The sequence below is a fragment of the Thermobia domestica genome, chromosome 9 (genome assembly GCF_964235325.1).
Source record: "Thermobia domestica chromosome 9, izTheDome1.hap1.1, whole genome shotgun sequence".
Lineage (NCBI taxonomy): Eukaryota > Metazoa > Arthropoda > Insecta > Zygentoma > Lepismatidae > Thermobia > Thermobia domestica.
The window spans coordinates 4,669,496-4,813,674 of record NC_137462.1 but is presented as its reverse complement, the minus strand read 5'-3'; the positions used below and the strand labels follow the sequence as shown (position 1 = coordinate 4,813,674).

Sequence of the window (144,179 nt, the reverse complement as noted above, 5' to 3'; positions counted from 1 at the left end):
AAACTAAAGTAAAGTAAATTTAGTTTTTGCCTTTCTTGTTTTACTAAGTTCAAGAAATGCGAGTCTCGAAATGTATAATAAGTATACAGTATGATATCTGTAATTGTAATAATACCTGTAGGCAAGTTTTTTTTTTTTTTTTTTTTTTTTTTTTTTTAAAGAAGCGATATATGGCAGATATTGTTCATACGGTTTTCTCTCTAAGAAACACACAATAATTTCTATATTTTTATCATAAGAAAGGTAAAACATATTTAGGAGTCTTGGTCCATCTCTTATAAAATTCTTAATCATTTTTAAAGACTGCACTTTAAAATTGTACTAACTTACAAAATTTGTACGGTTTCACAATATATGAAATACACATGAACATTTAAAAGAAAAAATGTTAATAATGAATCTAACCTAAACAAAGTGCTAAAGGATACCGTAATTCAATTTCCTATTATTTCTGAATGTATAAAGGCTAGGTGAACACACAGCTTGAGCCAGAGCACGAGTCCAAATTTAACTCAATCGCGATTCAGATTGACACAGAGATGTAGCGATGTACATTGAATATAACAACACTTTATCAACAAAGTCGTCTTAGATTTTTCTCCAAACAAGCGGGCGTTATTATTATTATTATTATTATTATTATTATTATTATTATTATATTATTATTATTATTATTATTATTATTATTATTATTATTATTATTATTATTATTTGTGATTAAGAAATGATAAAGCGGGAGACGAATATAGAACCTGAAATTTTGGTGGTACCCGCTAAAATCGGGTAATATGACAACCCTAGGCACAGGTGAGAACATTCGCCACATGGGGATCCTTGTTAGTGGAAATCGAAACGTCAAAACAAAATATCTTGTAGTAGTCTATACACTGAGAAAAAATTGTAGGTGGCGTACTTAAAAGGTAGGTTACATGCGTAATTCCTGTAGTTTTTGGAGTTAACGTGCAGCAGACGTATAAATGAAAACGCTGTTTTATAATACTTTCCGTATAAGTGTTTCATCTATACGTACTTTCCTTATGAAGCAATGTAGGCGCAGGGGCGTCATTTCAGACTTCGCTTGAGGGGGGTAAGAGCACCATCAACATTAGACTTTCACGTTTTGTACTAGTATATTAGTAGACATTGATTAAAGTATATGTATTCTTCAAACCCTTGGGGTGGGGGGGCAATTGTCTCCTCCTGCCCTCCCTAAATGACACCCCTGTGTAGGCGGTCAGGATCTCACATACAAATGGGCGTATATATCATATAGCTGAGGAATATAACATAAGATATGCATGTGATATACGGAATACTGTTAGCTGTCAGACATTCTGCAACGGCATGATGTAACATCTAAGGGCAGTGCCTATGTAGCATACGGATAACGTATGCTCCGTACTGATTTCTGTAGTAAGCAAGAGGATACCGTATATTTGTACAATATACCGCTGTTCGGAGAATCAGTGTAGCAAGAACCTTATGAAGAATACTGTATGCGGTTTTATAGTTAAAGAAAATTAAATTCATAATCCGAGCAGAGCAATACTGTTTTCGAACCAACATCCAGTAACATTTGTTCATTCTAATATTTAAAAAAAAAAAAAATCTTTGGAAACAGCAGCAGTTGTATGATTTTTCAAGGGAAAGGATTTGAAAATGCGGGCCGGAAGTCCTGTTCCATTGCCTCCAACCATCGTGCTCATCAAAGTAGAACGGATTCTTCTGCGAGCTGCTTCTTTCACTTCGCTTTTTTTCTTTCTTTCTTTTCAGGTATTGCATTGATCACTGGTACCGGTTTTAGCACACTTCTATTGTATAATCGTCCTTCCTGATAATGTATTAAATAAGGAAGAAGAAGAAGAAAAAACAATGCATGAACTCTACACTGTGCATTTCGTTTAGATAAATGTGTACACGTTTCCGTGAATTCTTTAGTCTTTTACAGTTTAATATTGAACTAGATTATTTGTTAAATTATCTGTGGCTTGTCTAAATATTTTTCTAATTTTATGAAACTGTGTAAAATACATTTAACATTTCATCTTCAACAAACAAAAATACAGTATGTATTCTACCTGTTCAGTAGATGCGAGCGAAACATATCGTTGGGGGTAAACATCAGGGGCGTACGCAGGGGATGGGTCCTGGGGGTCCGGACCCTCCCCCCGCAACCCCGTTTTTTTGTAAATGTAGTCTACTTTTAGGGACAATTTTAGAAATTTTGATATAATTTAGCATCAAATTGTATTTGGACCCCTCCAAAACGCTTTAGACCCTTCTCGAAATTAATTCCTGCGTACGTCCTTGGTAAACATAATTCACTTCCTTGTTGATTTACACTTTCAGACACACAGTTGTTGGTTGACGCAGAAATTCTTGTTCGGAGTTCAAGCTTTGGGGCAAGTTCAATACTATCAAGCCACGCGTATTATTTTGCACTCGAAAAGACAATAAATAATTGTGAAATATTTCCACATATATTTTCAATATATATAATACAACTAGATTGCTTTTATTAGAGAAAGAGTACAGATGAAGTGTAAGATCAAATGTTCATGCTATATCAATCATTTCTCTGTTAAACTAGTATAGTTTTATTGAGAAAGTATACAAATGTATGTGGAGTTAAAAAGTTTTAGGGGGACCGAACCCTTCTAGGTGCACCCCTGGGTGAGACCAGCCAGTAGCTTGTCAAATGAAAGATTCTAAAAAAAAAAAAAAAAAAAAAATGCCCCGATGAGCTCATCAGTTATTTCATTCATGTTGGAGATGGTACGTATCTAAGTGAAATACAGTACTCTAAATATAAATACTTCCATTTGAAAGCATGTGATATTGCTATTTTCTGGTACACTACATTTCTGAATGGATTATAAAATGAAACTTTATCATTGTGGTAAAGAAAACATGCTACGTATCATGAAAATCGGAGATGTTTTTAGAAAATGTATCGTGGAATATATATATTTCCTAAGTTCACAGTCTTCTTCTTCAAGGAAATCGATCCAAAGCAATTGGGATAATTGGAAAATCTTAAAGAAAATATACACCATATTACATCAGAAGCAAATAATATTTAGAAAAGTTATCGTGTAAAATACTGTTATTACATTTTGTATTTTCAACTTTTCGAGTTTCAAGTACGTTTCTTTTGAGGCTTAAAAATTAAGGTAAAATTTGTTCAGATGAAATTCTTCAGTTTAATAATATTAATAAGAATATTTTGGTCACTAATACAGTGCAGGACGTCACTAGTACCACATGTTTTAGAATTTTAAACATCTCGTGGGTATCCTATGCATAGAGGAACGTGAGTGAATGTTTCCACAATTCCTAATCCTCCTCCCCCCCCCAATTTAATATAGGGCTTGTGACAGATATATTTATACGAGTACTTTCATTTTTATGTATCTCAACGAGGAAAGAAAGAAGGATGGAGTAATTGTTTGTGGTAATGGTTTTCAAAATATGGATGAATGTTTTTACAATGAGAAGTATACACAAGCAGGGATGGAATGGGGCGTATACGGGAGTATACGGCGTATACCCACCTAAAATTTTTGTAGTCCAGCGTATACTAACCTTAAATTTACGAAAGAATGAGCGTATATTGGGGTGCGTATACGCTATACTTTTGAAACCGATTGAGCGTATACTTACCAAAAATTCTAGTATTACATCACTGAACAAGGGAATGAGATTGTTTATTTCAGGAAAAGCCATTTTTGCCCCGTTACTATCTTGACTGTAGGTGCTGTTGCCAGTAGTTTAGTGTCACTCTTCTTGCCTATTTAGAGATAATTCGTCTCAATTAATGTCCTTACGTAATCTCTAACAGATTGTCAGGTAGGTTGAACTTATTTAAATTCTGTCCTGATGTTCCGGCGGACTGAAGCTTGTCAGACTCCAGAATAAAGTGTTTCCTCCGTCAGAGTAGCTGCCATTTTGAAGGAAAAAAAATGGTCGTGTTGCGTCACTAACAGGTACTGCAATTTGCAGAAGTTTCCTGAAATAAAAGAAACAGAGCTACTTTTTCCATACATACATAACATGGCATATCTCATTAACAACACAAGATAGGATCATTTCAGACTTAATTTATTTTTGAACAATACTCTGGTAGTTTCAATCTCCTTTACAATTACATAATAATAATAAATTAAATTTACTGCAATTTTTAGTGTTAAAACTGCTAGAAGCCCATTATGGCACTGTATGATGTAGAAAATAAACGAAAAGGAGTATACAAGTAACAAACCTATTATACGTCGTGTGCATGGAAGTAAAATACAGTATTGTCTCCGAAATCTGAAACTCCAATACATATTGCATACCGAGCGAAACATTCGAGCAAATTTTGCCTTGGAAATCTGCACGTTATTCGAACGTGTTTATGTGTAGGTTTCCAGCGTTTTGTTGTTCATACGGTGATGCCAATCCGCTGGAAAAATCCCATTTTGTGCGATTTTTTTACATTAATTTTTTGACGAGGGATAAAGGGAATTTTCGTTGCAATTGGCAGCAAATGTGGGATATTTCATCGACATTAACAACATTGTCTATTGATGAAAAGCAGACCAACGAGTCGTTAATAATCTTGAGATCAGTATTAATGATCAAATTTTGTTACCGGAAAATGCATTATAGTGCAGAAGTGACTTGTGATTCTCAAAAAGCAAATAGTGTAAATTGTGGTCTGTTATTTTTTAAATACAAATAGTGTAATTAACAGAAAAAAATAAAATGCAAAATGAGAAACAACTAACTTCGAAATCATTCTATACAGAACGACAGAATAATATAATTCTCCTAGTGTTCTTACGTTCATTTCAATATAATGACACAAAATAATTATCTAAATGCTGAATCCAGAGAACAAAATGTAATTGTTTTCACTAACATTTGGCGGGTAGCTTACTGATATATTGAACAAATTATGTGACATACAATATTCTCATTTTTCATGTTTTATTTTTTACTTTAATTTTGTTTCGAATAACGTAAGAAATGTAAGACCAATATGGGAATTTCTCCCTTTCGAGATGGAATTTTATGATGTTCAATGTTGACATCACTGTGTTCATGTCGTCGGAAGCTTTAGTAAGGCCAGTTTTAGACGAAAGCATTTATCGTAGCATTTCTCGTAGCAGATGTGCTGCCAAAAATCTCGTATAATATTCTATGGCATGAAAAGTATATTGTGCTTTTACATGGTAGCATTTTGATAAGCATTTTGTCGTGACGTAGCAAACAAATCACTGGAGAAGAGCGCAATTATGGCTCCAAAACTAAAAACAGATATTTCAGTCACTATTTCTTCTAAAGCCCGTTTTCGCATATGGTTATTATGATACAAAGGACTTTTAACGGTGCAGTTATACTATACAGATCCATAGATTTTAAAATTTATAGAAGAAATTTCTAATGTTTTAATAGAGTAGTGTATAAGTAATGAAAATATGGTGTGCACTTACATCTGAGATGTGTATTTATGTGGAAATATAGAAGTTAAAGTCGAACCTGAAATGCACGTAATTTTCAATAAGCTGCCATAAAATTTTGGCAGGTCTGTAACTTCCCCATTTTGTATCGAAAACAGAACCCAACCATCCCCATCGGGGCTTCTAACCCATTCCCACTACTTACTTCTCCTACTACTACTAGTACTACTACTACTATTATTCTTACTACTACTACTACTACTGCTGCTGCTTACTACTACTACTTACTCCTCCTCCTCCTCCTCTTACTACTACTACTACTACTTATACTATGGATCCGTATAGTAAAACTACACGTTACCACCTGTTAAAGTGAACCTGCACCGGAGAATGCAAGAGCACACCAATAAATGAAACGAGAAAGTTTTTTTAAATGAATTTCTGTATGTATCGGTATAGTGAAACTGCACGCTTTAACTTTGTACAAACAAGGATGTTCCTCATATTTTTTAAATCAACATAACAATAGTATCCCTACTCTAACTTTTTTCTTTACTACAATTCAATTTCCCACACATCGCTTCCTTTTAACACATCACGGCGCTGCAATCGGAGCAGAAATGCTGGGGAAAATGCTACGAAATAGAGCAGGTTCTATCGACAAGAAATGCCATAGGATATGCCATGGAATGGGAAATGCTATAGCATTTGCTACTTTACACGGTAGGATATCGATCATACGATTTTTGCTACGATAAATGCTTCCGTCTAAAACTAGCCTAAAACCATCTCGTGTGACTTTCATTAAGTTTATGCTATTGCATCAGTTTCTTTCTTTCTTTTTTTTTTTTATAACAACTTAGTGCATTCATAGTGAGTGCTAAAAACTCATTTTTATTAAAGTATCATTATTATTTGCTAATACTTTATCTTAAAATTTAGTTATTTACTGTTAAAATTGTCAGACCAAAAAACGAATTAATCCAATTTCTATTTCTGTTAAAGAGGAAAAAAATGTCCCAGAAGTCTAACAGGGTTCTAAAGAATTGATTAATAGTTTCGTTCCAGAGCTTATATACCCATGCAAGTTCCAAATGAAACGAATTTTTAACGTCCCACAATTACGCGTTTAGGCTAAGGAAGACGGGTGATTAAAGTAAGTGAATGATGATGGAAGAATTGGTGGAATGACAGTGTTGGAGGTAATAAAGGAGCGCAAGAGTCTTGATCTTGCAGTTTGTGCAAGAGTTTTGCATGCAAGACTAAGACCAAGACCAAGACTCTTGCGCAAGGGTCTTGCACAAATACCGGCTCAGTGGTAGAGCGTCCACCTCTGATGCATGGGGTCCCTGGTTCGATCCCAGCTTGCTTCATGTAAGCTTTATTGGTGGACAATCATCGTGTGAGTGGGCTTTCCCGTTTCTTCTTACTTTCTTCATTCTACCATTTCATTCATTTCCCATCATCACCGTCTTCCTTAGCCTCGCTACATAAACGTGGGACGTTAAAATAGATACTTCATTTCATTTCAAAGCATATTAGTGGTATTCTTCTTCCAAAACTAAAGAGAAATGTAGTATTGAACATCTGTAATTCCATACACCACAGGTGCCGACTACATGGGTATGGCCTTGGGTCCGAGACTCAAGTATCTGTTAGAAATTTTTAATGTGTGCTCATAAAATTAATATGCAAATAACATATTCATGACATTGACAAAAACTTAGTGCATGTCACCGCAAGTTTGATTTCATGGGTGGATGCTTATAAGTTCAATAGTTGTTTATCAATATAATTTTTACCCTCCTCAGGTATACGGATATCGAGGATTGAGGGATATAACATTATACAACAATAAATAAGCCATATTCACAAATGAAAGTGATTTTGTACAGTTATTTCAAATAACTTGAAGTTTGATGCCATTATTTTGCATTTCTAATATAAGTCAAAAGTATTTAGGCTATAAATTGAGATTACACAAAAGACATAGACAATTGAGTCATTTTCAGTTTTCACTCAAATTATTCTAAAATATTCTAGAGGTTTGTTTATAATCATTATTTTTTTTGCTCTTTTTTTAGCTAACATTGCTAAATATATCATCATCATCATCATCATCATCATCATCATAGTTTTTCTACCATTATTGGCAGATCACTTGCTGCAACTAAGAACTTTCGATGTACCTAGCTAGTCTCTTCATCTTGACGTAGCAACTTTCTGTTTTAATACCTTCCTTCAACAACAATTTCCTTCGCTCCCTCACTCTTTTTCCATTCACCATACCCTCTAGCACGTCCCTCATAGTATAGTTCTTCCTCAGCCAATGTCCCAACTAGTTTCTTTTCTTCCTCTTAATTACATCTAAAATTCTTATTTTCTTCCCTATTGCTACTATTTCTAACCCCTTCTCATTCGTTTTCCGTTCAACCCAGCTCCTTCTTTCTCCATGCCCACGTTTCGAAAGCATCAAATATTTTTCATCGCTTTTGCGTAATGTCCATGTTTCTGCCCCAAAGAGTACATATTGGAATCAGTAAAACAAAATCTCAATATTTAATTGCAAGTCTGTTCAATACAAAGATTAGCTAATCGTGGTTAAAAAGAAGAAAATCTGACGCCTTTAGAGGGTAAAAATAATTTTGCAATTGAAGGTATTTCAGTAATTTGGGCCGTCTTTATTTTCTTTCATGCGTCTCAGGGATAGTCTCCTCAGTTAGGGAACCAGAGGAGTATTGAATATGTTAAAAAATATAAAAAAAGATTACGAAACGTTGTGATTATCTCATAATTAGTGAAGTGTAGGCACCCATTGAAAAAAAAAAAAAAAAAAAGCCATCGCCTATGTTGTACAGTATCATCGTATTTACACAAAGGTAAACTATGTTACATTTAAAGACATACATTGTATTTCCGTTATAATTAGCGCATTGTAGAATTTATTCTCTTTTATATTGAGAGTAAAATTTACTTATGAAAAGCATAAGATTTCTTAAAAACAAGACTTGCAGCACTCTTGCAAACAAGACCAAGACCAAGAGCAAGACTACCTGGATCTTGGTCTTGGTCTTGCATTTGCTCATCACTAGTCGGAGGATACGGAAGTATCCTGAGAAAACTCGCAGACACGATGTTGTCGTTTAAACCTTGTTCTATGAAGATTAGTGAACTTTATTGAGCTACATTTTAAAATTTTATTTCGAAAATGAGAATGAAGTGAAGTCTTTAAGTTTTACGTCCCACGTTTATGCTGGTTAGGCTAAAGGAGACGGTGATGATGAGAAATGGATGAAACGGTGAAATGAAAAAAGTGGGAGAAAACGGAAGAATTCCGAGAAAACCAACACACACGGAGTTTGATCACCACAAAGTCCACTTGCCGCGAGCTGAAATCGAACCAGGATCTCCACGCACCAGAAGTGAACGCCTACCGCTGAACCACCGAAACACCAATTTTAATTGTATATAGGCACAAATGTTGCGTAGACCCGTGAAGAAATTTGTCCTGTTTATAAGCAAGATACATGATCAAAAGCAACAGCCAAAATATGGTTCAGCTCCTTTCGTTTTTAAAATTTCAACGTACAAGATGCTTCTTGCAGTGGACGACCAATCACAAGAAAAGTGGATGATGTTGTGCCAAAAGTCGCCTAAGAGTAGCATGTAATCAATCATGAAATTGTAATGACCTAAATATCCATCACCAAACAGTTAAACCATTAGGAGAAAATTGACTATGAAAAGAAGCTCGAAGTTTCGGTGACACATGATCTGACTCAGAAACGTTTACTCGATCGAATCTCAACTAAAACGTAACGAACTCTGAGCCATTTCTCAAACGCTTGATCACCAGTGATGAAAGTGCGAAAAAGATCGTGATCGAAACAAGAGAAAAATGAAATGAAATCTTTGAGTTTTACGTCCCACGGTTATGTCGGTTAGGCTAAAGAAGACGGTGATGACGAATAATGAATGAAATGGTGGAATGAAGAAAGTGGGAGGAAACGGGAGAACTCCGAGGAAACCCACGCACACGGTGTTTGTCCACCACAAAGTTCACTTGGCGGGGGCTGGGATCGAACCCGGGAACTTAAGCACCAGAGGTGAACGCTCCGAAACAAGAGAAGCTTCATAGTCAGTGGCAAAGCGTAAACTGACCCACAGGAAGGTTATGCTGTGCGTTTGGTAGGAGCAGAAAGGCATCGTGTATCGTAAGCTTCTATTACCGGAAAAAACGTTAAACTCGGATCTCTACTGTCGACAACTAGCACGAGCGCACCTAAATATTTAAAAAGAAATACAGAAATTGATCAACAGGAAGGGTATCATGTACCACGCTAAGAAGTCAGACCGCATAAATCTTTAATGACGCTTCAGAGGATTTTAGATAAGCTTCAGACGCTGAAAACTTACTAGGAGGTTTTTATGGATCCACTCTATAGGCCGGACATAGCACCGTCAGAATATAATTTGTTTCGGTCTCCTTGAATTGTGTTAAATTAGTTTCAATATTTTGACCAAAAACCACTGGAAAATGACAGTAGGTCATCAAACAAAACGGTGCGCAGAGGGGTACCTACGGGGACTCCACCGGGTCCGGACACCCCCTAAAGAAAACTTCCTAACTAAACATACATTTGTACACTTTCTCAATAGAACTACATTTGTTTAACAGGGAAGTGATTGATGTAACATGAACATTTGAGCTTACACTTAATCTGTATTCTTCCTCTTATAAAAACAATCTAGTTCTGTCATTTTTAAATGAAAATATAGATAGAACCTAGAAGTATTTTATAATTACTTACCGTATTTTCGGGTGCGGAATAATGCCCGTTCAATACTACAGTAGTGGGTTGTAATATTGGACCCCCTAAGAAAAATGTTTGGGTGCGCGCCTGACGGTGTGTATGTAGTTTCATAAATATTATTTCAAATCACATTAACTGCATTCTTAGTTTTGATCTTCAAAGTCCCAAGAGCTCTGTTTTTTATGGACAACCTGAATCTTAAGCAGTTTATTCTTAACATTGGAAAGGAGACACAATTATAATCTTAGCACAAGTAACGCATGAAAAATCATTACCTTACGTTTAATTTTTCTGACTTGGGATTAATGAAGAAGAGAAACTCAAGGAAGAAGAAAAATTAGAAATGACAAATGCAATGGTGATTAAAAAAGGAACTTCTGTAAACGCGGAAGTAAGGAGGGAAATAAATAGAACAGGTGACTGAGTATTTTTAGGTATCCAGATCGTGTGTTTAGTAAAAACCGAAATGTGCAATTGAAATACGGATTCGATTTTCTTTGGGAGAGCCTTAAAATTTTCAGGATTACGTGATTTTAATTCCATCTTAAGAGCCTGCAGAACTAAAAATATTTCAAAATTTGCCATTTTTTCTTTGGCTTGTTTTTCATAAGTGAAAGGAGATAATGAAATGCAATTTACCACAATATGAACCTAAAGAATTTTCAGTGTTACCATCCATAGAAATTACAACGTTGCCAGAAAAACATTTCCCCAAAAATCTAAGTTAAGGGAGCGGTTAGAGGAACGAACTCAACTGCATTTGATTACTTATTATGTTGTCTTGGAATCCTGTGAACTACTTCTTAAGTAATAGTTGTATTTAGTTTGTAATAAGCAAAATAGTTTTAACATACAGTTATTAAAATTAAATAATAATGTTATTTAAAAAGTAGTTCACAGGATACCAAAACAACATGATGCGTAACAGATGCAGTTGAGTTCGTTCCTCTAGTCACTGCCTTAACTTAGATTTTGGAGAAAATGTTTATCTGGCAACATTGTAGTCTCTATGCGTGGAAACACTGATTTTTTAGGTTCATATTTTCTGTTGTAGAATAACATTGTCTATGATTGTGGTAAGCTGCATTTCATTATCTTCTTTCGCTTATGAATAAACAAGCAAAATAAAAATGGTAAATTTTGTGTTATTTTTAGTATTCCAGGCTCTTAAACTGTAGTTGCACGTCCCATCTACTGGTAGCCCGGTGCTGAAAAGAGCTGCTCAACTCCAGCCAACTCAGTCAAAGTGAGGTAAAAGCAATTTCTTACAGAGCGTTTTATTGAGTTTGATTGAAGTGTTTGTTTTACTTCCAGTAAAACAACTACCCTGAGGAAGGAGTGTGCTAAGGTCACGTGTACGAAGTCCCGAAGTTTAGAAAACAGATTGAAGTGATCAATCAGTCAGGAGACAAAGTATTGTGAAACAGGATCGAGTTATAAAGTGCACCAAAAAGAAGATATAATTGCAGTAATTTTCCTTTGTGCTTTCAACTGAGACATTCTATTCAACTAGTCACATTAGTCTATTCAACTAGTGAACATTGTATTAGAGCAGGAGTGGTGAATGAACGGGCCCTGCGCCGATGTTTTGTGAAGTTTCGTATCGGCAAAAACAAAGAAAAGCTAGGCTTATGGCCACCGACCAACAACGTATTTTGATGAATTCCTCAGGAAAATTGCAGAAGGGATAATTTGGAGAAGTATTCACGCAACTTTAGATGAGATGTTCTACACCATACCACTGTCCGTAAAGTGGAAAAGTTGGAATTATGAGTACCACATGACTTTACGCCAGCCAACAAAGATCACCGTTTGGATATATAATTTTCCCTGAATGCATAGAATAACCGAGAAAGTTTACTGCATCAGACTGTCACTTTGAAAAATGGATTTGCTATTACAATCGTGAACGATCAGTGGGGCAATTCGTTATGCCTTTCTTCGTTGTCATCACTAACTGCTACACTCCATACAATGTATCAAATTTCGAAGAATGGTCCTTATGCTGCTCAAAAGACAATGGAGACTCTCTGAAACCCTCCCTCACTCAATATATTCTCCTGATGTCTCTCCCTACGACTGCCACCTATTTCGTCATGTCGGTCACTTCTTGGTAGAAAAAAAAAATCCCTGATAACTGAGAGCGCAACATGCGATTGAGAACTTCCTGCAGCATGAAAGTCACTATAACCATTGATAGAGCGTGGCTGCGGTCGGAGAATACTTGGACTAATGACGTATTGTAGTTTTCATATTTTCGGCATTTCAAAGTGACACTTATCATTTGAACATTTCAAACGCACCAACCCCATACAATACGGGACAGAAACGTGAACATATTACAGAACAGAGACAGGCACGTAGCCAAGGGGGGTCCGGGGGGTCCTCTTCGAGACGAGAAATGAAAAAATAAGGAAGGATGAAAAAATGAAATGAGAAAAAGAAGGATCACGTTAAAGATTTAAAAAATCAGGAAGCTTTTGGTTACTCTTTCTTAATACACAATAACACACTGAGCAAGGCTATGTGATAATATGAAAAAAAAAAAAAAACACTATCACGTAACAGTTTCAACACAAGAACTGTCTTCATCAGACTTCCACTCCTACTGGTTGCTTGGGAGTTGGTCATCTCTTATGTACTCTCCGGATAATTAAAAATTGATCTCCGGAAAGTATATAAGTGATGACCAACTCCCAAGCAGCCAGACGGAGTGGAAGTATGATGAAGACACAGTTATTGTGTTGAAACTGTTACGTGATAGTGTTTTTTACATATTATCACACAGCCTTGCTCAGTGTGTTATTGTGTATTAGTACAAAATGGAAACAAGGCCTGATAGAATAGTTACTCTTTCTTATGAGGAGATTTGTATTACTTGCAACACATGGTGGCGAGGTGATCGAGATATCCTGGAAGAGTCAGGTAATTTGAAATTTCTAGAAAAGTTACGGAATTCTCAATTTCTGCTACTAGTCAGGAGGATTTCAAGGGTGATTTCAAGGTTCTGAAAGTAAAGTAACGTGGACATTTTTTGTCATAGATATTTGTCATCCCAACTTTGCAGTATCAAACATGTTATTTTAAAAACAATTTTCTACTGCTTCTTTAACCTGTCATTGGAACAGACAGTAGTTGGCGGAATAATAAAATCAAAAATTTATATGGAAAGAAAGTTCTGTTAACATTTGATTCAACAGAGAAAGAAACGCAGATGATGTAAAATATTTTACAAGACATTATTGAGTATGTACTTTTTATAATAGTGAATATGTACTTTTTATAATAGTTGAGGTCATAATGAAAGGAAAATTGTTATATTTGAATAAACAGAAGAAGGATGTAAATATTGTAAAATCTTTTTCAGCACGTTTATTATTATTATTATTATTATTATTATTATTATTATTATTATTATTATTATTATTATTATTTTACTCGAGATTTCTCATAGTTTATTAAAATACTTACTAAGATATTCTCATTTTATTGTCCTAACAAACCAATATATGTTGATTTAGATTGCTCGAGCTCCTGGGCATTCAGAATTTCATGTCCCCCCCCCCTTCGTTACGAAATCCTGGCTGAACGAACCAATATATGTTCCAGTAAAATAGTTTAGAATGATCGAGCCCCTCTTGTGATGACCACAGTATCTCATATCACGGACCCCCTCCCCCTTCACAAAATCCTGGCTACGTGCCTGACAGAGATTAAGAACAACTGAAAACGTTCGAAAATGATAATCTCGAGAATAATTTAGATAATTAGTGAGTAGAACGAAAATCAAATGACAAAGTAGTAATGAAAGTTGGGGAAATAAGAGTACTACTGGAAATTATTAGAAAGAGCAGTTCATTTGAGGAGAAATTATGTTATTGAGAATGTGATAGCAGGTAGGAGTAAATGTTGGTGGAGAGAATAACAAAGTGAAGATAGTTGAAAAGATAAAAAAGTGACTGCTTAGGAAATTGAGAAGAAACTGTGTTATTAGAGATGTGATAGAAGGTATAGTAGAAGGTAAACGGAGGTAAGAAGAAAGCTGGATTGTGTCAAAAAGGACAATTTTTATGCCAAAACGAATACATTAGAGTAGGGCAGGTATGTGTAAGTTAGAATAGGGAGTGGGCCATGTAAGACAATGTATAACATTTTCATAAGAATCAAATAGATATACTTAATGAAGAAACTCATTCATCGTATACTAGCATCACAGGAACATAAAAACTGTTATAACGGTAACTAAAATATTTAATTACTAAAGAAAATGAGAAAAACCTATTTATTTATCATTTTAGTGGGAAATTTGATTGTTCTAGTCTCTTAATGTTTCGTGGTATGCTGGAGTTTCCAACGCGGATCACATTTTCCAAATTGGATATCAGATATCCAGGAAATATTTTCAATTCAGTTTAAAATTATGTAAGAAATAAATTTTCAATTAGGGGTCAGATGGGCTGGATGAAAGGGCTCAGTGGACTGAGACTGGCCTGGGGGCCGGCTGTTGCACATGGCTGGCATTGTGTATGGAGATCCTAAAGTGGAGCGACAATTAATCTACTACTGACAACAAAATAGTGATGACAATGATTTTGTAGTTATAAATATAACTCTATGGCATGAGTCCACAATGCTAAGTTATACTTCATAGCTAGTATGGTATTTCCGAACCACGCTGGCTGGTTGCTTGATTTGGAGTTTAGCATCCGGTTCAATATCGAGGCTATATAAGGCGTGGACTTACAGCTTAACTTAGGATCCGAACCACATCAGCTTCCATCGGTATCTTAAATGAAATCTTTGAATTTTACGTCCCACGATTACGCCGGCGGTGATGATGAGAAATGAATGAAATGGTGGAATGAAGAAAGTGGGAAGAAACGGAAGAACCCCGAGGAAACCCATGTACACGGTGTTTGTTCACCATAAAATTCACTTGGAGGGAGAGCTCCTTCGTGGCTAAGCGGTTAGCGTACGCGCCTTTGGCGTGGGAGACCCGGGTTCAATTCCCGGCGGGAGCTCATGTGGTTCGGATTCCACGTTAATCAGTAGGTCCATGTCTCATATAGCCTCGCTGCTGAAAGGGACGCTAAACTAAAACCAATCAATCAATCAATCAATCAATCAATCACTTGGAGGGAGCTGGGATCGAATCAGGGAACCCATGCACCAGAGGTGAACGCTCTACTACTGAGCCACCGCGGCCCCTTCATCGGTAACGAACGTGGGTCCCCGCCCTTCACGTAAACTAACTGTATAGCCACGATTGAGCTATCCGAATTACATGTATATAATACACCAAATGGAAGCTTTCTAAGCCTTAATCTAATGCAGTCTGGCGATTTGCTTTTGTTTAAATTGAAAGGAGAAAGAACCACATTCCGCATGCCAGTTGCAAAGTGATCGGCCAGGACGCAGATTTATCTGTGCAGCCAAACTGACGCCTCGATAGCATGCAGAAGATCCGGGATCGAGTCTCGAAAGTATGACCGACTTTCACCAGACCCAGTTTCTTACCACATTAGTAACAGCTATGACTAAAGCTGTTGGAAGCGAAATTCCATCGTTGGAACAGTGAACAAGCATCTTGAGTTGTAGGAGAAAAGCTTGCGGAAGCAATTGTGTTCATACCCTTTCCTTCTTCAATCTTTTAGTCTCTTTCTAATGGCTTATAATGGAAATGCATATGCATCATTCTAGTTCAAGTAACTGTATGAAGTGACAAGTAACTTGTCGTGGGTTCGAATCGTAGAGTAGGCTATCCTGAAATAAATTGTGTGGATTTCTTTCATTCTCACCAAACAAGTATGTGATATGACTATATTATTACTATTATTATTCTATTTGAATATGAATGAGAAAACTTTGAACATCTTGTAAATAATTATGAAGTAGAATATAACGAAATACAGAAACCATGGAAGCAGAAGAGTTCTTGGAATAGATGTTGATAGTACTCTAGATGTCAAATATATATATATATTATCCTTAGAAATTTTCAGTAAAGATTCCATGGTTTGGCGTACACTTTTCATCTCAATTTAAGAAAAATTAACGTTTTTAGAAAGATATCATAATATATCATAATTCACGTCACTTACGTTAGAGTATGCGCATCTTCACTAAAGCGAATTATTTTGTGCTTGTGCAAGTGGTTTGTTTTGCAGAACTAGACGAGATAATGCATTATGGCCTGAAACAAATATTTCTTAACGGCTTTTATTGAAGGAAATTTGCTATAATATACGAAAATAACATATGTAACTGGCAAGTAACATATGTGACATGTATGTACAATTACTGTACTAAAATTCAGGTTTTAGTAGAAGAAAGAAAAGAAAATTAAGTTCCAAAACAGTTATCAGACTCCACATTGAAATTTTCCATTTTCGTTCGTCTCAGTACCTACCTATTTGCAGATAAAGTATACCGAGTGCGCGGAAAAAGTTATATTCTCTTCATTACGTTTTTAAATTAATTAATTTATGTTTCGTTTGCATTTTTCAAATGTTTTTGAAAATTTTCTCTTATATTTTAATATAATAATAATAATAATAATAATAATAATAATAATAATAATAATAATAATAATAATAATAATAATAATAATAATAATAATAATAATAATAATAATAAACTTTATTTTTAGTGCTAAGAACAGCTGAAATACAGCAAAAACACAGAATTTATATTTCATTTAACACATTAGTTTAAAATCTTCCATTGAATTTGTAAATAATCTTACGACAAGACAATAAATTACGGATGGCAACATGTGTAATAGAGTATTCATTGTCTTAACAAAAAATAATGTATTTCGATAATAATAATAATAATAATAATAATAATAATAATAATAATAATAATAATAATAATAATAATAATAATAATAATAATAATAATAATAGTAATATAAGCAATTTATTTTTAATTTGAATTTGAATAATTATAGGTGCAAATGATTCATTGTATTGGTGTTAGGAAGGTAATTTAACTTTTTTTTTTATGGCATATGTAATTTAATACGATAGTTCAGTGTTAGAAATTTTGATTGGTCCTGGAGACAACGTTTATATATGTATATATAATGTATAAAATTCTACATTTGAAAGGCAGCCAATGGTTGTTCCGAATACTATAATAATAATAATAATAATAATAATAATAATAATAATAATAATAATAATAATAATAATATTATTATTATTATTATTATTATTATTATTATTATTATTATTATTATTATTATTATTATTATTATTATTATTAACTAGATTGCTCATAACACGAAATGTGCTCCCTCGCTCGATTCTGTTAGTCGATGTGACTGTTTTCTCGGAATCGCGGATCACCGTAGATGTAGAGCGAGTTCTATGGAATCGGCTTCACCTGCGTGAACGACTGACGGCCGCGACGTCTGGAATTCTTTTAGGTTTTGTAGAAGATTTCTAGGTGGTTATGGCCATCAGAAATCGACGATCCGTTAAAATGGTACAGAGAGAACGAGAGCGTGACACTACAATACATTCAGACTTCGATAGAGGACGGAGACTTATAATCCTTCAGATGTAATGAGTCACTCTTTAAACTTGGCATTTTACAGCGAAACAACGGTTAAATTACGATGATATGGGAAGCTGTGGGTACTGTACGAATGTTCTTCCTTTACATTCTGCGCTTCTCAAGCATGTTGTATGGGAGAACCTCTTTGATAGAGACCGTACCTTGTAATTCAAAAAAAAAAAAAAAAAAAAAAGGTTTAAATCAGAATATCAATTTCCCTGTTCGTCTTGGTGGCCTAATTTGTGTGTATGTGAAATTGTTTACATAAAAAATCGTTGGAATGTTTTACAGTGCTGTGTGTTTGCTCCACATAACTGGCCACAGAAAGTGAGTCATTAGAATATGCTGTGAATAGGTTTGGCCTTCGCAAAGCGAAAATCTCTTTGCAGTGTTGTAGTAACTGTGCGCAAGCAAGGAATCAACAATTTTACAATTTGAACTAGTTGTAGCTAAAATGCTTATATGATGACATTTATGGAAATTTTGGCAGATCAGAACTAACTTTATAAATTCCAATGATATTCTAAAATTTATTGTTATTCTATTATTATTATTATTATTATTATTATTATTATTATTATTATTATTATTATTATTATTATTATTATTATTATTATTATTATTATTATTATTCAAATAATATATATTTTACTTATTTAATTCCTTAAAAGAATTTCAACCTATCCTTCTTAAAGTATGACATAGTTTGCCTATAGCGTAATAAGAAAAATTGCAACAGTTTGTAATCCAAGTACTTGCTTATAAAGACAATTGTTACAGTTTGCAATCGCAGTGTTACCATTTTATTGTTACTCAATTAAGTAAATTCATTTTTCTTTTATATACAGAACTCGAACCCAATTAGCAATATTAATCATTATATTATTTTATATATATATATATATATACTGGCCTGACATTATCGTGATTCTCTCAGGAAGGTACAATCAGCGCTGTAACTTGGAAGTTTTTCTTTTAATATTTGGTTCCGCCTCTAGAAAAATACCAAGTGGGGCCGCTCTTAAAATATGAAATATGGGTTCTCTAGCATTTAAAATTAAAAAAGAAATATTACTTCTAGAGGCTTCAGTTAGCGTTTCACTGAAGTAGGCCTCATACTACATTATGCTTCTTTTTTAGGAAAATATATAGTATTATTTCTGGAGTCCGTAATAGTAGACAATTTATTGAAAATGGTTCAGATCATATGTGTGCTTTTTTTTTTTTTTTTTTTTTGTAAGTTGTTTTTGGGATGAGTTTAAGGCAAGGATGCAAATAAGCAACACAATTTTACTCGCCCAAGAATAAAGCTACTAGCGCACATCCCACAATAGAAATCATTTACTTACCTTCGGTATGATATCAAATACTCGTCCGCGCCGATGAAACACTCGCCTCGGGCGAGTGGGCGAGTAGTTATTTGCATCCCTGGTTTAAGGTATTCGATGCGTTACTTATACATTCATGTTCGTATCGTATCATATAGAATACAAAAGTTTTTACTTGAAGTCATTTCTTCACGAACGCCAGGGAGGTTAAATTCGAGGGTAAACTAACTATATAACGTAAACTAACTATATACGTAAAATTTAAGGCCTAGTCCCAAAAATAAAATTGCAGCCAGTATTTTGTCACTTATTAAATGATATATAAATACTCCTAACTATCAATAGCTTCTTATAATATTTTCATTTTTAAGTCCTAACGGCTTTCCTTTTTCTTTAGCCAATGTGGATATGTAAGGGACATTTCTTAAAAACTTCCCGATGTCTCCTGACTCTTCCAGTGACTCAGTTGCACTTAAATTCTGCATCCATTGAAATGCTTTTTTTTCCTCTTCACCCCTTCTGTCTGTACCCTCTGAGCTACACGCCGCTGTCTGTGCAATGCAGTTTTGAAAGTCTCAAATTGACGAGTCTTGGTCACAAGTTCAAAATCAAATCCTGTCTGTTGCAAGTCTTTGAATTCATCGTTCAAGATCTGGGAAAAAAAGCTATGCTAGTTTGGGAGTCGTTCAAATATTATGTAATGATAATCTGAATTTAGCCACATAAAAAGACCGTAAGTCAAAAACTAATAAAGCCTCTGTTTAAGTTTCACGAACTGCCGGTTGATTGACGTGTGAGTCATCACCTGTGTATCGCTGGGACGAAACTCTACTCATCTGCCTGTTCAGTAATCAATAAAAACAGCCGCGGATTTATATTTGAAGAAAATGCTAATGGGACGAAACACTACTTCACCGGGACAAAATGCTATGGATTTTGCCTTGGGACGAAACACTACGGAACCGTAGTTTTTGATAAAATAGAGAAAAAGAATTGTTATAGCTTTAAATTATTTCCATTGTTGCCAATCAGATGCAATTAATAGTTTCTATTCTGCTAGAATTAATATTGCCCAGATTTTGTCTCGTCTCGATTCTCAAGTTTTTTCGTCTAGTTTATCTAGTGTTCAACACTAAGTTGTTTCCGTAAAACCAATTTTCTAGCTCAGTGGATATATTATTATTTCTTTGCAATCTGTTAACACGCTTCCCTTAATTTTCCTATCGTCTGCATATAACACTAACTTGTGTTTTATGTTGTTTGGCAGACTAGTAATATAAAGAAGAAATAATAATGGATATAGAACCCAGCCTTGTGGAACACCAATATTTTAAAAGAAATATGATTTAGATTATATATTTTTGTATACATAATTTGTTCATCAATGTATGTTACTTCAACTTACTGTTCTCTGTTTTGAAGATATGATTGGAAGTTCCTCTTATACCATACGAGTACAATTTAGATTGTACTAATCGGTTCTACACGCTATCAAAGGCCTTACTTAAATTTAAAAAAAAAAAAAATGAAAATGATTTGATTCATTGTTCGTATTAGGTTGCCATATTTCAAAAATGAAAATCCGGGACGTTACTAAATTACGAGAATCTTTGAAATGCTTAAAATGAAAAGAAGTGATACTAACTAACTAACTAACTAACTCTATGGCCTATGGAACCCGGAGGTTCAATGCCGCGTTCACAAAAGCTCTCCATTGACTTCTATCCTTAGCTAACTGCATCCAGTTTCTACTCTGTATTCCAATCTCTGCGAGATCCATCTTAATATTGTCCTCCCATCTGCGCCTAGGTCTTCGTAATGGTCGTTTTTCGATTGGTCTTCCAGTCAAGACTTTGAAAGCGTTTCTACTTTCTTCCATTCTAGCTACACGACCTGCCCACCTAAGCCTCCTAGACTTTACGACCCTAACAATATTGGGTAAACCATATAAATTATGTAGTTCCTCGTTATGAAGTTTCCGCCATTCTCCATTCCCGTTCCTCTTGGGTCCGAATATTCGTCTCAGGATCTTGTTCTCAAATATTTTCAGTCTATGTTCTTCCCTCAGAGTAAGTGACCATGTTTCGCAGCCATACAAAACAACAGGCATGATTATCGTTTTATATATTTTAAGCTTCAAATTCCTCGACAGAATTCGCGACGACAAGAGATTTTGAACCGAATAGTAACACGAAAGAAGTGATACTGCATATACTAATTTATTTTCTCCCATTAAAGTTATTCAAGTATTACGTAATCACATTTTTTGTACTTCCTCCAATGTCAAAGTAGTTAAATCGTGAAATTAATTAAGTCCATGTTTTTTATATACCCAAGTTTTTTTTCCAACTTTTGAATTGCCATACTTGGAAGTTGAAGAGAATATGTATATATCTAATCCTGTTAAAAAAGCAAACTAGGCCTATAATATTTCCTGCCCTTTTTCTTCGCTGAAATCCGGGACATTTAAGTGTCCCGAGAAATATTTTCGGGACGCTGGGACGCAGATCTCGATTCCGTGACGGTTTCGAATTTTCCGGGACGAATGTCAACCCTATCGTAGATAATCATATATATCTGGCAAAAATCTAGTTCTGCAGAGATTATTGATTTATTCTTGAGAAATTCGTAATGTGACGTAGAAGTCGTGCAGTAGTCATGCAGAAGTTGATGATCTTTTCACTTTCTCGAATACTGCGCATGAAAATTTTCTTATCCATAGACGAAATTTTCTTCGGATATCCTTTTTCGTAAAGATTTTTGTGTAGCATTCTAGGTCCATTGGTGGCTAACAGCGTGTGTTTTATAGAGTAAGAACAGCAAGAAGAACTACATACTACTACTACTACTACTACTACTACTACTACTACTACTACTACTACTACTACTACTACTACTACTACTACTATTACTGTCGCTTCTTCTTCTTCTTCTTCTTCTTCTTCTTCTTCTTCTTCTTCTTATTATTATTATTATTATTATTATTATTATTATTATTATTATTATTATTATTATTATTATTATTATTATTATTATTATTATTATTATTATTATAAGTTTAAGCTTAAAAACCAACAAATTCTCTGTTGAATTCCTTCCTTTGTTGACTAATTACTACAAATAGCTGCAGCTAAGGAAAAATTGTAGTCACAAACTGATTCTTTTGTTTTGCGTTCATTTATTATCGAAAGAACGCAACTTGCTAACCGTCTGTGACACAAATCTGTGAGCATTAGTTTGCAGGGATCTTACATCTTTTGCGCGATTTCTTCTTCTTCTTCTATTTTCTTCCTATTATGCTAAATAACCGCCGAGTCACGCGGCAATCTTTTCTCTCGTTTCACCATTTAGATTTTCCGTTGTCTTCTCTTGGCGCTGGATGGCTCTGGCTTCTCGAACACTTTCGGGTCAGCGTTCTGCCCTACAAACGTCAGCCGGAACTTCCTTGCGCCTCGGCGACGTCTGTGCTGTGGATTCAACGACCTTGCACTCCCAGATATTGTTGCTAGCTGATTTTCCTCCCCTCCTCTCAAATCAACACAACCATTAAAAAAAAAAGTTACATCATCAGATTAGAGTATCACATTTTTCAATATGAATTTCGCGGGATGTAAGACATTCAGATAAGAATATGATAGTAGGCGTAACAATGAGAAAATCCCAGAGTCCATTTCGAAAGCGCTGTCCCTAAATTTAGAATAGTTACTCAAAACCACCGTAAAAGCAATATCATTAGAATTTTAATATGGAAATATTTACTAAATACGAGTATGAAAATTTTGCCAAAATGTCATGAAATAAGAAAATGTAAAATACACTGTATTTACACGACACTAGGAAGGATTAAGATCCTTGCTCCCATTACTCCATAGGACGTTATTTAAGCTGTAAAATTTAATATCTTGCATCTTTCTATTTATAGCAAGGATTTGTTAAAATGAATGAAGGATGAACTATCTCTGCTTTCGGATTCCAATCACTAATGACAAACATAATGCTAAAAGAAACAGGCTGTATTGTACACAACCTATTGTTTAAGCCACGCATTTGTTGAAAGAATAGCAATACGGAATAAATTATGAACAGTTTTCAGCTACCGAGTTTCAAATGCAGTATGGTATTTCTGTCTGTGCCAGCAAGAAAGCCAGTTCTTTATGATTATTCGAAGTTGAAACTTCATAAAGTGAGTTATTTTGAATATTTAAATACAAATATCTTTACTTTTAGTGTAAGTAGAGGCGTATCAAAAGGAAACAGAGGATTCGATTTGAACCGTCCCACAAAACAAGGGTTGTGCGTGTGCCTGTTCAAAGTTAAAACGGAGCAAGAGACGAATAGACCTGGTCTGGAAAATGTAATTAACTGCCAACTTCAGCGTCGAGTTTTTGTGCTCTGGGGTAAACATCTCCAGTGCTGATCATCTCTGAAAGAAATACTGTTTAAAAGCAAAGGAATAAGCAAAATATCTTTTTTATCATCTGGGTTACCGAGTCTCAGTCGAATTACCGGGTCACTATGGCTTTGAATCCTCGACCAAGTGGTGGTCCATAAGCCAACCAACATAATCCGACTGACACTATGATCCGTTTGAGCTCTAGCCTGTTCATTTTATCTGTGCAAATTACAACGTTATATCTGCAAGAGATGAAAGTAATGCTGGATGTTCGGAACACATAAATCGTCGGAAAAGACTAGAAAATGCCAACCTCTTTGGTTATTTGAAAACAAAATTGTATTTATACTAGTTCGACACAAATTTGTTTCCATCCTATAATTCAATGTGATTTATTCACGTTGAAATTTGAAACATGCAAGGTTTGCTACATCTATAAGGAACATTCAATTTTCCATTTGAACATTTGTAACTTTTCATAATGATACGATTTGGACTTTTAATATAGGATATTTCTGATCAAAAATTTACCAATAAAATGGTACTCATTCAATTTAATATTTCTTTCTTTCTTTCTTTCTTCCTTTTTCTTTTCGTTTTTTCTTTTTTTGTTCACTTTGCATTAGTAGTCTGGAATGGAAGATATGATCTACGCTACCTATTGGGTTTATTAGAATGTGGTTTGCATCAGTACGTCCAATGAACACTACCGAATTTACAACCGAACCACGCGGAAACAAAGCATGTGTGTTAAACTGTTGACATTATCTTAGATGTGTCTGTGAGATCTACAGTTCTACTGGAAATTGAGTATTCTATCCTTTTTGAAAGTGACTTAATGGATGTTTCAAGCATCCTCTATATATTCGAATAGTCCTGAAAAAAATGTAAATACAAACGTTATTTCTATATTACTGTTGGATTTCTGGTAACGGAACTTTATAATGTTAGGTTGTTTTCTTACTAAGTTTAAAATTCCACATTTTTATCTGTTATCCTTTTTTTCTTCTTCTCTCGCCTTCTCTCTCTCTCTCTCTCTCTCTCTCTCTCTCTCTCTCTCTCTCTCTCTCTCTGTCTCATTTCTGAACCTCTGTGTAATATACATCCATTGGTTTCAATTTTTCATTGTGTGTGTTTCAGTTTCTCCCTAAATCAACTTATGAATCTTGTTTCGTCTCGGTTTTGTTATTTCATTTTATCGATACTAATGCATGTGTAGTTTGAACTTAGAATTGCGTTCTTGTTGTTAGCTAATTTTAGTTATGGGGAGAGGAAAGGAGTCTCTTTACCAGACACGATTATGGGATAAGAATGTGTATATTGGGTGGCATAGCTGCACGGCGTTAGATGTCGCAGTTTTTTTGATGCGGAGTGTACAATATGATTATCATATTTATACTTTTTGCAATGAAATTAGAAATTTAGTTTGACCTGTTAACCCGTGATTACACTCTCAAGGATACCAAGGGGCCCGCGGTAGGCAGTTTAAAAATCACTTTACAATAGGTTTACTAGTGCCGTGCACTTCTTTGAAGCCCGATCCCGGGTTCGATTCCCGGTGGGGACACTCGATCGAAAAAGTGTAAAAAGCTTTTTCATGCCAGCCATCCTGAATGAGGTTTTCCTGGGTTTTCGTCATTCGCACTAGGTAAATGCCGGGATGGTACCTAACATAATAGTCCCAGGCGACTTTCTTCCTTCCCATTCCCCGAATAGTGTGATCGGCGAGGGACGTCGACGTCACCCCTCATACGTGACGGGCGGACGTGTGCTCCTACTTTTCTCATTCTACCATTTCATTCATTCTTATCATCACCGTCTCATTTATCCTACATGGCATAACCGAATTTTTTTTTGTAATGCCCTATCATTGTGTTTCGAAGGAAAGGTGATGATGATGACAATGAATGAAATAGTTGAATGAATGAAAGGGAGGAACCCGGAAGAAACCCACACATATGGTTTGTCTGTTGTCCACCACAAAGCAAACTTGGCACGAGCTGGGATCCAGCCAAAAATCTCACCCACCAGAAGTGAGTGCTCTAAATCTAGCTCTTATTGATCCAAGTATTCTGGTCTAAGTGATACGTGTACCACTTGCTGTTTCAACCTAAGAATAAGGAGCGGAGATATAACCTATGTTTGGGACGCTGAATCTATACCAACAAATAATTGCTTGTTATCACTTACCGTCTTTGCTCTATGTAAATTGAAATTGTGATAAGGGGCAATGCAGAGTGACTGGATGAAGCAGTTACAATCACTGGCATAAGTCACGGTTCAATCTATAACATTTTCCACGCTGTGCTTAGATTTCGGAATGTGTGCGCCAGGATGGTATCATGCCAGCTGATAGACGAACTGAAGCAGGATGTGTTGATGTGTGACGAGATTTTGCCACTCCGCAAACTTTCAGAAGAGATTCGTCATTTGGAATGAAATATGGGTGCCCTATTACATTCCGGAAATAAAATATGAAATTTTTAAGTTTTACGTCCCACGATTATGCCGGTTAGGCTAAAGGAAACGGTGATTATGAGAAATAAATGAAACGGTGGAATGAAGAAACTGGGAGGAAATGGGAGAACCCCGAGAAAACCCACAGACACTATGTTTGTCCACTACAAAGTTCACTTGGCGCGAGCTGGGATCGAACCAGGGGCCCCAAGCACCAGAGGTGAACGCTCTACCACTGAGCCACCACGGCCCCATTCCAAAAGTAAGAAAGCGAGCATGCAATAGAGGCAGTATCCATTATCGGACACAATCATCTACACAGGGAAGTTAGTACTTTCTTCTGGGACCAAAAGGGTGTCATTGTGGAACATTAGAGCCTACGGAACTCATAGTCAATAATAGCTTGTATTCCGATCTCCAAAAAGATCCTAAACATACTATACCAAGTAACACGGACTTCTCAAAACAAATTTCCTCTACAACATAACAATACTCGGACTCATACTACTGCCTGTGCAATGGCTGCGATCATTGAAAATCTTTGTTTCATCCTCCTTGCGTACCGAATCTCGTCTCAGTGGTTTCCACATATTTGTATCTCTTAAAGGCACTAAAGAGAAAGAAGTTGCAATCTGATGAAGAGGTGCAACAAATGGTATATGACTGGTTGCGTAGCCAATCAAAAAAAAAAAAAAAAAAAAAAAAAGTTCTACAGAGGCATTGGGATACTTCGTAAATAATGGGAAACTTATATTGAGCGTAGAGTGGATTGTGTAGAAAAATTAAATTCATGTGTTTCATACTCGCTCAATGTTAAAAGAAAAAGTTTTAAAGGTTTTTGACACTTCATAAAACTAGAAAATTGTTGTTTCCGTAAGTATTGGATATGGAAGTGGAGATACAATTTTAACAACCGGCTCTTAGGTGAATGTCACCATTGAGCAAAGCAATATGCTCTGTCAACGATAAGGCCATGGGCAGCGAAGGCAAGGGGAAAATGGCTTTACCCTGCATTTCCGAAAGGTGTTTGGTTGTTTCGAAACGTTTTTATCAAGAAACACACGTGAAGGCATATATATCCACTACACCCACTAGAATATTTAATAGGAGGCCTATTTAATGTAGTCCACAAAGTTATGCAATATGCCTCATTAATAATTGTTTTGCATTAAGCGTTATGCGTATCAATGTATGTCTGGCTTTTGCCCCTTCCCCGCCCTTGGAAAAATCCTGCAGATGTTTCTGGATAAAAGTATTCTTATTTGGAACTGTTATAATCTTCAGGTGTGCATAGTATGAAGTATGAACCACTACTGAAAGGTAGTGTGAAACTGTTTTGAATATATGTCACTATAAACAAGACTTAAAGAATTCATAGTTGAGCTTGTTATTGTCGAAGATCATGTGATATATGAAGTACAGCAATCAAGGTGCAAAAGCAAGTACTTGCAAAACATTTGGAGAAATGAAGTAGTTAAATATACTAGTAGATTTTAATAAAATCAGCTCTAAATAGCTCGGTAGATAGATCACCTCTGGCGCACGAGATCGCTGGTTCGATCCCACATTTCGCCAGGAGGACTTTATGTAGGACCCATAGTGTGCGTGAATTTTCTCGGAGTTTTCCCACATCCTTCAGTTCACCATTTCGATAATGATCATCACTGCACCTTTTAGATTCGGACTATAATCGTGGAATATTAAACTAGAAAATTTCAAATAGCGCCTTCGGCACCCTAATACCCGTGCTATCGCGTAGATTTACTCGCTGCGGGTATTTATTCAGAGTCATTTTGATGCGTAATTAATAAAGATTTCGACTAACATAAGTTTCTTGCAGTAGTCAGGCCTTTAGTATGATGCTAATCATACGTCAAAATGACTCTGCATAAGGACCTATCTCAGATTCCTCATTCCACCTGGATTGTGGAACAAATCTCTGTGTAAGTAAGCAACTTAGTAAAAGTTGTTAATGTTTTTCATTTAACGCAGCCGTGTTTGGTCCAGAAAATGCTGGAATTTTAGCCATAATGATTACGCCATCTAAAGTAAAGTTGCACTAAAACATTTAACTTACAAAATACATGCACTGGGGAACATAACTTACAAAATACCTGCACGGGAATACAACTTACACAATACCACGTTTGAAGGAACTAAGTCTGTCTTGTTGAAAAGATCTGATTTGTGTAATAGTTTTGTATTTGTATGCTTATTCTTAATTTGCATCTTTGAGACATCTAGCTATAGATAAAAGTATAATATCTCTGTCATTTGCTGAGAAAATTTTACAATAAAAGTAGTTTTAGTTACTCCTAAATGCAGTTTGAGTTAAATTTTACTCAAAAAACGCTGGAATGTTAGCCATGATATTTCAGCCCCTAAAGTAAAGCTGCTCCGAGGATTGGAACTTCGCTTATAAAATAACATTTTTGAACGTAATAAGAATCTGTTTGGTGTTATCTACCTAGGTAATGATTTTGTATTTGCACACGTATTCTTAATCTGCACCGTAGAGGCATCTAGTAATAAATAAATGTATAACGTTTCACTGCTGTTTTCTGAGAAACTATTACCATAAAAATGATATAATTTTTCTCTAAACGCAAATTGAGTTGTAATTTGACCAGAAAACTCTGGAATGTTAGCCATGATAATTAAGCCTTTAAAGTAGAACTACACCAAGGATTGCAACTACGCTTATAAAATACCGTTTTCGAGCGTACTTAGAGTCTGCTTTGTCCAAAAGATGAAATTTATGTAATGATTTTGTATTAGTATACGAATTCTTAATCTGCATCGTAAAGCCATCTAGTTTGAGAGAAATATACGCATAACGTTTCGTGAGTTGAAAAATCACTTTTGATGAGAGAATATATTTAATACATATTTTAAAGCAGGTAGCATCGAGTAAAATGGAATTAAAAACTCTCACTTCTCTTTGTTGTAAATCATGTATAAAATGTGATCGTGTCTAAACACTTTTCTATTCGTAATTCATGTGGCAACATCGCATGTGTCATAATGTGCTCTGCCATCTAGTGAGAAAGTTTTACCCTAAATGTGACTAGCGATCCAGCTTAAAATAAAAAATCAAATTCAGAATCCGTATTATTAACGGTTACAATTTTTAAAACTTGCACTGTAATCACTTTTTGGTACATCTTTATTTTTGCATGTGATTTACGCACTCCTTACTTACATTTATTACTCTAACAAATTAATTTAGGTTTTTCACTGGGTTTTTCCTTTTGTATAGTGCTTTGACTTAATTCAATATTGGGGGCGCGGTGGGTCAGTGGTAAAGCGTTCACCTCAGTTACTTGGGGTCACTGGTTCGATCCCAGCTCGCGCCGTGTGGACTTTGTGGTGGACAAACACGTGCTCGTGGGTTTTCTCGGAGTTCTCCCACTTTCTTCATTCCCCAATTTCATTCATTTTTCATCATCACCGTCTCCTTTAGCCTAACCGGCATAATTATGACACGTAAAACTTAAAGATTTCATTTCATTTTATTTTAATTCAATATTCACTTATATATTGATCTATTTTAGGTTTATTGATACATTACAAACTTTGCAATACAATTCAATAAAATATACCAAAAATACACTTCACAATTTATAACGACGGACTTTCAAATGTAGACGTGAACTTATCGAAGATTTCAAATCTCATTATACAGGTGCAGGTGCTCTCCATGATCAAACACTTTAATAGCTATGAAAATACATTTTAATGCTACAAATATAGGCTACGTGCTAAATGCTACAAATATTATGAACACATATAGGCTATAAATTTCAATTATTGTTTATAGAACAAAACTTCACAAAATTATGTAAGAAAGGTTAAAAATGTATTATCATTTGACACATAAACCTCGACAGATTAACAATTTAATATAAAACACATTTTTGTTAATCAATGAAATATACCTTAATCATTAAATTTACTTCATTCACAATTTGAGAAGTTTCACATATTACAGTTTGATATCAAATCTCGTTGGCTTCTTTGGGTATCTAGTTATTCGAAAAGGACAACAGTAAACTATTACAAGACGATATTTCGCAAGTGATGTGTCATGTCTCAATTCAGATTAAGAGCACTCTTCACGCACGGTAAGCGCGTGTGTGTGTGTGTGTGAGAGAGAGAGTGTGAAAGTTTGCATATTTTTAAGGATACTGGACAAATTACAAGCAATAATGATCTTTTTTGGAAATCTCACCAAAATTTGTCTGGAGCGCTGATGTATAAGATAGGTCAGGTTACTTCGGGAGAGACCTGGGTCCCCCGAGCTCATAGCTGGTTGCGCCACGGATGGAAGAACCCCGAAATATTTTTACTTTTGAAATCACACAAACACGCTACAAGTCTCCAATCTCTTGTGGATATCTACTAGTAAATTAAGAGCATACTGCACTATATTTGTGTTTTGAAACAAAATTACAGATAAAGCAGGTCACGTACTCTTGTGACACTAGTCTAAGGACTTGTAACTAGTATTTTACTCTTGTACGTTTGACAAACATTTATATATTTAGACTAGTACCACAAGTGCATGAACAAGTATTACTAGTCTTAAAACTTTGAGAAATAGCCTAATAATGCAGATTGGTGCTCATAGTGCTGCTAGCAGATAAGAAAATTTTCGGAAAGTGGTTTTCATGGGGACGTCATAAAATGTTATCTGTCAACCCATAAATGTAAGCACAATATATTGGCATGTTTCGATTTTTTATTTATTTATTTATTTATTTATTTTTGGCAAGTATCACATTTGGAACTACGAAAGAAGTTCTTATAAGAAAAGATTACGTTTTTGGACAAAGAAAGCATTTTATATTTTCCTTCACATAACGCCATTCTCCCATTTCTCATGTGTCTTTACTTACATGGAGTATTTAACTTTCTCAGAAAGAATAATCCAAAGAAACGCACTTTCTTCATGTGCAACTTGCATTCATATAATACGTTTCATTCCCGAGTTAAACAGTCCAAAATACATGGTGCCGGACTTTGTGGATACCCTGTATTTCATGACTGATAGTATACAGCTATAAAACTGTCTTTGCCACGAAATGATAGTTAATCATCTCTAGATATTTTAAATCTCAAGTATGAGTTGGAAATAAAAACTAATTGCTTTTCCTGAAGGGAATCTTTTCTTCTATGGCGCGGGTCCCCTTGAGTGAAGGATCTGGAACTACCTGGGTAGGCACGTAGCTAGAGGGTGGCCGAGGTGCTCAGACTCCCTGCGACTCTCTTCAGTCCCCCTGAAATTTTCAGTTGTTTTGGTGGTATGTACGCATGAATGTAAAATGAATTAGCTCAAAAAACAAAAACAAACAAAAAATCTCGGGCCCCCTATATTTGTGTTCTGGCGACTACCGCATTTGATCTACCCACAGAATTATCCTGACAATAATGTCCAAATATTGGGAATGAAGAAAATAATCCAAGGAAATTTTAGGGTCTGTATAAAATACCTTGGGCCCTGTGTTACAGAAGGGATCCTGAAAAAAAAAAGTTAACCTACACTATCCTATTTACACTGCCCCAGTGGTTCTCAACAGTAGCGTCTCCTGACGTGGATGTTAGGGCGTTGGCAAGAAAGGAAAAATATATTAACCCTCACAACCATAGGCGATATTAGAGGTGGAGCCCCCTCTTCCAAGAAGCAAAGATGGGCCCACCCACATTGTATTACTGATCAAAAATATTGTGATAAATTTACCTCAATTTACGCATAACTATTTTAGTGGTATTCAGCGTACGAGTATTTAATAGTGACTATACTTTGCCCAGCCATCGATTTCCTGAATATAGTCTGTACCTGGAAGTTCTCGCAATTTTCGAAAGTAAGGAACCATGATGGTCACCGCATAATGTCCTAGTTACGCCATCCTATAAATAGCAATTTACTTCTAACAATTTAGTCTGGAAATTATAAAGAGTAATCAAGGAGGATGTTATTACGTAAGGAATACATTTAATTATAATAATTATTGTATGAGTAAATATATCCTCAAAATATGAAACTGACAATCAAAAACAAGCAATCATTTACTTACAATTACGTGAATTTCAGCTCAAGTTGTCTTTCTTTGCGTCGAAACCTCTGGATTACTGCTTTAGAAACAGTAATAGAGGCCGGAAACCGTAAGTCTTGAGGATGACTCACTAACAACAAAGTAAATGAAAATTAGGGAAATAAAAAAGCAGAATGGAAAACGTTCTGTAGCTTAACGTCCAGGCTTTTTTTTTTTTTTTTGCATCAACTGACACTTCCAACACAACTTGGATCGAGAAAAAATTTATGTTTCTATTCACCGTACTCCTTACACGTATTTTAGAAAGAAGTCGATTGCACATTAACTTTTGAATTGAATGATACGTTTAGCAATTAAAAAGGGGTGTAGATCATACCCCCTCTGCCCCCCCAAAATGTTTTCCGTATTGCTATAAAATATCTGTACATCCACAAATAAATCTACAGAGTTAGCAACGCTTGAAAGAAACAGAAAACTCAAGACGTTGACTTCCTAACCAACGCCTTGGATCACACAAGCACGAGATGAGGAACACGAAGCGCATGAACAATAGGAGGCTTCTAAAGCAGTGAAAATTCAGCCAAAGCGTTGCCAACGACTTATTCGCAGAGTTGCCTCCTCAAAACATGACGGAGACCGCACAGCACTTCTCTGTTCTTTTGCACTTTGACAGTTGATTCTATCTCGTTGAAAATAAAAAAAATCCAAGTTGTGACGATCCATTTGATTAAATTAAAATACTCTTTTCTTCATTTTTCGTTGGGCGTTAACACACGACTTGCACACCCAGAGTAGACGCTACTGCTTCTCAACCGATGTGTTGCGACACACTGATGTGTCACGCAGTCCTCTAAGACGTGTTGCGAAATTTTAGAATTTAGAGATCATGAAGAATTTAACCGCGATTAAAGGTTAACCGTAATTAGTTAAAAATCGAGACAGACTCTGCCAGTCATCACCTCCAGCAGTAACAATAATGTTCAGCGCTATATAGAGTCATTATAAAAACTAATTGGTTTCATTGTTACGAGAGGGTATCGTAAAGTTTTAATTATCACCAGGAAGTTATTAAGATATGATGATGAAATTTTGTCATTGTAATGTTTGGTTCTAATGTGCATGATAAGGAAATTAGCTCCTAATGATAGTTATTTCTTTTACAGGGCGTGCCAAAAGTGACCAAACTGCAAGATGAATAAGATTGAGGCTCGTAGTGTGATAAAGTTCTTGTATTTGAAGGGTAATAATGCCAGACAGATTGATGACGAGACGAAGGCTGTATATGGCGATGATTGTTCATCTTATGAAGCCACTGTAAAGTGAAAAAGGAAGTTCTAAACTGGTCATATGTCCCTCACAGACGACTCAACACCTAGAAGACCATCCCTGACGGACAATACAGCCACTGTGAAAAAAAGTGGAGTGTTTAATTCTAGAAGACAGACGTGTAACCATCCAAACGATTATGAATGAGACTGGTCTCAGTTATGGTAATGTGTGGAAAATTATCCATGACGAACTTCACACTTCTAAGATATTTGCATACTGGGTTCCTGTTTTGCTGACACCTTTTCAGAAGCACCTGCTCATTCATCTTAAGTTGCTATCGACAAAACAAGAGCGTGTGGCTTCCAGGTATTGCAGCATCCGCCTTATTCTCACAACCTCGCACCCAGTGACTTTTTCTTGTTTCTCCAAATGAAGAATCCATAGCGTGGTCACCATTTTGACATCACAAATGACGTCATTCATGCTTCGGAATAATGGTTTCCTTAACGTTATCCATCTTTCACTTTGGGGCCGCGGTGGCTCAGTGGTAGAGCGTTCACCTCTGGTGCTTGGGGTTCCGGGTTCGATCCCAGCCCCCGCCAAGTGAACTATGTGGTGGACAAACACCGTGTGCGTGGGTTTTCTCGGGGTTCTCCCGTTTCCTCCCACTTCATTCCACCATTTCATTCATTTCTCATCTTCACCGTCTCCTTTAGCCTAACCGGCATAACCATGGGACGAAAAACTCAAAACCCATCTTTCACTTTGGTCCCTTTAGGCATACCCTGTAAAAAAAAAAAAAAAAAAATAGGAGCTAATTTCCTTATCATCATGCATATAAGAACCAAACATAACAATGACAAAATTTCATCATCATATCTTAATAACTTCCTGGTGATAATTAAAACTTTACGATTTCTTCCCGTATAATAGGCGTAGTTATTACGATATTATTATTATTATTATTTATAATAAAAATATCAAAAAAGAGTGTCGCTATGTCCTGAATTCAATAAAATGTGTCGTCAGTCAAAAAAGGTTGAGAACCACTGCTCTATCCTATCATACACTACTAACACGCTTCTACTACTTTTCAACTCACTGGGAAAAAATGAAAATTGTAAATTGTGTATATATACAGCTGGACCCTGTCTGTAGCACAGCAGCGAATACTTTAAGTGTGAATAAGGATAAACGTGTGAGATTGTCAAAAATAATATTACAGTATATTTTAAATCTATAAATTAAAGTAAAAAAATGTTTTATTATTAATTTCTGTTAACTATTGATACAATTTTAGGTAAGTTTAGTCAGTTTTAGCTTGATTGTGTTCATTTAGTAACTTTCTGAACGTACGTGTTAGTAACACTGGCTGTCAGGCAAGTAGCACATGGACACAGCGTGCAAATGTAAATATTGTAGCTGTATCATTTATTCTTTGGTAATATGAAAATTAATATTTGGTGAAGAAACCGTAAAGTTTTTGTAATTGAACATCTGATTGTTTTGATTTTTCTGCTTTTAGTAATTGAACATCTGATTCAGATTTTTCTGCTGTGTTACTTTCAAATTTTATTCAGTTCAGGTAATCCAGTTTCACAACCTGTTAATCTTAAGTTTATTCTATAAGTCATGTGAATATGTTATATTCTAATTAATTGTAAGTTGTGTGAAAAGTGTTATATTCTAATGTATTATTTAGGCTTAAGTTTAAACAGAACTGTCTGCAATGTCTGGCAGGTCATGCCTGTTAGTACAGTGTGAAAGTAATTTTGATTAATTGCTTGATTTATTGTAGCATTTGCTTGATTTGAAGTTTACTGTCCCATTCAGCATTGAGGTTATGTAAAACATGTGCTTACATTTAAACGCGGAATCCGAACCGCATTATCTACCTGGAAACAAACGTGTCTTATGTGACCATATGGGCATATTAACTATATGGTCACGAGATTGCCCGTAGATAATGTGTATATGCCCAACAAGACAGTCAATTACAAGAATTTCATCATTCATAAAATTGTATTTCGTACATGTTTACTTTTGGCTCACAACTAGAAAGCATTGTTGAAAAATTATTCTTTCAGTAATTTCCTTCTTATTGTCCCCTAAAAATTTCCAGTAGGAGACATGAAAATATCTCACTTGACATAGATAAAATTCAAGATGGTCACCAGAAGTAATTGTTGAAAATTTACAATTCTTTTATGATTTGTGTATAAATATGGGTTCTGGATGTGTAGCATAGAAACTACAGTGTGAAAGAAACAAATCAACATGTGCTAGCTGACCACTAAAAAGCACGAATGCGAGTCAGCGCAGGACCAAGCTGGTGACCTCGCGCAACAGTGCGTCCGAAGAAAACAGGCGCGTCAGCGATCGTGAGGCTACGTGCAAACGAGGGTGGTGGAAAGAAGTGGATTTTGGCAATAATACGAATTTCAGTAGCAGTTGTCATGATTTCGTACTAGTAACGTTTCACTTGTAAACAGAAAATACAGTCTGCTTACTGTGCGGAAACTCCGCCGTAAAGCATTTGTAATGATTTTACACTATTACCCGTACACTTGTAAACCTAAAATACAACTGTATCAAAGTATTTTGTATTTAATTCTGTCACCTGCACAAATTTGTTCCAGATAAAGATGTCTTTTCATGCAAAGTATTGAATTTTACCTGTAAATCTTCCAAAATGTGGTATGCCAAAACTACACCTGCATCTACTATTTATAGGATTTTAGGGTACTGACCGATGCTTAAACGTTGCAGTTAAGTCTAAGTACACCACATTTTACAGGTAAAATTGAACATACTGGATAGAAAGACATGTTTATAAGGAGTAAACTTTACAATGCCCGATCCAACTGTATTCCTATGTCGACCCAAGAAATTACACTCTATTAATTTTAACAACTTCACTATAGTATAGTATACCCTTTTAAAGGGGTCCTACTTATCAATACGCAACTGGAACGTGTGTATTGTAAAGCTTACCCTTTGTAAGAAACAAATTTCTGCTCGACTGATCTAATGGTCGCCTGCAGAAATTTGTCTCTTATAAACATGTCTTTGTGTATTAAACTTAACTTGCGTCGTAGTGAAAAAAGGCAGTCTTCTTAATGGTTCCAGATACCTTACCTGTCATTGATAGCTTTATCGTTACAAATCGTAAGATAGAGTAGGTTATAGTTCGGGCTGTTATGAAAGTATTTCTGAAGTTTTTATTTTGGTATTAAGATGAGATTATGAAAATCGCTTTAATTTAGGTTCTTGTACAAGTGGATGAAAATAATAATTTTGTGTCACAGCATGAGATGCAAAGCTATCGCTGGATTAATGAACAATCCAGTGTTCATTTGTTTCAGTCAGTGATGACACCAGAGAAGGCAAGGGGGCTGGTCAGTGATTGCTTATACCTCCTGCCTATTATTGTTGTAATGTAAGTTAAATAATATAAAACTACCCTTTGCGGCCACTAAAATTCTTTCTCTCTGCCCCCACCCCTCGCCTTTCTTTTTTTGCCCCACCCCTCGCCAACAAGGAAATTAAAATTGGCATAGGCACTGTTCGCAGTATAAAGGGAAATAAAAACAAATCATCTCAGTTACATCATAATTTTGGAGTGTCTTGAAAACAAATTTACTGCCGTATACTACTTCGAGCAGAAACTTGGACAAACACCGTGTGCGTGGGTTTTCTCGGGGTTCTCCCGTTTCCTTCCACTTTCTTCATTCCACCATTTCATTCATTACCCATCATCACTGTCTCCTTTAGCCTAACCGGCATAACCGTGGGACGTAAAACTCAGAGATTTCATTTCATTTCGAGCAGAAACTCATATTCTTGAGAAAGCAGTTTAGACGAAAAAGATATAGGCTTACTATTATTCTGATGAATCTTGTGTTCAGTGCAAGAACAAAAAGAACTTTCTAAACTGATTTTGGCGTAGAGACTGAATGGCATTTTGCTGCAGCAGGTCATGAAAAGAAGACTTGTAACGGATTGGTGGAACAGTAAGAAAGGTTGGCAGCTCAAACAAATCTGCAGCATCCATATGGAAATACAAATCATCACCCCGGCAGCAATTCAACTGGGCAGCAGCAAACGTTACTAGACTGCATTTTACATTGATCAGTCAAGAAAACTTCAGAGTTAGCAACATTCCTACAAGATCACTTCAGCAAAGCAAGTAATTCGTAGGAAACAGAAATTTCACTCGTTCATTCCTGCAGCTTGAGATACTCACAAACTTCTTGTCAAGATGTTTTCGTATTACGACAGTTCATTTGAACGAACACTCATCAAATTCCACAACAAGCTGGCATTGATAGACATAAGAGAATTTATATTTGCAGTCTATAACAACAGGAGGTGACGTGTGTGTTTTGGGGAAAGGTGAAGTGAAAGTGATGTTTCTGTATTTAGCTGACTCATTTCCATGTTTATATATCCTGGGAAGCTAGATGTTCTCTGGATTTGTGAAATAGATGTACTGTGTAAGGTGAACCTTGTGACCTCAGCAGGCCTATTGTACACCTTGCTTGACAAAGATTTAGTGACAATCGAAAAATCCTTTCAAGTTCACTCCAGACTAAGTTGTAAGCAGTATTCAAAGAAGACAGAAATCTGGTTAGTGTTCTCGCTTAACACTATTATGTGTATTAATTTGATTTTAATACCTTTTGCCTTTGTTGTAATAGAATAACCTAAATTAACGAAATTTTCAGCTCTACGTTTGGACGTGAAAACTCTTGTAACTGATGATTCTGTGCTGGTCCCAAAATGAAATTTTGGGAATACATTGACAACAGCCCGAATATTGTTTTATAATTTTTTTGAATATTTTCAAAGTGTGGTGTTTTGATAAAATCAGATTTTTTTTTTTTTTAACTGAACTTTTATAACGATACTAAACCATGTGATGATTTGACGTGGAATGGCTCGTTACAGTGTTCTGGATGCTTAAGTGAAGTGGCTGTTTTTTCAGTAGGAATTTGTCTGAAATCAATATACTAAAACATATTCTGGTAACTCTTTAATTTAGGCAAGGTGGTGATGTCCTGTTACTGTTAGTATTATTCACAGGTTCTCACTAGTTCCTTGCTGTTCCTGATTCACATACAGGAGTTGAAAAAAAAAAAAAAAACGTTTGGAGAAGTGTGAAAATCATACCTAGTATGGTGTGGGGCCTCCTTTTGCGTCCAAAACAGCTTGGATCCGACGTGGAATGGACGTATACAGCTCCTGAATCGTGGTGTGTGGAATTTTGTACCAATGTTCCTCCAAAACATGCTCCAGTTCCTTAAGGAATGTTGCTGGTGGGTAATGAGACCGAAGACGCCTTTCTAACTCAGACCACAATGGCTCAATGATGTTCAGATCTGGTGATTGTGGGACCCAGGGAGGGTCTGATATCTCCTGGTCATGCTCCTCAAACCACGATTTCAACGTTTTTGCAGCATGACAGGGTGCCAAATCATCTTGGTAGATGCCATCACCATCAGGGAACAATATTTGGACCATGGGTAGAACCTGGTCCCCCCAAAATGCCTCATACGCCTTAGCATTCATCATTCCATGCAGGGCTATGATGGGACCTGCAGAAAACCACGATATCACTTCCCACACTAACAAAACCAGCCCATGCTTTACAGTTGGGAGCAGACAGTCTGCATCATGGGCCTGTGATGGTGTTCTCCATACGTAAACACGACCGGTTGTTGGAAACAAGGTGAAGGTCGAATCATCGGACCACACTCCACTGCTCATGAGTCCACGCCTTGTGGTCCTTGCATGACTGGATACGCCTCTTCGCATTTACTGCTGTGACAAGAGGTTTGGCGATAGCGGCCCTGCCATGAATTTTCATTTTATGAAGTTCCCGTCGTTTCGATAAAACCGGGTTCTGTAGGACGGAATTGAGTTCAGACGTAATTTTCATTGCAATTGTCATCTTTTTAGCTGCAATAATCCGTTTAAATGCCCTCCGGTCCCTATCTGACCGAATTGTCTTTCGACCACTGTTGTGCTTTGCAGACGTCGTTTGCCCATGAAATGTGTATGCCCTCGTGACATTGGACACAGTGCCCCCACAATGTTCGCCATTGTTGCCACTGAAACTCTAACCAGACGGGCACCAACGATCATGCCTCTTTGGAAGTCTGTCAGGTCGTCTACTTCACCGCACCACTTTTACACCACGACACTCACAGGTGAACTGGTTACTGCTGACGGAAGAGGAAGGTCCACATGACACATTGAAACTAGAAAATGATCGGCAACCGCAACACGTGTTGTACAGTGGAGGGCCAAACTTACGTGTCCCGTATGAAGTGTTTTTAGATTTTTTGTCTACCCCCTGTAGTATTGCCGAGCTACCGTTAGCAAGTGAAGGCGGGTTAGAACCCGCAGGGAATGTTGTTTTTTGTCTTTATTACAGCTCAGGCTTGGGAACTACAACAACGAGAACCGGGCGGGAGCTCATGTGGTTCGGATTCCACGTTAATCAGTAGGTCCACGTCTCATATAGCCTCGCTGCTGAAAGGGACGCTAAACTAAAATCAACTCAACTCAACGGGAACCGGTTCAGATGAATTGGTTCCTATCACTGCCTATTATAAAGTAAAGCCTTGCCCAAATTCCCTGTGTATCTGCAACAAAAATTATATATAAGTTGAAGGCATGAGTACATAATAGGAAGAAACATTCCGCTTTTATTATTAGGTTACTAATTTCTTCCTTTTGATAAATGATGGCGTTTACGACATTGAAGAAACGTACGCATCAGAACTTAACATTAATTGTTACGCAATTTCATCTGAAGTTGAAACAACAGAAATATAACTTTTATCCGTCACGTTATGGTATAAAATAGCTTTGGCCTACTGAGAAAGGATAACCTAGGTGTTATTCAAAATATATGTAGAAAACCAGTTGTGTCTCTGTTATGAAGAGCATGAGACTAGCACAATAAATATCGGATCTTTCCCTCAAAAGGTGGAAAGGACACCCAGCTATTCATGGCTACTTTGGCCACAGCAAAAGTTATATGGATGATTATAAGAGAAAAGATCTGACTAGATCAGTTTTATTGAAGCGTGTTTGTGGGCTAATGAGGAAACCAGGGAAGTAAGGCTATCTTCTGGTTTAATGTTGCAGGTAGATGTTCTTAAGTATTATTTGTTCAGTGGTTCTTTTTCTCTCTTCTCGTATCTGCGAGAATGAAGTACAAATCTAGGGATTTGCTTAAAACAAACCCTGCTTTTGACAATGTAAAACCACACTCAGGAATTCTATCAATCTACTTACAGATTCCTGTAATTCCTGAATTTCCTTTAAGCTTCCAGGCTTTCGACTCTCCCCTGGAGGTTTGGTCACAGAGATTTAAAAAAAAATAAAAATAAAATAAAATAAAATAAAAAAAAAAAAACCGAAGAAAAACAATAGAAACATTAAGGAATAAAAATGGAACAGACTTACCAACGGAAGAGCTATGTTGTCTGCAAAACAGTGGATGCAAACGAAAACATCGTGTTTCCGTACAAAACAGTTCTTCCGTTGGTAAGTCTGTTGCATTTTTGTTCCTTGATGTTTCTGTTAATTTTCTTCCTGTTTTTAACCTCCATGACGAACACTCCGCTTTTAGTTTGTTGTGATTTGAGTTTAACTTCTCTTTTAGTAGTGAGTCTATATGAGACATGGACCTACTAGTTTCACGTGGAATGTAAACCACATGAGCTCGCACTGGAAATCGAATCCGGGTCTTTTTAGTGTGTAGACTAGGTAGTGCGTCTATAACTGTGTTTTTCTTCCTTTTGTACTTCCTCTAAATTGAAATTATCTTCGTAATATTGCTAGTCAATCATCTTTATATAGGGTGTCTGGGAAATAGTGAAGATGTACTGGAAATTATTCTGTAATAGTGGACTGGAGAAACGTAAAGATTCTCTTTGAGACCTTTCAATGTCGCAACCTCATTATTTGGATGTAGGTGGTGCTAGTGTTAACTCGCCAACTAAAAAACTAGCGAATTCGAGAAAGAAAGTAGTGTTTATCATAGAAGACATTAATTAATTTTGGCATCAATCAGTCCTGGGAGTGACGTTAAAAAGCTTACTCACAGACACTGTTCTGCGCTCTTGTGGCTTTCCTGTTTGGGTGAGCACTACTTTATTATTATTATTATTATTATTATTATTATTATTATTATTATTATTATTATTATTATTATTATTACTGACCTGCGTTTTTTACTTTCATTTTTAGTTTCATTTTAGATGATTTCTTAACTGGCTTCTTTGGAAAGGGGTATTTTTAACAAGAACACTTTTTTCCTGCCCTTCTAGTTAGTTGCTCATCCACTTAACAATGTTTTGTGTACGGAATGTAATAAGAAAGTTAATAGATAGTGAACCAAATGACAAAAACGGTTAGCCGTTAGTGGAGGCCCCCCCAAAAATGTAGATTACGATAGGTATTCTGGCAGAAATAACATTCAACCAGAAAACAACTTGCTTATTTTGTTTTTACTCATTAGTGTGCAGTCTTTCTTGACGTCAATAGTACATAAACTTTGGGTGGGGATGGGAGGTAGACTACGGGGGATTGTGTTGTATGGAATAACGCCCAGGAAAGTGGGGGTCTTCCCGAAGAAATAAAACAAGTGTGTTTTATTTTTACCTTTGATAGTCTTTTTTTTTTATCTGGTACTAAAAGCACAATTTACAGTTTATTTGCTTATTTAAATAGTAAAATTCAACCTTGTTTTAGCGGTGGCTCAGTGGCAGAGCGTTCACCTCTTGTGGTTGGCGTTTCTTGTTCGATCCCAGCTCGCGCCAAGTGAATTTTGTGTTAGACAAGTACTGTGCTTGGGTTTCCTCGAGGTTCTCCCGTTTCCTCCCACTTCATTCCACCACTTCATTCAAGCCTCAACTCGTTATTTAGTGGTACTAGCAGAATACCCGTTCTCCGCACGGAGTGAATACATTTTCTACATAAGGGGATGAATTTGGATTTAACCCTGCAACTACCATACATTTTTACACACATGTTCTACCATTCGGGTCCAATGAACCCTAATTAAGAATCGAGGACGTGGAGTAATTTTATGAGATTTTCACATTGTTTTATTGTATGAAAAAACAAATACAGCGCAACAAATTAACTTTCATGAAGAGAATAAAAATATTGAAAAGTATAATAACGGGTCCAATGGACCCGCTTGGTAGATCTCGGGTTAAACTGCATCGGAAGTGTCATTGTTGATCTGAGCGACCCCGAAAATATGGATTCGACACTAATATCGGTCATTTTCGATCATTTTTAAACACCTCTTCCCTCCCCCTCCCCTAAGTTGCACCATCAAAGTGGAATGATGAAAACCATCCCAGGCCCGAAATTCATCAATGTTGAAGATTTGATCAAGATCAGTCGAGTGGTTTAAGAGTGGTAAAGTCACAAACAAAGCTACTTTCATTTACATATACCTAGCATATAGAAGGTGCGGAATTATTTTCATTAGTAAGTAGAAGTTCCATGTATTTAAAGATTGAATTATTTATTGAATATTTATTGTTATACAGAAAAAGAAAAATGGCACCAAACTCTGAGAAGTTGCGTCTAATCACGTACATGTGTCCCAGTCACCCAGTGGAATTGTACGAAGATCTCATGCAGTATTTGGAAGAAGCGACTGGGTGTGAAGCTACGCTGCAGTATGAGTCAAGAGCACCAGGACCATTACCCGGGAGAGTTGATCCATTTACATCAAATACTGTAGATCTGGGTAAGTGGCCTTAATATTCGTGTAGACTAATCTTGGTATACCGTACGTGTGATATATCGAGTTGATCTTAATAGTACTTTATTTATAGGACAAATGAGAGAGTGTTAGAAATTGTGGGGAAGAAAGAAACATTTTAAATATTGAGAATAGGAAGAGAAACTGGTTGAGACATTGGCTAAGAAGGAACTGTATCATGGGGGACGTGCTATGGTGGGAGGAAACAGAGGGATGGGGCAAAGGAGGCTACAATCCATGAGCAATATCAAAACAGAAGAATCGTACGTGAAGACGAAGAGTCTAGTGGAAGTTTCTCAGTTGCGACAAGTGACCTGCCAATACAGATGATTGTTCGCTGCATATGCAATCATTTTCGATTCGGTGCTGCCACCTGGCGTATATCATGCTAGAACTATGGATTTGCTGGCGGGAGCAGTGCTGTGTCTAACCTTGTAGGTACGTGAGTGTTGGTAATGGGTGTTATCAAATGGTGCCGAAAATCAGTCGCTGTTGGGAAGGTTACGTAATTGCCCTTCTTCATGCAAAGTTTTCGTACGTGCGGATTGTGAAACAGAATGGGAGAATGGGTTAATACTTGGGGTGACTACTGCGAAACCTATTGTGGCCCGTTACAATAGGCGTCCCTTACGAAACATTCACCCACAAACCACCAGGAGAATGGCTGCAAGCAAAGTGACATCCGTAGTGCTAAGGGGAATCCGTCGACTGGCGTGTCAAGAAAATTCTTAGAGGCCATGCGGTATGAGTTACAGAGTCGATCTTTCAGGAGCATGTTATTATTCCGAGATTATTTCTTGAACTAATGCCTATTCCATGTTTGTTTTTCTCTGGTAGGATGGAAAGAGATATCTTCAGCATTTAAAATCAAATTTAATAAGCTTTAACTTCATTATGTAGATAAAACGCTTTACAGTGAATATAAATCGGTTGCCATTAATTTTTATTGAATGATGGAAACTTTTTTGATTTTCTGCACACCGGAGTAAAAATAAGTGAATCAATTAATGCAAAAAGGGTTTCAGCCAAACAGATTTAGTTTTGAGATAAATAAGAAAAACGTTGCAGTTTTGAAACTGTAAAATGAAAATGAACCATTTTTTTTTCGTGTATATAAGAATTATATTAATCCTATACTGTATAGGAAAACAATAATTTTTATGCTCATTGTCATGGTTAAAAAAAAAAAAAAGGCCGCTGTGCACTGAAGCCTTGTATGCATGCAGTTTTATTTAGTTATTATTTTTGTTTTTTATAAACACAAAACTATATTAAGACGTTTTTTGCCAGGTTCCAGACGTTGCAGGTCTACCAATCGAATGGGACTAAATCAGTAGCTATTTCCACTAACATATAAAACAAATTTAATTCTCTATGCAGAAAGGACTTCAGTCACTGACTCAAGCCCATGCTGCCTAGAATAATCGAAGCTGACATCTCTTTATAACATGTTAGACCAATAAAACTGAAACTCTTTATGCATAGAAATATAGATGTACCCAATAGGAACATAAATCCGATGTTAACTCAAATTCGCCATATGCTTGGGGTCCCGGGTTCGATCCCAGCCCCTGCCAAGTGAACTTTTGGTGGACAAACACTGTGTGCGTGGGTTTTCTCGGGTTTCTCCCGTTTCCTTCCACTTTCTTCATTCCATCATTTCATTCATCACTCATCATCAGCGTCTCCTTTAGCCTAACCGGCATAACCGTGGGACGTAAAACTCAAAGATTTCATTTCATTTTTCTTTTTTTCAATTTCGCCATTTTGGTGACGGAAGCCTTTTTTGTATGAACTAATTCAAGTGTGGAATGAGTAGCCGTTCAGGAAATAATTCCGAAGTAATAACATACTCGTCAAAATTGGCAGGAGTAAAGTTAATGAAATATCGCAGTTTCCCTTCAAACATAACGAGACACCATTTAGATAAACAAACTTTGACCTTTAATGGAAAGTAGTGCTGTAAAATGCATATTTTAACTTATAATTAATAGTGGTTATTAATATTCTTTCGCTGTGTATATGGGTTCTCTCGCTCTTCTGTTCCTCCCACTTTCTTCATTCTTATCACCGTCTCCTTTAGTTTACACGGCATAATCATGGAACAAACCTGAAAGATTCCATGCTTTCGATGATTTGCCTTGTTGTTAATCATTAGAGTTCCTCATGTTCGGAAATCATCAAATTAATAAAGTCAGTAAAAACAAATTGGAAATTTATTAATATTCTGAAGCTTTTCTGGTCGCGATCTCTGTGTCTCAGACTGGTGTTGAACTTTCGATCGTGCGTTTAAAGTAACAGTAATAACCATTCATCTGAACTACAATAAGAATCTATTTCTTGATTTACAGCAGCGGTTCTCAAACTTTCCGATAACGCAGACCCCTTGTTCATTCGGAAAGTGATCTGCGGACCCTCTTTCAATGCCATCTGAAATTTCCCTTGGTATATTTGGATTTTTTTTTAAAAAAATATACTAATTAGAATTACCACTGACAAGAAAAAAAGTGGAACAAGCAGTGTATTTTAAAGATGCATCAATGTTTCCTAATAAACGAAATTTCGATTGAAAATACAGTAACTTTCAAGACTGATTTGTAAGGAAATCCATTTGATAAACAATGTTCTCAAATGTGTTCAATGTGAGGAATGAAATTCTTTGTTTTTTTCCAGAATTGCATTGAAATCTGGAATAAGTTTTATCACTATCAATCTTAGGTTGAATTCCATATTAAGACGATTTTACTTTAATGTTTTAATACTCCAAAGAGCAGAAAAGGTCTGCTCACATAAGGAAGTGGTAGGGAAAGGTATAAAATGTTGCAATGCCTTTTTACATAACTGTTCATACTCACAACGCATACGCAACCAAAAGGTAGAAAGTTCATTTTCTTGAAAAACCTTTTTCCGTGAAGTTCCAGGATTGTTCGAATAGCTGTTCTTGTTCTGTGTTAGAAAGATTCATACCTTATATGTCATGGATTTCTACATTAGTGAAAGGATTTTCAATCCAACCATTACTAGAGTGTGGGACAGGGAAATATTCTAGAAAAGTTGCAGCTAATGCTCTCAAGTGTCCTAGAAGTGTTTTATGAATTTTAGCAGAGTTTTTAAACCTGAAGAATCAATTAAATCCTTGAGCACTGGAAATGATTAATAGTTATTGTTTTATACTCGTACTGCTCACAGCTGCAATTTCTTAGTCTTAAAAAGAAAATACTTCTTGCATAACAGCTGTGAGTTCCATTTTATTACAACACATTTAAATGTTTAAGCGTCGCGGACCCAACTTTAAAACCACTGATGTACAGGATATATATATATATAAAATACAAACTAACATCTAATTATAAGTATAGCAGAGTGTCTACTTTTTAAAGAACAATATATTTACTCATGTCTGTTTTGTTTATATGACAGCAATCGGATAAAAAGTGAACTCTTTGTAAAATAATTGATTACTTTACGGTACACCTAATATAGGAAGAAACTTAGACATGTAAAGGTAAATATTAGTTTTGCAGGTAAGAAGACAGATAAATTTAAGGATAGAAATAAATCAGAGTGTAGTTTTTCTCCCATAATGGTTCTAAATTTGACTTTGAAAAAACTAGTTATCTTGGATATTGTAATGAAAAGTTAGATCCGTTGTGGTATTTGTTTGTTTTCAGCTTTCATGAGTACGACGTCGTACATCAAACTGGAAGACGAGAAAAACACTTTTGTAGAGCTGCTGCCTGTAACTCCAGTTTTCAGTCACCCGAAGAATAAGGACAATAAAAAAGGATACTTTTCAGACATCATCATTCACGTGGATCGAACGTAAGTTGTACTTATGTAAGCTTCTTGGATTTCTTAAGTCAAAGCTTCATTCATGTTCAAGAAGCGATATTCATAGTCATGTGGTTTAATAGTAAATTTCGCTTCTCGTGTCAATGTGCTTTTGTCATTTACAGTTTTTCAACGATGAAGTATAATATTATATGCACTTTTGAATATTGTACGTATCATCAATCCTCCAGCCTTATAGAGCTCTGTATCGAATTGGATTTAATGTAGACATCACAGTTGATACATCCAAGATCGTTAATATGACCAATAGTGAATATGCTTGCTTGCCTCAATTTTGTAAGATATTTGAGGTAAGATTATGGTGATGATGAAACATAATCACCATGATGAAATATGGTGTTCTTGTATTAAAGAAAGTACTTTAACACAAAAACTAGCTTCTAGCTGCACATTCTAAGGCTTTTTTCATAGCTTCTTCCTAATGTGCATTTGACCCATACAGTGCCTGCTTATCATAATCTTTCTTAGTCGTCATAAAAGAGCCCACGTATATATATAGTTTAACCTCCTAATATTTACATAATAGTGTAACAAAAATTGTTAAAGAACTTATTGGTATTGAACATGTTTGCAACCAACATTCTCCGATTGTTAGAAATGCATAATTACAATCGAAAATTTTATTAAGTTTTACCTTGAGCTTCCATATATAATCATAAAGGAGCCTTTCTTCGAAATTATATAAACATCAATTTGAAGAATATATTTCGAACGAAGAAATTGTTAATATTCTATATATAGATACATATATTTCAGTTGCTTGCAGTGACTTTATTAATGAGAAAGTGCAAATTCTGATCAGTTATGAATTCCTTCGTTAGCAAAAACGTGAAGGAGTTTCTGGATTTGAGAGGCTGCACGTGGGCGTATAGCCATGAAGATTCGTTGAGTGCTAATGCCATTGTGCTACATATGCTGAAGCAGCTGGGAGAAAATTCATCCTTCTTCGGAAACAAACTGCGTAAGTGAATTAATAAAAGTATTTTCTCGTATAATTACACATCCAGCAGAGGAAGCTGTTGAAATAGTACTTAATTACTTCACTTCTTGATATTAACCCGCATGAAAAGATTGTTTCATTTTACAAAAATGCACATAACGCTTTCTTATATTGTAGCATCTTGTATGTACTGTGCTCCTCATGGTGGCGAGTTAACATTTTATTCAGTGTGGAGAATATTTACAACTGTTGCTTGTTCCAATTTTTGAAGTTAGTGATAATTTTATGCACGATTTGTTTAGGTTAACAGAGTTTGAATTTAAGTGGTGGTTAATTATATCAATTTATAGTGTTTGTCTTTATGACTGTGTTTTTAATGATAGTACAAAATAACATAGTATTGATTATTCAAGATTTTTATTCGGGGCTAATATTGAAATTTAGAGACTCGTTTTCGAAAACTTATTTGTTTAAGAAATTTAGGTAAGAGGTGGTTGAATAAGGAATGGGAGGCGGTAATAGAGAAATACAAACAACATTGGCTTACAAATAAAACCACCAACTAATATGAGCTGGGAACCTTCCACTACAAAACAAATGAATACACAAATTGAACGCCTATGTTGCACTACTTGTTCCTTCACCATTAGATGAGTGACCAGAAATATGGACAAGGTGTTTTTTCGCACTGCTTGATCATGATTAAATCAATTTCAAACCTCCCTAATCAACGTTCTAGGTGAGTCGAAAACTAGGTAGTGGAAAGTATATTCAGGAATTACAGTTACTGGTAAGGAAAATTTGTCTAAATAAAACACGTTGTGAAGAATCTTTGGCCGGTGACGAATGGAGAATACAGAGTACTTCCTTCAACATGTCCTCTGAAGTTCAGAGTGAAAAAGTGTGAGTAGACCGCATATCGAACCTGGATCTTACGTTTACAGTATGTGTACGTTAACCATTCCACTACCCAATCCGCTTCCTAACTAATTAAACACCTTCGCTCTTAAAATCTGTACCGATTTTACGTATCGATATGGTAAGCTGGTGACCTGGGTTCAATTGTTCAAGTCGAACATTTGTTATTCTTTGAATTTCGTCTTTGCTGATGATTACTAGTCAGTTCGTTAAGTTTAACTTGTTTAAATAAACAAGTACTTAATCGAAGTTATTACGGTAGTTAGATATAAATCACAAAACAGTTTCTCAAACACTTAATGTATTTATTAAACTGATCGCCAGTTCAATTAGAGACACTTACCTAATACCGTGTAGCACCACTTTCGCTCTGATAACGACGTTACCTGCCACGGCATGGACTCCAAGAGGTGCCTGAAGTCTTGTGCCATCTCAATCCATATCTGCTGCAGAGTCTCCCACGGAGTCCGTAGGTTAGTCGGAAGAGAGTACATAGCCCTAACGCGTCATTCCAGATGTGTTCGATGAGATTGAGGTCCAGTGACCGTGATGGCCAGGAAAGTGTTGCCAGATCAGAGGAGTGCTCATTAAACCTGTCTGCTGCCATCTTGAGAGTGGTGAGCCGGCGCATTGTCCTGCTGAAAGATGAGGTCACCATACCAAATGACAAGACAGGTCATCCAGAAGATCAAGGTAGCGTTCACCTGTGAGGGATTGTGTCACATATGTTAGAGGACCCATTTCAGTCCACGTAATCATGCCCCAGATGAGAATACCCACCACCACCGGCCTGCACAGTTACCTGCTGGCACGACGGATCCATTGCCTCGTGCAGTTGGCAACGCACTCGTACCCGTCCATCGGCATGTACCAGTGTGAAACGTAACTCATTTGTCCAGGCGATCAATTTCTACTGTTCGTGGCGGTATTCCTTTGGCCACGCTAGACGTTGTTTCCTGTGTTCTACGGTTAGAAGGGGTACTCGCGTGGGCCGATGACTTCTGTACTCCATGGCGAATAGGTGGTTGTGGATTGTGTAGTTGCTAACACAGCGTTGTTGTCCTGCATTGAATCTCTCCGCGATTTGACGCACTGTGGCCCGTCTATCGGCTATTACGCTGCGGGCCAGTCGTCGACACGCCCTGACCGCGACAGTTTGCCCGTGCCGGTGCGATTTTACCGGAGGCCAGGTACTCACGATATACCCATGACACAGTTGCCTTTGAAAATCTGAGTGCTGCAACCACTTACGAAATCGAGCCATCAAGTCGTCTGGTCTCTACGGTTTGACCACGGTCAAACGCACTGAGGTCCTTCGTCCTGTCCATCATATTGCACTGACACAGATACCGAGAGAGGGAGCATAAGGCAGCAGTACACGCGCGATGCGTTTCATTCACATGTACTGGTGGAGCCTCTGCAGGGCGGTTTCTGCAACTGTCCTGCTGTCTAATTCAATTGGTGATCAGTGTATGTATCTACGTTGAAATGAGCATACATACAATTGCCAGCTAATGATCATATTACAAACACAACGCAGCAGTATAATTAAATCACTGAATATTATAGCATCTAACCATTCTAATTTGTAGTTCTCCGCAACTGCAAGTAAACATCTTTTAGTCTTCTAATTATCGAAGTATATGACGCTAGTATAAGTTATTCGTTGCCAACTATGATTGACCCAATCTTTCAAATATCCAACAACAATTTACCTATATTTTCTTCCTTGCTTGCTTGTACGGGGCATAGTGGCTTAGTGATAGAGTGCTTGCCTCTGGCGTGTGTGGTCACTGGTTCGATCCCTGCCCAAGTAAGTGCGGTGGATAACATTGTGTCAATGGGTTTTCTCGGGTACTCCAGTTTCCTCCCATATTCGCATTTCACTAATTCTCCCATCATTATTCACTTGCCTTAATCATCTCTCTCTCTTAGCTTAAAGAGCATAATCGTGGAACGTTCAACTGAAAGATTCCATTTTTTTTTTTTTTTTTTTTGCGTGCTTTATTTATTTATTTTTCCCTCATCTAACCAGCCTTGATCGACTGTCTTTTTACCTCCTGTAATTTTAATTTTTATTCTGCAATACGATGCCCTGGTTTATTTTCTGTCTGGGATACTCTGGCAGCCTCAATATTATAACGACGGACGTAGTCTAGTTGCAGTATAACATCCTTCATTTATCAAACCCGTTCTTAGCGTTGGTATTTAATTCATCGCCCTGCTAATCTTGTCGGGGTCTTAGTCGTGTGCCCCAGAGTCGTACATGTTCTTCACTTTCAGATTTCTTGTATTCATTTGCTCCCCCCCCCCCCCCCCCAAAAAAAAAATAATAGTAATAGTAACAAGATTGTACATTGTTCCTCGTTTAGCTTTTTAACATTTATTTTTATCATAGTAAACTCTCCAACGCTTGCTTTTATTTTGATTTCTTTGAAGGCTCTGGCTCTCATCTGAATTCCGTACAAATGGTTTTAACGAAGACAGCTGAAGCTGCTTCTGTAGATGCCAACACTTTGGCGTACAACAAGAAATACCTTCAAGATGGCGGAAAGGATATTGTTGTACTGGAAAGTTTGGGACCACTTCCACCTTATCCTATTGTTGTGAATAGCAGATTGTCAGGTAAGAGCATTGTACGCTTTCTCTCTGATAGAAATTTAGGATTGATTATAACTGCTCTTAAGTTAACGTGTGTCTTGTAGATACCACAGCGCACTTTAACCTAGTTGTTTGCAAAAGGAAGTTTAAGTTTCCTTTTTCCCATACTGTTTATCAAGAAAACTAATTTCACTCCTGTAAAACAAATCGTAAACTATTATAGTTAATAACCTACAGTCAGTGTGTAAGTATTCGAAATAATATTCCTGATGGTGCAGCTACTGCCCCAGCATATATACCTTGTCGAGAAGGCAAACCGACAGCTAATTTCTAGGTAAGTCAATTTAAAATAAAAATATTATAAGATAAAATCTTACCTCAGCTGCTTAAATAAAATTAAAGCTCTCAGTTAATATAGTCCATCATGAAGGCGTTAGAAAGGAAATTACGTAAAAGCAGGAAGACAACAATTGCATTAAGATGCATTTAGGAGACATACAAAGGAAAAGTTGAAGGCTTTGAAATTACAAAGCATACAGCTTAATATTTCCAGACCGCTATTATTAGTTTTTTTTGTAACTTCCTGTAATAACATTGTATAACACGAATTAGCGATTAGTGTCTTCATATCCTTATAGTTTTCCCGAGAAACACGATTTTTATACATTACTGTATAACGTAAGAAACAAACAAATGTGAATTCTTTAAAGGTTTCTTTCCAGAGGTTGACAAGAGTGATGGATTAATTGTAGTCGAGATAAGCATTCATAATTTCTGTACTCGACCTTAGACAAACTAAGGAGTATATTTTGAGTATGCCTTTTTCCACAATTGCAATTTCTGCTAAAGCTTTCTGAGTGCCCTTTGGAACAGCAGCTGTAGAACCCAACTCAACAAGCAAAACTTTAAAACTCTTGTCCTTTGGGAAAACTTCCCTCAAGACATTGTATTTGCATATCTTTTCCCTAGAAGCAACCTCGAGAATATGTCCGTCCTCAAACCGGACCGTGACGTCGACATGGAATCTACTCCTTTCGGTGCCTATTTATATGAGAAATAGGTCCTTCTTGTTAGTTTTCTTGGGCAGAAGTACGGCTTGAATGTTGGGTAGAACATCATTCTGAGCGATTGTCACTCCAGACAACAACTTATTCAGTTCCTCGGCATTACAGATAGCTAATTGCAAATGACGTGGAATAATCCGTGTCTTCTTGTTGTCATGAGCAGCGTTGCCTGCCAACTCAAGAACTTCAGCCACCAGATATTCCATGACTAAAGCCAAATACACGAGAGCGCCAGCGCCAACTCTTCAGCATAGTTACCCTTTCGCAAAAGACGATGGATTCTAATTACTGGGAACTGAAGGCCAACCCTGCTGGCGGGACTTGCTCTTTCCCTTGAATTTTACGCGTTTGCCCCGATCAAACATTGTGCAGTATTCTTTCATAATAGGATCAGATGAAAAACCTGGATTTTAGGATACCGCTATCCTGTTATAATAATTGTAACCCCACCGTTTTTTCTTCCCTTCTAGGGATATATTTTAAAAAATGTGAACGTGTCTGAATAGTTTAAGTGGGAAGGACATATAAAAAAAATCAAGTCTTTATTCTTCAGAGATTCGGAGATACGGATATTTTACGATAATAATTTCCATCACACTGTTTTTCGTCGAATTTCCAAAATCTTTCCTTAATGTACCTTACATCACAAATCCCATGTAGTATCAAAATTTCACGTTTCTAACTTAAACTATTTGGCCTGGGCGTTGATCAGTCAGTCACTCATTGTCTCAGGACTTCTTATTTTATATATTCTTATATTAGAAATTTACATGTTCTTAATTAAACCCAAGAAATCTTTATTATTGTGAAAGTAATGTGTCATTTATTCATATATTTATTTATTTTTAAGCAACTTTGAAGAAGAAGCTATCGCAGGCTTTATTGGAGGTGATGCAGTCAAAGAAATGGGCAGAAAGACTCCAGGCGTACGGAATACTGAAATTTGTTCCTAACAACCCAGAGGTCTATGAAAAGGAAAGGGAGATCCGATATGCTGTTAAGGATATGAAGATCTCACTTAGATATTACTAAACAAAAGCATTGTTCCTATTATTTTATATTATATTATAGGCTAAAAGATAGAGGTGAGGTATGTATTGGTAATTTCCAAATATTTTCACATATAAGCCACAAGCGTATTTGGCGTGATAAAACGCAATGATGATCGAAAAGTAGATTTGTGGATCCTCAAAAGGAGTGAAGTAAATACTTGTGTGTACTATATAAATAGAAATGGGAAGTTAATGATGTGTGAGCTGAAAAATATTGTGATACATTACGATATTCGTATTTACGCGTTTTCTCTCAATCAGTGTACTTACAGTATAAAATTAGAATTTTTTTTTTCCTCGCCGTTGCAAATAGTACTTAATTGCTTGTAATTGAAACCCAAACGTGCTTCTTGATGAGAATTCGTGTACTTCTACATCATTTTTATTCCTTTAGAATATAGTTTTCTGTGTTTAAACCTTTTTCTTTTCTCTAATGAAGTACTGCATTTGGGTGTGAAGAACAAGAAATGAAATATTATTATTTGGAACGGTGAATAAAGAATAATTCTTATAATATGGCTAAAAGTAGCGGGTAAGGAAATAAACACGTTTTAATAATACGAGGTGTGACAATATTATATATAAATTTAGTATTCCTAATTTATTTTGAAAGCAGCCAAAAGTCGTGTCAATACTTAGGGAAAATAAAATAGTTGATCACGTTTCGGAAATGGAAACACGCGAAAATTTACCTGTATCACATCCTGCGTAGGAGACAGTAATTTTAAGTCAACAGACAAGACACGTAGTTGTGTTTCCTCTGCTATTCCGTGAATCACGTAACCTGTGACCCAGACAAGAGTATATTGCAGCCTGTCAGAACACGCTGAACTACGACTTACGACCAACGTGCATTGTTGCGTGTTTTCCGGGCATTAAATTGTTTCACTTTATAAGTGTTAAGTAAGAATTGCAACTGTTTTGAACATAAGAAATTCACTTTCTTCCATTGCATTTATACTCATGAATATTATTTATAAGGGAGGCCATAAAATCTGGAACCAGTCGCAGAACTGATTAATATTACAATATATTAATGGAAATTCGGCTCCACCATTCAAAGTTCACTCAAATCCGTAAGTTCAATAAGGTAGCTATTGTGTTTACTCGACAGATTCCTGTTTCCACTCCAGCTGTGGGAAGCATATCGAATCTTAACCATGTGTTCCTAATGATTCCAGCTTTTAAATTTTACAGTAATCCTGTTATAAATATATTGATAGGATGTCTAATAATGTGATACAAATAAAGAATGTCACCCATGACATAATCTAGTTTTAATATCGAAATCGTATTTTAGAAGCACAAAATAGATATATTTTGATAGTTATATATTGTATTTGAGGATATATTTATACTATGTTGGGTCTTAAATATATATATTTATATATCTGAATGTTAAGCATATACTAGTTTAATATAATATACAACATAAAAAGCCTGACAAAGTGTTTCATTCTCAGGTTTTTTAAGTGTTAAACGTGACACATTTGAATGGAAAATCTAAGTGAATCTCTCAGAAGCCAAAACTATAATTAGCTTACAACTTCCTAATGAGATTTTTAACGATACATATAATAAACTGATTTGCAAAATCGATTCGCGTAAATTTCCTATCATAATGTCTTATTTGGAAATAAAAGATTCAGTGTGGAGAATTTGTATTTTTAAGTTCAATAATCAAGTGAAACGTAAAGAAGAAAGTAGATTTGAAAGTTTATCCCTGTTTCTGCCTAATTATTTTCATAAATTAAGATTATTTTTGTATATCCCTTTCATGTAGAGTGACCAGAAATCTTTAACGAAATTTTCCCTATTTGTGGAAAGTAGTGTCCCAAGAAAAATGCAAATAGGGCGCAAAATGTCCTTTTATTTTAAAACAAAAGCATCCTGTTTTTGGCTCGCAGTTGCGTAATATGATTTTTACATGTTCTTAAACTCCATAGTAAACTTCACTTTGGAAAGATTTCGAAATTTTGTACAATAGTTTCATATTTTGTGAACAGATGGTTCCGTAGTAAACTCCATGTTTCGATATTCGATAACTTATCTTGAATAAATTATCTTCCTTACTGGCATGAGTAACACAACAGTGATTATACGAAGGCGAATTGCCTATTTATACCAGTTTGCTGAGTGTCCCCACTCCCTTTTTATTTTCTAAATCTGGTCGCCCTGCTTTCGTGGTAAGTGGGAAATTTAATTTCACTTGTTAGTCATCTAAGAAAATTGAGATATTACTATTAAAATCGAAGAATCAGAGAGAGAGATGAAAGTATGCATATATTTTCATTTATCTGCCAATGCATTCCAAGAGTAAAAGCCCCTTTAATTTACTTGTTTATTCCTTTTTTCCTCTTGTATTATTTTGTTTCAATTTTTCGTTAATGTTTTCATTTCTGTCATTTCGCTGTGTATTTTACTGGCTGTCTGCCTGGAATTACGGACATTCCGAATTTTAGGAAAATTTTCAGCGTCCCGAATTACGTCTACGAGAGATGCACTATATGGCAGGACGCCAAATTATCCAAAACACTTACAAAATGTGGGACAGGCAGTGACGCATTATTTGACGGGACGCCGAATTATCCAAAACTTAAAAAAATGTGGGACAGATGGAATATTATATGACGGGACGCCAAGGTATGGGAAACATTTACAAAATATGTAACAGAAATTTTGAATGACATTTCTAAATTTCGACCTGCGATGTGTACCTATGACTATAGATATAGTTCTATCACTAAACTTGTCGTGTTGGCAACAGTGAAAATACTGCCAATGGTGGTCTTTAATCGGTTCCACCTAACCGCCAACAAACTGACCCGATGATTTTTCTGTTTCCTGTGGTTTGGGTTTAAATTGTTCCATGTATAAATTTTGGTCCAAGAAACCGACGATCTGCATATGTTCGATAATTGTGTCACATTTTACGTTTATCAAAAGGTGTCAGCCCTACTCGCTGTTCGTACTATTTCCATGAATTGTCTCTTACTTTTGCTTGACTTTCCTTTGTCATCGAAATGAAGTAAACTTTACTTCGCATAATTATACTTCAGGTAACGCTTATAAAATTTCCACATATCGATTTAGCTATGATATATATATATATTTGTATTCGATGAAAGCTTTGGTAAAGTGTCTTTTTATGTGCGTATGATTATATGTATATAAGTGTGTATATGTATGTAAGAAAACAGTGCCATGACAACCGAAAGGTGTTTCGTATAGACCAGGATGGAATATATATTTTTTCAATGAGCATGCTTAAAAATACTGAAAAATAGGCTGGCATTCACTTAAGAGAACTAGGATTAAAAGTAATTGGTTGATATTTAGCGTCCATTTGAGCACCAACCTACCCGCGAAGACACCTGCTGCTGAAAGTAGGCTGTTCTGAACACTATTCACTTTCTATCCGAGGCAGGGACTTAATGATTTGTGTATGATTTTTATACTATTGGTTTCATGCAAAAGTTCGTTCTGTTTTTGCGACAAAACCTGAAGCAATAGTTACTTTCTTAAACCTATGAGTTAATCAACAAAGTATGCCTGGTTCTGTTCGATTACCTTTCTCCATCTCTCCGATAGCTACATAATCTCGCGCATATAGAAGTCTGACGTTTCTGGCGAAGCAACTGATGCAGGTGGTTTTCAGGTCTTCCAAAGTTGTTGTTGTTTTTTTTTTTTTTTTAAAATATACCATTTAAACTATTTTGAAACGATCCAAATAAATGGTGGTAGGAAGACGCAAGGCCGGGGAAAGTGAGTGGACCGAACCATCTCAATTCAGTTTTAAGTTTGTGTCGGGTGGCCAGAGATACTTGTGATGTAGCATTGTTGTGATGTAACACAACCCCCTGTCATTTCATTATTTCTCTGAATTAATGGTCTGTTTTTTTTTTTTTTTTAAGGCAACAGCCCATAAAAAATGACTCCCTTCCAATCTCTTCAAATGCATAGCATAACTTCTTCGAACATAAATTGGCATTTACACTGATTACAGGGGTATATCTGCGCTTATACATGATCTCTTACGCGTAACATTGTTGTACATAATCCGTTTATCACGTATAACCATCCGCTTAAAAAAAAAAAAAAAAAAAAAAAAAAAAAGACGATTTCGTTCCGATTCAATAGAGAATTGGAAGCAGAAATTCGGCCTCTAATATTTTTCCGTTAATTCGCGCAGCGCTTATACATTGGCCTTGCTAACCATTTCGGGTTGACCCAGTTGCCTTGACTTCTTTCATTTCAAGAATTTTTTTTTTTTTTTTTTGACATTTCGAACTTTTCTATGTCGGTCGCTTTCAGTTAGAGCTACCATCAGCCTCAGGCGATTGTCCCGAACGTGGTGCATTACTGACATTGAAATTGTTTTCACGAACATTTCTGAACCACTTACGGCAGGTGGAATCGTCAACGGCACCTCCCTGTACCCAGCAAATATCTTTCCGTTTGCAACGCATTCTTGCCTTTTCAAAAATAGAATGGGCTCCTTGTTTTCTGCCATTGCTCATGTTGCGCAAAATGTAAACACAACCAAATCACCCGAGTTCCTTCGTGACTAAGCGGTTAGCATATGCGCCTTTGGCATCGGAGACCTGGGTTCGATTCGCGGTGGAAGCTCATGTGGTTCGGATTCCACGTTAATCAGTAAGTCCACGCCTCATATAGCCTCGCTGCTAAACGGGACGTTAAAACTCAAAATCAACTCAACAACCAAATCTCCGAATTTTTTTCCCATGTAATTAAGGAAATCAGATAACAGCATTGCTTTATACGTAAAGAAACAAGCGTCTCAGTTTTGTTCAATGCCACCGTTTGCCAAAAGTAGGGCGAATTTTTGCATCAAACCAATAAACTAATGACCGAAATATAATTATACAATGATATTCTTTCTGCTTAGATGCTTCAGTTTTCTACAAATTAATAGTGAAACGGATATGATTACTAAGTAATTAGACGGTAAGATTAAATAGGGTAGAAGTAATGTGTAACAAAGCATTTCTCCGTTTGTTCAACAATACTTTTTTTTAATGGTCTAATTAACTGTGTACTTATATTCATTTCAGCAGTAATAATGGAAGAAGTTAGGATTCTATGAAAAATCAGTAAACAGTAACAATTGTAAAATACTATACACTGAATTCCAGCATAGTGCTAAGAAAATCCAATACTAGTAAATATTGTAATTATTATCTTCGTGATTCTTCATATAATCATAACTTAATTTTCTTCTTCTTTTACTTTCGTTTCCTTCTTTCTTTATTCAATGTAATTGTAGGCCACATTAATTGAGGTTATCTTTCGTTCGTATCTTCTTATATAAAAATACTCAAAATTTATATATATATATATATATATATATATATATATATATATATATATAAATAAAATTTCGTTCGGAGTTCATATGAATGCTCATATATCTTATATATATAGTGAAAAACACTCCGTGAGGAATTCATATTGTTAAGAATTTAGGCTGTTTTTCTATTTTATTTTTTAATGCAAATATTTTGTTTAATTTAAACTCGAAAAACGAGTCAAAAATGTAACATATTATTTTTGTTTTCAACAACTTTGCTAAAGTAATTTATAAGTATTTAGATCTAAAAGAATTGTAAAGATCTAAGAATTTTCTTTTCATGTTCTTGCCAAAAAATGGAAAAAGTTTCCCAAGTTTTAGCTGAAGATAAACGAATTGGAGGTTGAGATCCCAGAAAGAATCGAAGTAAAGATAACCTAAAACAATTGAAATCTGAGCACAGACGTAAGTTTCGGTTTTCAATTATCCTGCACAAGTAAAGGTAGATAAATAACAAGGCCTTTTGAGGCTGAATTAATTGTATATTTAAACTTTGTAACAGATGCGAAGCATTCCCAAGCCTATTCTGCCCACAATATGCAGCATACGGAAAAAAAAATCTATAAAAGATTAAATATATTTGAAAGGGAGGTGGCTCTTCTAATTATCTTTCTTTAACATGACTATATCATGCATGACAATCAATATGTGTAACTACTGTTTTATCTGTATATGTTGTTTTGTCATATCAAATATTCTATTTTTGTTTATTACAGTTGCTAAATGCAGAGGTTTAATGTTATATATATATAAAAAAATAGAGTTGGTTTTCATATACATTTTAATACTGAGTACAGTACTTAAATAGCCTGTATCTGTTCATGCTTTATGTGGAAAATAAATATATTTTTTATTCTTTCTATTAAGGTGTTTGTTCGTTAATGTACCTAGTCATACTATATATTCTACGTGTTCTTTATCGAATTACTAATATTCTGAGTACATTACGTGAATAAAACACACAATATCCACTAATACCATCATTATTGCATTATGCGAGATTTGAACTGGAAAGTCGTCTGCTGCTATCAAATAGCGTTCAACGCTGCCAGTACTGGTATGTGTTCCCCTGCGAGCAATGTTCTCAGAACGGACAAGTTGCATAGTAATGAGTTGGAAGTCGGGGCGGCTTTTTTTTTTTTCCTACAGCTAAACGTGTGATTCGAACCACGTGAACTCCCATCGGGAATCGAACTCGGGTCCTCCGCCCCAAGGCACATCCACACGGCACTTTGTTATCCACATGGCCACAAAGCTCCGAGCTATTCAGAAATCAATCTGATGGGAGTATAAACTTCACGGATTCAACCGAAAACGCTTCATCGTAGGCTTAACGTATGGGCTGATATAGAAAACTTGTAGAAAATACTATTTCTTTCATCTGTTTGAATACACCTTAAACTATTTTATATTTGACATTAATTTCCATATATCATTCGAGCGTTTATCGTCATTATTGTTATTAGTAGTAGTAACTTTTGAGAAAAGCAAGTTACTTAGTATTTGTGGACCTGAAGAAAGAATTTGATTTTTCGAGTGTAACGTCACACAATTATGCACCAAGGCTAAGGAAGACCGAACAATGTTCGAGATTTTGAAGGAATCAGTAATAAACTATTAAAAGCGGAAAATAATGTATAAAACAAACACAAAGATTAAAAAAAAAAAAAAAGCAACAATTCAGAAAGAGGTCCGCCAAGGATGCTCATTGTCACCAATTTTGTTAATCTCTAAATTGAAGCAGCAATAAAAGAAACAAGGGACACTTCTAGCCTAGAAATAACTGTTCATGACAACAACAACAACAACAAAAAAAAAAAAAAAAAAAAAAAAACGAATAATATCGTGCTGTTGATCTAAACGACTCGGAACGAAGTGCAACACATGTCAAGGAGCAAATTCAATATCAAGATCAAAAAGGGCAAAACAGAAGTTATGAGGTGCGACGAAGGCGGCTCGATTAAACAAACATAATTTGCAACACTGGTTAAAATTATATAATTGCGATAACTTGGTGTGATGTAACAGAAGTAAAAGATAGTAACAATTATTATAAAAATGTCTTACAGGTACGTAATTTTAAGCAGAATATCAATCTCTACGTATGGCTTTCGTCTATCCGAAGATTCGAGGTATCATATTGCTATAAACCGGCATTATGAGCTTTAGAAACCAAACATTTTTTTTTTTTTTGTTAAGTTTTTCGAAAAAAATAAAAAATTGAACTCCTTGCGACTTTGCTCCTATTTATTCGAAACACGTCAAATCATGATCATAGTATTCAACACAAGTACTTTCGATATACATTGCCTTGTCCATGTCAGTTGAGTTATTACTCTCGTAGACTCCTCCAAAGTTTGGATGTCCGTGATATTCTAGCATGTTTACTTTCTAACACAGGATAATAAACATCTTATTGCAGATATGCATTTAATATGCAGATTTGAATTGTTAGTCTGTTGATATTGACGAGTAATCGAAACATGTCTCCCTATCGATATTAATATCGTACTTTATTATTATCTATTGCTTTAAAAGTTGCAAGGTTATTTCAAGGTAAATGGTCTATCCCGTGTATAAGGATCCATGTTGCGTTTTCGAGACCTTTTTAGTAGTTTGTAGCGTCTCATATTGCTTCGCTGCAGAAACAGAACTACAGTCCATCAGAAGCGACCTCTATTCATATTGAATTTGTGCAAGTAAACTACATACTCTCTTTTCTGAAACGAAATCCATGAGACACGAACTTAGGCGGGTGGGCAGGTCATGTAGCCAGAATGGAAGAAAGTAGGAACACTTTCAAATGGAAATCCAATCGGAATACGACCATTAGGAAGACCTATGCGCTAGAGACCTCTACAGGCCGAATATTTCGTCCCGAGCCCAATCCAGCCCGAATGTATCGGCTCGGGCCCGAAAAGTTTCGGAGATTTTCGGCCCGGCCCGATAAGTTTTTTAAACTTCTTGGTCCAAGCTCGGCCCGGGCCCGATAAATTTTTAAAAAATTTAGCTCGAGCCCCAATCTTTCTCAAAATTTAGTATTAAACTTGACCTAACCCTCAGAAACATTTTTCTAAACTCTGGTTCACAACCTCAAGCTTGCCTCCCGAATGGTAACATTGCCTGTCATCGAGAGAACAAAAACTCCATTTCCTGTAACAAAGATCTAACTTAATTGATTTTTAGCATAAAATGAAGGTGGCAATATAGTTTAGCGACAGGTAAAACTTTCCCACCCGTCTTGTCATATTTTGGGTTCAGTGAAGGTCAAGGTCAGAGCTCAATTTACCGCGCAATGCCTACAATCCTCTACAGTGAAAGTGGAGCCGCTAAGCAACACAAACTGTAAATAGCTATTAAATTCTTTGGAACATTTTCACGGGCACACTTCTTCAACGTTTGGCTTTATTCCAATTATCGTTTATCGAAAGTCAATAATTATTAAAGAATTGCAATTAATCGGGCCCAGCCAGGCCCGACCTGAAGAGAAATCAGTGTCGGCCCGGTCCAAAGAAATAATGAGTTGACCCACGGGCCTGGTCCGTGCAGGTCCCTACTATGCGCAGATGAGAGGACAATATTAAGATGGATCTTCCACAATTAGGAATCCAAAGTATGGAAACTGGATCCAATTGCTAAGGACGAACATAAAGAGTTAGTTAAATTAGTCATGAACTTAATGAGTTGACCACCCGGGAAACCTAAGATTGGAGTTGAAGTTTCAGCGGTCAGTTTGTTATTCTATTGCGAAAGCAGTTTTTTCATACTGGTGGTAGGTATTGAGTGTCCGTTTATTGATAGAATTTCAGATATCAGAGCATAGACGGTAAGAGGAGCATTTTTGCAATCGATTCAGCGTCTCGGGAGTAAGTTCCGTGTCCTCCGTTATCCCTTTCAAACAGAAAGTGGTAAAATTACCGGTTTTTATGTTCTTTTCCCATGGAACAAAAACGGTAATAGCATTTTTTTTTTTCAATCCATCTCCCTTTTTTGCGCGTATTAAGGGATCAGTAGCACCCGTAATACTACCAAAACCGAAAGTGGTTGAAACTTGCTAATACTTCCGGTTTCAATATTTATTATAAAGAAACATTAAGAGAGATCGAGAAACAGTTTTCGGCAATCGATTCAGCGTCCCAAAAATATGTTCCATTTCCGTTCCGGTTTCACTGCTGATCGCCGTAGAACAACATCGGTAATAGATAGCAATATGTGGTTGTTTGCAACCAATTCAATGTCTCAAAAGAACATATCCCACCCGAAATACTACCGGAAATGTTTGGGAATTCCTAGTACTTGCGGTTTCAATATTGTTTTGCGTAGAGTAAAAATGGTCACAGATAGAGTAGCGTTTTTTTGCAGTCTATTCACGGCGTTCCAAAAATATGTTCCATCTCTTCCATTAATTCTGTACTCAAACTGAAAGTGTTTAAAATCAACCGTTTCCGGTTTCAAAAGTGATCACTAGAAGAAAGATGGTAACAGAAGTTCTCCAATAATTGCCGAATTACTTATAGAAATTAGCGGTAACATTAGGTGTAAGCTTACCTTAATACGTCTTGATATTAAATTAGCAGAATTTTCGATGGATCTGTAAATTCATGTTTTAAACAATATCCCCGATGAAGATGAAAGCTATTACCGAAACTTCCAGTAATTTAATATCAAGACGTATTATAATGAACGTTTACAACGCCACTTGTAATTTATTGTTGAATTGCACTCAGAAATTAGTTTTCAGTATATCATTTGTTCATTATCTTGCAGGTAAGACAAAATATATTTTCCAAGGATTTAATTTGAAAGTATGAAATATATTTTTGGAAAGTTCCTTTGGGACAATCCAGCTCCCAACTAAACCTCGCAGCGATGGAGCGCATCAGAAGTACGGATTTCCAGCAAAAACGTATTCTTGTCAACTTTACAAGGCAATATCCAGGAAACCGTACATAGGAAATTCAAATAACTAGGCTCCAAATAAACGTCTGAATCGACCAGAGGAAAGCTGGACTTGACTTCTAGCTACAAATAACAGTGCTGGTGTTTTCAGAGAGAGGCGGTAGGCAATTCTTTTTTAAATTGCAATATACAGTCTTGTTCAACAAATTCTGGCTAACCACCTGTCTTTTAAAAAGCCCATACTCTTGTTTACATGCAGAAGTAAGTGAAACAAAAATGAATCTCTCCACCTATTAAAGCTCTTTATTTGAATCCAAAATACTAAACTGCTCTACGTAAGATTGTAAAGCTATATTGTTTTAAAAAATGATGGTTAGCCAGTATTTTTTAAAACAATACTGTACATTTCCTCTGGAAATTAGCATCTCCATATTTTATCCTAAATATCTGCCTTAAGCGACATCTATCTTTAGATCCATCTCACCTCCTATTATCGTGTGTCACGTGCCCCTTTCTTCCAACAGGCCTTTAATAAATCCATACATATCGATGCATTTCTGTTTCCCAAATCTTAGGAGTTTATTTTAAAATTTTTATGTTACTGTAAGACAAGTTCTTATTTTATTTAATCGTAATGAGTCGTTACACTACTTACCCTACTCGTCACGCAATCCATGAGTACCTCCTGAAACATGCACAGCCGCCAGTGTGTGGCGTACAGAAATTATTCTCATCGCTAAATATTACCACCTTCTATGCGTTCCCAACTGTATAATCGCTTAAATGAAGGTAAAAGAAAGTTTAAAAAATAGCGAGAAACTATATGGGTATTTGAGTACAGAGGAAGAAACAAACATAATCGTGTTGCTTGTACCTCAAATAAAAGGAAAGGGAAATCTTGTACCTGGGAAAGAATATTTTTTTATTCCGTGGTTTCACTTCTAGTAGTGATTCAGAACATTAAAACTCTCCATTTCATGAAAACGATTTTTTTCAGATAGTTCGTAGAAGACAGAGCTTTAGCTCCGAAGCCTGAAACGGGTATAGGAACCAAGCCTAAAAGATGAGAACATAAGTTCACTGTACCAAGTAGTAAAAATTTTAGTAGTCTATATTTCTGATTGCAAGTGTAAAATAAAAATTGCGGCAATTCGTGTTTTTCAGAGTAATACTGTTTTGGATACACGGAAAAACGTTTGATCTGCTACTGCTATTTGCAGGCGAAGGATAAATGTTGCTTATTTGTCTGTAGCTTCCTCTATCAGGATCAGTGGCGTATTTAGGGGGAGGGGGCTTCCGGGCTTAAGCCCACCCCCCGAAATCTTACTTACTATAGTAAAGTATATGAAATATCTTGCAGAATTTTCACATTTTCAGGCAAAGCCCCCCCCCCCCCCCCAAACAAAATAGTAACATGATTTCGTAAGATCTGGAGACAATTGTTTGGCAGTTGGAAAAACGTATATTTAAACCGCAGGAAAGGTTACCCAAATAAGGTTCTTGCAAGACAATTTGAGTGAAGGTAATAAATGAAATGTTGTATAGAACAGTCAGGCATCTTGCCAACAACCACCATCTTGCTCCACAAAGGAAGATTGTTAATAGAATCATCCATCAACGTCTGAGGCTGCAGCACTATCTTAGAGCTTCGCTGAACGAGACTTTCAGAAACAGTAATGAGAAAGTAGTACCCACACCAAAGCAATCCAAAGAGACGTAACGACTTTGTCCGCTACTGCAGGGCAATTTTCCAAATAGATTCATAGTTATTGCGAGATTTGAGAAGACAGGTTCATCCATAAGGTTCACAAAAGTGTAAATGCCGATGTTTCCAGTCAATTATTATCCCTTTTCTGCATATACGAGGGTTGATCAGAAAGTAAGGTTACAAAGTCTGAAATGAAACGTGTATACCAAAAGGTAGTACATACATTGGGTTATTTTTCGACATACTCTCCGTATTGATTGAGGCACTTATCGCGTCGTGGGATGAGTTCAAAGATTCCCTCCTGGTAAAAATCCTGTCCTTGCGTGTTCAGGCACGTTGCCACGAAGTTTTCACCTTCTCGTCTGAAGCGAAGCGACGACTTCCTAAGTGCTTCAAGTGTGGAAACACGTGAGTCACTTCAAGCGAGGTCCGGGCTGTAGGGAGGGTGTGCGACATGCTGACGAGACATTACAGTCTGTTTATAAACCTCTACCAACTGGCGGTGAATTTCAGCCACGGTTACATATTTCGCTCACATAAATCGAAGAACTGAGCCGAATTCTTCGCGAAACCAGTTTTCCAGAAACGAGTCGCCATTTTTGTGTTTACCTACAACTAGCACCGTAGGTGGCTGAAAGTGCACAGTTGCCAACTCCATGTATTACGATTATCGTATACTCCTCATTCTTCTACAGCAGACGAAACTTCAGAAATATCAGCCTTGTAACCTTATTTTTTAATTTTCCCTCGTATATTTCACGTTTGTACAGACAGGATACCCCAAATGTGTGCATTCACACGGATAAGACTACAAGCCATATCGCCTGCTGCATACCCTTCCGCTTTCACCACCAAATGAAGCAAGGAACAGGTTCTTCATATTTATTCAGTTTGTTGACATTCTGATGAAGAGCACTAATGTCAGGACGAAGGATTTTGATCTTTTTGGCTCCTAAGACGACGTCTCAAACATCGCTGCGTCTGAACTCTTCGTGGTCTCTTGAAAAGATTGGAGGGACGTGGGAAAGGATAATTACATCACTCTCCACGACGGGTATGATTATAATGCTAGTCACCCAACTGACCACTGGCATTTCTTCAGGTGAGTACTATGTCAAACTTGTTCACAAGTATACACAACAATCTTCTGGATGAAATTTCACATCTTTACAGTCAAAAGTAAATAATTTTTTTAAAAAATGTGAGGTGATGGAACAATCAGTGGCGGCGCTACAAGGGGGGTGGAAGGGCGACCGTAACCCCAATATTTTGTCTCGCCTCCCTGCCCCTTAGTTTTCTATGTGCAACCAATGAATAATAATATGTACAACCGATAATAATATTCAAAGCAAAACAAGTGTGGTTACTTCGCCTTTCCAAAATTTTTCTTGCCTCCCCTCTTGCCCCCTACTATTGCGAATCTAGCGCCGCTACTGGGAACAACAATGAAAACATCTCTTACATTGAAGTAGTCTTTATTGTTCAACCCTTCACCATGATCAGGCAGGATTGTAGTTTGCTTGTTACTTTCATTTTCAATTTTTGCAAAACTTGACAACAACAGCTCCTTAACACTTGCCTTTCAATATTATTTCAATCTGCACTGAAAATAAACATTTTACTTATGGAAGGAGATAACCACACATACATACAAGCCAGAGAGGGTTTTGTTATCACATATGAACAAAAGGGCTGGAGTTTATATTTGTGACACCTGTTACTCATTTGTGAACTATCTCATGAATAACAACCAGCTCTACTGAGCAACGACTTTTACCCTTATCAAATTACAACTCCTCTCCAGCGCCAAACTCCATTTCGGAATTAGTTTTTGCTTTCCAATTTTTCACTATAACAATAGATTGTTTTTAAAAAAGAAAACAAGTGTGTTTACATCATACTTGCAACTTTTCCAAATATAACTGGAAGGAAAAGAATATTTATGAAAAACAGAAACGAATATTAGAATGGTACATTAAATGCAAGAGGCACTCCATTTTCCATCTTCATAACAGTTCTCAAAACATTTCTTTAGTCCTTCTTTTTTCAGAAAAAGATTCATTATTTTATTATTATTTTCTTTTTTAAAAACCTACCAACAATAACTATTCAAATATATATATTATTATAATATAGATATATATTTAGTGGAATGCAACAAATTAATAACAACTGATTTATAAAGGGGGAAAAAGTTGCACACAAAAGGACTTTGTTATCACGAGTTCCTGTGTTGATCGTCGTCTGATTATTACCAGAACCAAAAGAAACAGTTTTGGAAATCAATGGAGGGGGGAGGGGATTATACTACTTACTACTCAATTGCACGTAGGTGTACCGATCTTTGCTACATTACTTAGAAGAATGATAAACCATATTCAAAGCCTTCTATCTCTGAGAGATGTTGAATCACACTTTAATTCAAAAAGGAAATATTGTTTAAGGATACAGCCAAGACATTTTTCAACAATATAGTATTATCGTTAACTATAGCCTTAAACGCAACGATGAACAAACGAGCAAAAAATCTGCCTAAAAAACGGTAAAAAAAAATTGACTCAATTACTCCATGAATAATTTATAAGAAATGTTTCTTTAACTTTATACCATCCTTCTTAGTAATTGTACTTGCAACATTCACTGGAAACTAACTCTTAACCGCCTACAAGTGCATTGAGTATCACACCTTTTCGTGCATCTACCTGTAGAAGATCATTTACACATGGGAACATAATAAAAGCCGCGGAACTCGAGGGAATGTATGGTTCACGTAGGTGCAACACTGTTCTCAACCGGGTACATGTCAACCTCACACCTTTCTTCTCAATTAAAAAAAAAAAAATACATTGGTAAAGATTACCATAACCAGAGAAAGACTATCAAATTAACAAAAAGGGTATAAACAAAGCACCAATCTGCTATCGCACACAGCACTTCTCATCACAACATTCTAAGTCATTGTTAGTTACATATTATGTGTTCCTGTGCCCTGACTAGTGTTCCTGACGTAACATGGCGCAAGCAGCAGGCGGATTGACACACAATTGAGCAAAACGTTGCCTAAGGGTGTTCCTAAGTTCTTGACGCTTCTCTGTTAAGTGCCTCATCTTCGCCTTAAATTCTCTAACCTCTTCCACTGGAATGAAACTACCCTCATCGTCGTCTGACGAGTACGATTCCTGAAATATACACAAAAAACAGGTTATATATATGTACTAGCTGAACCCACGCTCTCTAAACATCCCATCATTCACATATGAGCATCAATTTCCTTGTCATTCCTCACAACATCTGTACATGTCCTTTTACAGACACAAGTGAAAGACGTCGTGCTAAAAATCTGCAAGGAGTATAAAAGGGGAGATTTTTTATCGATTATTTTTTCAATATCTCTCACTGTTTGTAAGATTTGATTCTACTTCTGGTTGGAGTTTCTAATTCATGTATGATCAATGTTTTCTTTCTTCTTGCATGCAGTAGGTAATAAGCAAATACATCACATACAGAATTAATTATATAGTTCATTGGGCAAAACATTCCAACAAAAATAAAGATACATCTTAGCCTGGAGAAATGGTTATCCTTCGCTTTTCATTATTATTTGGCCATGAAACAAACGTCTGAGAGATGTACAACCCCTGTATACAACTAACTAACCGTGGGACGTAAAACTCACAGATTTCATTTCATTTCCTGTATACAACTATGCTTTGTTGGAATGTATAACTCATAGGATATGATTTGTTTTATTTTCAACATTTTCAGTGTACCCCTAAATATGTAATAAAGAAATGACGGACATTTTTTTTTAATTATTTAATTCGAACATATAAACTTTTCTAGAATTTTGTTAATATATATGATAAAGCTACATTGTAATGTTTATGAAGCTTAATTTTCATATAATGTAGTATTTCTGTATCTAAGACGACCTTTTTTTTAAAACAAAGAATTACAAAAAAAAAAAAAAAAAAAAATCTACAGCACATACAGGGTATACTTTCAGAACTTACTTTAAAATTATACTAAAAATGATTTGATTTTGGGTTTCGCGTCCCTTTCAGTAGCGAGGCTACATGAAACGTGGACCTACAGCTTAGTGTGGGATCCGAACCACGTGAGCTCTCGCCGGGTCTCCCACACTACAGGCGCGCACGCTAACCGCTTAGCCACAAAGGAACTCACACTCAAAATGGAATCAGAGGATTTTCTCACTGGAAAGGTTCACTGAATCTGCGAACATCCAAAACTAAACGTAGTAAGCGAGGAAGGGGTAAAGTCAGAGCTTAATAGAAGCTGGTTATTTTGTTCAGTAAAGAAAAACTCTACATCATATATCGCGACAGCAAGACCTCATATTCTCTGGCACGAAATAACGGGGAAAAACATCGTCTTAGATTCAGAAACCTATGCTAATTAGAGTTGCGTATGTATTTTTACATACAATTTTAAGGAATCAATGCAACGTAGTGAAATATATGCCTAATTGCAGAAACTTTTCGAGCAATCCTCATATACGAAATATTGTTTGTATATTCCGAAAGTAAAGAATTCCAAATACAAGTTCTTGTTAATGTAAATGGTTCCCTATGTTCTGTAGCTTTGTGACTGGATGTAACTGAAATATTATCGAAACCACTACTTACTTCGGGTGGGGTCTTGAAACAGTGAGGGGGCGCGGTGGCTCAGTGGTAGAGCGTTCACCTCCGGTGCTTGGGATCCCTGGTTCGATCCCAGCTCGCGCCGTGTGGACTTTGTGGTTGACAAACACCGTGCTCGTGGGTTTCCTCGGGGTTCTCCCGTTTCCTCCTACTTTCTTCATTCCACCATTTCACTCATTTCTCATTATTACCATCTCCTTTAGCCTAACCGGCATAGCCGTGGGACGTAAAACTTAAAGATTTCATTTCATTTTCATTTTTGAAACAGTGAGGAAATCCATGTAAGTCTATTGTAGGTTACTGCTAGATATACCTGACACGAGATGTAGGTTCTTCTACTTTTTACACCTATTCAATTGAGCTTCTGTATTTGTAGCGTTATTAGGTCATACGGGATGGTGCAGAGGAAACGCATGTTTTTCAAAGAAAATTTGAGATCATCATGCAGGATGCAATAACGCGAATGACGTGACATACCCAGCGATACAGCCTGTCGCCTAGCGGAACATTTCGGACTAGTAAGAACTGCCCTTTTCACTCTGTTTACATTTTCTGGAGTTCGACCTGAATGGAGAAGACCAGATGCTTTCTTTTTCATCACAGATCCAGTACTTCTGAACGCTGCAACCCATCGGAGTATAATGTTTCGATTTGAGATTGTATCTTGACGTTTGACATTAAACTTTCGACGAAAAAGACGTAAACCGTGACCATAGAATTACTGTTTCTAAAGAACTGCTAGACCGCCAACACACGAGCTCTACGTTCCAACGCTTCATAGTAACTGAAACTGTATTGTTTGAACTGTCTGCCAACGGTCGCTCAAAATCAATATCCCTACTCGTCGCCTAGTACTAGCGGTTTTAAAAAACTTGCGTTTCCTCTGCTCCACCCTGTACTTCTTGCACCAACTACGTAACGAATGCATGCGTTATATCTTCTACTTGAAATAAACGTCTCTGTTATTGAAATAATTAAAAAGGACGAAATGTTGTGATGATGACTCTTGAGCGCAGACGGTATCTGTTTACAACTTGAAATCAATATATAAAAACACACTACTTGCCATTGTTGCTAAACTAAAGAAGATAATGTAACATGTTCATTCCACTATAGATAAAGAAAAGTACTCACCTCTAACATTTGTTGTAACGATAACGTGAGGCCTCCAGGGCCTTTATTATTATTCGATAATTTATTATTCCTATTCCGTACACTTTCACATCCTCGGCACTCAATACTCCCATCTGCCGTGCAATCGCCTGTAATAAGAAACTTCTTTAGCGAACAAGAATATTCCTTACTTAGTACAGTTATATCCAAACGAATCTCGTACAATCAGTTAAAATTAATCTAGAGTTCAATATATAACCTCAGAAGAACTTTACTATGTGACTCAATAGTCATCAGCAAAAATGTCCACTTAGATATTCTTTTGTGAAGAATTTCAAATATAACGAAAGTCTCTGACGTAAGAAAAACGTAATTCTCGCTAATACAGAGAAAACTGCACTTAATTAGGCAATAACAGATTGTAGCTATCCATTTCCCTGTAACGGAAACTCAATCACTCACGGGTTTTCTTCGATCAAATTTTACAAAGGATGCAAAACTCAAGAACAGTCTCAAGAAACAAAATACCATTTTAAGGTAAGTGAAGTTCAGTGTTTAATTATCTTTTCTTTATTTAAAAAAAAAAAAAGTCTGTAAAATTCGACCGGAAAAGACCACGGATGGTCAGTGCAATCAACAGATTATATTCCGTACTCAATATAACAGTAGGAGGTTATTTTTCGTTTTTTTTTTTTTTTTTTTAACGCACCAGTTGATTAATACCTAAATTCATTAATTAATTCACCAGATACTGAAAAACAAATGGTAACTTTTATTTTATTACATTTTCACATCGTCTTATATCAGTGGCGTAGTGGCAAACTTTGGCTCACCCGGCTTTGCTTCAGAGTTGACCCACCGTTAAAATTTTGGCCCGCGAATCCGGGTTTTTGACGCTCTACTGCAATACACGGAGTATAATGATGATTACCTTGATCAATCGACGATGACAAAAAGAAAAGTCTGATGCTGTTCTATCTTTAAATTGTAAAAGTTTTATGCAAACTACAGGAAAGAAAAAATTAAATTAACTGGCAGCACTTCCGATAATTAAAGGACAACATCCCTCCTTGATTTTTTTTTTTTTTTAATATCCATGGGAAAATTCTGCGCAGCCTGGCACTATAAAATATTGAAAGGATTTGTTTAGCATAAAGATTTCAAACAAAGTATTTTTCCTACAAAGAGGTATTTTCATCCTCTTTATTCGCCCACCTGATAGTTATGGGATAGCCGGGTGGGCCAGCCCTCTCCTACCTAATATATATCTGAAGTACAAAGAGGTGAGGTGGGGTTGATTTTGAGTTTAACGTCCCGTTCAGCAGCGAGGCTATATGAGACGTGGACCTATGATTAAGGTTAGTGTAAAGGGACAGGTTTTGCCGATAGATGTCACTAGTCTTCGTATCTCTCCCATGCATTTTTTTGCCTTTCACCAAAATTTACAATTTCTTTTACAAATTTCAACGTAGAGACTTCAAATTTTTACAGAAGAAACTTCATAACCTATTAAAGGAAACAATCCCCGCCGATTTTTTATTTAGAATTTTCTTCATTGTTGAAACAGTTCCATTGTTAAAGGTTTGGATATCCCAAGCCATTTCAACAATGAAGAAAATTCTAAATAAAAATACGGCACGAATTATTGCCTTCGATAGATTATGAAGTTACTTTTCTAAAAATCTGAAGTCTGTAGGTTTAAATTTGTAACAGAAATCGTGAATCTTCGTGAAAGGTAAAAAATACATGGAAGAGATACGAAGATTGTACTACCATCTATCGACAAAACTTGTACCTTTAAACCAACCTTAACGTCTCCCATGCCAAAGGCGTGTACGCTAACTCCTTAGCCACGAAGGAGTCATTTGAAGTACAAAGAGAATCAATAACAAAACTTCTGTAAATCAACAGATTTTTAGTAAATATGCAGGTAAACGGCAAACTGCTTGTATGTCCAAATACTGTAAAACTTCGAATTATTGATAATACAGGAAAAGAAGAGTCTTGTGTGTCCGTGACGAGAATCTTATCATTTTACCTCATCTTAATGATGAGTACGGAAATTTATTCGAATCAGATGGACTTCGTTTGTACTTGGAAAGCACTAAAAGAAAGAGCAATCTTATTTTTGTCATATCTTTAACCAATTTACAGTCTAATCAAACGTAAGGAAGCACATAAGAATGGTACTTTCATGTAATCAGAGAAAATATGATTAATTACATCGAAAGCTCACCTTCATGATTACAGAAGCCTTCCGAACAAGCAACTTCAGATCCTTCTGGTGAACTGGGGAGACTACAGGATCCTGACCCTATTTCATTGTTGTTCTCTGACGAATAACCGCAGTCCTGCGAGTGTTCACTGGATGACCAACACCCACCGCCTGCCCTGAACGCTGAATCCTGAGCACTCTTACATGATTGACACGGAGACAGCGAAAACTGAGATGATGACGACGACGATAATGAAGAAGAAGAAGAAACAGTTATGGAAGAGTCTCCGTCTGCGTCACAACCACATTTTGATGATGCCCCTGGTTTCCTCTTCAACGAGTCTTCTGTATTCATCTCCTTCCGCTTCGTACTACTTCGGTCTTTGTCACTTTCTTCTGGCGACACGAACTCTGGACCAGCCATTTCCTTCTTCTGTCGACAGCTCTCACAGTAACATAACGAATTCTTATTCTTCCTATCCAATAACTGAAGCTGAAATCAAACACATCACAATCACTTATAGTAATATTATAAATCAAGTTATACAGGAATTGAGAAGTGTGGTGAAAAAGGTTGTGACCCACAAGGAGGAGGTTGTTAGGTAAAGGCGTTTAAGTAATAAATTAACCAAATCATTTGCCCGAGTTTCTTTTTTATTTATGTTGATTCAAGGACTTCCTATGCTTAAATTGATGGTAGTTACAAGGACAAGTCGTAAGTCTTGGAATATTCTGGTTGTTCGGGCCATTCTGCCCTCTGTGTATGTCATAAAATTAAGAAGAAAAAGGAGGCTTATGTTTTTTCAGTATTTGAGCCTATTGTGAGCATTTCCAAAACTTGGAACAAAATATATGTTTTATGTAGTGTCAGTTTTGCTGTAGAGATGTCTCTGCAGGTCAATATGGTTTCTATTTGTAGCATCTTACTCTGGCGGTCTCTTGTCTTTCTTTTCAAAAATACCGTTAGGCCGCCTCCCTCATCTTTTGTCAGTGTTGTGTTGTGCTTTCCCGCAAAAGCCTCGTGTGCGGGATCTTCAGTGTTTGTGTGTAGTATTTGCTTATTCGAATACTTATTAATTCCAGCAACTATACAAATTTATACAGTCCAAAATTCCAGATGCAAAATAAATTGTTATTGTTTTCAGTAACTCATTATCTGTTTAATTAAATGCGCAAAACAATAAACTATTGTTTGGTCGACGTATACACTGGTATATAATATATATCATTATTTATTACAGTACAAAGAAAGAAGGTTAACATTCAAATAGCCCCTCGTGCTGGGACTGTCTGCACACCATCTCTTGTCTCTGAGACAAAGACGGCAATTACTACTGTTTCCATCTCCTACTGATTGGTGAAGCATTTTGATTTTAGAAAGTGTGCCACGGATTGAAACAGGTAGTAATTTGAAGACGCAAAGTCACGGATATGTGCGATGTGGCATCAGTTTGATTTCATCAAGTTCCTAAAATTTTTGTTGCGTTTTCCGAGCCGAATGAGGTTTTGCGTTGGGCTTACCAATGCAGGATATTTTTGTCGTACTTATATGGTCCAATTATTTGAAATAAAGATCGGCATTGATAGTACGACCACTAGGAAAAAACTCGAAATGAATTACCCCCTTGTAGTTCCACCATACAGAGCATGGTTTTAAGCTCGAAACGGTCCTTTTTGACAACGGGCTCTGGAAAATGGCCCCTGCTCACCCACTGCTTTTGCACATTCAAATTTCGCAAAAAAAATCACTTTTCATCGTACGTGACAATCCGTTTCAGAAAACGCGGATTTGCAGCAGTTGTTTACATACATCCACTCTCCTGGCTGAGCTGGGGTCAACGCATGCGGCAGGTCCTGATCTTTTTCCCCGAGTTCCTGAAGATGACGCAGTACAGTGACTGAAACACACTGAGTTGGTTTAACAATTGCCGTGATGGATTGCTGGTGATGGATTTTCTTCAGTGGCGTGTCGTATGGTCTCAGAATCTGTTACAAGGGGTGGGCGGACTCTGGCTGGTCTTCTCACATTTTTACAACCTGCATGAAATTTTTGAAACCAACGAGGTGCTGTACCAAGTTTCAATGCATTTTCTCTTTCGCATGACAAATATGTTGGGTTGCTGCCGCAGCGTTATACCCCAGTTCGAACCCCTACAGTAACCTTTCATAAAAATGAAATGAAATTTTCAGTTTTACGTCCCATGGTTTATGGCGGCTAGGCTAAAGGGTACGGTGATGATTAAAAGTGAATGCAATGGTGGAATGAATAAAGTGGGAGGAAACGGTTAAACCCGAGAAAACCCACGAACAGGGTGTTTGTCCACCACAAAGCCCACCTGGCGCTAGCTGGGATCGAACCAGGAAGCTCACGCTCCAAAGGTGAACGCTCTACCACTGAACCACCGTGCCCTCGGGTAACCTTTCATATATCTCGCGATGTGCGCACTCATCGTCATTGCTGAGGCTGACGAAGTGGTGATCTCTGTGTTAAGGTAGTCCCCTTGCCACACCACCTCTTGGACCAGTTTAATCTTGTGCTTACGATGAATCACGGTGCATACACGAGCCTGTGGTTTGGATCTCCTTTATATTACAACCATTAAATTACTTTGAAGAATCTGCATCAGTTAAATAAAAAAGTACAATCTGGTTTATCAAGTTTTTCGACCACACCCCTCAATTTCCTTCATGAATTTTGAACGAAATGATCAATGTACGATGTACTTCTCTCGTTTTTTCTCCTAAATTATATTTAAGTTGACTATTAAAAATTCGTAACTTTTGGAATTCCAAAATTCGTACAAAAAAAAGAACCTTAATAAGAGAATTAAAGAACTGAAGACAGCTGTTTCTAATTCTATTTCATATTTAAAGTTCTACTTTGAACTTCTCGATTCCAAATAATACAAAATACAGATTATTTGCATGTCTACCGATAAATTTAAACACTAATACAGTAGCAGTCATACATCTACTTTCTCAATTTTAGTCTTATAACAAATTCGGGCCGAATTACATACATGAGAGATCAGTCTTTCATTCAATTTCTGCAGTATTACACATATTTTCTGTAATTTTTCGTAAAAGAATATAACACTGCTTATATGAATTCCCAAGTATGTAACATTGCTTATAAGAATACCCCTTTGTTACAACAAGAATAAACAAAAAATCTTGAATAATACGAGGGCTCTCCAGAAAGTAACGGACGCTTTGAAATAAATTAACTGCATGAATAAACCAAATTGTATAATATATATTTAAAAAGTATACTCTTAAACTAATTTTCCACATAATCGTCATGCAAATTAAGACATTTATTATACCGTGGCACAAGTTTTTCAACACCGTGCGGTAGAAATCTGCCTCATACGATTTCAATCACTGGCGTAAACCAGTATGCAGTTCGGAGTCAGTATCAAAGCGTTGTATAGCGAGCCGTGTCTTCGTCGCTGGGAAAAGGTGGTAGTCGCTCGGCTCCAAATCCAGGCTGTATAGTGGATGATCGAGCACCTCTCATTCAAAAGCATCCACGAGCTCTCGGGTACGCTTGGCCGTGTGTGTGGACGTGCGTTGTCATTCTTCACTCATTATTCCATGTCCGTACACTTCACACAGTTGGCGATGGGTTTCAATTAGGTTGTGATTTTTTGCATCAAAAACCTAATCACAGACTGTACTTCACAAGACGAGGGATTTTCTATTGCAGCGCACATTGTAACACGTCACAGAGGACACAGTAAGAGCGTCATAGTTCTCAAGCGACAAACAACTGGATACGTACTAAGTGTACCAACGTTCTGACACCAAGATAGCGACTCTAGCCTCGTCCATTGCAGCGATAGGTCAAAACGTCTGGTACTTTCTGGAAAGCCCTCATAATAATAATACAAACAACTCCGCATATTTGAATTTCGGCAACCGGATTATGAAAAACCTACACTCTAGATGGATGAACCTCCAAAATATTGCAATGTCGACGTTATAGATTAAACTCTATAGCACTATAACCCAATAAATACTTTGGCCGACCACACAGTTTGCTAGTACGTCCTCTTTCATTGCTACTATTTTAATATATAGACCACAGTTCGCTACTGTTTTTTAATTCAAAAATCTTTTTAGTGCTAAATCAATATCTAATATTCCCCATTTGAAACCATATACAAGCTAATTTGCGCCAAAGGGACACTATACAATAGTAATCATCAAATAACGATACACCACGTAAGTTAAAACTATGTACAAACATCCACTTTCTTTTGAGTTAACCTTATAATTTTGGAACTTAGTGTAATTTTTTCGACTGGTAAGCGACCTACTTACACCACAGAAACAGAATAAAGCTACTATCAATGATGTTGTTTCACAAGACCTCTTAAGTACGAAGTGAAATCTTTAACGTGTTTGAATTCAAATCAAGTACTTACATTTGGGAAACATGAAATCACACCGCAGCAGTCGAAACATAATGCAATTTTTCTTGTTTTTCTAAGAGAAAAATATTGTAGAAAAATAAATACAATGGAAGTAAACCAACCTCACAATTATTTTCTTTCTCGTCGTGCTCAGTTCGTTTCTCCTTCTTCTTCTTCCTCTTTTGCTTTTTGTGTTCTTTCCTTTGTTGCTTTGCAAGTTCTTCCTTTCTAATTTCTTCAAATAACAATTCTAATTCAGATATCCCTCGCTTCCTTTCAACGGACATCTACAACAGAAAATGTAACAATAAGAACATAGTGAATATTCATATTCTATCTATAAGTCAGATGGAAAGTTTAATTCAGTTATTGATTTCAATAAGGAATATCATATAACGTTGCGTATTATGTAAATACTAAATATATGTATGTGAACAGAAATTATTTATAAGTGTATAAAGCTGCCATGGTCTGTGTAAATGAGAGGCTGTTTAAATTTTGAGAGTAGTCTATGAACGAATGAAGCTAGAGCTTTGTCGCTCCGTCGCATAGTGACGTTACGGTCTGTAGTGAGCGTAAGTGGTTCACCGTCAGTTCCGTTTTATTCCAATGAAGATCCCAGCGATCACACTTGATTTTTGTCTGTTTATTTATTTATTTATATGCTGGGTATTACTGGCATGTAACGGCCTTAAGCCCGTCACATATGAGATGACGTCCTTCGGCGAGCACACTATTCAGGGAAGGGGAAAGGGAGAAAGCGGCCTGGGACTGTATGTTAAGTACCATACATTTGCCTGGTGTACATGAGAACCTCCCCCTTCCCCCCCAAAAAAATCAATCAGGATGACTGGTCTAAAAAAGCTGTTACACCTTTTCGCTCGAGTGTTCCCACCGAGAAACGAACCCGGGACCGCTCGCACCAAAGGAGAGACTGCTAGCGACTACGCTACGCGGGCCACTGCGTCTATAGCTGAGATCTGATTCCTTACCATTTATTATCCTAACAACATATGTAGTATAGTAGGTTTTCTATTAGAATTATAATTAAGTCAGAATCGAAGCTTTGCTTCTTTAAAGGATTGGATTCTTTACAAGATTGGTAGTTACTGATACAGATCACCAAAAGAGGCGGTAAGTGGGGAGTCTGGCGCTGCCAAGACAGGGACTCGAACCTGGTCCCTAATTTAAAAAAATCTTCACAACGTCTAAACCCACTTCTTCTCTCTCCTTTCTTCAACTATATAATTTAGTCTCTTACGAAGAAAGATTAAAGATGAGAGAAGTATCACGAATGAATTTCCTGCATGGGCTATTTTTCAATCGTAACAGAAACTTAAACACACAAGTAGGAAAAAAAGCATTAGACAAAATACCAAAACATCCTTTCATACTTGAGTCATATCTAATATTTTGTTTATTGGAAAGAAAATTTACAGCCGAAGTCTTTAACAATGTCGTATTATCTTGTAATATATTCGGGAACCACTAGAACTTCTGTTGCCATTTGCTGGTAGTTGAATGAAACTTAAATGTTTTCTGTTAGATTTAACAGGATAAATGAATAATGTGTGTTTGTGTAATGAATAAAGCTGATTGATACAAAGTGCTCCGAAAGGAAAACAACAAAACTTTACATACGTTTCTCACGTCAAAAATAGAAGAAAGTTTATCTTGAGTTTTGCCGAAGGATTCACTGGCTATGTATGCGCGCGGAAGTTGTGTCGGCCAAATGCACTGACGGAAATGCATAATTCACGCATTTAGTCCGATGTTGGCGTATAAGGAAAAGGTAACGATTCGACGAATATGGTATTTGCCTTAATAACATGCAAATAATTTAAGTAACCACATAGGCAATTGTTTCAGTATGTAGCCGGTACTGCAAATGTTGACGCACTTCCAAGCTGAGTGTAGCTCTTGATGCAGCTGGGTGAGGCCCTATCCCATCCTTCCTTACACGTACTCAACAGCATTTAGAACGGGAGACCTAGCTGGCCACAATACACAGAAGAGACTGAACACAACACGCTTGATGGCACTGGTGGTATGGAGAAGCGTTTTATCTTGCTGGAAGATAAGACTTCGTAACGTAAAGAATAAGCTCACAAGATGGAGTGACAACGTATGGGGGCATATGTATTTTATAATCCTCAAACTAGATTAGAAATAGGTCCTATACAGCGAAAGCGAACACAGGTCTACAGACATGTGCACTCATATCAGAAATTATTGTCGCATGTCTATAAATATGTTGTAGGAATATAATTTGTTAACGAATTCGCCGGTATTTCTTATAATGTTAGTATGTATATAATCGGCAAAGAAATATATGTGGAAAATTTCATGTCAAAAGAACAATAAAACGAAAATAAAATGTTCTTGTTCATTTAGCAATATGTTGTTTTTATCATTCTAATTTTCGTATTTATAATTCTTTTCCTATGAAATTTACCACAAATATACATTTCCCGATGATACACACAGTATCAGTATTAATACCCTGCAAAATCATTATCAAATTATATTCTTACAAGAAGACAGTTATAGATTTGCGACAATCATTTTGGACATGAGTGTACATAGCCATCACTAACTATCGCCCTTAATCGCCTCGGAAATGCAGTTTCGCCCAACACTATCGAAACGTTCTCGGCTATAAGCAGGAGTCAGGAGTAATCATGCCAGAGAATCAAGGGAACGTAGTTGTCTACAATTATTCTTGCGCCCACGTGGATAAAGGAGCAAGCGATTCCCTGCTGGCCACCTTTCTGTCAAGATTCAAAACGACCCTTTTGTTCAGGCGTTTCTTGGTGCGTGGGCACTGACGGACTAATCTGATGTGGAAACAATCTGCTATCCCGCCTGTAACACTAATATGTCACGACACATGAGAGCGGCAATTCTGTGGAAGGATCACCTGGCCTCTGGGCAGCTCCACTATATGGCCCCGGCCGATGTCACTTACTTGCATAATAGGAGTTTGTTGGTGTCGTCTGACATGGTAGACCCAGTCTGTGATTCACACACAACTAGTACACACTCGTCGTATTATTCGCAGCTACTAGCAACTTCTCTACTGTGGTCGGTGTGCTGAAACCTTCAACCTAAGAATAGTATACCCTCTATAGACACAAATTCCGTGATGTGAATTTCGTTTGAATCGAACGATCACATGGAGCGTTTTTTAAATAGGCTTTTACCAGCGTATATAAGTAATCACGAAAATTACCACAAGGACACTGACAAACTTCGCACACATGTTTCTTTTTCAGTACCTTGCACTTTACTTACAGACGCATAATTGCAGGTCTATAGGTGCACAAGTTACATTGACCACAGAAAATGAAATAAAATGAAATCTTTAAGTTTTACGTCCCACGGTTATGCTGGTTAGGCTAAAGGAGACGCATTGACCAAAGAGAACATTATCTCAAAATTTTGTGAGCATATCTTTCGCAAACATACCATCATAAGTATGCGTCTCTAAAAGTACACGATAAACTTTTTCTTGCGAAAAACGAAACATGAGAGCTAAGTATATCAGGTTCCTTCGGGTTAGTTTTTGAGGTGATATTTGGCCGACACAACAGATTCGTAGTTTTCCTCCACAACACTACATAATTCAAAAATTACACAATTTTGATCACGGTAGTTCTGGGAATCGGTGTTCAAAAATTCCAAATGAACCCACCTCACACTTCTCACTTACAAAATTTTACCAACATTCTAATATAGAGATTACTATTTAATTATTACTCTAGTTGCACATTTATGATTCACTAACAAATGCTTCAGGGCAAACTATATTCATTTAAAAATTAAATAATAATAACAACTCACTTCGAAACTTCTCCGTAATGCTTCTACTGAAACTGCCGTAAGAACCTGACATGTTTGTTCCTCTTCTCGTAATCTCTGTTGAATTCGATGCAGTCTTTCATATACACACAAGCCTAAACACGTTAAAACTTCCTCCTGTGCGATTTCTAACGTTTTGGCGTGGCGCTCTCTTCGGCTGAAACAACACAATTTTCTTCTTAAATAATTCAACAATAAAACTTTTAATATACTAACAAACAGTTCTGTCAAAAATAATAATTATCAAAATAATGAGAACACTAACAGATATTCAAATTACTTTTAATGATAGGAAAGTTGGAAAACCTAAGAATGTGTAGCTAAAGTTACAGATTAAAGTTTCAGGGAAGATATTTACAGTGGTATCCCGATTATCTGAGTTTCAATTAACCGAGGTTCCGTGTTATCCGAGTTTAATCCAAACATACAAACAAACAATAAATAAATAAATAAATAAAACAAAATAACTAGTTTGGTTACAACAATAAGCAGTCTGTAGGCTTTTGTTTCAGCAAGAAAGCAAAAAATGAACCTGGCATAACGATGACGAACCGACCGACGTTGCCACATTTAAGCGAGCGAGCATTGTTTCACAAATGAAGATGTGTGTGATTAGTCGCGAGACGATAAACAGTATGAACTATCTGATGAGGCTATTGTAAATTTAGTAACACAAAAAACCAGTTTGGATGATAAAGAAATGGTAGATGTTGAAAGAATCAATCACACGGATGGTTTGAGTGCGATCGAGAAGGCACTGCTCTACGCCGAACAGCAAAACGACACTGCACTAGCTGACATTATGATGTTGCGACACTTGCGTAATATAGCGGGTAAGAAACGAGGCAGCTTACTGAAGCAGAAGTGTGTGATTTTTTTTTTTTTTAATGATATGTGTATGCTAAAAAGTACTTTATTTGTATTGTGTTTTATTTACGTGGTATCAATACCAAACCTTCATTTTACTTACTGTATTATGGCTAATTCCTTAGATACTGTACTGTAATCCCAAAAAATTAATAAACACAGTAACAATAAATAATCTAACAAAGAGAAATAATCAATAAACAACAATAATAAATACTGTACAAAATTTTCTATATATCCATCCGTGTTAACCGAGGTTTTGCTTATCCGAGTTAGATCCGGTCCACATTAGCTCGGATAATCGAGACTACTGCAATTTCTTGCTTGTGCAGGAATTTTTATTAGGTTAGAATTCTGTCGCATTCTTATATTACTCATTATTCTAAATGATTAAAGAAATATATTACTTGTGTATCATTGTTGCCAAGTTCTCTTGGTCTTGTTTTTCCATCAATGCGGGAAAGTCTGTGTGGCTAATTATATATCAGGGAAAATTTTTCGAAACCGCTCTTGGAAAACGGGAAAAGTCAGGAAATTCTTTCTCGTAATTTTCGTAGCCACCCTCTTAAAATTATAAAACTACGAGAACTTGTAATTACAAGTACCAAAAAGTATCGTTGTAATATTATAGGAGACAAAAGCAACACTCTGTAATACAATTTCCCAAAACTACACCATTTTATGCAGTACAATAATCTCTACGTATGTTTCTACATCTCCAAAACAGGTTGAGATAGCGAATTGCTGTAAACGGAATTATGATCCTTGTGTTTATTGTAAGTCATTTATGTGACTGATACTTGACTAAGAATGTTTTCGAAATAAAACCTTCTGAAGAAAGTGTAATTTCCAATCTCCCGCAATTTTGGTGTTATTTGTTAGAAAAAATGAAGTGAAATGTTTCAGTTTAACGTATCATGATGTTAATTTCTTCACCATAAGAGTTAGTTGTTTCTAGTATTTCATAAAGAAAAAAAAAATCACTTAGAAAACATCTGAGATAAAAGAAACCGTATTTTGAAAATGGCCAAATTCACTTATCCTGCCTTACACAATAAAACTGTATAATGTGTTTACAGAGGTGAATTGAGGCGTTCCTGACGAGCTCAACCCTGTTGACAAAAGGAGTAAAAAAAAAAAAACTACGGAAACAGCTGCGAATTAACTTCTCGTGATCATAAAGGTAAGTGCTTAATACTTAGCATCTTTCAACTTCCATAAACATTCTCTTGTAACTATTTCACTACTGCGGTCGTCACCGTGAATTCAATGCGTTGACGGCGAACGAGTATACCTTACGAGAGCTGGCAATAGAATATATATTTTTCTAGAGTGAAAGTATTAGTGACAATGCTGCTAAAATGTGAGTGATAGTGATTCTAAGAATCATAAAAATGATCTATAGCGCGTGCAACTTACTAAGAAAACCTGCTGTGATGTAATCTCAGCAAAAAGGGTTTTGACAGTCTCCAAATGCTTCTGGAAAAAAGTTAAATAAATAAAACAGTAATGCAAATAGATTTTGGAGTGCTTGGTTCAATTTTCAACATATAATTACCTTCCAATTAACTCCGGTTCAGCCCTTGTAATGAGATGAGCGATGAAATCCGTCCGGCACTGGAGGTGTATGTGTTTCTCTGGAACACAACGTTTAATGCCAGCGTATAAAGACGGCAGGTACCCTTTCTCTCTTCCTGGTTCACTATCTTCTACAAGTAACGTATAAGCCTTAAGAACCTTTGATCGACATTCCGTACAAAACCTGAAAAGAATATGATTATAAAATACAACAGTATCAATCAAGTTGCCCACAGTTTTAGACCAAACAGAAGACCCCTTAGAGCTTAAAATCAATCTTTTATGACGTTTCCCTATCACATTAACAACATTCATTTTTTGACAGTTTGTAAAGAAAAATAAGTTTAATAGTATTAAATATAAACAAATACTGGCTGCGTGTAGTGAAGACAGCTTTCTCTCAGTCATCACTCATCAGGTCAGAAGTTCAAATCTTTGACAGCGGCATCAATTTCCAAGGAAAATTTAGGATCAGGAAAGGAAGAACTGTGACACACTTATTTTTGTATAGTAAAAGAAAAAAATAATTTTTGGTCGTACTGACTATCACTTCAAGTACTATAATATATTTGCTGAGAGAGGTTATAAGTCACAATAAGCAAGTCCTACGAGTAAATTCAACTTCTCCCAATTACAAGACCAGTCGAAATACATATCACGACCATTGGAATTTAAATATGTATTCACAGCCCCGGAGGTCCGTATATGGATCTCCTTTGTATTAGAGATCACCGAGAAGTATTTTCCGAAAGGACAAAAGTGAGTTAAATGTAGATCAAAAACTGAAATAAAAGAATAAATATTGAAAACCACAATAATTCACCCATTGAAATTTTCTTCTACACTCACACAAATATTTCCTTGAGATAACTGCGTTCAGACATGTATTGCACCACGTAATTATTGTATCAATAGTAGTCGAAAGCTTCCACATTAATTTTGCTTCTTATAAGGGTATTTATTTTTCATTTATTAGTTTTATTTTTTAAAAAAAAAAAAAATGAACTTGTGATACTGCAGAGTGTATGTCTGTATCAACTAGCCAATAGTTGTATCCCTGCAGAAAATGGATTGTCAGTCTCATAACATCATTTCAAAGGTTATGATGAAATTGAGTAAATTTTTATAAATAACCGTATCTCATTTTCAGCAGATACAACTGCTTTTTTAAAATTTTGGAATAAATTTAGAAAAAAAATGAAAAAGAACATGAAGCGCTGAGAATTCCGTAAATTGAGTTCGCATCACCGCCAATCTACTGTCTAGATATTTCCCTTTAACTACTTAGCGGTCAATTTTTATGCAAAAAAATATTCCGAAAAATTCATATTTTAAATCTGATATAAATAAAATAAAGAGTATGTTTGTGTGTCTGTGTGCGGCCTGGGGATCAGACGAGTGGACCGGGAGTTACCAAATTTTGGTCACAGGTACCTTGGTCCAGGCCCCAGACCAAGACGAAGTGTTTCTTTTTTAATTCGAACCAGCAGGCTTTCGGGGGGGGGGGTACCGGGACATGTAAAAGCAGTAGAAAATGACGAATATTAGCGACGAATTCATAGTTTTCGCGGTCGCTGAGATCAATGGTGAAACTCCGATCGCATTAATTTCCAAATTCACCCCATTCGGCCGCCGGCCGGAGGTCACCAGGAAGGGGGGGGGGGTATACCGAAACATGTAAAAACAATCGAAAATGACCGATATTAGTGTCACATCCATAGTTTTCGAGGTCGCTGAGATCAATGATGACACTTCCATTAGGCACGACTTCCAAATCCAGCTACCTTTGTATCCGGGCCGGGGGTCATCTGCGGGGGGAGGGGGTACCGAGACATGTAAAAGCAGTAGAAAATGACGAATATTAGCGTCGAATTCATAGTTTTCGCGGTCGCTGAGATGAATGGTGATACTCCTACACGCACTGCCTTCTATACAGCCCCATCGGATGGGAGCCAGAGGCTTTTTTTTTTTCGTTCCAAAATTCGAACCATGTCTCTGGGTGTTTACTGGGATATGTAAAATAGTAGAAAATTACCGATATTTTTGTTTCTTTCGTTGTTCAGTTTGTTTACATAGATATTTTATCTGACCCATGCGAAGAATGGGTATTTCAGTTTGTCTACCATAAATATGTCCTTTCACAACCAACATTCCAGTTGGCGTTAAATCAACGGACTACAGGGTAATCCGTTTTAATTCAATGCAAAGAACCCCTCTCTGCAACGATCAGAGCGTAAGAAAAAACAATGCCCGAAATAATTCCAGATAATTCATTTTTACATATTATCTTTATATGTAAGAATTTGGGTGAATCCTGGAAATGATTAATTACTTTTTCAATGTCTTGGCTTTACTCTTCTACATATGAATAATTCTGAAAATTACAGAAAAATAATTCAATTACCTATGTTTACGAAGATAGTTCTCCAGTGTTTGTAGCAATGTACTTGCTTCAATAAGGACTACTTCTTCCCTACATTCGGATCGCATGCATTCCCATACATCTAACCATCCACCCATTGGCCTTGAACGCTGGGAATCCAAACAATGCAGAGCGCAACGTCGGCTTTTCTTCGATCGAGGTTGATTTTCAACTATACTATTAAGTCTCGCCCTGAAAGAAATGAGAAAAAATATTACACAAAACAAAGTTACAACACAATGGACATATTTCTAGTACAAACTTAATTTTACTTTCAAAGAAAAACCCAGTATAGTGTGTGTGACAGAGAGAATGTATGTATGTACGTATGTATCACCCCTCGTACATCACATTCATTTTCAAAAACCGGCGGGAGCTCATGTGGTTCGGATTCCACGTTAATCAGTAGGTCTACGTCTCATATAGCCTCGCTGCTGACCGGGACGTTAATCTCAAAATCAACTCAACTCAACTCAACTCATTTTCAAAAAGTGACTGGCAATACCGCTAGTTACAGCATAAGGTTCATAAAAACACGGATCGCAGAAATAAATGACATCTCAGTTTTAAGTCCCACAATTACCCTATGCAGGCTAAAGAAGACCTCGATGACGAGAATGAAAAATCATGGAATAAAGAAAGTGAAAAAAAAAAAACCGAGACAATCCATATGGCGTGCACGAATTCTCTGGTTTTTCCGGGTCACGATTTACAAATTTTCATACATATATATATATAATGTAAAAAAGCAACTATATTTTTCCAGACCTCACCTAATATTCCCTACCAAATAGCCGGGTAAAGGAAAAGAAGAAATGGGTTGTAACACGTAAAAATCCATATTTAAAATTCCCTGACTTTTCCACGATTTTTTACGAGTAAGATTAATCGTAAGACTTTTCCCAGTTTTCCAGGTCGATGGGAACTCTGACGGTGTTTGTCCACCACAAAGCCCACTTCGCGCGCTGGGACTAACCAGAGTCCCTATGCACCAGAGGTGAATGCTCTACCACTGAGCCACTGCGGCCACTCCAGACTGTTGAATTGAACAGCTACCACAAAATGTTGTAATTCCAATGCTCCTAACTGCAGAATACAAGTTTCACTTGTGGAGGACCGTTTGTACCGAAATTATCGACAAGCACCTTATTCAAAAAAGCTACCGAATATATACACAGGGTGTTAATGAACTATACCGACAAACTGTAAGAGGTGATTCCTCACATCAAAATAAGATCAAAAGTTCATATGGACCTATGGCGAAAAGTGCATAGTTTCACAGCTAGACCTGTCCAAAATCGCGAAAAAGCCAAATTTCAAGAGGCTCTATTTTAAATTCGAGAGACTGTATATGGTGGTCCGTATCAGCGTAAAGGAAATTACTCATATGCAATCCACAAACGCATATTTCATAAATGTTCAATGGGTGTATAAGAGTATTCCGTGCAGGGTGAAATTCATAGACATGCCATCAACCGAATCTTGAGATATGCTCTGACTTTACGATTGGTCCAAATTAGGCAAATGACCAGCCTTCACAGCAGTGAACACGGAAATCTTTGGCGTGATGTCGGAAGTGTTAAAGATCCTTAGCAGTACGGTCTCTTGCACTCGGGAAAACGTATGCTGCAATGTTTTCTTTCACGCTTATAAGTGAAGAAAACGTGAAATATACCGTGACGAAATACATATCATCACACGTTATTCCGAACACAAAAAACATGGAGCTGCCGGTTCCTAACATTTCCGTCTTCCCTTCGAAGCACTGGATGTCCATTGTTGTCAAGGCTTACCTCCTGCCTACTTTGGACCCTCCTTGAAATCAGGTTATATCTGAAAACTCTATTGAGAACATATCTGAGAATTACACCCTGTAGGGAATACCCTCTACATCTATTGACAATTGATGAAATATGCAATTTTGGATTGTGTATGCGTGGCTTTCTTTACGCTGACAAGAACCATCATCCACAGTTTCTGGAATTCCAAATAAGGCCTATTGAAATTTAGCGTTTTTGCGATTTTGGGCAGCCCTAGCTCTGAAACTATGCACTTTTCGCCATAGGTCCATATGAACTTTTGATCTTATTTTGATGTGAGGAATCACCTTTTACAATCTGTTGGTATAGTTCATTAACACTACGAAGATTATAGATTCCTCTACGTCCCAACAAAAAAGTACGGGTCATCTCATTCAGGCAACGCAGAATGAAATGGATTGAAAGATATGTTGTGTAACATAGTACAGTTGGGTACAGTATAATCTCTCCCAAGAGCTGTGAGCCGTATTTATACGTTCAGCTGTCTGGCTGGACAAGTCAGTCACAATCTACAGATGCAAAGAGATTTTATCATTTTCCTGCACCTCGAAAGAGCTGCATCTCTAAAAAAAATAACGCAGTGGTGAAAGAATATATCAGGGTTCCTACTGATCGGGAAAAATCTATTTCCCTAACTTCTCCCTGACCTTTGGGAGGAAATTTCCTGACGTTCATGACAGGTGTCGGATGATGTTGACATATAAATAAGAAATAAATAACGGTGAATATTTATATAGAGAACATTTATTCCATAGAGACAAATAACAATCAATTGCTCATACGTACATTTCACTTACCACCCATAAAAATCTCAGCAACGTTCCATATTGAGATCATTAATGTTTGGCTAAGCTGAAATTGATGTACAATTAATGTTAGAAAAATATATTTTATAAAATTTCCCTGACTTTATCTGATTTCCAATCTTTTCCCTGAGTTTCCCTGACCTACTCCATTTTCCCTGAGTTTTCCCTGACCAGTAGGAACCCTGTATATATATACAACCTAGATATTTCAGTTTTCTCTGTTCTTTTCTTTTTGTTCCTATTTCTTCTTCTTCCTCTCAGATGAAGCAATTCAACGAAGGAGAGTATAATGTACCTTTTTAATGTTTGTGATTATATTTTCACCATCTTGTATTTGGTCTAGGAATTAATTCGTGCGGTTGGTACGCACACATTGAAGCTGTAGTACAAACACAAAATACATAAATACCTTAAGAAAAATATTGTCCATCGCTAGCCACCACTTTCGCCCATCTGTCAGGCAATGTACGGATTCCGTGGCAAAAGAAGTCCTCATCCTTGGAAGCGATCCAGTCAGAGACCCATGTTTCGATATCTTCTGAAGAAGTAAACCGCTGTCCAATCAAATCGTTGTTCATGCAATCGAACAAGTAGTAGTCCGAAGGAGCAACGTCTGGTGAATACGGCGGGTGGGGTAAAACTTCCCATCCGACATTTTCTAAATAGGTTTTGACCGGTTTTGCGACATGTGGGCGAGCGTTATCATGTTGAACAATAAGTTTATCATGTCTGTTCTCCCATTCTGGTCGTGTTCTGGCCAGAGCTTGCTTCAAACGCATTAATTGTCGTCGATAACGTTCTCCATTCATAGTTTCACCCGGTTGCAGCAGCTCATAGTACACCACACCTTTCATATCCCACCATATGCACAGCATAACCTTTGCACAGTGAATATCTCGTATTGGTTGTGATGGACCTGGTTCACCTGGTTTCACCCAGGCCTTTTTTCGTTTAGGGTTCTCGTAATGGATCCACTTCTCATCACCCGTATTAATTCGATGCAGAAACCCCTTTCTGCTCTGTCGTTGAAGCAGCAATTCGCAAATGGTTTTTCGTCTTTCATCGTCTCTGTCTTTGAATTCATGTGGAACCCAATGTGACATCTTTTGAATCATTCTCAGGGCTTTCAAGCGTTTGGAGACTGTTGTTTGATCAACGCCTAATGCTGCTGCAAGTTGTTCCTGCGTTTGACACGAATCCTGCTCGAGCAATGCTGTCAATTCTTCGTCTTGAAATTCTTTTGGCTGTCCAGCTCGCTCTTGGTCTGCCAAGCCGAAATCACCACTTCTAAACCGTGCAAACCACTTCTGACACGTTCGCTCAGCTAGAGCATGGTCACCATACACTTCCACCAAAATACGATGACTTTCAGTCGCACTTTTCTGCATGTTAAAGTAATGCAGCAGGACACCCCGCAAAAACACTTTATCAGGCACAAATTGCGCCATGTTCACTTAACTACAAACTGGTGTTGTTGACGCTTTAATCCACTGCCCTATACTACGAACGATACGCGGTGACAGGGGTTTGCAACACATGTGTGGATACACGGAACTGTGGGACGCTCCGTTCGTTGCGCCATCTCTTGTCCACCCGCACGAATTAATTCCTAGACCAAATAGTAAGTAATTCGGTTTATATCCCATTTCAAAATAAAGCTAAAACTAAGTTAAATTACTGAAAGACGTGCGTGCTAAAAAATAAAAAAATAAAATAAAAATAAAAATAAAAACATTATAACCCACCTATGACCATTAAGAAGAGTACACAACACTTGAGGGAGTTCCAACTGCTCTTCTCTTATAGTTATATTTCCATCTGATGTAATAACCAATGGATCTAAGGCTGGATACCCTGTTCTCATAAGATGATAAAACTGACGCTCTACACTGAAAAGAGAAAATGAATTATATCACATATAAAGATTTTTAAACAAGACGTAATAGAAAAATCTTGATAGCTATAATTTTCAACTACCTTGTTTTAATCTCTGAAGAAGAAACATCAACTATAAAAAAAGAAAAAAAGTGATGCATACTTTGGTATAGATCGATACTTCTTAAAAAAAAAACATTATGTAGGACACGTATTACTGTATAAATGCTTCAAGGAATACAAAACACTGTATTTTCCACGGTGTTATGTAATAATATGCGCATACATCTTCTCCCACGTTTTCATCATGACTCACAAAGTGGTAATACAAATGCAGCACAGTGAGGTTATAAGATGGCGACAATGCAGAAAAACACAACTTCTGTGTTATATTATATGCAAAGTGTTCTATTATTGCAGTGCAGTATATGTTAATAAGAAAAATGAGGATGAAATCTTAGTTTAACGTCCCACGATTATGCCCATTCGGATAAGAGATGGATGATTAAGGCAGGTGAATTATCATGGAATTGGTGGAATGAAAATGCGAGAGAAAATCCATGGACACAATGTTGTACACCACAAACTTACTCCTGTTTTAATGCCCTATGACTTTTTCTTTATAAGTAGTTAAGGACGTGTTTACGTACCTTACTCCCAAAAACACTTAACAGAACCAAGGGAACTCCTTACCTTCGCTTTTATGAAAATTAACAGGGGAATGCTACAGAACATATGGACTGAAACTAAACTACCACTCGGACGTAGCCAGCGGGGCAAACAGAACATTTGTAGTGTACGATAACAGCATCATTTCATGTATCAATCATTATTGCATGTGTAATAATCTGGAAAATTAAGTTCGAAACCAAATGATTCAAATATATATCGCGTTATACTTGACGTAACAGTTTACAAAAATGTGTACTTCCTACAGATATTCTTAAAAGAAAATAATTACCCCGATACACTTTTTCTGTAAGGTTTTCTCCAAACTTGAAGTTATGATCACATCTTCTATAAGTACATAAATTATCATAATTTTGATGACAATTCCTATCTATAAAGTTAAACTGAAATCTGCTTGGAGATGGTTAAATAAATAAATAATAGAAAGACGCCCAACTTCCAATCGAAAGGCCCAAGCTCTGTCTCCAGTGGGGCTGGAATTCATTTCTCATTCGACCCTCATCTAATGTGGCTCAGGGGTTCACCAGGCCTCTGTAAAATGGATACCTAGGGAACCCTAGGTGGTGCAGGCAGATGGTGCTAACTTTGGGCTTCTATATGTGCCTTACCTCCACATAGTCTTTGGTTCTTCACGAATGGAAAACAAGTTTATAATAATAAACCGTACCTTTACCTTATAATATAGAACATTTTAATTGTTGCCTCTTGCTGTCAGCCAAAGGCAGCACAAGAAACGTGACAAAAAAATCTATTACATAAATAGCCATTTTACTTACATATAACTATAATTTCGGAAAACTACTTGCACTCCCAAAGTTCAAAACCATTTCACTTTCCTAATTTCAGTTACCTGTAAGCAAAATGATTGTAAAAATTCCCGAGTGTGTTAATATACTGTCTTACACTAACTTTCAATTAAATCCATATGAACAAAAAGAACAAATCTATGACGTTACTCGAAACCAAGACAATTTGGTGGTAGAAGCAATCTTCTCAAGAAAATTTATCACATGACAATTTCACAGCAAGATGTTTTGTAGTGATACGAAGGAGGTTTTTGTATGTTGTCTACACATAGGTTTTCTCCGCACACCACTGAGCAGTTCTTTAGTACTATAAATCACGCGGGTTTGTAACTCAGATTTTTCAATGGAGAGTCAAATGGGGTTGAAACGAGCACAATGTCATTGCAAAAAGTCCTAGCCATCATGTGGAGGCAGTTTTTGAGGTACTAGTTCATTCTGGTGCGAAACTTCATTATTTATGAGTCATAACACTGCCCTTCAAACTAACTGAATGCTGCTGTTTAGTAAACCCAACTCTGTTACCTATGGACTTCTAAGCTTTATTTCTGGGTGAAACTATGAAACTACGGGTTGACGGAGACTAGGGGAAGGGGATGTCGTTCCATTTTCATAACATATATTCTTGCCTTCCCTTCTCAATCCTGAGAGTTCTTGGCATGCTACAAACAACTCTGATTTTTTTCTTTTGTTTTATTTTCTATGTGCAAATCACCTATCTGTATAAAATAAAGCCAACTAGGTATTTAGCTAAATACATGTTTTTCGTAGCCTGGACCAACAATTGGCTCAAAAAGTTCTCCTGGAATGAAACTCTTTGCATTATAAAGTGTATTGAAGACAATCTAAACATAAATAACCACCCATTGCTGTTTTCAATTTTTTTGAGCAGGATGGTTCTTTAATAATAATAATAATAAAAAAAAAAAAAAAAAAAAAAAAAAAAAAAATAAAGCAATCATTCGCTCTGAAGTATACAGAAATATTTCTAAGTCGAATTACAGACAATGTCTTATACTTTCAGTTTCGTATGTTTCTGCCAAGTAGAGAATGAGATATTTTAACTCATGTCCAACCATCCGAAAGTTACCTAAATCAGCCTGCGTATCAGGGGTTGAGGTTTCTAAAGGGTCCGCTTCTAATGTTAACCTTAGGAAGTATCAAACTCTGATTTTATGATGCAGAAAGTGGCAGAGCTTCTAAAGCTTTGCAAGGTGTTTTCTCATCTTCTTATATTTTACATTAAGATCTTTACTTACCTTCTTCTGCAGCCGATACACTGAACAGCTTGATTAAGAACAGTCAAAAGATCAGTGCACGGAACTTTAAAAGCTTTCTTCAATTCTTCTCGGCTGAGAAGGTTCAATTTCCTTACGAAGTGATCTAACTCTTTTCCATTGACTGTGGCATTATCCCACGACAACCACGCACTGCTCAAATCCATCACCATCTGTCAAAAGCGAGGGGAAAAACATATTTAATATCGTTTCCGATAACAATAATAATAATAATAATAATAATAATAAATATATATTACACATCTTCAAAGTCAATAATAAAAAAATGAAATGAAATGAAATCGTTGAGTTTTACGTCCCACGGTTATGCCGGTTAGGCTAAAGGAGACGGGGATTATGAGTAATGAATGAAATGGTGGAATGAAGAAAGTGGGAGGAAACGGGAGAACCCCGAGAAAACCCACGCACACGGTGTTTGTCCACCACAAAGTTCACTTGGCGGAGGCTGGGATCGAACCCGGGACCTCAAGCACCAGAGGTGAACAAAAAGTCAATAATAAAGTCATGCCGTATTAAACCGAGGAAAATTTAATTCGACTTCCGCATGTATTTAAACATACAGGCTCTTTAATTATTAAAACTTAATGGTTTTATCAAGAAATTGCTAAGTGAAAGACGGGATATTTTGAATCAAGATTACTGAACCTGATACCATGCGTATATCAAACATAATAGCTGACATTATTTATCAATTACTTTCAACTGTCTTTAGTAAATAATGTACAGTCTTTTTTTAAAAAAAATGGTTACCCACCTAAACCTTGTACTTCCTTATGCAGAAGTAAATCAAACAAGAGTAATCTTTAACATACAAAGAGTGAAAAAGTGATTGACTGGTCCGTGACTTGAATCCGGGATCTCCGGGATATCGCGCTGATGCGTTAATCATTACACCACCCACTATGCTTCCCACAACAGCCAAATACCCTCTCATTCCTGTAGTCGGTGCTCTGCACTCAGACCACATGGCTTGTACAGCAGCTAGGTACGGTGATAGAATTCAGTGAAACGTGAACCATCCAGTGCGTAAATTTCTTCGTTGAGGGTCTAGATGGTTATGTAACGAAATGAAATAGTGGTAATCCTGTGGAGCAACGTCCGGACAATATGGGGAACGCTTTAGTTTCCCATCCAATTCGAATAATGGCGTTAAGGTTTACTTTCGGAATATTGGATTTTGAGACGTTCTTAAGCAGAATAACACCTATGTGTTTCACAAGCAATGATCACTCAGATTCTAATTCTTTACATTCACCTTCCACTTCCTGAAACAACACAGTTGCTTTAATCAGGCTGCAGTTTTCTCTGGCTTTCTGAGGCCTTGCATACCATAGTCTCTCAAGCTCTCGCCTTTGGTGTCAGCACTTCCAGGTTTGATTCCTGTTGGCGACATTCGTAAAAGCCCCAACCATCGTAAATGGGATTTTTCCTGGGTTTTCCTCATTCACATCAGGCAAATGCCAGGATGGTACCAAACATAAACATCCCAGGCCACTATCCTTTATACAAGACGGACTAAAATGGCCATACATGCGAAAAGCCCAAAAACATAATTCTGGCTTATTTCTGGCTTCGTAGAGCACAGCTCTCTTCCTCTTAGTTCAAGCAATTCTTTAATTGACTTAAGATGCTAGATCAACACGAAAACTTCCGTGGACCATTTCAAACAAATAATGACGTCACTGTAATTAGGCTCGCATTAGCTGGCCTCAGCTATGTAGGCCTCTTGCCTACCTTATATGTTACAGAATAAATTAATTTATTGTATTAGAAATTTCCCATGTAGGTGCTAAATTGTAACATGTCTGTATCTTTTCGAGATCCTGCCGTATGAACGTGATTCAAGAAGACTGTACCAAATTGCGTTGTAACTAAAGAACTTAATTGAAGGCGTCAACCTTGGGTGGACGTGTGAAGTTGTTACTAATCTGTGCTGTACAACGAAAGGCCTGTTTGTTTCAGGAATGTGGTGACTTTCCTGTAAAGGGATGACTCACCTTACAGACACTTGGTCTCGAAAACACGGCAAATGACTCTTCTCTGCGGTTACATATGCATCATGGGAGGAAAATAAACTCATTAAGAAAACTGTTGCTATTGATACATTAACGTACATGGGAAATGGGCAGTGAAACCGGTAACATCCAACATCTGAAGTAATTGCAACAACAATACATTTCGGATGATAAAGGGACGTGTAGAGGCTAAACAACTACGTTTAGTGCTTCACTGTGATTTTGCTGAGATCTGATCTATGATTCTACCGCAAGACGTGCAAGAGTATCATTGGAATAATGACCAAGTTTCAGTTTTTACAGGAATCACATATTTTCGAATCAAGATCGCACGGTTGCCGTTATACGGAAGACACAGGACATAACTCAGCACTTGCATTGTTGTCAATACGCAAAATATTTCAACAGCTGCAGTTACAGGCAGAACTTAACATCATTATCTCTGATGGTGCCCCTTGTCACTAGAAAAGTCGTTATCAACTGTTTGATTTGACGAAGTCGCTTGTGCCAATGCAGTGGGTAAAGGGTCTTTACTAAAAATCCTGAAAAAATTTCAACATATGCCAACTGTACGCAAAGTGGCACTGTGACGCAAACTTGTAGTGTATGTTATCTCATTTCTGATACAATTTTAGTCTTTTCTTCTCATTGCAGACAAGTGTCAAAAATGATGTCAAAAGAATCTTGACCATACGGACGGAATTTCGCAACGCCACGCTACAAAACTGTTCGACTGTTCGCCTGCGACAATTAGTAAGACATTTTAAAAATCTAAATGTTGCATGTGGAAAAAAGAATAAAAAGCCCTTCCTGACCGCAATGAAAGACAAAATAGTGAAACGAAAAAGTTGTGCGGTCGGCTTTACCGAATATTTTCGAAACATTTGTGGATCTTAGATGACGAATCGTACGAATCGTATTACGGTTATGCTATGAGTTATTTATGATTTACATAGAATGGGATGTATGCAAGAGGTGTTATAGCGATAACCAAATTTTTAAAATAATTTAGACATTGATAATTTTGTATATTAATATCTGTAATTAATTTTTTTGGTTGAAATAAAAGAATAGGATTTGTGGGGAATGTTTTTAATGTGTGTAATTTTGATTAGAAACTTTTTAAGCACTGACTTATGACTAGGCATTGACAAATATGAAACAGGTACATACCTTTTGTTTATTGATGTTGTTTAAATGAACAATATGATCCACACTGGTAATAAGGTGTTTTTTTTTTTTTTTTTTTCTGACAGGTTTTTGATGCTACTACTGCACTGACATTGCAAAAGCCCAGTAGTTTTGTTACTTGACTTAAAGCGAGGTTATGGAACTTTTTTGTATTTGTGATGAAATACGTAAAGATGTGAATTTTTGAAATCCACTTTTGTTATCATATTTGTCAATGCATGATTTTACACACGTTGATTGTGAAAGCTAACTGACTTCAGTGCTTGGCAAGGATTTTAAAGATGGAATTACATAGCAGTTTTACAGAAAAAGAATTATTAATTACAATTTAGTTTTGATATATTTATTTATTTTGTTTATTGAATATTTTTTGAAGAATATTGAATTAAAAGTATAATTACAGACAAAGTTTAACGATGATACCGATGAGCGTCCGTGACAGTATTTTACCCTGTCCAACTCATTCTATCCACGGCAACAAAAATTTTTATTCATCTAATGTGTTCTCTATGCCTGCTCGACTAAACAGAAGTTTGAAAAGAAAATTCTGGTGTGCAGATTGTATTTAGCCTAAACGGAATAAGTGCACATTTCATCGAAGTCTCAATTGGTGCCATTAATGCCGATATTTATCTGAAGGAACGTGTTCAAAAACAATTTTCGACGAAACTATATAACGATAATTACGTCTTTTGGCCAGATAAAACCAGCTCGCATTATGCCAAAGTTGTCGTTGATTCTCTACACGCCCAGAACGTCAATTTGTTGAGAAACAAGACAACCCTGCTAATTTGCTAGATGCACAATTTTACTGAAGACTTCCAGTCTATTTTAAAAGGATGTGTCTATGCAAACTGTTGGAAAGTGCAAAACACAAGCAAACTTGAACATTGCATTAAATTCTGCTTGAGAAAACTGGATAAAACGTTGTAAAGAAGTTTTCCAACAATAAGAGGAAAAGATCGACTATATCCGCAGACATGGAGTGGTCGAACAACAATGGATGCACTTTGTTCATTGTTTACTTTGTGATTTTTCTCTTTTCTTGCATATTACCAAGGAAGTAAATAAATTGAATTCCATCAGTAATCCGGACTTTTAGTAAATACCTATTATATTATACAGTGCTGCTGATTAGGGAAAGGGGTCTGCTGAAGTACCACACCACAAAATATAATCTTTCCACCCAAGTACAGCTGCAATTTAGAATGACTAGGATTTTACAAGAGTGGTGAAGTCATACTTATAAACAGCCTTCATCGTATTGCCCAAAGAAGTAGTTGAAGAATTCCGCCAGCAGAAAATAATTGTGAAAAGAATAAGCCACATAGTGATGGGCGACCTTATATTGCACGAACAACAAAGACCTCAGAAGCAGAGGAGCATAATCAGATTCACAACCTACAAAGAGGGATGGGTAAGTCTTTCCTTTGGGCAAAGCGGTGGTATCTTGTCACTCTTACTATTATTGTCACTGGTACATTGCTGTTTCTAATTCACATGGATATAGTTTTTATATTTTCTCACTAGATATCGTTGCTGTTATGCCAGTTGTCGTCAGATCGCGTATGTGTTGTTTGGAGACATACTATTCGGCTGCTTATGGTGGTGTGTTGAAGCAGGCAAGTTATATAGCGACTATAGATGAATTACGAGTTGCTCTTAGTGAACCTTTTATGGAATGTAACGATTCTGATATTAATTCATCGTTTTTGAATAGGCGCATTATTCATAGAGATGTGAATTATTATCATTTTTCGGCTCTGTGTGGTTTGTTTGTCTAAAAAGACATGTGAGGATTGCTGACTTTATGTCCAAGGTTTTGTGAGAGTAGTCGTTTGATTGTGTACGAGGGACATTAAGAAAGTTTTGAGATATGAGTCTCTGGATATGCATAACTTTATAGCTACTACAGTTTTTCAAAATATTCTGCATGACACTCCACACAGTCTCATCCTTCTGAACCAATTCTGGAAGCATTGGCACCAGTCTGCTTCAGGCACTGCACTTAACTGTTCTACGTAATCAGTGACAGCATCTTCAGAGAAAAGAAATTACGTCCACGAAGCTTATTCTTCACCTTAGGGAACAAGAAAGTCACACGGTGCCTAGGTCAGGATTGTAGGGTGGGTGGCTAGAAGCTTAACACGACTATCTTCAATGAATTCAACTGTGATGTTCGCTGAGTGAGTAGATGCATTGTCATGGTGCAGCATGATACCCGCAGGCCAGTTCTTCGTCGTCTCTCTTGGACTTTTTGGAACACTACTGGAAGACAAGCATCTATGTACCATCTCGCTGTAACTGTTTGTTGATTTTACAAACGAATTGTGACCACAAGTTTACTTGTTAAGAAAAATGTTGGCGCTATTTTCTTTCCAACACTTCTTGACCTTTTGACTTTCATGGGTGCTTCTTTGCCAGGAAACAACCACACAAACGATTGGCGCTTTGTTTCGAGATCGAATTGATATATCAATGTTTTGTAACCAGCAACTATGTCTGACACCCTCCTAGAATCACCATTCTTAAATTTCTGGAGCGTGTCTTGACACCATCCGACACGAGTCAGCTTCTGATCATCTGTCAAGTTATGGGGCATTCAACGTGACGAAAAATTCCCCACACGCAGGTGTTTGTGTAAAATGTTATATTCAAAATGCTTATACTCAAAATGCTGAAAATATGTGGTCCTACTTTGAAGCAGAGCTTGCTGTTTACTCGTAGGTGTAACGTTCCGTAAATTTGGTGCCCGCAGATCGTTCTCTCGGTGAATGTTATTTCCTTTATTTACGTCATGCTGGAGTGTTGTATCATTAATTATGTGTTTTCATTTTTTCCTAAGTTTTTGGTTTATTTTTTATTCTGTAGAGGTGTATGGTTATTCGTATGTTTTCGGCCAGCTAGCAGCTTACTCTAGGATTTGATTAGGTTAGGTTGTTATGAAGCGACTCATCTGGAGCGGTACTCATAGTAGTTCAGGAAACTGTTTTCAGAGTGTTTTGATTTATTGGGTAGTGTGAGATTTTACTCCTTGTAACTGATTTTTGGTTACAAGGATTTTATTCTGAAATTAGCCAGGTTGTTCACAACACCTGCTGAGAAACCAGACCACGCTGGTTATGGGAATATCGCAGGTGCATTACTTGCATGATCGGTGTTTTCCGGTTACTTAGGAGGTATTGTGAGTGATTTGGTCACTGATCCGATGAATCGATTCGTCTTGTGAACTGCTGCGAGAATAAGGTTGAGAGATTTATAAAACCAGAAAGGAGGACACTTAGATAAAAGTTTACCGAAACTTTACCGAAAAGTTTTCTTTCAGATTATATCAAACAGCACCTTTTAAAGAAAAGAAAAAAATAATATAGAAATAAATACATTATTAAAGTAAACTAATACAAAAAGTTCAACTAAAAAATAATGACTCATTTGCAGGCAGCGATATTAATGATACTTTTCGTCCGTTTGAGTTGTTTCTATCAATGATTTGTCACTTAAGAACCTATTATACATTGCGGCAAGGCAGCGATATTAATGATACTTTTCGTCCGTTTGAGTTGCTTCTATCAATGATTTGTCACTTAAGAACCTATTATACATTGCGGCACACAAACATGTTTCAGAATCACCATCACTGCTTTGACGTTCAGCCTTCACAGCACCAACACTAAAGGGGCCGCTGTGGCTCAGTGGTAGAGCATTCACCTCTGGTGCTTGGGGTCCCGGGTTCGATCCCAGTCCCCGCCAAATGAACTTTGTGGTGGACACACACCGTGTGCGTGGGTTTCCTCGGGGTTCTCCCGTTTCCTCTCACTTTTTTCATTCCACCATTTCATTCATTTCTCATCTTCACCGTCTCCTTTAGCCTAACCGGCATAACCGCGGGACGTAAAACTCAAAAATTTCATTTCATTTTCAGTATCAACACTAAGTCTATTTCTAACATCCGTCCAAAGTAATTTCATTCTTGTCAATATTCATTCACATTCTGAATTACAATTCGATATGGAGAAAATGTAAGATGCTACGAATTTGAAATTTCTCAAATTTGTAGGAAACGAACACTCCTTAAAAATTCGTGCATACTTTTCTTCATCAGATACAAGTTCCTCAAGATTTCCAGATGAAATTATTTCCTTCAGTAAACAATATTCATCATTGAATTCATCCATGTTAACATCATCAATGTTTAGCTTTCTAACAGCAGACAGCAAGGAGTCAAAAGAAGGAATTTGTTTCCTTAAGGAAAACACTGAAAATTTTCCGAAAATATTTGATTTACTCAAGTCATATCTGTCTGCAAAATACTTTCTAATGTTGCACAAAACCAATAGAAAATCTTTTTCACATTGCCGTTGCTTCTATGAAGTTAAATTTCTCATAGCTTCATTTATAGAAAACCCAAAAAACTTATCTTTCATGTGATTGCTTAACTCGCTATCGACGTCTTTCATGAGTTTATGTACGGGTGTAACAGAAAATGTCTTACTTTCAAAGACTTTTAATAAATTTCGTGAATAGTTTATTTTCTCCATTCTCTTCCTCAAATGTATCCCACACAATCTTCGAACAATAATCTTCTTCTATGCTTTTGAAATAACTGGCTAATGGTAACCAATTCCGTAAAAGTCTGTCAAGAGCAGGTAACAAACTTAACCACCTTCTCGTGACTTGCCTCAAAATTTCCTGATACTCCATATCTACAAATTCACAGAATTCCTTCGAAGCTGCAGTTCTATTAGCATAACAACTGAAGTGGGAAAATATTTTCAACACTAAATGTTCCACATCTATTTTTAGTTCAGATGTTGCGTACCTGGAAGCGTTATGAACAACAAGAGCTAAACAGTTAGCAAGAAGATGATTTTCATTGAGCTCGTTCTTAAGTTTCTGAAACACACGTTTCCCATAATTGACACTAGCATTATCTACTGTAGAAGCTGAAATCTTTTCATAATTTAAATTAAAAGATTTCAATTTGTCCTTTATTTGGTTAGAAACAGCATCTGCTATTTCTTGGCTGTCTTCATAAAAATCTAAAGACAATGTATAATGGGCCTAGGACAAATCTGCCAATTACCAAATGCGCCAATCGTGAAAATGGACAAATCTGCCAATGGACAAATCCGCCAATTACCAAATCTGCCAATTGACAAATCTGCCAATTACCAAATCTGCCAATTACCAAATGTGCCAAACGCGAAAATGACCAAATGCGCCAATTGTGAAAAAGGAAAAATCTGCCAATTACCAAATCTGCCAATTACCAAATGCGCCAAACGCGAAAATGACCAAATGCGCCAATTGTGAAAATGGACAAATCAGCCAATTGACAAATCTGCCAATTGACAAATCTGCCAATTACCAAATGCGCCAATCGCGAAAATGACCAAATGCGCCAATCGTGAGAATGGACAGATCTGCCAATGGACAAATCTGCCAATGGACAAATCTGCCAATTGACAAATCCGCCAATTGACAAATCCGCCAATTACCAAATCCGCCAATTACCAAATCTGCCAATGGACAAATCTGCCAAAGGATAAGTCACCGAACTATCATTTTATTTTAGATGTATTCTTCAATCATCATCCTACAATATTACGAAAAAGAAGAAGAATTATTTATGAAAGAAAGCGGAAAAGGGTATTTTAATTTTGATGTGTTTTACTTTAATTAATTCGCAATTATGTTTCAAAATGAATGTTTACTGATGTTGGTTGTTGGAGTTTAGTATCCCATTGCTGTCGCTGTCATTAAGATCTTTATTACACCAATTCTAAGACTGTATTACTCAGTTAATGAGATATAGTCCACACTGTTGATTGATTTTCTTCCTTTAAAAATAACATTGTCAAACACATTATATATGTATAAATCGATAAATCACATCGAACCAAATAAAATGAGATGTTCGAATACAAGTTTAGTTTATTAAAAAAAAATGCTGCACTAACAACTGTATCTTTCGTTTGCCAATAATCAGTGACAGCTTTCATTCATTGTCCTGGCAGTACTGAACTAGCAGTTTCCTTGTCTTTTCGTAAGGTGACACATACACTTTTTCGAACATGATAGCTAGTTGTAATCGTAGGTAATAACAATCAAGTTAATTAAAAAGTCTTGGTAATAAGTATTTTCAAATTGGTTAAAATGAATACGAACCTGTTTTCGGAACGGGTAATTTGAATAGGGACATCAAAATATAAGCCGTCACTTTAGAATATTTTTAAAGAAAATTACAAAAGTGTTTACTTAAAATATTTACTTTATATTTTACAAGGCTATGAAAATATTTCTTCACATTCTTTCAAATATTCACAACTTTCACAATTACAAACTAGAATTTCTCACCAAGTACAACATCGTATAAAAAATAAATACCAAAATTTATAGTTGTAAAATAATTTTTTCTGTTATAACTTTCGATTTTAAAATTCACGACTGTAAATCAGGTGAAGAGGACAAAAGTTACTTGTAATATGGGCAAAGTTCCTACAATCTAAGAACCCCGCAAACCTGACTTAATAAATTATTTATATATAAAAACTATATATTCTAAACGTTCTAAATAGAGTACTCAAAAAAGATCTCAAGATACGTGTTCGCAAACAAGTCATGATTATACTAACTACTGCCTACTTATTAACGATGTTATTATTGCTAAAATAATTGCGTTTCTTCTTACTTTCCTTATTCGTTTTCTGTTAAAGATTATAGCTTCTTGTTCAAGACTTTTTATTATTAACTTTTACCGACTGTATTTTTCTACTTATAATAAGGAATACATATATTGATTTATTTCGAAAATGTAAAAAAGAAGTAGACATCCGCTTAATGAATTAGGTCAGCCATAGCTAGTAGATTTCATGGTCTTTCACACAAATTCTATGCGAGGTCCAACCAAACTTGTGAAATCTCCATCCCCGTAAAGGTCGTCAGCACAGTTGCAACTTCGTTTTTGTTGAAATAGTCAAGTAACAATATTTATATGGTTCAAGTCCTTTTTCTTTATTATTTCTTCTACTACTTTTAAATTTGAACATTGAAAGAGCTTTTGTGTAAAGTGTATCCCTCTCATAGTGGGCTACTTACATGATGATGTACCACAGGCACATCGTCGGTAACTTCAAACTTGAAATACTCATAACGGAATAAATTGAGTTGAGTTGATTTTAGTTTAGCGCCCGTTTCAGCAGCGAGGCTATATGAGACGTGGACCTACTGATTAACGTGGAATCCGAACCACATGAGCTCCCGCCGGGAATCGAACCCGGGTCTCCCACGCCAAAGGCGCGTACGCTAACCACTTAGCCACGGAGGAGTTCTCATAACGGAATAAACAAAATAAACAAAGAAAAGAAATAAACTGGCTCCCCAAAGACCCGTTTTTCCACAATATTAGCCACGGTTACCCCCTTTGCGGTCATATTAGTAAAGAAACGCAGTTTGTCCTTTACAAGACAATATTTCCTCGACAACATTTAGATTCTTTTTAAGAATAAATAATATACGATAAGCCAACACATTACTCACATATTTATCTTCGTATTCTCTTGTATTTCTTTCATTATAATATATTCATGGGCATATATAGATTGATCCTTTGAAACAAATGCTATAACTTCAATAAAAGTATCACAAATTGCTTACTTATAATACAGCATATATAATGTATATATATTCTCTTATTATTTGTGTAAGTGTTATTCTCTTACATACAATTTTTACTTTATGGTTTTCAATGAATAGGTTAGGTTCTCTAAAATAACGATGTGTATGACATGTTCCCTTTTCTGTACTTATAAATTTATTCATACAAAACTTAAAATTTCGACTCACATTTCTTTGATTTACTAACTAGTTATATATTTTTCATTATTCATTTCGATAACCTGAGAATAGTTGTAAACTATAAATTTATAAAGTAAGTAGTCATAACTTCGAAATCAACATGTTTTCTTCTTCCATTTCTCATTCAGTCACTTTCTTTTAGAAAAAATGTACTGTGTCTTTTTTACAATTGCAAACGTAATATAGAGTCACAATGATACAATTTAATGGCATATAAATATTATAATGTCTTATAAATGTTCGTTAAAATGTCATACATTAAAGCTTATACATACCACGTTTTTGATAAAGTTATTACAACCCATTATGTATCAATAGTGGCGTCTTAGGAAGAAGGGCAATGCATTATACGACATTACATTAGTTGGGGAACTGGTCAAAACCCCCACAGCCAAAACACCTACACTCAAGAAATGTCAAAACGCCCACACAAACGGTCATAACTCCCACACAAATGGACAAATCTCCCAAATACACGAACGGTCATAACCCCCACAGCCAAAACCCCCACACTCAAGAAATGTCAAAACGCCCACACGATCGGTCATAACCCCCACACAAATGGACAAATCTCCCAAACACAGGAACGGTCATAACCCCCACAGCCAAAACCCCCACACTGGTAATCGGTCATAACCTCCAACGGTCATAACTCCCACACAAATGGACAAACCAGCCACACATAGCAACGGTCACAATCCCCACATAAATGGACAAAACCCCCACACAAATGGACAAAACTCCCACATGCAGAAATTGTCACAACTGCCACACAAATGGACAAAACCCCCACACAATCGGACAAATCTCTCACACTCTGAAATGATCCTGGTTGTATGTCTTGCCCTTGTACTTTTTAATAACATTTTTTATTCCACTTAAACTGATGTTGCAACTATTCTTCTTGCACTGTTTTCTAATGACAGAAACACTGAAGTGGGCGTCATAAAGAGCCGCAACAAAGATGTGCAATCACGATCATTTCAGAGTGAGGGTGATTTGTCCGATTGTGTGGGGGTTTTGTCCATTTGTGTGGCAGTTGTGACAATTTCTGCATGTGGGAGTTTTGATCATTTGTGTGGGGGTTTTGTCCGTTTATGTGGGGATTATGACCGTTGCTATGTGTGGCTGTTTTGTCCATTTGTGTGGGAGTTTTGACCGATTTTGTGGGCGTTTTGACATTTCTTGAGTGTGGGGGTTTTGGCTGTGGGGGTTTTGACCGTTCGTGCGTTGGGAGATATGTCCATTTGTGTGGGAGTTATGACCGATCGTGTGGGCGTTTTGACATTTCTTGAGTGTGGGGGTTTTGGCTGTGGGGGTTATGACCGTTCGTGTATTTGGGAGATTTGTCCATTTGTGTGGGGGTTATGACCGTTTGTGTGGGCGTTTTGACATTTCTTGAGTGTGGGGGTTTTGACCTAGACCCATTAGTTGCATCGCTTTTGGTGTTCTTTTTGGTACCTCCTTGCAACCACAACCTTGAGCTACACCACGAGATGTAGAAAGAGTAGAAACAACATTCTAGATAAGTGTGTTAAGTCTGGTGAAGATACTATTATAGTATTGAAACTTTACATTTTATACAGTGTTTTTCCTAAAAAGTGCTGTACCTTGTCATGACAATTGAGTTAAATATAAAATTTGTTTACAAGGTCTACAGGTGGTTTATTTAACGTTAGAAATATTCTTTGAACATATCGTTGTGCATGTTAAGGAGATGCACAGAATTTTCACCTATACAAAATTAAACATCACTTTCATTATTGCTTACAGTAACTGTTTACATATACTTAATTTTCAACTCTTTTCATCTCTGAAGCAAAAAAAGATAATTTTTCCAGATATATTTATTTCCTTTCTACAGAAAGTAATTTATTACTTGAATTATTAAAGGTAAACTAAAATATTGCTCTGAATTTTACCACTATTTTACGTATTTATTTATAGACCATTCTCGTGGGTAATGACGTATATAGTTATTCGCTGTAAGTCGTAAGTAAGACACGTGCGGATAACCATAATTGATAGGACGATCACTACCAACTTCATTGGAACATGTGTGGGCCCATGTAAACGCACGAACAGTAACCAATCTACTATTGAATCGCACGTTTATGTTCTTTTCCTACGATTTTTCTCCATCTGTTCATCGCTTACAGGATCTTCGTCATTGACTAGGCACATGGAGGACGCTGATATTTCGATAATATTGTCCTTTTACCCTTTAACACAATGACGACTATTGAGTGTGTATGAATTTCGCATATAGGATGAATACCAAAATTTTACTATAGGGCATTAAGCTACATATCTCACACATCGGTTGTTCCGCTATGGGTGCTTTCATCCTCAATTGTCATCTCTATAAATATTTGAACAACATTTTGCGATTTCATCTTCGAAGAGGGTAACACATTTTCATAACATGAATCAGGTGTATTCTAGTCACTGTACACCTTCTACTCTCGTTTGATAACCTACCCTTGGTTCATCAAACATAGCCCTAGCATGCGATTCTGACAGACACATGATTATGACAGCATTTCCTACGACCACCACCTAGCTACTTTAAGACTATATACCTGCTCAAATATCAGTTTGTATTTGTGCTGGAAGGTGATATTAACATGAGTACTATGCGTTTTTTTACAGCCTTTATAACGTATGTCTGATGCGAGCAAGTGATGCAGTCATGAACACCAAGTTTCCCTTCTTCTTTTGAACAAGCTTTCGTATAGATGAATGAATTCTTATTCTATGTACTCAGGGTGCGAAATCATTTGAAAATGGTGGGGGGGAAAGAAGTTCAGCGATCCACACTAATGCTTCGTGGAGCCTCCAAAAAATTGAAATATTAATGGATTATTAATAATAATAATAATAATAATAATAATAATAATAATAATAATAATAATAATAATAATAATAATAATATAGTAATAATAATAATAATAATAATAATAATAATAATAATAATAATAATAATAATAATAATAATAATAATAATAATAAATGTTCAAACTAGTCGTAATTGTTATTTAAAAATACTTTAATGTTATTGATTCATTTAACCAAAATTGATAACTTATCTACTGCTTGATTGATTGATTTTTAGTTTAGCGTCCCTTTCAGCAGCGAGGCTATATGAGACGTGGACCTACTGATTAACGTGGAATCCGAACCACATGAGCTCCCGCCGGGAATCGAACCCGGGTCTCCCACGCCAAAGGCGCGTACGCTAACCGCTTAGAACTTATCTACTGCATTTAATATACACTTCGGTGCGTATGGTCCAGGGTTAGACTCTAGTGGGAGCACAGTACCCTTGTGTTTACCATTATATTGAAGATTACATTCGCGAAAATAGCAGTAGAGATATATAAGTCAGAAATAATAGTCCCTGGGAACCGATGTCCTAACCAAGCATTAGAACTACTAACTTGAAGCGCTCCACCTGGCAAGCCATAGATCCTCATGAGTTGTTGAGTCAGAGTATAGTTTTTATTATTATTTATGAAATTCTCGTTTCTTCGCTACGTACGTAGTGTTTCAGTTTGGTCGTTCAGATATCCGGTCACCTTTGTAAGTCTAAATAATACTATGTATCTAGATTGTATTATTAGCAAGAATATATTATTATAAATAACAGATATGATTCCAATGCAAATACTTGATAGACAACAAAAAGCCGTGTTGCCTCAGTGGTAGAGCGCTTACCTCAGGTGCGTGGGATCATCGGCTGGATCCTAGCTCGCGCCAAATTCTGCTTGTGGTATACAAACAATTGTGTGTGCGTTTTCTCGGGGTCCTCTCGCTTTCTTCCACTATCCTAATCAACCATTATAATTCATCTCATCATGACCGTCTTCCATAGCCTTGGTGAATATTCATAGGACATTAAACTTTAGAAAATAAAAGCACAAACACTATAATACAATTGATTTGCTGATTTAAGTTTAATGACCCTTTTCAGCAGCGAGGCTATGAAATGTGGACTTACAGTTTACGATGAAATCCGAACCACTGTAATCGTTCAAATTTTGCCCTGCGGCATCTGTGACTGTCGCGATACTTTTAAGTGTTGCAGCTGTAGATGACTTACTGAACACCTGGTAAATTTCGCCTAACAAACATTCAAAGTTGTGAACAGCATTCATAACACCAAAAGCTCTTTCAGAAACAAGATCAAATCGATGTACCATACAGTGTACGCTAATTAGGCACGGGTTGACATTTCTTCTAATTTGAGCAGAAATACCTTCGTTTCTCCCAGTAAACACTGCATCCCCGTCCGAACTAAATCCAACAAGTTTTTCTTTAAGATTTTAAATATGTATGCCACCTTCGGAAAATGCTTGAATAATTTTCTCTTCAAGGGATTTTGCATCGGCATTTTCTACAGGCACTAATTTATAAAAAACGACAAGGTTTATTTTCTTCATCCACTTATGTTCATATAACAGCAAGTGCTTATCCGCAAACCTGTTTGTAGGTTCGTCCACTGAAAATGAAAAACAATCTGTTTGTTTGAGAAATTTTACCAATTTTGCATGCAACTGGTACGCTAGAGAATAAAGGTCTTCATCTCATCAACAACCGAAAAAGTTAAACACCTGACCCTTTTACAAATAAACTACGTTTTTTAAAACAGCATGCATTTAAAATTATTGTTTGTCTGAAAATGTTCATTATAGACCTACTTATATTTTCCTATTAAGGTGTCCCCCCTTATAGATTTTGGTGAGGGGGAAACGCAAGTGTAAAATTTTTGGTGGGGGGGAAATCCCTCCCGTCCCCCCCGGGATTTCGCACCCTGTATGTACTTATCTTGAATGGGGGCAGACATCAAAGGGTATAAGAGTTAAAATGGTCCTAAACTAATATTGTAATCTTCTGAAAGTCCTTTTTGCACATTTATCTATAATATCTATAAACCCTCCCTTTGTGCTTTCGCGTTAATCTAGTCGCTAGTACGTGAGCATTTTGTATAAGGGGTCCCGGCCTTGATTCCTGCTAAGAGATACTTTGTGATTTGGACTGTCCGTTACATTTCTGTTTGTCACTAACGTGTATGCTTAAGTTGAATTGCAACCAAAAAAGATGACTACACAGTCGGGTGTCGCTGTTGCAACTAATTAAAGGAAATTAAGCTGGTATAGTGGCTGGTGGGTGGGTTTTTGGTGTATGGGTCCGAGGTTTCATCCGCAGTGGAGATTCTCTGTGATTTTAACTGTCCTCGATCTTTCTGTGTCCGTGTCTCTGTCATGTCTCATTCATTACAATTAGAATCAAAAGATAATTACAGAGAATATTGTCTCAGTTGGGGCGAGTTAAGAGACTGACAGCTGCTCAGGAAATGCGAATTGCATGTTTAAGTAGACCATACATTGATGTATTTTTCGGTCGTAACCATAAAATTTCATACGCTAGTCTTGTTAGCAGCTGTCAATACATTAGTGTATGGGACCTGGCGTAAGTTTACGTAACGAATTTTTATACGCTGGAAAAGTCTGTCTGCTTTTAACTTAATACGGCGTAAATACGGCGCGTAGAAACGGCTCAGATGAAAGAGTTTTCAAGCAGCAGGTGGTCTCTTGCCCTTTCCAGGCCTTCTCCCCGTTCTGGTTTTATTGTTTTCAGACGAGAAAACCTGTTCTTGTGTTGTCCTCGCGGATCGTTGCTGAGGTTTGCTGGCAGACTCACCAGAAATCATCATTCAATTTGGTTTCAGTCTTTCTATACAATACATGATTTTGGCTAAATTAATATTTTCTATTGCACAAAACGAGATATTATTTCCTAATTAAAATTCATAATTAATTTTCAGTACATAGAGAAAAAGCTATTTAAATCCAATACTTCCTAATCAGAATTCGCAAATGATGAGAGCTCCTCCGTGGCTATATGGTGAGCGTACGCTTCTCTGGCGCGGGACATCCTGTTCGATTCTCGGCAGGAGCTCATGTAGTTTGGATCCCACTTCTCATATAGCCTCGATGTTTAAGAGGTCGCTAAATTGAAACCCAATCCAATCGAACATGATGTCTTTCGACTACGAATTTAACATTAAATTTAGTATTTGCATATTAGTCCCCCCCCCCCCACACACACACACAGACACAGAGGTCGAGATGGTTATAAAGATGAAGTCACACCTTTAGAATTGCTCATGTTCTGCTATTAAAAAGAGAAGTATAACATGACTTTTAATAGGGTGTGACCAATTCTCGGCAAACTGAAAATGTCACGCTATTTATAAAAGAGAGAGAAAGCAAGAGAAGGGAAAGAAGGAAGGTTAGGGCAACCAACAGCAATGTTACTTCCAGATATACTTTCGGGCACTTGGTTCTCTAAGTCGAATATGAATAAAAATGTCCCCAGTAGCAAAGATAAATTACATTTCACTCTTGTGAAGAACACTTCACCAAATAATGTCCAAGTGCAGCTTTCTGATAGTTTGTTTTGTCCCACGCTACCCATACAATACTTTTAGAAGAAATCATCACCAGTATAGAGGCTAGAGGTACCTACTAGGTATATTTAAGATAAAAAGTAGTAATTCTGACCTTCAACAAGATACTATCTCGATATCTGCCTGATAAAACTGAGCAAAAATTTGCGTTTGAGTATCGAAATTCGATAAAAGTTTTTTGCTATTTCGACCACCTGCTGCTTGTTATTTTAAGTACCTTCTCAATCTTACAAGAACTTGTAGCAAAATGGGTTCAGAAAGTCACTATTTTTTTTCCACGTGACTTTACTCGTGAAAAAGAAAATGTGATAAACCACAATACATAGCCTAATGTTTCTTTCTTTGTGTATTATTTCAAACCTCAGAATGTATACATATTTAAATTTAATAGACCTAATAATCCTATTTCTCTATTAATGCTCACATACTAAGTATAAATAGAAGAATCATTGTACCGCTTGTTTTAGTGTGCTTGCTTTCCAGTGATAAAAGTTCTAGTTCAATCCAGGATACCAGCTATGTTGAATATTTTTCAACATTATATTATATCTCGTCATGATGGGGACTGTACCACCACTTACTTGAAAACTTATGTAGGTTCAAAACAGAACATACCTAATATCAACATTTAAATGACACCCATTTGCAGGAAATAGGAATACACTCATAATAGTTCATGTTAACTTGTAGTATTCCATTAAAGCATTTCTCAACCTTTGTGGTATGGTTACTATCAATCTTTCCCAGACAAACGTTAACTTAAGGTATATTACCACAAAATATTAAATAACAATGAATACCTGACACTTAAATAATTTCTTTCCTGAACAACTCAATCGTTTTACTGAGCTCCCATGTCACTAAACGGTTAGCGTACGTGTCTTTGGCGTGGAAGACCCGGGTTCGCTTCCCGGTGGGAGTCATGTGGTTCGGATTCCACGTTAATCAGTAGGTCTCATATCATATAGCCTCGCTGTTGAAAGGGACGTTAAACTCAAAATCAACTCAAGTTATATCGTTTTACTATGTTTGTAAGTAACATGTCCATCACTGTCAGGAGAATTGATATAATAATTGACGCAATTTCCTACTTAATAGTGTGTTATTTTAGTGGTATTTTAACTACTAGAGCTTCGAAATTAATTGATATTTAATTGTTTCAGTTTCGTATAACATACAAGTTTGTTTACATTTTTCCTTTTACTTTCTCCTTAATTCCTTATAACTACGATTTCTTACAGTGAAATATGCCTTATGTAATGAATATAAGAACTATGAGTATTAAAAACATACAATTCGACGGGATCTTTACACTGAGAGAAATGAAAATTTAAAATAAAACAAACCTGTTTATTTTCTGAACCAGTATGGAAACTCTTTCGACTTAGATTCCTTCAAACTGATTGGTTCATAAGTTGTGAAACAAATGTAGTAAAAAAATAAATTTAAATGAACGAATGGATTTGGTTCAAAGTATCTTTAATGAGTTAACAGTTTAAACATTTGAAAGAAAAAATCTGAACCAAAATTAGGTAGTTCTCAATTCATTTAACGCATTAGCGCCGTGCGTGATCATATGATCACAGCAGTTAGTATTTATGAAAATGAGCCTTGTATAACATACTTTCAGTGGTTTCTTTACGCTTTGTGTGTTGACTACTAGGAGAAGGTTCTGTTAACGATATTCAGACAAAATAAATTCCACATTGCGGCGTGAATGTAACCTGGAGGTACAGATATCCGCAACGCGCCAGAAATACAAGAAAAATGGCATAGTCCTCGCAGTAAGTATTAAAAAAACAATCTTATACCTTATCCTTTCAAATTATTTTCTGCTGGCTTATGCTTTAGAGACGTCAAAAGTTGTTACAGATTACAATTCACTCATCTGAAAATATTTGGATTATGGTTATTGACGTTTTCTATCAGTGTGATCATATGAACACGCAAGGCGTTTAAGTAGCTTCTTCTCTCTTACGTACGTACGTATAAGTGTCAATACTACAATAAAATTTTGTAGGTATATCAATTTAGAACAGTTTGTACATGCTTTCAGTTGACTTACTCTATTATTTTTACTTTATTATTATTATTATTATTATTATTATTATTATTATTATTATTATTATTATTATTATTATTATTATTTGAAATGACTTTTGCAACTCCTGTTACTGGTAATTGTATGGTTTTCCCTTGAGATACAGAGGTCTTCCACTTCGACAAATTCTTGATATTTTAGAATCGGATGACGTGCATGACATGCAAGACATGCTGAACCTCCGAGACCTAACTTCTTTTCGGATGAAGATTCGGGAAAATGGGATGGAAATGGACAACCTTACAGTGCGCCAACTTACGAGTCATGCTAAAGTTGTTTTTACAGATAATACAAGATGATGTGACAACTCTGTCGTTACAACTGCGTTACGTGTAACGGGGTTCAGCCTGTTTTTATTGTCAGGCAAAATTTCCAAAACGAAAACAGAGAGTACTCGTTCGTATGAATTCGGAGAATATTAGCAAGCACAAGAAACTTACTGATCAAATGGACCAGGATATCTCATATTATAGAATTAGAATCAAGTCCAAAAAGTGGTGGTGGGCGCCTCTCTCTTGGATGATTGATGTATCGCACGAATCGCATGGCTAATGTTGAGAAAAGCCAGAGTAGGCATTCCACACTTAGAATTTGCAAAACATATTGTACACACATATTGTACATTTGCAAGACATTATATATTTTGCAAAATTATAAAGCCATTCTATTAGATGCAGGGCTTCCAGCCATTTCTGAGTCCAGCAGTCAACAACACCATGTAAGGGTTGACGTTTGTCTTTATGGGAGAAACCACTTAGTGGTTCGGTCTAAGCGTAAACGTTGTGCAAGTATAATGTGTTCAAACACAGAACCTACGAAATGTTTCAAATGTAGCATGGGTTTGTGCGCGCACCAACTTTTTTTTTCAATTTCCATAAAGTCCCATATATATTGGGCTCCATAACCTGACAATTCCATAGTCCAAATACTGTGTTTATTTTTGTCTTCTAAAGTTTAACAATTTCTAAGACAATAAATGTCTCTTTTCTTTTCCATATGTGTTAATAATTTAGCAGGACACCCACTTAATCATGATATACGAAAGTACTTAAACGCCTAGCGTGTTCAGATGATCACGGGGCACCCCAACAAAACCGCTTACGTCACGAACTCAAAATTTCTCGTAAATGGTCTTTACACCTAAATAACTCAAAATTACAAATTTCACCGAAAATAAAAACAAAAAATAATTTCGGCGTTAATGGGTTAATTAAGCAGTTAGATGTTTGTACCAACATGTAGTAAAATTTAAACAAACTAGTAGTTCAGAATAGTTTAACTTTGTTTGAAAATAACCTAATCTGAGTTGAATTGTAGGATAGAGAGTTGTGAATGGCTAATGTTTGAACGGAATTTGACTACTATAAATTCGAAATTAAATAGGCCCTAAATTAAGGTCTATATTATGGTAAAGCTTCGTGATAATATGCCAAATGTCATATCTACGCCAAATTCATGAAACAGCTCCAATGATTTGTAACAACCCTACATTTTATTATATGTTGTTCCCATATAACATACACGTGCAAACCTCTCTTTTTAGAAAAAAATCAATATATAGTATACTAATTAACTATAACAATTTGAATAAAGTGTTAAATTTATCTTACTTTCCGTGATCGATTGTATTTGAGCAAAAACAGATCCATTCACTTGTAATAGAAAGTACGGCAATTGGGTATGAACACTAAAAAGGGGGACAAAACACTACTAATATAAAGGGGCCATGTAATTAGGTTATAGTGTAAAGCTAAAAAAGTGAGAGCAGCAATTACCTCCACGCACCTAATCGCCGATGGACAGCAAACTTGTTAATATTATTCCCAATTTAACAGAATTTTAAGACATTGTTGAGGAATAATTTTAGTAGTACTCGTATATAATTATATCTACAGGGTTTGTATGATAAGTAATGAGACCAGGTCTGGAAACATTGTTTTATTGATCTGATCTGTACAGGGACTTAAAAGCTTTCGAAGTACTCTCCTCTTGCGTCGATGCACTTCTGCAATCGATGTTTCCACGCTGCAAACGCCCCCTGGAAGTCAGCAGCCGGCATGTCCTTTAGAAATGTGGTCACGGCTGCTTGGATGGCTGTGACGTCTGCAAAACGGGTTCCTTTCAAGCGTGGCTTCAGCTTCGGGAAGAGGAAGAAGTCGGCCGGGCTCACATCTGGGCTGTAGGGTGGTTGTGGAAGGACTTCCACCCCAATCCGGGTCAAAAAGGAGGTCACTAAGAAGGCGGTGTGGGCAGGGGCATTGTCGTGATGCAACTTCCACCGGCTAGCGATCGCCGGTCTTTTCCGCTTGACGCTCCTGTGCAGTCTCTCAAGGACTTGTTTGTAGAAGGCGGCGTTGACGGCTTGTCCTTGGGGTACAAACTCCTTGTGGACCACCCCCACATTGTCAAAAAAAAACAATCAACATTGTTTTCACCTTTGACTTCGACATTCTGGCCTTCTTGGGGCGCGGGGACGCAGGAGTGTGCCACTCCGCGCTTTGACGTTTCGTTTCAGGGTCGTACTGGAACACCCACGACTCGTCACCTGTTATGACGTCATCTTCAAAGTTAGGGTCACTGTTCATGAGGTTCAACAGTTCCTGACAACAATCAACACGTCGTTGCTTTTGTTCGTCAGTCAACACTCGCGGCACCAGTTTCGCACAGATTTTTCTCATTCCCAATTGTTCCGTCACAATCTTGTGCACTGTTGTGTGGTTCATATCGAGTTCATCAGCAATCAATCTCAACGATAATCGACGGTCTGAGTTCAGGAGATCCCTCACTTTTGCCACAGTTTCGTCCGTAGTCACTGTTGTCGGGCGTCCAGCCCTCTCCAGATCCTCAACGCTTTCCCGGCCGTTCCGGAACGCACTGTGCCAACGAAACACCTGGGCTTTGGATAGGGCTTCCTCTTTGTAGGCCTCCGTGATGAGAGAAAGCGTCTGAGTAGCCGTTTTCCCCAGGCGAACGCAAAATTTGATCGCATAACGCTGTTCGATGGAACCCTCCATGTTTGTTGATTTTCCGCCGTGACAAGAATGTTCACAAGGGCTTTGTCCAAGGCTTGTCCGCGCTCCACTAAGGCTCGGAGCCAACTGACGCGCGGTGCGTTGCTTTGCTCGGACCCCCCCCTACATCCTCCATCACCGACAAACCCGCTCCAGCGACACGCGCGCCGCGGCGCGGCGAGTCTCATTACTTATCATACAGACCTTGTATACGCTTTTATTTGAATCACTTTACTTCAGATCTACAATTAGTTTCATTATATTTTCATTAATTGTTAGTCATCCAACGATGCGTTCAAACATAGAATATTCACTAACAATCATTGCATTGGCCAACAACTTAAATTAATTTGTTTACAGTTAACTAAATAATTAAAAAAAAAAAAACACCAAATTTCCAAATTTGTTATATTTAATTTGAACATGTGGTTTAGTCCAGTCATTTGAATCAATAATTTTTCAATTTAAAAGTTGGTTTACATCGATCAAAAGTGTCTGCTTACTGTGTCAAAATGTTTTCAGTAGACCTTACATTGAATGCTGTAAAATTTCTTATATCTTATACACTAACATGAGAGACGGACATAGGGCGTATTGTGAAATTATACACTCAGAAAAAAATGTATGTGGCGTACGTAAAAACGTAGGTTACATGTGTAAATCCTGTAGTTTTTGGACTTAAGGTAGAACTAAAAAAACGTATAACTAAAAAAGTATAACTAAGACATACTTTCCGTATAAATATTTCGAATAAACGTACTTTCTGTACGAACGAAAGAACTGTATATAAGTGATCAGGATGTCACATACAGATATACGCATGTAACATACAGCTGGCGTATGTAACATACGTATACGTATGTGATACATGGAAGACTGTTAGATGTCATACATCCTAAAACGGCATTATGTAACATCTAAGTGAGGAAAGTCTGTAGCATATGGATAACGTGTGCTCCTTGCAGATTCCTGTAGTAAACAATGATTCCGTATATTTGTACAATGTATCGCTGTCCGGATAACCGACTTTTCTGAGCGTATTAATTAATAAGAATTTGCGTCCGGTGAAGGGGAATGTTAAAAGTTCGAAAAATTTTCTATATATATATATATATATATATATATATATATATATATATATATATATATATATATATTACAACAATGAGGAATATCACAGTCGAATCGATAAGTGTCAGTAAACTAGACAAATGTTTAGAAGGGGGATGAAAAACAGAGCCGTAGCTATAGACTTCGGCGCCCCTACACTCACCTTATCGAGCTTTTCCTTTTTTTTTTTTTTTTTTTTTTTTTTTTTTTTTTTTTTTTACAAATAAGACAAACAGCTGTTGTCTGGTTGCACAGATTATTGCAACAGCCAAAAGTGATCATTCTCTATTCTTTTACAAATAAAAGCTGTTTTCAAGAGGCTTATTTTGGACTTTTTGTTGAACTTACAAAACTGCCTCTGGCTGTACACAGATCCACCTTGAGAACAGTTATGAAAATTTACAATGTTTACGTTTCATACTATCTAGAAGAAATGAAATTTTAATATGTTTGAATCTATGTGTTTAAAAAGAAATGTTCGAAATGGGTAACAGCTTCAATTTCCAGTAATAATTGTAAACTTTTGTAAATTTATTCTGTATGTGACCACATAAAGAAGATTTTAATTTTGATTGTTTTACAGTAAAAAATATTTTGTGAAATGTAACGGAAGTTCTGAATGGACCTTCTTTGCGAATTTCTTAATATTGATCGATAGAGGTGAAGAATAGTTTAATGTTTGTACTTGAAATCCAAAATATAGTTTGGCTACTATATACATTTAAAATTATAGTACTTACTTAATTTCTTAATGACTGAAAATTTTGAATTTAAGGTTACTTATTATTAATATACATACAAAATATCACACAACTAGATACGTAAACACACACACACACACACACACAAAAGAAATCCTGGCGATACAAGTGGTTGATGGGGAAATGATCCCAATCGTGTCTTCACTGTTCGCCTTTTCCCGTTTTGCCTTATGATTCTTATCACAGGAAACGTCAACCTAAAATTGGTACTTAATGACTTGTTATCATAAGGCAAAATGGGAATTCCCCTTTCGCCTTACAATAATTTTCATATATTGGTAGCCCTGCTTTAGCAAATATAAATGTAATTAAAATGTTCAACAGAAGGATACTGAAAAATTGGAAAGAAATAAGTTGCATTGAAAAAGAAGGTAACAATGTAATGGATTCGAAATCAGAACTAAGAATTAATTATCACAGAGCAGGGGTGGACTGGCAAACTTTGGCCCACCATCAAAATTTTGACCCATGAATCCGACCATTATGGCTCACGAATCCGGATTTTCGACACCCTACTGCAATTCATGGGAACAAAGTTATACCTAATTACAAAAATAAAATAAAATAAAAGAAAAGAAAGAAAGAAAGAAAAAAGAAAAGAACAAAGAAAGAAGAAAAGAAAAACGGCATAAACATAGTCCTACAAATTCTGGAGTGCGTAAGTGCTTGTTTTTGTACGTAAAACAGTAGAATCTCTTTTAACAAGGACAGATCCAAGGGGTGATAAGGGGCTATAGCCCCCATTGACGCTCAGGTTTACACTGGATAAAATGGGCTTCAATTCTACTTTATTGTACACTGGATAAAACGGCAAATTATGGTTTAGCCCCTCCCTTGATCATATCCTGGATCCGCCACTGCCTTTTAACCTTACATGTATCCACCTTAAATGGATTTTATTTCTTTTACCTCAATATAAATCGTTTATTCTGCCTACAGAAATAGAATTGTAACTCCTCGAAAACAACTTAATTTGGATCAGGAACGCAGAAAATTTTTGAAGAGTGAAAAAAGTCTTCACCGATGCTCAATGCTTATGTGTAAAGAAAAGAGACAAACTAAAATGATAGTTCTCATAATCATGTTTCATTTATTGCGTAATGAAAACATTTTTGCACAAATTCCGATTCAGAAAACTTCCCAGATATCAAACAGTCTGAGCCTAACGTTCCATATAAGGATGCACACGAGACGAGTCGAGACAGGATTTTCCTGACAAAATTCGAGTCGAGACACGGCTCTTCCAATAGAGAAATATACATTTTTCGAGTCGAGACATCACTTTTACAGCACGGGGTTAAGTTCTGACCCATTAAGCCCCTATACTACAACTGTTTCAAATTCAAGAACGTTATTATTCCCCTTGTTTACCTTTATTTTTAATATTCCCGAGCAAAGAGCAACTTGTGTGTGTCTCTTAACTCCTTTCATTTTTCATACGTACCTTTATCTTCACCGTCGTGATTAAAACAATTGGGTAGAAAAACGTGATTAACTAACCAAATTCATCATCAGCAAAACGCCAAATACGTTCGTATTTAACACTGACCGTTTCTGATTTTGAAAACGTTCTTGTGTACACTGTAAGTCATTACTTGGCAGCATGTATGTCACATCGTCATTAATAAATCATATATAATAGCTTTTTTTTTTTTAAAGTGATAAGTAAAAACTTGTGACTCTTATTGAAACGTTTGGATTGCGAGCGTAGCAAGCAAGAAAATTTTTAACAAATCTATTTCTTTCCATACCAACAACAATATTGATTTAATAGGGCGCCAATACTTTTTCGGGGCGACGCGTCGTTTATTCATTTCCAATACCTTTTCTTTCTTCTTGCTCGTTCGGCACCCTCTTGCTATCAGCGCCCAGGGCAACCGCCCCGCTCGCCCGCACCCTAACTACGGCTCTGATGAGAACTTTTCTAAATATACAGCAATCTATTCTACAGTTGCTAAACGAATAAGAGATAACACAAGCACTTACACATTTAAAAATTAGTTGTATTTAAGGTAAAGTATTTTTTTATCTTAAAAAGATATTTTACTTCCAAGGAACTTATTATTATGAGCAAATGTACTATCCAATGTAATGTAGCATGGTGCATTTATACCGTCACTGTTAGAACATGCTTGAAAGATTGGGAAAGAAAACAGGAGAGTGAATTAGTTGCCGCCTTTCATATTAGTAAAGTACAACAACATAATTGATATTGTTTTGATTTGGTTATGTTGTACTTCAGATCAAGTGATAGTTCGTTTTCTATATATTAAATTTTAATTATCCTAAATGTGCTTTTGTAACTTTTAAATAACTTGTCAAGTCACACTTCGAAATTAAAACCTTAGTTTGTTTGTACTTAGAGACGGTTGACTTTCCTTCTTTTTCTAGACCCTTTCATTAAGGACTAGATTCTATAAGAGCAGCAGATGCTGAGCATATATTACCCAAAAGCAGTGCGCGAATTAGGTTGTGTATATTTGAAGGGGGATAAAATAGTTCCTAACAGGAGATAGTTGGTTGCTTTGTGAAGAATCAATGTTTCAGTTTGTTGCTTTTTGAAAGGGATTACATAAAATCGAAGGAAATTCCGCCCCGGGATTCGCACCCTACCCTAAAGACATGAGTGGCATAAGCTGAATGGTAGGCCCTGTTTCCATGATATATGTTACGCCACAGAGGGTAGATTTATTTGTTTATTCGAGAAATCTAACAAATTTAGTGGGGAAAAAAATATTAAATTCAATTACTGCTTTCGCAAAATCATGCATTTAGCTTTTGTTTTTCTTTCTTTCTTTTTTTTTTTTTTAAATCTGTCTGATTTAGTTTTGTTAAGACATTCTACGGGAATTTCATATTCCAATACTATGAAAACTAAACAAAAAGTACTCTTACGTTTGAATATCATTCCCTAGTCCAATTTTCTTTTATTCTTTTCTTCTTGCTTTTTATTCGTTTCCTTAATATCATAATGTTTATAGGACCTGCACTTAGGTCTCTTTCACATTATCCGGCGATTTGCCGGATCCGTTTCCGGCTGTTTGCCGGATCCGGTTTCGGCCCCTTTCATATTATCCAGCGTTTTGCCGTGGATGAAAAATATGCGAGCAGGGTAGCTGTGCAACGGAAGAAACAAAACTCTGTGACTCTTGTCGTGTTGTGGTGGTTGTAAGGGACAGACGCAAAATGTGTTTTCTACTCGCCTTGTTAAGACACAGGCAGAAAAAAAAACGTCAGAGACACATATGGGTTCACCCTGATTTTTCTATGCTGTTTCCACAATTAAGGGAAGACGAAGGAAAATTCTTTAATAATTACTTTCGTATGTCTATTGCATCAACTATTGTCATTCATTAGTTTTGTTAATGTGGCTGCAGTGGACAAATGCAAAATAATATGCATTTTATTCGCTTTGTCACCAGGCACGTAGCCAGCCCAAAAATTTAGAGGGGTCCGGTAGAAGTTAGGGGGGCCCGACCCAATCATAGTATACTTCATCACCATATTATAGTTCATTTGCAAGCCTACCGTGAAACTTTTAGGAGGCCAGCCAAAGTTTAGGGGGCCCGGCCACCCTTGCCCCCTATGGATACGGGCCTGTTTGTTACCGAAATGAGAGAACATGCCACATACAGAAAACATGTGCACTTTTTATTAGAGAAGTGGTATTTTGGAAGAGATTTTTCTATACTGTTTCCACAATTGATAAACTTGGGCAAAATAGCGGCCCGGTTCTGGATATTTAAAATACCGTTCCGGTATTCAACTGTTGTGACTGAGAAAACCAGACTAAAGTCCTCTCGGGATAGTCAACCGTTGAGGTCTACCCGAGAATCTCAAGCCAACATTCAGTCACTGACCCCAAGACTGGTTTGTAGGCATTATTATTACTAGTTGTTATGCCCGTTCTTCGCACGGGTCAGATAAAATATCAATGTAAACAAACGAAACAATGAGAGAAGAATTAAGAAGCATTTCTAAAATTAGATACATTTTGTGTGAATATATATCCAACAACGTACGTGTTTTCATTGGGAAGGCCAATGAGGACTGAATTTGAACGAAAACACTATCTGGAGTGTCAATATACATTTGAGCGACCTCGATAAATATGAATTCGACACAAATATTGGTCATTTTCTACTACTTTTACATGTCCCGGTAAACGCCCCCTGAGACCCCTCCCTGGTTCGAATTGTGAAAAAATCGCCTCTGTCCTTGAGCCGATACCGCAAAAACTATGAATGTGACACTAACATCTGCCATTTTCTACTACTTTTACATTGAAAGTAAACGCCTCTGTGATCCTTTGGTTCCAATTTTGAAAACAAAAAAACAACAAAAAAAAAAAAAAAAAACGCCTCTGGCTCCCAGTCGACGGGGGCTGTTTTTGGAAGTCAACGTTTTGGGAGTATCGCCATTCATCTCAGCGACAGCGAAAACTATTGATTTGACACTAATATCGGTCCTTTTCGATTATTTTTACATGTCTCGCAATTCTCCACCCCGGTGACTCCCGACCCGCATACAATGGTGGCTGAATTTGAAAATCATCGCCAATGAAAGTATCACCATTTATCTCAGAGACCGCGAAAACTGTGAATTTCACACCAATATCGGTCATTGTGGACTATTTTTACATGTCTCCGTGATCTCCTGGCCCAAGTTCCTTAGCTGATGGGGACTATATGTGAAAGTAAACGCTATCTTGAGTTTCACCATTGAGCTCACTGACCCCGAAAGATATGGATTTTACATTAATATCGGTCATTTTCGATTATTTTTACATGTCTCGAAATTCCTCCCCCTCCTCTGGTGACCCCCGGCCCGCATACAAATGGTAGCTGAAGTCATCGCTAATGGTAGTGTTACCATTGATCGCAGAACCGCGAAAACTATGGATTTGACACTAATATTGGTCACTTTCTACTACTTTTACATGTCCTGGTAAACGCCCCCCTGAGACCTCCTGGTTCGAATTTTGAGAAAAACGCATCGGCTTGATCTGGAGCCTGGACCAAGGTACCCGTGACCAAATTTTGGTAACTTTCGGTCCACTCGTATGGTTCCCAGGCCGTACAAAGACAGACAGACAGACACATAAACTCTTTATTTTATTTACATTAGACTATTATTATTATTATTATTATTATTATTATTATTATTATTATTATTATTATTATTATTATTATTATTATTATTATTATACTATTTCGGGTTTATTCTTTTGTTTTAAGCGTTCCGACTATTGACTCAAGTCTCCTTAAAGCACTGCTCTAGTCCCTGAATTCAGAGGACTATTCAAGAAATTACAGCCAGATAATTATAAAATATATAAAGTACGGTATATTTATCATATATCACATCATGAATTCTCTCTTGCTTTGCGTAGAAAAATATTAAATAAATATATAGCAAAAGACTGTATTGTTGAAATATTGATGGTGTATATTTCAATTTTGGGTCACCACAAATTTATAGAAGCTCATTTGTCCAGTGCTACCCGGACATCTCCCAATCTTCTATTACATAGAAAAATAATAATTTATATTGATTTCGACACTTCGGTAGTATTGGTCGTTTTCAATTAATTTTACTTGTCATCTTTCCCCATATATTGTATGTAGAGGTTTGGTTAATTACTCCAGATGTACTGGGCCAGAACACAACCACATACACAAACACACTCCAACACACACACAAAACCACACGCTCCCATATTATAGCAGCCACTTTCTGCTCTTTCCTGGAAACACTTGCTTCCTCCCCCAACACCCATCCGGCATTTTGCCGCGTATATGTGAAGAGCTTCATTGCTTGTAATGTCCCGCTTGGCTATACACGGCGATTTGCCGCGCCGGATTCTAGCAGGGAGATCCGGCTGTTTTGCTCGCCGGATGAATGTCCGGCGATCGCCGCACATATGTGAAGAGCTTCATTGCTTGCAATGTCTTTCTACCTCGTCCGGCAATTCACCGGAACCGGATCCGGCAAATCGCCGGATAATGTGAAAGGGACATTAAAAGATAGATCCGTTCTGTTCAAACAACTTGAGTAAACTGGAAAATGACCAGGTGCTCAAACAACAGGCAAGAGGAAGAGCGGAAAATGACCGCTTCTTTTTCTTCTTCTTTTACGCGCCTATTTTTATGCTAGGTGTATGGGCCAACTTACGGACCGAAATTTACGACATCATTTTACGCACCGAAATTACGCGCTGAAAATACGCTAGTGTATGTTTGGCTTTACAGTGGGAGAGTAATTATGACAGATTCACAAATAAAAGAATACCTTTACAGTTGAGTGAAGAAGAGAGTGAGGAGATAGAAACAAAGTGATCTAGTGGAGAGGTGCTGAGAGCATAAGAAAGGTCAACAAATAGATGATTAGGATGGGAGCGGATGTGTTGTTGAGCACTTGTCTGCATCGCGCATATCCTCTCCTTTCCACCTAACTCTATACGACCTGTTTCTTTCTCTTTTCTGCATCTCTTACCTGTTTCCTGGTCACAGGTTTCGGGACATTTTGCTCATCAACCCTTTTCTTTCTGTCTGTATTCCCTCCTGTATCATTTGTATCTACATACATGCGTAATTCCCCCATCCCGGACTGTTGCAAAAGAATGTTTACAATATATTCTGGGAATTTGTGTCTTAATACATGTCTGCATATAAACATATTTTATAGAAGTTTAAAAAAATGACATTTTTTAGTTGAACGTCAAACGCTTACGTCCTTTAGAATAAAGGAGGTGGGTTATTCAGAAAAGTGAATGGTTGTGAAATTAATTTCTGATCTTTCGTATCACGAATGGAAGCCGGGACCGCATGCACTTAAAACACACGTGTTAGCCACTTTTTAAAATTTTATTTCATTTAATTTTTAATTTCACCCAAGCGGGATAATCGGCCCTATTGACATCTGTTAACGTTATGGCGTTACAGGATTATTTGTATTCCTTAAAGGAATTTTCTTATTTTTTTTAATTCCCCTTGTTTTAATTTATCGCATTTATGTTCAGAATGAATTATAGTTAATTTGTTGTTATTATTACAATTATTATTAGAACTGCCCTCATAAGTTATATCTGTACGAAAGTTACTGTATGCGCGTTCAGACAAGAATTCTGGAAGCAGAATTCTTCGTTATTATTTTTAAAAGAAAAAGATATAAAAAAGTTTGTATACAAAAGTTTCCTGTTGTTAACATAGAGACAGATTTTTAAAGATATGTAATTGGATAATTTAAAATGAAATGAAATCTTTGAGTTTTACGTCCCACGGTTATGCCGGTTAGGCTAAAGGAGACGGTGATTATGAGAAATGAATGAAATGGTGGAATGAAGAAAGTGGGAGGAAGCGGGAGAGCCCCGAGAAAACCCACGCACACGGTGTTTGTCCACCACAAAGTTCACTTGGCGGGAGCATGGTTTGGATAATTTATTTACATATATACAGTGCAAAATATAGAATAACGTTGTAATTCTCACAACTAATGTTTAAATTTGTGTTATTTGATGTGGAAATGTATAGCAAAATGCAGGAATAACTAAAAGTTATCCTGTCTTCGATCCTCCGGATCGAAATTTCTTCAAAGTGGAAAATACATCTGTTACCTTTTATATATATAGTAACCATATGTTTAGCCAGATAATTACATATATTTTCAAGTATGTCAGTTAAGTTGGTATACTTACGTACCGCGGGTCTCATGCCGTCATGTTGTAGGTGATGTGTGACATGTAAAAATTTGCTCACATAGTTTTGAAGTTATACTGACGAGGAACGGCTGCTTCAACACGTATGGTAATTTTGACACTACGTTTAATGTTTCTAGGAAGAAATGTTAAGTTTGTGCTGGTTTAGTAACATAACTGAAAACAGTATAAAGGAAAGATGATAATAAAACAGATGAAAATCAAAGTTGTACCATCTTTATTTGTATATTTACAGACCACAATTTACATTACTTCACGCTTGATTTGTCAGAATCTCACACAATAAATCGAATTTACAAAGCACTTCCACATCAACATACATTTGCACAATAAAGCTAGGCAAATACTAACGTGTTTTCCCGTGCGTATTTTACGTCCGTAAATTTCCGACCGAAATGTCTATCCGCATTTTGGCCCTTACACCTAGCGTAAAAATACGTGCGTAAAGAAAAGAAGAAAAAGTAGCGGTCGCTTTCCAGTTTCCTCTTTCTAGTTGTTTGAACGGGTGGTTATTTTCCAACGTACTCAAGTTGTTTGAACAGGATAGATCGATCTAAAGCCACGCTTTTAAATACAGGTGCTGTAAACATTATGCTATTAAGAAAACGAAAACACATAAGGAATAGTACATAGAAAGATGTTAATTAAGAGCTAACAATTAAAATAACTTAAGCGGCGGTTTTCATTTGATAATCAGACAAAAGTTTCTAGGATAAGCGCAGATTATAATTACACATGAGACTGGATTTCAGACAGGTCTAGTGCCTAGGTGATGTCTGCCACGCAGGAAGTCCCGGGTTCGATTCCCAGTGGGAGAAATTTTAAGTTTAAGCGCATTGTGGTGGTTCGGATCCCATCTCAAACTGTAGGTCCAAGTTATATATAGTCTCGGTGCTGGAAAGAAACGCTAAACACTAATAATTAACTAATTCGATAGATGCTTCAAGGATCAAAGATTTATAGAGGATTTTAGATTGGCGTTCAGCACCCATAGAATTTTTCGCTGGAATTTATTTCGAAATTTATCCACTCTGATGCCGATCGATGCAGGGGAGAACATGATTGTCACCTTAATTGAGCTTCACCAATGAATATCACTATTTAATTGCACGAATCACTCTTAAAACGGTAGTTACAATCAATCCAAACCCACTTTCCCTCTACTGTTTGTATCAGGCGCATACGCAGCAATTTCTTTCTAGAGCGGGGATCCAATTTCAATTTGAGGATAAAGAATTTTAAAATTTGTAAAATCGCCCCTAAAATTAGACTAAATTTACAGAAAACCATTTTTTTTGGGGGGGGGGAAGAGGGGAGTCCGGACCACCAGAACTTATCGCTTGTGTATGTCTCTGGTTTGTATTTTATTGGTTAAACTAGCTGAAATGCCCGTCCTTCGAACGGGGAGATCAGGTTTATAAAAATATTTGAACTCCCAACTACCCTAACAATATACACTTCAATAATTGATTACACGGTTCATTCCGACTATACATGTCATCCCCCATGTGACCCCGAAGGGTTGATAGGGGTTTCTTAGCCATATTTGGACGGAAACGCCATCGGAAGTCACCATTCATCTCCACAACCCCGAAAACCATGGATTGGAAACAAATATCGCTAATTTTCGAGTATTTGTACTTCATTCCCCCTGTGACCCCCTTAGGTATGGTAAGGGTATCTGACCTCCACTGGGACTGAAACGCTATCGGGCCTGTCACCATTCATCTCCGTGACCCCAAAAACTAAGAATTCGACACTAATACCAGTCATTTTCGATTATTTGCATAAGTCATCCCCCTTTGACCCTCTTGTGAATGATAGGGTATCTCACCCCTACAACATTTTTTCCTGGTTATAAGTAATATGTGTACCAAGTTTCGTTAAAATTGCTCCAGGCGTTCCAGAGTTATGCTAGACAATATATAGATACATACAGACACCTACATACATTATTTTTTACATATCATCCTCCTGTGACCCTCCTAGGGATGAAAGGGGTATCTTTCGCCCATAGTGTTTGTTTCGAAGTAATACGTGTACCAAGTTTGGTTGAAATTGCTCCAGGCGTTCGAGAGTTATGCTCGAACATACATACATACACTAATACATACATACATACATCCTATTATATATATATATATAATGTCTTAACAAGTTTGATGTTTTTAATCTATGTACAGTACAATCTCGTTTATCCGGCCCTCGTTCACCAGGATCTCCGGATAATCCAAACCAGATTTGAAGAAACTTTTTAAAATTTAATGTCCCCATAGATAATAATTTTTAACTATGATATCAAGAACGTAACCATAAATACGACAAACGTTTCCTTTTTTGTTTTGATTAAATGTACAGTTCGTGTATAGATTTCACAGTAAATTATGGTAATACTGTACATAAAATGCTTCTTATCGAGTTCTAGAAAGCTTTACTCACAAGACGTTGAAGTGAATTGACTCAGGATTTGTTTGGCTTATTATCCATATTATCAGGATTATTCGGATTTTCGATTTTCCAGATTGCCTTTGGTCTCAGATAGTCTCTATAAACGTGGTTGTACTGTATTATATATATATATATATATATATATATATATATATATATATATATATATATATATATATATATATATAAACGTATGTATAAAGGTATGTAGGCCTTATGTGTATGTGTGTATATTTTCTAGCATAACTCTGGAACGCCTTGAGCAATTTCAATCCAACTTGGTACACGTATTACTTACAATGAGGAAACAAACACTATGGGCGAAAGATACCCCTTTCATCCCTAGGAGGGTCACAGAAGGATGACGTGTAAAAAATAGTGTATGTATGTATCTATATAGGTGTCCCGACAAAACGTACCAGCGACAAAACGTACCACTTGAATTTTCGCGACAAAACGTACCACTTTTGACGACCTGTCATAAATGACAACCTGTCATGGATTAATTAAAGCATTTCTGATATTTATTCCACGACAAAACGTACCACTTATATAAATTACAACCTGTCTTGGACTAATTAAAACATTTCGGATATTTAATCCGCGACAAAACGTACCACTTCAAGCTTTTTTTTTTTTTTTTTTTTCAGCGTGTTCACAGATTATTCTCCAGATCGAACAAACTTTTCTTAAAGGTTCTGTATGTGACAAACGTAACATTAAACACGTTTATCAGCGAGTAAGAGAACACGAGTCTTCCAAAATACATTAGACCAATGTGGGTGCTTACATATCTAACAAAAGAGAACATAATAAAAAAAAAACTACTTCCTCATGAACAGGTAAAACAACGGCAGTATAAGGTTGAAAAGAACAGACAGGTAATGTATCGAGTTGTCAAAGTGCACAAACTCATTGGTAAAAGAGTGCTAATTTACAGAGGAAATGTAGCAGCCTATAAACTGAAAGACACAGCTATAGATCATGGAAACTTTTTGGGTATTATTCCTTTCTTAAGCAAATTTGATCTTCCGCTTAAAAGTAATTTAGATAAGGTCACCGAGAAGAGTCATATACGAGGAAGTAAGCAGGATAGTGGTCGCATAACTTTTACTAAACACGGTGAACTTTGTTTTGAATGCTATCAGCACACTTATCAGAGAAGATATTTCGAAAGAAGTCTCTCAAGGTTCAACATTTTCTGTTCTATTAAACAATACTCAAGATATAGTAGTTTCAGGCCAGTGCTCTGTTGTTTTACGGTATGTTGTTAAAATGGTTGTTAAACAAAGTGTTGTTGTCATTGTAAAATGCATATCTACCACAGGCCAGTGTCCTTGCGGTTTACTGCTGGAAATTCTGCAGAAGTTGAACCTTGATATTAAGAAGTGTATTTGAAATTCAACCGATGGCTCAAGTAACATGCAAGGACAATATTCGGATTTTTTAAATTCACCTATGATCAGTTACACGTGTGATTTAGTTGATTTGAGTTTAACGGCCCTTTTAGCAGCGAGGCTATATGAGAAAGGACATACTGATTTACGGGAAATCCGAAGCACATGAGCTCCCGCCGGAAATCGAACCCAGGTCTCCCACGAAAAGGCGCATACGCTAACTGCTTAACTACTAAGAAACTCAGTTACACGTGTGGTGTTACGCTTATATACTCAATCATGTCATATGTGATCTGACAAAAAATTGCATTGATTCTGTGTCATTGTTCTGCTGAATGACTGTGCGATATTTATACATGAGTCTTATCAGTGAATGTACATTTGGAAGGTCAAATGTTAACAAAGGCGTCTTACAGTTATTGCGGAAACAAGATGGTAGAAAACACACTGTTTTTCAGAAAAAGTTTGGTCATTTTCCTAATCCAAAAAGTGCTTTGTATATAGAGTTGACCATAACAATTAAGAAAATTGATTCTACAGAAAATATCAAACCAAAAACTAGGTGTAAAGCGAAAGGATATATAAAAGATCTTCTCAAGTTCAAAACAATTCGGACAGCAGAAATTTTCCTTAAGATATTTCAAGTGACGACCTCTCTGTCAAACTATCTCCAAATAGAGCGTGCTGCTAGTGTAGTCCTATGGATGGTGCAGACTACTCTGTTCCAACTGAAAGAGTAGTGAGATGATTTTGAATCCGTTAAGAATGCAGCATTAAGCTTTGCAGAATGGGCCAATAATAAATTTGAAGACTTAGAATGTGATTTCTTTTTTCTATTGACCTATCGACAATTCGCCTTCAGAGATGGACAAAGATTTTTCCTGTGAATATGAAGATGAAGCTGCTTCTATCCAATGACCAGGTACTGCATCGAAGCATTCAACTCAATATTGGACATGGTAGTTTTGAGTATTTCTTCAAAATTCAAGAAGCAATGTACTTTATGGATTATTTGGACCCTAGCCACTTCAACCAAGTAACAGAACCTCCAGACGTGAATTTCGATAAACTTACATATTTTCTGAAAAACTTCAGTTAAGAGGTTTCCAAGGATACTATAAATGTATTCTCTTGGGTTTTTGAAGGACGTGGATATCCTTGAAAGGCAGTCTTGATGACGAGCACAACCGAGGTAAAATGAATGTGCTGATGGTGCAAGTGACTCAGAATTAGGAGAAAATACATTTGTTTACAAGGAAAGCGAATGCAAAACGTGTTGCAAAATTGTCCAATGTGCTGCCTTTTTAATTTTGCAGAGTTGTAATTTGTGCAGTAATACTTATCCAGGTTTCCAGCATACAAATTTTTATTGACTTTGCCCGTAACTCAGGTAACATGCGAAAGAAATTTTTCAAAATTCAAATTAACTGAAATACATTAAAAATAGGCTAACGAGTACCATGTCTCACGAACATTTGAAAACATTTATGTTGATGTCTATTGAAAAAGATTTATTAAAAAGTATTTCGAATGCAAAAGTGATAGATACAGTAGCATCAAAAACTAGTACACTAAAACATCTGCTAATTTTGTAATATAGTATAGGTTCTCCTTGAACTTCATATAATATTTTTGAACAATTCAGAATAATATACTGATGAAAGAATATCAGGTTTTAATTGTCAATTGTTAATACTATTGACTTACTGTAGAAAGAAAACTGTGCAATTGATTTGTGACATTGAGATGCTGGTGGCCCTTATGGAAGAAAGCGCCCGCACCCCTCTAATAATGCCTGTCCGTCTCTGGTCCAAAGCCTGGATAAAGTGTGATGGAAATCAGCAAATATTCAAATATTACATATGCAAGATTCTTGCTGGTCTTGGTCTGGCAAGAATCTTGCAGGTATGGTCTTGGTGTTGCGAGAATCTTGCAGGCATGGTCTTAGTCTTAGCCTTAGTCTTAGTCTTCGTCTTGCATCGGTACTTTTCTCAGCACCAATCTGTTCAACTTTTAACCTTATTTTGGCCGATATATATATACTTATATACCGTCCTATCAAGTGGTACGTTTTGTCGCCTGACATTATTTGATTTGATGGTTGATTGGAAGACTCTTCGCAAGTAGCCCTCCAGGCAAGTGGTACGTTTTGTCGCTTGTCATTATTTAAAGTGTTTTTAGAAAACCCTTCACAAGGAGCCCTCAGGGTAAGTGGTACGTTTTGTCGGTGGTACGTTTTGTCGCGTATTTCACACCTATCATCCCCAAGAGAGCCACAGAGGGATGACATATGCAAATAATCGAAAATGACTGATATTAGTGAGGAGAAGTTAAAAATAAAAAGTCACGGTGAGTATAACATGAACAAAGAATAGATTCAGTCGAGATAAACCGGGTAATCAAACTTTGAAATGAGCATTGTATGGGGAGTTGGGGGATTTAAATATTTGCACAATCTTCGTCATCCTGTGCGAATGACTAGCATTTTAGCTAGAATAAAACGGAAGGCAATGGCTCCGAATTTTACTCTAAGGAATAACAGCGATAAGGACTCTGAGGAGTTTCAATTATAGACAGATTTCCATTTTATTCAAGTTCCGGTTTCTACAAGTACCACTGGATATACACTTCCTCTTCTGAATGGCTTGTGGTAGTTCTTAAATTCTTCTTAAATTTTAGCTATCAAGTTCTTAAATTTTAGCTTTCAAAAAATCGCGTTTCTTTGTTTGGAAGTTTCCCGCCTGATATCGACGAGATTTTGTGTAGTTATTTCATTCGGATTTTTTAGCCAACATAATTTTGCCTGTTTTCTCTTCCCTGCTAGATCGAACCATGGTTTGTTCCTACGTATTTCCGTGTACCAATTTTACTTTTGAGAGAGGATGCTTCGTAAGCAAAGAAAAGAATTCAAATGCTGGAATATTTTTCTCCATAATCTTAAGGTTACATCTGTTAACTAAAGAGTATATGACATGCGTCAGATTTCTGTAACGATTCATGTAGTGTTATTGAGATTATCATCATTTTGCTCAAACAGTATTGTTGCGTCATACATAATTGATATTCTTTCTTCATAGTTTTGGGGAAGTCATTTATATTATTATATTATTATAAAACAATTTTAACGTTGATCTTTGTGGATGCCTAATTAGAAATATACCAATTATAAATATGCGTGTATTCAGATTTAAGAATGTGTTCACGGCAGTGATTTGTAATACTGATATGTACAACTACTTCACCTACATCGCCTAATATATAATATACTCCACAACAGTTGATCAGATTCATCTACCGTAATATGAGTTTCATCTCCCTTCTCTAGAATAAGGCGTACTTAGTATTTTGTTTCGAGGGGCTATGCCCAACACAAGGAAGGAAGTCGGAGTGTAATTGCCCATCTGAGTTTGAGAATTAAATATATTTTAATTTATGCATAAATTGAAGTTATAGTGCCAAGAATTGCAGACCGATAAATCCTATATATGATATGATACAAAAACTTGAGTGAATCTAACTCTTTATTCTACTTATACAAGAAAAAGGAAGCATCCTCTTGGCCTTTCTAACTTCCTTGACTAATTATTCCGCCGGTTTGATTTTCTTTAATTCAGATATTCCCTTCTTTTAAAAATAACTAAACGATATATTTTTTTCCTTTATTATAATAACTAAAGTCCTGTCATGTTGATATCCGCGCATGTTGGTGTGGAACACCAGTTTCGCTTATCACCTCCTCTTAGTTTTGGTGTTACTGATGACGGCCGACTTAAATCACAACTGACAACGGTCGATAAAGTATGATAGGCGAAATGAAAGAAAATAACGTCCAGAAAAACAAACAGAAAAGTAGAAAGGACGAAAGAAAGAACAAAAGAACGCAGTTCTTACATGGAATGAAATTTGACAAATACAGTATTATTTCTGAACAAAGAGCATAAGAAAATGGAAAGTCAATTGCATTCTTAGAAATCGTAAGAAGGATTATTGTTGTACGTGGAATGCGAAAAATTAACAAATTTATTTCGGAGGGGGGGGGGGGGACTTGAGCCCGATAGCCTCCTAAATACGCCACTGAAGACAATTCTGCTCCTCTGATTCTTCACAGCATTGTTTTTCAACTTCATAAATATTTTGAACATCGCTTATATATATATAATTATATATATAATTATATATATATATATATGAGAACGGTCTTACTCGTCCCAACCAATGTTGAAGACAGATTTGCGCCGATGCGTCCTACCCTTATGCCGTGTAAGCTAAAGGATATGGTAATGATAAGAATGAATGAAATATAGTGTAATGAAGAAAATGGGAGGAAGAAGAACCCCGAGAAACCTCAGACACACTGTGTTTGTCCACCACAGAATCCACTTCGCGCGAGGAAATTCTGAAGTTCAGGAAACACAAATATAACATCAATTTATAATTTTTATTGTGAAGATCCGAGAAAGTAGCTGCACAGAGACTGACTTATATACTTGTTTCTCTTTGACAAAATTACAACTGAAGTCATCAGAGTAGATTGTAATTAATTTCTTAATTGTGACACTGTCATCCAAAGTGTTTACTCTGAGAATTGCTTGAAAAGTCAAGTAAATATATCTCATTTCTGAACACCGAGAATCCACCTGAGATACGATCTTGTGTACGATTACATCAAAAAGCCAATATTTTAAATTGTTCTTCTCTGATTTCTTCTCGGAGTGGTTCAGTATCAAATGCGGGATTCAATTTCTTACATTGATATGATCTAGATTTTATCTTCAAACGGCCGGAAGATTTAATGGTTGTAACTTAGAGAAATGTAACTTACCCGTTTCTTCTGCCATAGGTTTTATAGTCTTAAATCGTACACAGTTTTCCCTTGTGGCTATGCGGATAGCGTACGCGCCTTTGGTATGGGAGACCCGGGTTCGATTACCGGCGGAAACTCATGTGTATGGGAAACTATGTTAAGTTGTAGGCCCAAGGCTCATAGTCTTCTGCTGAATGGGATGCTTAACTCAAATCCACTCCAATTCGTGTACATTCCATCTTGTTTCAGAAATGCTATGGAGGGATTGCCGACCCTTGTATTTTAATAATCTCTGTGGGACAGATTTGATTTTCAGTCTTAGCGTCCCGTTCATCATCGAGGCTATATGAGAGGTGGACCTACAATTAAACGTGGAATCCGAACCAAATAAGCTCCCGCCAAGAATCGAACCTGGGTCCCTACGCTAACCGCTCATCCACTAGGGAGCTCTTTGTGTGGACTTGAAAATACCCCAGTAACTATACATAAGTCACTAAATTTTTGTATTACCAATAGACTAAATTTTTCTCCTTTCACCAAAGGTGTTTAAAAGATCGCTAAATCCAGATTTTTAAATCTAATTTTAATTTGATCTCTAGAAATGTTATGAAATATATACATATATATATCTCGCGTATCGCGCTCCCTCTAGAAGGTTTGGGTCCCCATTTATCGGGATTCCTATACCCCCTTATTGTTAGTACTAATGATATGCCTAGATTTAACGTTGGCTACACAGTCGAACACAAACAAATTGTAGGCAATATCAATTTTGAAAATGCACTTGGAGAGTTTCTAAGCAAACAAATTATTATATTGAGTGCTTGAACTCACCTTGAATAAATTTAACTGTGGCGTGAACAGCTGATAGCGTAGTAACCCAATAACGTGCTTGGGACAATTCGTATTGTATGCATTCTGTTTATAATATAATAGATTTGATCATTATAATATGCTCATCTGGCAACCCTTAGCTTATAAGTCGATTTTGTTTAAGTCTTCTCGATTTTGGTATAAGATAAGCTAGAGAGAACAATACCGTGGCAAACAACACTGAAATGGAGTCATGGCAAACAACACCGAAATGGTGTCATGGCAAACAACACGTAATAGCAATTTGAAATTTTACATGGTTTAGGAGATGTAATAATGAATGTTAATGTTGTCAATACTGCTAAAAGTCGTGAAATTAGGAGAATATGTAGTAATCACGACTCCCAAAAACTGTTGGTCAAGTGTCAAAAGTACGAAAACAAACAACGATCGTTTTAAAAATTTCTCGCAACTACGTCATTTTAAGTATTGCCAACTGTAACAAGTATAGTGTAATGTCCAAGAGGTCGGGCACCCGAAAAATATAACTTCAGTGCAGAAAGGGGGCAATCACTCCTGCAAATAACAAGAACATTCATTTTTAACAGTTATAAATTCATCAAAATTAACATATAAAAACAAACAAATTATCTCATTGCGTTAGAGCATGTACGATTTATTGAACTTTTACATCATGTTTCTCCGGTCTTCATAAAATAACCAACTTTTTTTTAACATATACTGAGTAAACGTTAATGTTATTTTAAATGGTTACCTCGTTCAAATCCTCAAATATCTGGGCGATGATTTGATTACTTTCTATTAATTACTTTTAGTTTGTTGCTTGATATTCATAAATACTTTCTTTCTGTATGCTTTTTACTAGACTATCCAGTTATTTGATGATAATACAAACAGAGTTCGGTGTTTTCCGTTTGGCAGATTTGTCAATTGGCAGATTTGGTAATTGGCAGATTTGGTAATTGGCAGATTTGGTAATTGGCAGATTTGGTCATTGGCAGATTTGGTAATTGGCAGATTTGTCAATTGGCTGATTTGTCCATTTTCACGATTGGCGCATATGGTCATTTTCACGTTTGGCAGATTTGGTAATTGGCAGATTTGGTAATTGGCGGATTTGTCAATTGGCAGATTTGTCCATTCTCGTCATTGGCGCATTTAGTCATTTTCGCGTTTGGCAGATTTGGTATTGGCAGATTTGGTAATTGGCAGATTTGGTAATTGGCAGATTTGGTAATTGGCAGATTTGGTAATTGGCGGATTTGTCCATTGGCTGATTTGTCCATTTTCACAATTGGCGCATTTGGTCATTTTCGCGTTTGGCACATTTGGTAATTGGCAGATTTGGTAATTGGCGGATTTGTCATTTGGCGGATTTGTCCGGGTCCCTGTATAATGCCATACTCGGGAGTTAAAATACCTCAAAACGATGGGAAAGCACTTATTGCTAACTCTATTGAAAGCATCACTAGCAATAGAATAATATGCATTATTTTTTCAAAATGTATTTTACACGTCACTTTACAGAGTGAGGTGCAAGTACATTAACACATAAGGTCTGCGTTTTGTTTCACCATACCTTACGGTACCTTTTTTGCAATTTCAGAACCTGTATAAACTGCTTTGTTCACTTGAAATGCGCATGTATAAATATTGTAACTGTTATGATGTCTAACAAAATGGAGTCTTACACAATTCTGCAGCCGTGATTTTTTTCACTTTCCTGAGAAAACTAGGAGAAAATGTTTCCAAATTCTTCGAAGCTGAAGCCCAGTTCACTTTTAATTTATGTTTAGTTGTCTCCGTATGTTTAAAAAAGTCACCCTTTCCTTTGTTGGAAATCCCAATGTCACAAAATCAAATACTACAAGATGTATAACGATTACCTTTTTGCACTTTTCCGTACACATGGGAATTAATTTTCCCACAGTTCAGAATAATTACAATCTCTTTTCGGCATGTCCTCAAATTCTTTCCGTTAATATTCCATATCTTGAGCCAGTAGCGTACCCAGGAATTTATTTCGGGGGGGGTTCAAACTAAATATGAAGCTATTTTATATTAAAATTGCTAAAATTGCCCCTAAAATTAGGCTAAATTTTTAAAAAGTCGAAATTTCGGAGGGGGGGTCCGGACCCCGTGTCCCCCCCCCTTCCGTACGTCCCTGTCTTGAGCATTAAAAATACCTGACAAAGTTGACCATAATCTTCTTTCTTTCTCTTTATTAAGAAATAGGATTGATATTCTGGATCACAGTTCATAGACACACTTGAGCGACAATTACAGCTTTTCAGATCAAAGCAGAACTGTTTACGTAAATTAATCGTCAGTCAATATCTTATACGAACAAATGGCAAATGATAATCGATATTTTTTCAATGTTTCAACTACTGTTTTCAAAAATATACACTGAGTTCACCAAATACAGTCCTGTAGTGTCCGCGATTAAGTATATAATAAAGTCATGGTACTAATAACTTATTTATCCTATCTTCATTCTGGCAATATTTTATGCAGCTTGAAACTTGCTGACCTGTTTTATTACTCAGTCTTCAAACTCGAAAAGGAGGACAAAAGCGCGTCCGGCTTGGGTACAAAGCCGGACATCAATTTTTTTTATGTCCAAAAGCCGGATGTCTGGCAACCCTATGCGGGAATAGGTTGAGATGAATCACTATCTGTCCCTGCCTTGCCTAAAGTAAATTTTTGCCGACGGATGTTCATAGTTTGTGTGTACGACTGTGTCTGGTAGCTTGCAGAGGATATAGATATATCAGTTGAGAGTATGGCAAAATTTTCAACTGTTTATAAAATCCTGTTCAACTCAAAAGTGGAAATTGTGGCCCCGCGTAGCGTAATCGCTCACGCTCTCGCCTTCGGGGGCGATCGGTCCCACGTTCGATTCCCGGTGGGGGCACTTTGTCGACAAGCGTAAAAAGCTTTTTCAGGCCAGCGATCCTGAATGAGGTTTTCCTTATTCACATTCGGCAAATGCCGGGTGGTACCTAACTTATAGGTCCCAGGCCGCTTCCTTCCTTCCCAAATCCTTTCTTTCTTCCCTTTCCCCGGATCGTGTGCTCACCGAGGGACGTCATTCCTCATACGTGACGGACTAAATAGCAATAGATGTCGAAAGTCCAGAAATCTAAATCCTAAAATCCTAGATCAAAAGTGGAAGTTCTCCTTCAGGAAATGTCATTTTAACATGGTACTGATAAATGGTTCTTTTAAGGGTATTTCCAAAATAAGACTGCATTTTTTATTTTTTGAAATAAATAAATGAAACGCTACGAGTACTTATTTCCAAACGGGGAATATCATTTTAATCAGTAATTAATATTTGAAACAGAACAAAAACAAGAACCTTGAACCGTTCCAAACACAGAGAATTTTAATATTTTGCTAGCACGTGAGAAATGATGTTTGAGGCACTATTTCTGGCGGTTTGTATTAAGGAACAGGATTTTTTTCTTTTGAACAACGAAAACCTAGATTTCCTTGCTTTCTTCTTAATGTAACATCTGTTACATTCAATAACATCTGAGATTATCAATCTAAGATTTTTTTTTCTTTGCTTGCTTGAATTAATCTGGACTATGTCTGGTTGATATTGCTATGTTGTCACCTGACCAATCATTCTACAGAATTTACAGGAACTAGGAGGGAAAAGTGGTTAATAGCATACTAATAGGGAACACAAATTTAAAGAAAAGGCAAACTTTATAATAAACGCTCCAGCTCTGCATTGATAAGTAGGACCACATTAAAAGAGTAGTGTAGTGTAGGGTTGGGTTGGGTTAAGAGTTACTAAACTTTGGACCCATTTTGTTAAAATTAATCGATGGTAGGCCTTAATTTCTTGTGCAAGCTGTGTGTAGGGATTCCAGTTGGAGCGGGCATTATAAAGTTCAGCCGAACCTATAGTGATCGCCAGGACTCGTGAAGCTTGACCTAGATTTACCAATTTTACCACCGAATAGAAGCGAGGGTGTGTCTTGGTCGTCAAATGCTCCCATGAAATTTTGCCACTATTGTCTCTCGCGTTGGGGGCCGCGGTGGCTGTGGTAGACCGTTCACCTCTGGTGCATGGGGTCCCGGGTTCAAACCCTGCTCAAGCCAAGTGAACTTTGTGGTGGACAAACACCGTGTGCGTGGGTTTTCTCGGGGTTCTCCCATTTCCTCCCACTTTCTTCATTCCACCATTTCATTCATTTTTCATAATCACCGTCTCCTTTAGCCTAGCCGGCATAACCGTGGAACGTAAAGCTCAAAGATTTCATTTCATTTTTTGTCTCTCGTGTTGTACGGAGAACGTCTCATGAGGGTACAGTGTTGTCGATAGCCGCTAAGTTTCGTTTTGTCGTTATTATTTTTGTTGTTTATATTTTTGCCGTTATTATTACTATTTAATTCGAATAACTGTTAGTGTTTGTGTTGTAGTTTTTTTTTTCTTCCCTCATTCGCCATACCTTCTAAGTTTGGCAACGTTGTTGGTGCACTTTTACTATTTCACTTTTTCTCGAGTGAGTGTTCAGAAGGTAGCTCCACGAAGCATACCGAATTTTTCCCATGGATCACATTTGAGAAAAGGCAGCTCTATGATTTGCATAGTGTATAGCGTACGTTTCACGAATCGTCGCGGTCACTATAGGGTACTGATAAGCACAAGAGTTCCTTTTGTGCTTATCAGTGACATGGAGCGGGTTAACAATGATTCGTATCACTGGATGGAATCGAACTGTGTTGTTCTTTTGTGTGTGGAAGTTTCGCTGCTTTTGATTTTTGCCACTAGATGTCTCCCTAGTACAACGCTACTGTATCAAGCGGGTAGTTCGTAGTTATTTGAGGCTGTGTTAGTGTGGTATGCCCGTTTCATGATGGTCTAATTAGAGTTTATTCCTTTCTCCGTTTTCCTTTATTATTATTATTATTATTATTATTATTGTGCATGGCAACTCAGCAGTTAGTTCTAGAACTTCAAAAGCCGTTCGATAAATTTAATATGAGCGTGTTTAACTCGTCTTCCTTAAATAACTGCGTTTTGAATTCGAACGTGAATTGTTTTCGCTTTGCGACTTTGTGCAGTTTAATTTAGTTTGACAAAAAAATGTAATGGTTGTGATTGCAGGATGAACCTATGTCCGGGTGTGAGCAAGGGCGAATCCAGGAGGGGGGGAGGCGATCGCCTCCCCCCAGAAGAGGAAACTTTTTTATATATAAATAAAACCCATCCCCGACTTAGACGTTCTTAAAAGTACAAGTATTACAACCCACCGCCTCCCGTCCTAGAAGTCCGTCCTGGATCCGCCCCTGGGTGTGAGTCGTAGATTAATAGTGTCTCATGTTTGTTTCAATCGTAATCGTGGTTGTTTTAGAAAATATATTTCTTTGCGCAATGGAACAGTTTTCGGTCATACAAATCTAAGTATTGGGCAAGTGCTTTTTTTTTTTCCTGGTGTTACAAATTATCAATTTCTTATTCAAGAATGGTTCTTCTGATGTGGGTTCCTTAAGTAGAAAAGCGTGTCCGATTCGCTTATCTTTTGCCGTGAGGTGTGTCTGGAAACTTGTTCGGTCGTCAAGTGGTTTATAGGGGGACCTGGTTGTCATGTGCAGATACTTTGTTCGGTTGACGGAAATATAGCCGTGGAAGGGTGAGACGTCAGCAAAAGTGGATTGTTGGGGGAGAATTGTAGGGAAAGTGGTGATTTTTTTTTTTTTTTTTTTTTTTTTTTTTAAGCGAATGTGAATGTAATTCTCGATCTGCCGAATGTTTCTTTGAAATTATTTCTCGTCATGTGCAACGAGGATCCGTCGTATTCACCGATTGTTGGAAGGGTTATTCTTCTTTGGATAAACAAAAATGGCAGCATTTAAGAATAAATCATTCGTTGAATTTTGTAGATCCGAATACTGGAGCTAATACACAAACAGTTGAAAATCTGTGGTCGCATTTAAAGCGTAAGCTTGTATCTACTCATAGTTCAGAAAACTTAAACTTACACTTCGCATGGTATTTATGGCGTCGGAAATTTTGCGATGGTTTGTCGATTGGAGCAATATTTTTTATTTGTTCAGCATGATGTTGATATATATATATACATATTGATTATTCCTTTTCTTCCCAGTGAAGTTTCTTTTGTCGGGGGTTTTTGGGTGCGGTAGTCCCCCATGTAGACTTGAAAATAATCGTCGTGGATGTTTTGTTTTTTTAATTTTCTTAGTTGATAAATTAGATGTTTTTGTCTAATACTGTTGTAATTTCGTGTGGTTAGGCTAGGTTTAATTAGGTGATGTTTAGCTAGTTAAGAAGCTGTTTATTATTTTAACTGATATGCGCAGGTTATAACTGATTCATCTGATATGGTTTCGAATTAGTAAAGAAAGCCTTTCTCTTAAGTATGGTCTGATTCTTCGGAGTAGTCTGCAGTAAGTTCCTCGTAACAGGTTGTCTGTTTCGAGGAACTGGTTGCGAGAGTGCTCCGATGAATCGAATAGTTCTTGAGAACTGATTCCTGAACTGTTCCGGGAACCAGTAAACTCTTGCCCACTATAGTTCTGTACATGTACCTCACTGCTAACAATGTTCAAACCCTTCAAAAATTTCTTACAAGTTGGCTTGATTCAATCATTTTCTCTCTCCTAAAGTATATTAAAGTTTCGGTAAGCCCAGCAGTGCCAAACCTATGTTAAGTGAAAGAAACCTAACGTAACCGATTCACAAGGAATTACTGTCATGTTGAAAAGATATGGGGCTTAACGGAATACCATTCAAAGTCATACGCTCGTGTCATTTCAGGTGTTTGTATGTCCCTTGCGTACGCCACTGGTTGTCAGTACAAGGCAATTAAGACTACTACTACTAACACATTGACAAGCATTTCACAAATTATGGAAACATTACAAAAATGTTTCGTACCGTGAAATGACAGTACTGATACTCCTCTTTTAATTACCATTTGTGTTTTTAAATTTGTACAGGTAGGATAGTTGCCATTATAATGTCCCATTTTCCATTCACAGATGATCAGTAGCTAACCAATTGATTGCTTGAAGCCCAAATTACAAAACGACAGTTCCATATTTCTCAATATACATACACCATAAAAAATTAATATACACATAAAAAAGAAAAAAAATACTTATATTCTATTATTCATATATAATAATGTAACAGATTTTGAAAAAATCTTGACACAATTAGTGGCAATATGGCGGAGTCGATTTGTAGCATAGAAATTAATTAAACTCTGACCATTATACAAAAAATAATAACTAAAAAAAATATTTTTCTAATAGCTAATGTAGTGTACTAAGCTATAATGCAAAATTCGTTACGTACTGTTAAATTATCATCAACCACCAACGGTAACTGCCTTCTCATCAGAGTACTATGTTTTTCAGTTCTGTACACATCCACTAATTTCGCCATTTTTAAATTAGATTTTGTTTAATGTTTATGTTATCAATTCTTAACTATCAACACAGTCACAAGCGTAATAAACATATGACACTTCAACAGATATTTAGTAAATAATACGCATTTTTTGAGACACTAAAATCACTCAACGTGTCCCTCTGGGCCATTTGTGGCGAAACCAATGTTGCCAAGTTTTTCAAAAAAAGAAAATTTTCCATTTGCAATTTCTCAGTTTCTTCAAGCACCTCTCTCCAAAGAAGTTTTTAGAAGTCGGATGTCCAAGGAATTGTTTCAGCGATAGAATTCCACGTCTAGAAGCAATACCAAGAATTAACCGGGAAGAAGTAGAGAAGAAGATAAAAGACGGGAAAAGCGATAGGTCTACATGGCATACTATAGAAGCAATTCATAGAATTTGGGAATAGAATATATAGATATTTCATGGGATCTAATGCAGAATATCTATGAACACGAAAAATGTCAACTAAGTGGAGAGTTAGGCTAGTTTGAGACGGAAGCATTTATCGTAGCAAAAATCATATCATCGATATCCTACCGTGTAAAGTAGCAAATGCTATAGCATTTCCCATTCCATGGCATATCCTATGGCATTTCTTGTCGATAGAACCTGCTCTATTTCGTAGCATTTTCCACAGCATTTCTGCTCCAATTGCAGCGTCGTGGTGTGTTAAGAAGAAGCGAAAGATTTTGTGCCAAATATCCATGCTCTTTGTTTTGTGTGGGAAATTGAATTGTAGTAAAGAAAAATGACTTGGAGTAGGGATGCTCTTTGTCCACATACTTCTTTGTGATTTTCGTTTTTTAATATGACCGGTGAGAACTGTTAGTTAACGATTACTATAGCTTTAGCTACCTCACGCTTAATTTCGGAGCCATAATTGCGCTCTTCTCCAGTGATTTGTTTGCTACGTCACGACAGATGCTTATCAAAATGCTACCGTTTAAAAACACCGTATACTTTTGATGCCATAGAATATTATATGAAATTTTTGGCAGCACATCTGCTACAAGAAATGCTACGATAAATGCTTCCGTCTAAAACTAGCCTTTAGTATTATTAAGTGG

The 144,179-nt window shown here is 36.6% G+C and overlaps 2 protein-coding genes and 1 pseudogene across 4 annotated transcripts; 1 reads left to right on the top strand and 2 right to left on the bottom strand.

Moving 5' to 3' along the window:
- Nucleotides 1-34,600: 34,600 nt before the first annotated feature.
- Nucleotides 34,601-59,783, top strand: LOC145694351 (uncharacterized). 3 transcript variants are annotated; one of them, XM_081770486.1, is made up of 6 exons: nt 34,601-34,624; nt 42,906-43,108; nt 46,795-46,945; nt 47,797-47,936; nt 51,273-51,458; nt 53,349-59,783. In XM_081770486.1, exons 2-6 carry the CDS (start codon nt 42,916-42,918, stop codon nt 53,528-53,530), a joined length of 852 nt encoding a protein of 283 aa, XP_081626612.1. In that variant the 5' UTR covers nt 34,601-34,624; nt 42,906-42,915; the 3' UTR covers nt 53,531-59,783. The 3 variants fall into 3 exon arrangements, with proteins under 3 accessions (XP_081626612.1, XP_081626611.1, XP_081626610.1); XM_081770485.1 differs by lacking the exon at nt 34,601-34,624 and adding an exon at nt 34,626-34,733; XM_081770484.1 differs by lacking the exon at nt 34,601-34,624 and adding an exon at nt 34,691-34,909.
- LOC145694352 (histone H2A-like) lies at nt 52,309-53,342 on the bottom strand (annotated as a pseudogene).
- A 7,203-nt stretch (nt 59,784-66,986) lies between the features above and the next one.
- Nucleotides 66,987-143,286, bottom strand: LOC145694350 (gametogenetin-binding protein 2-like). Its single transcript, XM_081770483.1, has 10 exons — nt 143,016-143,286; nt 93,917-94,107; nt 91,035-91,178; nt 86,646-86,855; nt 84,222-84,425; nt 81,779-81,953; nt 78,058-78,222; nt 73,539-74,010; nt 71,324-71,451; nt 66,987-68,707 (listed from the first exon to the last, which is right to left on the bottom strand). Exons 1-10 carry the CDS (start codon nt 143,103-143,105, stop codon nt 68,522-68,524), a joined length of 1,965 nt encoding a protein of 654 aa, XP_081626609.1. The 5' UTR covers nt 143,106-143,286; the 3' UTR covers nt 66,987-68,521.
- Nucleotides 143,287-144,179: the final 893 nt, after the last annotated feature.

What these genes read in the sequence shown, in the direction of transcription:
- LOC145694351 (XM_081770486.1), top strand. Translation starts at nt 42,916, where the DNA reads ATGGCACCAAACTCTGAGAAGTTGCGTCTAATCACGTACATGTGTCCC. An exon ending in CTTCTTCGGAAACAAACTGC is followed by an intron (nt 47,937 to 51,272) that starts GTAAGTGAATTA and finishes ATTTCTTTGAAG; the next exon opens with GCTCTGGCTCTCATCTGAAT. An exon ending in TGTGAATAGCAGATTGTCAG is followed by an intron (nt 51,459 to 53,348) that starts GTAAGAGCATTG and finishes TTTATTTTTAAG; the next exon opens with CAACTTTGAAGAAGAAGCTA.
- LOC145694350 (XM_081770483.1), bottom strand. Translation starts at nt 143,105, where the DNA reads ATGGCGAAATTAGTGGATGTGTACAGAACTGAAAAACATAGTACTCTG. An exon ending in GAACCGGAGTTAATTGGAAG is followed by an intron (nt 81,954 to 84,221) that starts GTAATTATATGT and finishes GTGTTGTTTCAG; the next exon opens with CCGAAGAGAGCGCCACGCCA. An exon ending in AGAAAGAAAATAATTGTGAG is followed by an intron (nt 74,011 to 78,057) that starts GTTGGTTTACTT and finishes GTTTGATTTCAG; the next exon opens with CTTCAGTTATTGGATAGGAA.